The sequence below is a fragment of the Pipistrellus kuhlii genome, unplaced genomic scaffold (genome assembly GCF_014108245.1).
Source record: "Pipistrellus kuhlii isolate mPipKuh1 unplaced genomic scaffold, mPipKuh1.p scaffold_m20_p_3, whole genome shotgun sequence".
NCBI lineage: Eukaryota > Metazoa > Chordata > Mammalia > Chiroptera > Vespertilionidae > Pipistrellus > Pipistrellus kuhlii.
This window is the reverse complement of record NW_023425529.1, coordinates 160,182,679-160,298,794: the sequence shown is the minus strand read 5'-3', so window position 1 is coordinate 160,298,794 and position 116,116 is coordinate 160,182,679. Positions and strand designations below refer to the sequence as shown.

Sequence of the window (116,116 nt, the reverse complement as noted above, 5' to 3'; positions counted from 1 at the left end):
TATTTTAAAAAATAAAAATAAAATAAAGATCTCTAAATTACAGGCTCCGGAGAGTTTCCAGGTGAAGGTGCTAGGAGTGTGTGATCCCAGAGAGGGCATGGACGGTCTGTGCTCATTCCTTCATGAGTATACAGCTTTAACTTTCAGCCCCAAAGCGTGAGGCAATGAATTTTGTCTTTTTAAGCTGCCCAGTATGTGCTACTTCTCTAGTGCATCGCAGAAAACTAATACCCTATTTATTATGGCCACTGTTTATTGGGCACTTCTGTGTTAACCACTGAGCTAAGCTTTTTCATAGGTTATTACATATGTAACATAGCCTTTAATCCTCCTAAAACCAATTTGTGGACAAGGGTAAGATGCACAAAACTGAATAGAATTGGTTCGGGCTACCAATTTCAGTCAAAAATTATTTCAGCATAAAGAATGAAGCAGATTTTTCCCCAGAAGTTGGAGGCACTTCAAACAATGTGATTTGAACACTCATAAATCCCAGCCAAGGTCAGGCATCTAAACTGCCGATTGTTGTATGCTCTCATTTTCTTCTCTGAAGATCTCAAGGTTTTAATATTATTAACAATAATAATAAAAAGGAACAAAGATCTCAATGTTTGGATTTGGATGTCAATACTGGCTAATACGTGTAGTTGCCCTTGCAATGCGTCTCCAGGGAATTCTGGAAGCAAACAGGTATGAAAGGGAGTCGGGCTTGTGGACATTTCACTCAGGCAGCAGCCTTTCTTGAGCTTCGTGACTATTATCAGGGCTGCCCTCAATTTCTCCCTCCACTTCCTATCACACCAAGATAAAGAAATACTAATAACGTGCTGGCAGAAAACTCGCCCTGCCTTCCTCTGGTGAGAGAGAGCCTGGAAATTCAATAGGCAGAAGAGCCTGAGGGCCTGTGTCAAACTGAAATTAAGCACAACCTTGCCTGCCTTCCTGTGAGTGCTGCCCTGGTGTGGGGCTGCTGCCTTGTTAGGACAAACCATGCAGACTAGGTGATCATCATTACTGCTTGAGTCTGTTCATTTTTTAAATGTAATTTAAGCAATAAACTATTTCTTAAATCTAGATTCCACATGGAGTCCACTTTTGCATCTATGTGAAGAACAACTTAGTTTCTTTAATAACTTTTTATCATAACCCGTTCATGTTCCTCAATCATGTTGCTCAGTATTTGATTATATAGTGTGTTTTTTTTTAAATCATGAGTTACATTTGGAGTTTTTATGCTTATTCAATTCAACTTAACAGATATTTTCTGTACTCATTCTACTGAGTCTAACACTGTGCTAAGAGCTGGAGGTAAAGAGAGAAAGAATCCAGGAGAAAGGATAAATCAGGAAAAAGGATAACATTGAAGAGAGAATAATATGAGAGAGGGGGATATTCAGAAAAAAGGGTAATTAAGAAGAGAGGGTAAAAGAGCAGAGGATAATCCAGGAGAGAGTTCAATCCAGGTCTGAGAATCCAGCCGAGAGTGTAAGCAGGAGAGAAAGTGATCCAGGAGAGAGGATAATCGAGAGAGATGCTACACTAGGAGAGAGGTAGTCCAGCAGGGAAGAAAAACCAAGAGTGTGTATAAACCAGGAGAGAAGGAAATCCCGAAGAGAGAATAATCCTGCAGAGAGTGTAACATAGGAGAGTAATCCAGCAGAAAGGCTAATCTAGGAGAGAGGATAATTCAGAGAAGAGTGTAATCCAGGAAGAGGGGAATTGATGAGAGGGGTACTCTTGAGAAAGAGTAATGAAAAGAAAAGGTAATCCAGGGGAGAGGATAATCCAGTGAAGAATGTAATACAGAGGAGAGGCTAATCCAGGAAAGAGGATAATCTAGCAGAGAAAATAATCCAGGAGAGAGTGTAATCAAGCAGAGATTCAGCACATAGAATTATTCCAGAGGGAGGTTAATCCAAGAAAGATGGTAATCCAGGAGAAAGGGAATATAGGACAGTGAATATTCCACGTGAAAGATATTACCATCTCTCCTGAATTACCATTCCTACTGTATTACCCTCTGTTATGGATATGCATTCTCCTGGATCATCTTCTCTGCTGGATTACCCTCTCTCTTTGATTATTCTTTTCTGGATGACCAGCTTGCCTGTATTACATGCTCTTGTGAATTACACTCTTCTGGATTACACTCTCTCCTGGGTTGTTTTCTCTCTTGAATTACACTATCTCCAGATAATCCAAGAGAGTGTATATCCATAACAGATGGTAATCCATCAGAAATGGTAATCATGTAAGAGTGTAATTCAGGGGGGAGTACAATTCAGAAAAGAATGTAATCCAGCAGAGTGTAATCCAGGAGAGAAAAAAATCCAGGAGAAATGATAATCTATCAGAGAGGTAAATTCAGCTTTAAGTATCATCCAGGAGTGTGAATAATCCAGGTTAAAGGATAATCAGTTTATAATCCAGGAGAGAAGGTATTCCAGGAAAGAAAGTAATCCACTTGAGAGGATAATCCAGAAAAGAGTGTAATAGAAAAGAGAGTAATCCTGGATAGGCAATAATCCTGAAGACAAAATAATCCAGGAAAGAGCATAATCCACAAGAGAAGAGAAAACAATTGAGAAGAGAGTGCAATGAAGAAGAGTGGGAAATCCAGAATAGATAGTGATCCAGTTGAAGGATTATTCTCTCTCCTGGATATACTCTCTCCCAACTACCCTCTTTTCTAAATTACATTCCTACCTGGATTACACCTTTTCCTGGATTATCGTATATGCTGTATTACCGTCCCTCCCTCAATATGAAAAGAGTGTAATCCAGGAGTGAGTATAATCCAGGAGAGAGCAATCCAGATTAAATAATAATCCAGGTGCGAGTGTAAATGAGGACAGAGTGTAAGCCAACAGAGATGGTAATCCAGCAGACTGTAATCCAGAAAAGAAGGTAATCCAGGAGAGGTGATCATCCAAAACAGATGGCAATCCGTCGGAGAAGATAATCCAGAAAAGTATGGCATGCAGAAAATTTGTAATTCAGGAGAAAGTGTAATCCACGAAAGAATGTAATTGGAAGAGTGTGAAATCTAGGAGAGTGGATAATCCAAGAGAGAGGTTAATCCAGAAATTCGGGTAATCAAATAGAGAACATAATCCAGAAGAGCATGTAACCTTCAAGAGTGGGTAATCCAGGAGATATGATAATACTGAAAAGAGGCTAATCTAGGGGAGCAAGTACTACAGGAGAGAGGGTATTCCATCAGAGAGTGAAATCCAGTACAGAAAATAATTCAGGAGAGTGTGTTTCTAGAAGACAGGGTAATGCAGCAGAGAGAATGATCCAGAAGGGATGGTAATCCAGCATATAGGATAATCCAGGAGAGGGTGTAATCCAGGTAGGAATGTAATCTAGGAAAGAGGGTAGTCCGGAGATAGTATATCCAGGAGAGAGGATAATCCAAAAGAGGGGGTAATCCAGGAGAGGTGATGATATAGAAGAGATGGTAACTCAAGAGAGATGCTAATGTAGCAGAGAAGATACTCCAGAAGAGCATATAGTTCAGGAAAGGTGGTAATTTAAGAGATAGTGAAATCCAGGAAAGAGTGTAATCTAGGGACCCTTTCCCTCTCCCCACATGGGAGTCCATTCTGTGAGACTTTATCCCTCTCCTTATGTGGGAGTCTATACGTATTCTTCAATAAATCTCCACCTTTGCTATACTAAAAAAAGAAAAAAGAAAAGTGTAATCCACAAAAACATGTGATCCAGGAGAGTGACTAATCCAGAGGAAAGGGTAATCCAGGAGAGCATGTACCCAGAAAATAACATAATCAAGAAAAGAGTGTAATATAAGAGAGAGGGTAACCCAGCAGAGACAATAATCCAGGAGATTGTGCATCAGAAGAGATGGTAATTCAGGAGAGAAAACAATTTAGGAGAGAGGATAAACCAGGAGAAAAGATAATAAATAAAAAAGGGTAATCCAACAGGGTGGATAACCCAAGAGAATTTATAATCCAGTAGAGGAGGTATTCCAGAAAAGAAAGTAATCCATTTGAGAGACTAATCCAGGGAAGAGTGTAACCTGAAAGAGGTAATCCAGGCTGGCGAATAATCATGAAGACAGGATGATTCTGGAGAAAATGTAATCCACGAGAGAGGGCATCCATGAGAGAAAACAATCCAGGAGAGGGCATAATGCAGAAGGTCGGAAATCCAGGAGAGATGGTAATTCAGTTGAAGGATAATTTGGGAGTGTCATACAGGAGTGAGTATAACCCAAAAGAGAATAATCCAGGTTAAAGAATAATCCAGGAGTGAGTGTAAACCAGTACAGAGTGTAATGCAAGGGATATAATAACCCAGCAAGTGTAATCCAGGAGAGATTGTAATCCAGGAAAAAGTATAATTCACAAAAGCAATAATACAGGAGAGGTGGTAATCCAACAGAATGCAATCCAGGAGAGAAGATAATCCAGGAAAATGTGTATCCACAAAGAGGGTAATCCAGGAGAGGGGGTAATCCAAAAGAGAAGATAATCCTGGAGAATGTGTATCCACAACAGAGAGTAATCCAGCTGAAAGGCTAATTCAGGAGAGATGATAATTCGAAAGAGATGGTTATTCAGGAGAGAAGATACTGCAAAAGAGTGTGTAATTAAATAGAATGGGACATCCAGGAGAGAGTGTAATTGAGGAAAGAACTGTAATCCAGAAGAGAGGGTAATCAAGGAGGGTGGATAATCCAGGAAAGAGACTAATCCATAAAGAAAGAAAATAGAAGACAACACAATAGAGTTTATAATGTAGGAGAGTGGTATTCTAAGAGTATGTGTGATCCAGAAGAGAGGGCATCCAGGTGAGAGGAAGATCCAGGAGAGAGGTTAATCCTGGAGAGAAAATAATCTAGGAGAGTAGCTAATCCAAAAAAATAGTAATCCAGCAGAGAAAATTATTTAGGAGAGCATGTTATCCAAGAGAGGGGTGATTCCAGAAAAGAAGGTAAATACCCTTTAGAGAATAATCCATGAAAGTGTGTAATTCGAGGAAAGAGGATAATTCAGGCTAAAGAATAATCCAGGAGACTATGTAATCCATGAAAGGTAATACAACATAGAAGAAAAATGAGGAGAGAGTATATCCAGCAGAGTGAAATCCAGAAGAGATGGCAATCTGGAATATGTGATATACAGGACAGAGGCTAATCCAGGAGAGAGGATAATCCAGGAAAGAGTGTAATTCAGAAGAGCATGTAATATAGGAAAAAGGGTAATTCAGCAGAGTGTTATCCAGGAGTGTGTGTCCAGAAGAGAGAGTAATCCAGAAGAGATAATAACCCAGGTTAAAGTATAATCCAGGAGCATGTGTAAACCAGCATAGAGTTTAATCCAAAAGAGACGGTTATCCAATTGAAGGATAATATAGGAGTGAGGGTAATTCAGGAGAGAGTATAAACCAGGAGAGAGAATAATGCAGGTTAAAGGAGCCATTGTTAGCCAGGGTAGAGGGTAATCCATGAGAAATAGTAATACAACAGTGGAACAATAAATCGATATTTCCTCTCTCTCCATCTTCCTTTCTCTCTAAAATTAATTCAGAAAAAAAATGAGTCATGATACAGCCAGTTCTGAGAAATACATGCAAAGTGTAGAGATCTGGTGAGGACACATAAGTGTTTGATAAATGTTGGACATGACATTGGTGAAGGGTGAGCACTGGCCCAAGAAGCGTACAGCAGCTGGGGTGGTGTCCCTGGTGAGCCTTCATAGCAGGTGGTGGCACACATTCAACCTGAATTTCCCGAAGCACACATTGATCATTGAGGTGAGATGGCCTGGAGCATTCTGTGTTCAATCTGGATTAAACCTTTGATGCACAGAATTTAAAGACTGAGCAATCAGAAGATGATTAGAGGTATAAAATTAAACCCTCTTTAAAAATTAAGAAAGGTGATTGATTTAAACTCATTTGGTCTATTCAGTGATTCATTCTACAGTTCTAATTTCTGTGAGTTCTCAGACGTTCTATTAATGAGCAGGACTTTGTCTCACCACCCCAGTTGCTGTCTGTGTAGAGGAAAGGAGTGGAAAATGCAAAGGATTTAGGAGAAGCATCTGCAAAAAGGTCTCGATTTTACAGCAGCAACATTAGATAAAGGTTGCTTTAGAAATTTTTTTGTGACAATGGTTGAGATCTAAAAGTGGTCCATATGGGTGTTGGATCAGTTCAATTTTTTTTTTCTATGCTGTGGCAAACAGGAGCAAGACCATGCCTAGCAATACTGTCTGACCCAAGTGTCACTGGCCTTAAAAGTCCTTCTGGCTGCTTGGGCTCCCAGGCCTGTGTCAAGAGGGCACAATGTCCATAGGAATCTTGACCAACCCTGTGAGCTGAGAGCCAGGCAAAGAAGAAGACCTCCACAGGCAACTGAGAACACTTCCAGTGGTGTCTGTTCAGCTGGATATGGCTTCTCTGCACACTGGGCCAGTGGATCGCCATTCATTCCCAATCACACCTGTTGCAGTTTGATTTCACAAAGCAGATGAGTCCATAGAAACCTTGGCCAAGAACACATGGAGGTTTCTCCCGGAAAAGGCAGTGGGAGATGGGGAGGCAGCCTGGAATGACTGTCTGAATAGCTGAACACAGCTGACCCTCCAGCAGCAGCTGCACTGGACTTACTCACCAAGGGGACAGCGCTGAGAAGTCAGCAGCAGGAATAAACTGTTTCCATCATGGAAATATGTCCAAAGGCACAGAGACTCAATATAGGTGTCCAGCCTTGGAACATCAGAGCACAGGAGGACTTGGAAACTCACTGGGCTCAGCCAGAATCTCATGTAGAAGACACATGCTAAGTTAGCATAATCGGCAAGGAATGGAAAGCAATTATTTTCTAGGCCAGTGCAGGGTAGGAACCAGCAGAATGGATTGAAAGCATTTTGTCAAAGAAAATGAAGAACCAGGATGAGAAGGGAGTAGGACAGAGTTATGAGAGGGAGGGAGAAGGTATACGGAACCAATGAAAAGAGGAAAAAATAGCAGGAATCAGTGAGTATTACAATACAAATCTGAAAGATGCACCTGCCATCTTAGTTTGTCCCACCCAGAGGCCTCTGTACTCACAGGACATATTTCTTCCTCCCTCCCTCCCTCCCTCCCTCCCTCCCTCCCTCCCTCCCTCCCTCCCTCCCTTCCTCCCTCCCTCCCTCCCTCCCTCCCTTCCTTCCTTCTTTCTTTTATTCTCACTCCAGGAGTGAGGATATTTTTCCCATTGATATTTTGCAGAGAGTGGAAGGGAGAGGGAGGGGAAGAGAGAAAGGAACATCTATATGAAAGAGACACATCGATGAGTTGCCTCCCACATGTGCCCTGACCAGGCACAGGCATTGAACCTACAACCCAGGTACCTACCCTTGACTAGGAATTGAACCCGAGACCCTCTAGTGGGCAGGCTGACAAAAACTGCTGAGCACATCAGTCAGGGCAGAACATGTTTCTTTTGCACATCATTACATACTGTATAATTTATCAATATATTTAATAATACTGTTTCAGAATGTGGTATTTTCTTTATTCTTCAAACCACTAAACCTAGGTTCTAAAAAATATATATATATGGGACAGCCTATTGACATGTCCACTGTTTATTAAGTTTATTTCACAGAGGATAATGTGGTGGTTCCCTTTCCCTGTGAAGCACAGATGTCTGGAATTTTTTTCAAATGCTCATTTACATATGGTTCAGTTGCAGGTTGTAATTTCCAAAAACTGACCCCAACAATATCTCCCATTTCACAGGCCTTTTTTTCCTTTAGGGAATTTTTATAAGAGTTTATTTAAGCCAAACTGACAACATGCTGAGGAGCAAGGTCTCAAATGCTCCAGAAAACGACAGTTTTACAGGGGATTTTATACATTTGGAATTAAGGAGGCACGTAAGGTAGATTAGAATAGATGAAGGTGGGAGAAAGCAAGGTGCAAGATGGTTAACGAGATTATGTGCTCCCTTGGGGATGGTTACAGGTCCTCTGAAAAAGAGGATTGTTCTGGCATTTCAAAGGTGTATGAACCTACATATACAAAAACAATGGACAGGACTTGCTTAAGACAGAGATAAACCTTTTGATAGGCCTGGGGGTGACTCTCCCTATGACTTGCTCAGTTGGGTGTTTCTGGTTCATTACAGCACTTCTCTTTTTCTACAGTCTCCTCCTTTGGTCATAATTCAATCTGAAGAATGCGCTGGTGACCAGCCCTTCAGTCAGGTGATGAGGTTTCACAGCGGAGGAAGGCTCATCCCTAGGACTTCTCACCTTTGTCCTGTTTAAATAGTGGATCACTGGGGATGGGGCAATACTGGAACTGTGGTATGTGAGTTGAGGCCCGATTTCCCCAAGAAGGAGGGACAAGTAAATGCAAGGCAGTCGGGGTTTATGGCCTTTGTTTTGAATAAACACCCTGGATCATTTCTATCCTATGAACTATCATGTCTTAAGTTTTTCCATTAGTCTCATTTTTCTGTATTTTGCATCTAGTATAACATTTATATCAGCCATATAGTATTAAAGGTATCTTATACATATCCAATAATCATTAGCAGTTGGACTATATAGAAAAACCCCAAAGAATAAGTATAGCTATTATTATTAGTCGACAAGTAAAGAAAATCAAACAAATGGTTTCTGAGTTCAATAGCAATCCATAGGTATACAGGCCTGCCAGTGACTTGGGGTGGCTGTCCACCTCTGGTGTCGGTGCCTTCTCATCCCTGATGAGTCTTTGGTGTCTGTGGTAGGGGGAAGGGAGTGTCTGAGACAGGAGTAGATGTCCATTCGTGGTTAGGTGCCTGATAAGGTCCCTTCCAATGAGGTTGGAAGTGTCTTTTATTTGATGTCCTTTTCAATCAACAAAATATATTGGTGGCAGTTAATGACCTTCAAAATCTTTGTGTTCTGGGAGCTCACCAAACTCACCAATGTGAAGCTGGGAGCCGGTAGAGCTCAATTACCCCATCCTGGTATCTAGCATGGGTTCGAACCTGCATGGTGGCCCTGGACAGGCTTCTTTGGAATCCTGCTGGCTATCCCAAATAAAAGTTGACATCCAAACTTGTAGAGAATTTTTATAAGAATTTATTTGAGCCAAACTGGCAACATGCTGGGGAGCAAGGTCACAAATGCTCCCCCTACACCTTTCTTTTTAATGATGTGATCCTGATGCTTCTTTTTAACAAACCAGCAGTTTCCTCCACTTGAATCCAGGTTGACTTTGTCACAGTCTTGATAAACAGAGTGTGGTTGAATTGATGCTATGGGACTCCGGAGGATAGGTGATACCATAAAAATGTCATGCATTTTGACCTGGCTCTTTCGAGACACTCACTCTAGGAAAACCCAACAGCCGTGCTGTGAGGAAGCTCAAACTAGTCCACTAGTCCACACTATGCGTTAAACTTTTATCCAAGTTCCTTTGCATCCAGCCTGTGTCTCACCTTTACTTGAGGCATGACTTCTTTGTAGAGATGTAGGTGTAGTAACTATTTCCTCAATTATGTTTTATTTCTCCCAGAGTCATTCATTACTTTCAGACCATCTCCAGCTACATTTCTGCAAGTGGAAGTCAGTTGGAGACACAGGAAAGGAAAAGAATTTGGCCTGATCTGATCTCTATTGCTTGACAGCAGGAGAAATAGTAACTCTAGAAGTTAGCTTTTAAATCAAATTTTAATTCTATAAGCAATAGAAGAGCATTTTAAAGCAATTCCAAAAAAAAATTGAAGTCCAATAGATCCAGCTAATGTTCCCCTTGAACCTGTATATTCTCCCCTGTCTCTACCTCTGCTTCTCCATTGTTAACTCATCAATTTGATATGATCTTTTCAGATCTTTTATGCATTGGATGTATATGTTCTCATAGAAAATACATAGTGTGGTTAAACTATGTAGTGTAATTTTATGTGGGTTTTTTTTTTTAAACACATAAGCTTAATGTGTATTATAGAAATGTTCTGCAATGTTTCTTATTTATTAATTTTTAATTGTACACAGTAACTCCCTACCCTCTCTGGGACTGTTATTGCTCTCAGAGCAGTTCCTCCTATTTAGAGAATTAGTTTTAAAATTCTTCATATTTTATATGATGGAGTTTGCTTTTCTGTTTCTTGTTCTTTTAGCTTTGGGGCCATTTCTGGGTGGTTACAAGGAAATATCTATGATATTTCCACTAAACTGAACATTCTTTATATATTTTTATTGAGTGTGTTAAGGTTATATCCCATATATAGCATAATTTCTTCTATAACATAAAGAACATTTTTATCACAACGTATAGGTGGTCATTACTAACATAGTAAAGCTGTTTACTTGATTCCATTCCATTATATCCATCATCTTGCTAAATTTTGGATTAAGGGTTAACACTAAAAGGGGTCCAAGGATAGTGATAATCTTATGGAATGTATTATTACACAGAGTGTAATGCATCAAAGTTATTTTCCTGATTTTGAAAGGTATTTTATAGTTGTGTGGGAGAAAGCTATTGTTTGATTATATATATATATATATATATATATATATATATATATATATATATATATATATATATGTATGTATTTGGGAGTGATGGAGTATCATGTTCTCCATTTATTCTCAAATGGTTTATGAAAAAAAGTGTTCCATTGTACTGTTACTTGAAATTTTTAGTTAGGTTTGAGATTTTTTTTTTTAAGTTTGTTGAAAAAATACTTGGGGATGCCTGCTGCTAAGGAAGTGAAAACTTAAACAGAAGGAATGAAAGTGTTTAGCCAAGAGGTTTTTTAATACATGTAGCTGTGACGTCGTCCAATTCAGAAAAGTGGAAACATCTGGTGAGGAGGCCATTAGCTAATTTACCTCAGTCTATACAATGCCTGTGCGTGTTTTTAAATCTTTATTGTTGAAAGTATTACATATGTCTCCCTTTTCCCCCCATTGACCTCTTCTAACCCGCCCCTGCCCCCCATCCAGGCCTTCCCTCTAAGGTTCGACGGTCTGTTCCATAAATTTATTTTGTTCATCAGTTTAATTTGTTCATTAGATTCCACTGTGGATGAAAAGGGGGCCACATGCTAGTCTGACAAGCTCAGGGAAGGCCTGCATGGCAGTCTTGATAACTCAAAGGCCTAAAGCACATGTGTCAAACACAAGGCCCGCGGGCCAAATCCATCCCACCAGGCCTTGCAATGTGGCCCGCACCGCGCTGTCATCACTGCACTCCGCTGCGTTTCCATCACAATGACAGTTTATGACTGTTCAGTAAACCATTCGGCCCGCAATTTAGGCTGGATTTTAGATTTTGGCCCTTTCTCTGATTGAGTTCGACACCCCTAGCCTAAAGTAACACAAAGGATGGTCTGAAATTAAACTTGAACTAAAAGCAGTTATACTGGGTAGGCACATCCTAGGTCAGTATCTTCCCTGACAAGGTCAGTCTTTACCTTAACTGAGCTTATTGTCCTTTTGCATCTACAATAACATATCGTTGGAATGTCAAAGCAATTTTCCTTTTTCTGGACCACTCAAAGCACAGGCACCGCTCTGCGGAGACCACAAAAACCCTCATTGTTATTGAGTTAATTGTTGATTGTTATCTATCCTGCACCCATCTAGGTAAAAGAAGTATGTGTCTATTATTTTATTTTTTATCCAATCCCAGAGTTTTCGCTACTTTACTTTCTCTCACCTCTCTAATCTATCACCAATGGATTTCATGTAACCCACATATGCCTCCTCTTTTGATTGTAATGTATAAAACAAGGTAAAAAAACCACCATTCTCCAAAGCATTATCCCCATATGTTGAGATTCTGCTTCCTAGCAATTGTCAACAGTTTGGTTTAAATACTAGTAAACCCACAAAAATTCTTTACAGGTTTGAATGTGTGGTTTTTTTTATTGAATATGTTTACACCACATATGAGTGAGATCATGTGATACTGATCTTTCTATGACTGGCTTATTTCGCTTAGCATAATACTATTCTGTTGAAGTCAGCTAGCAATGGTACGGAAACAGCCATGTAACAGATGTGTGCTCATCCCCAGAAATGTCTCTGATGAAGCTGTCGGCCCCAACAGGCATGGCTTCTCATCTCATTCTTTCATAACTGCCTTTTCCACTGACTTTTCTGAAAGTTTTAACCCCATAATCAGCTGCCAGTTTTGAGTATTGTATCCATTGAACTTCTAAAAAAAATTTTACAAATGCTTTTCCAGGGCAAGAGCTGGGCAAGTCACATTTTAACCCCTTCCAATCCTGTGATTCTGGATATAGAAATTAGGTAATGAGCAGAGAGTACGGGGATATTAATTCTGTTCAGCTGCTTCCCCTCCCCCCTCCACCTGGTCTGAGCCAGGATCTGGGACGAGAACATCACACTTAAACCGACTCAGCTTTCCGGGCAGTAGATTTAAAGGAAATCTTTAAATAGTAGCAGCTGTTGCTTTCTCAAGGAAGTTTCTGGGAATATGTTTACTTAGTTCAAGTAATATTTTGGGATTTTCTTTAAGAATACTCTATGAAGACTAATATAAACTATTAGTCTCAAAAACCAGTTTAGGCACATATTCAGAATTTTATGTTATACACATTGAGAAACTAAATACACCAATGGACAATAGCCAGATCATATAAAAAATAGAACTTTGACCTACAGCCTGCCTCAGCCTGCCCAGAAAAATAATCCCTAATCTACAATAAACATCCAAGAAGCAGTCTGTCGTAAGTCAGACTTGAAGGAGCCAAGTAGCTATCTCTAAGGGCAATCCAGGAAGCTAAAGCATAACTTCTGAAACAACCAGCCCCACATAGCCAGGACTTGGTCAATAGCTGACATCTAGCCTAACTTGCTTACAATTCAGGACCAACCAAAGAAAGCCAAGTGTGCTCCCCTGACCAGTCACATGGGATGTCTGCTTCCGGATAATGTCTCCAGCTTCTCCTGCCCAGAAATGTCCATCAGGGCACACCGGAGAATCACTTTTGTCCACCCTAATCTTTTTCCTCTTCTGCCTGCTTTGAGTGTCTGTCAAACTCAAATTGTTGTGACTCCCTATTCTGATTAAACAGCCTTTACTTTTCTAATTTGGGTAGTGTTCATTCATTTCCCAATATTTTAAAATATTTTTATACCTATTATCCCACTGGACCCTCACAAAACCCTGCAAGAAGGGTAGAGCAGGCATTCCATGATGACATTAAAGACACAAACCTTCAAAGGACCTACCTAAAGTTGCTCAAGGGCAAGGTCAACACCAGAATTAGGTCATCTGGTTTTTCATCCTGGGTTCTTTCCAAGGCACTCCTTGAAGAATATTAGCACTTACTATTGTAACTTTGCTTCAGAGGCCACACTGAAAGTCAAGATTCTTAAAGATAATTTAATAGGGTGGTTCTTTGGAAATTTTTATTTTTTACAGGGTCTCCATCATCAAAATTCCTTCCAACCAAAGATTTGGTTTGGTCTCCAACCAAAAATTCCACCCAGACCCTGTGCCAGTAGAATAACCTAGTTTCCCCCATCTCTATGAGTAAATGGAAACATGAGTCAAGACTACCCAGAAATGCAGAGAAGGACGTTCCTAATAAAACTCCCTTTAGTGAGTCTTGCTCTGCTGTATTCCCACTGTTTACTGAGCTCTGGGGCTCACCAACACACTTCTATAGTGCAGCCTGCTCTGGATGCTAACCTAGGAACAGTGAGCTGTAGATCTTCCTCTCTCCAAAGAAAGCTCTCCTTGAATTCAGTAGAGTGAACTTGCTGAATGCATACTTTTCGTCAACAACATGTATAAACTGTCCTTCCAGCATTAAACTCACTCTTATGGGTGAAAAAGTATAAATATAAAATCGGCAACTACGTAATTGCGGATTTTTTAAAGAAAATCAAAGACAATTTTTTCATGGAACTAAATAACTTTATTCTGTAATGTATTGCCCATTTTGATCAATGACCTTTTGCCATCTTTCAGGCAGCATCATAATCCCACGTTCAAAAAACTTCTGGTTTTTATTAGCAAAAAACTGAATCAGGTACGATTTGACATCATCATCATTATTGAAATTTTTACCATTCAAGGAGTTTTGTAAAGATCGAAACAAAAAGTAATCAGATGGTGCAAGGTCAGGACTATATGGTGGATGTGGCAAAACATCCCAACCAAGCTCCATTAATTTTTGCCGAGTGACCAAAGATGTGTGTGGCCTTGCATTGTCATGATGGAATACAACACCTTTTCGATTTGTCAATTCGGGCCGCTTTTCTTCAACTGCATTGTTTAATTTCGTTAGTTGTTCAATGTAGACATCAGAATTGATCGTTCGGTTGGGTGGTAAGAGTTCAAAGTAGACAATTCCTTTGTAATCCCACCAAACTGATAACAAAACCTTCTTTTGATGAATATCAGCTTTTGATGTTGTTTGAGTTGGTTCACCTGGCCTGCTCCATGATCTTTTCCGCTTGATATTGTTGTAAACAACCCATTTTTCATCGCCAGTTATCAGTCATTTTAAAAATGGATCATTTTCATTACGTTTCTTTAGCAAATCGCAGCTGCTAATGCGTTGCGTTAACTGTGATTCTTTCAGTTCGTGAGGAACCCATGTATCGAGTTTTCGAACATAGCCAAGTTGTTTTAAGTGATTTTCAATGCATGTATGTGATACATGAAGCTTCTCTGCAATCTCACGTGTTGTACTGTGACAGTCCGAATTGATTATTGCTTTGATTAGGGCGTCATCAACTTCAATTGGACGACCAGAGCGTTTTTCATCTTTGAGTGAAAAATCACCAGAACGAAATTTGGCAAACCAATTTTGACACTGCCATTCTTTTAAGGCTTCGTCACCATAAACAGCACATAACTTTTTATGAGCTTGCGATGCGTTTTTCCCTTTGCGGAAATAAAAAAGCAAAATATGACGAAAATGTTCCTTTTGATTTTCCATTTTTCAACGAACGCCAAACGAAAACTACAAAACAGATCAAAAAACTTTTTTTACTGATTAACAGCTGAATAGCCAACTATCAAATAACAAAATGTGTTTTACATTTGTACTACATCTGCAAACCTAAAAATTCAACTGAAGCCATATATGTGTGAAATCCGCAATTACGTAGTTGCCGACCCATAATCAGATCAAGGCATCTTGACCTGTCTTTGAGAATTCTTAGGGTTTCACTGATTGACTTATAGGGCTGTAGATGCCTAAATTGTAGGTGATATTTGATATGAATGTACATTTTTCTGGGAAGAGGTTACATTATTTTTGTTAAAGACCATTTTTTTTATAAAAGCAGAATCATGACTCTCATATAAAATGTAAAACAAACACATGTCAAAGATTCTAACCAATAGAATATTGAAGACTTTAAAAAATAATCTAAAGAAAAATTCAAAATACTACACATTTATAATAATAAAGGGATACTGAAAAGCATTTACAAATAGATGCAAAATTCAACAATATCTACAGAGCTATAATTAATTGCATACCACCTAACATAATTTGCATTTCTATGGATAGGAATTATCTACAATCAGTTTTTTATGTTATCAGTTTTCTAAAATTTTCAGAGTTGTAAAATAGCTCAAAGCCAGTAAAAGGTGGAGATGACCTGGATTGATAAGCTAGATAGAATACACACAAGTCCTGTCTTAATTTTTGCCCCCATTTCAAAGTTTTCCAAAATATTTTCCTAGAATCTCCCTTGTGACCACAATAATCTCAAAGTTTATTTCTAATCATAATATAAGGCTGGTCTCTCCTTTGGCTTGATTACTTAAGTGGAGCCAGAGTGCTATTTTACTTTGACAAGAGGTTTGGTAATATGAATCAGATTAATAACTTTCCACAAAAAAAGCACCAGACCCAAATAGTTTCATTAGTGAATTGTATCAAACTCTTGAGGAAACAATGCCATTTCTGCACAATGTCTTCCAGAAAATATAAGGGCATCCTGGTTTGGTATTAGGGGATCCTAATATAAGGGGATCCTGGCTTGATATTAGGGGATCCTAATATAAGGGGATATATTATCCCCTTATATATAAGAAAATATAAGGGGATCCTGGTTTGGTATTAGGGGATCCTGGTTTCACAGAATAAGTTAGGAATATTCCTAACTTATTCTGTGAAACCAGGATCCCCTAATACCAAAACAAGGTAAAGACATTACACAAAATAAAAACCATCAGTCCAGTGTTTTTCATGAACATAGCTGCAAAAATTCCCAACAAAATACTGGCAAATCAAATCCAACAATACACAAAAATAATTATATATCCAAGGGCAAGTAGGATTTACTCCAGGTATGCCAAACTGGATCAACATTAAAAATTAAATTAATATAATGTCACATCAACAGGCTAAAGAAGAATAATCATATAATCAGTTCTATTAACACAGCAAAAATTCTATTGGTAAGTCTGATGTACATCCTCCATTGAAAGTTATTGGCTTAGCAATTCCGTTTACCATCGCACCAAAAAAATTAAGATACCTAGGAATAAATTTAACTAAGGAAGTAAAGGACCTATATGTGGAAAACTACGCGACACTGAAAAAAGAGATAGAGGAAGATGTAAAGAGATGGAAGAATATACCATGTTCATGGATTGGTAGAATCAACATCATCAAAATGTCCATACTTCCTAAAGCAATCTATAGGTTCAATGCACTCCCCATTAAAATACCCACAGCATGTTTCACTGACCTAGAAAGAACTCTCCAAAAGTTCATTTGGAACAATAAAAGACCCCGAATAGCCACAGCAATTCTGAGAAAGAAGAGTAAAGTAGGAGGGATCTCAATACTAGACTTCAAATTGTATTACAAAGCCACTGTTCTCAAAACAGCCTTGTACTGGCACAAGAACAGACATATAGATCAATGGAATCGAATTGAGAACCCAGATATCAACCCAAATCACTAAGCTCAATTAATATTTGACAAAGGAGGCATGAATATACAATGGAGTCAAGACAGTCTCTTCAATAAATGGTGTTGGGAAAATTGGACAGATACATGCAAAAGAATGAAACTGGATCACCAACTTACACCATACACAAAAATAAACTCAGAATGGAAACAGGACTTAAACATCAGACGGGAAACCATAAAAATACTAGAAGCATCCACAGGCAGCAAAATCTCAGACATATGCCAAAAGAACTTCTTTACTGATACTACCCCTAGGGCAATGGAAGCTAAAGAGAAAATAAACAAATGGGACTACATCAAAATAAAAAGCTTTTTTACAGCAAAAGAAACCATCAACAAAACAACAAGAAAGCCAACTGTGTGGGAGAACATATTTGCAAATGTTACCACTGATAAAGGTTTAATCTCCAACATCTACAGACAGTTTATACAACTAAATAAAAGGAAGATGAATGATTCAATTAAAAAATGGGCAATGGACCTAAATAGAATATTTTCAAAAGAAGACAGAAGGAAGGCCAAAAGACACATGAAAACATGCTAAAGTCACTAATTATCCGAGAGATGCAAATCAAAACAACAATAAGGTACCATCTCACACCTGTCAGAACGGCCAACATCAACAAATCAACAAACAACAAGTGTTGGCGAGGTTGCGGAGAAACAGGAACCCTCTTGCACTGCTGGTGGGAATGCAGACTGGTGCAACCACTGGAGAACAGTGTGGAGTTTCCTCAAAAAACTGCAAATGGAACTCCCATTTGACCCAGTAATCCCACTCCTAGGAATATATCCCAAGAAACTAGAAACACCAATCAGAAAGGATATATGCACCCCTCTGTTCATAGCAGCACAATCTACAATAACCAGAATTTGGAAACAACCTAGGTGCCCATCAGCAGATGATTGGATCAAAAAATATGGTACATCTATACAATGGAATACTATGCTGCCATAAAAAGAAGGAATTCTCTTCATTTGCAGCAACCTGGATGGAATTGGAGAACATCATGCTGAGTGAAATAAGCCAATCAATGAAAGAGAAGCACTACATGACCTCACTCATTTATGGATAATAAAGAACATTATAAACTGATGAACCAAAAGATAGATATAGAGACAGTAAAGCAACAAGCAGACTGTCAAATTACAACGAGGAGGGGAGGGAGATTTGGGGGAGATAATAGATCAACTGAAGGACTTGTATACATGCATATAAGTACAACCAATGGATATAAAACTCTGGGGAGGGAGGGTACGTGCGGGAGGGAGGGGGGGCAAAAAAATCAATAAAATATATTTTTTAAAAAAGAAAGTTATTGGCTTAGAAGATGCTAGATACAAATTAAAGACTGTGGCCAATCAACATTTTAAATAATGATTGGAATTTGATTGATAAAAGTAGATTGTTGTTGCCTGACATCTCAGGACTCTAACAAAGGTGGGCAGCACTGTTTCAAAAGAGTTTTTCATTAGTGTCCCTGAGATTGAATACACCATGGAGAGTAAGGGCATTGACAAATCTTCAGGGACTTCCCATGAAGCCTGCAATTTCTGAACAACTTTTCAGATTTGACAGTTTTTCCCATGAAACTTTACAATGCAACATGTCAAACTGAATTATTACTTTGAGCCCTTCTCTAAACAATCAGAGAATTGTTTTTCCACTTATTATTCCCTGTGATGTTTTTAGGGATAAAAGGTATCCTAAAAGTTTTATCTTACTCATTCCACATTTATGATCTGATTTGGGGAAGGCAAATGTCAAAGTTGTCCGACTTGTACACTTGGTTAAGATAGCATCTTGGGTGCCTGAGGTAACTTAGTTTCCTGTTTAATCAAAATGACAATAAAACATTTAAAATAAGCATAGACTATAATATTACTGTCTTTAAAGCCTCAGTTTGTTCATCAGTAAGGAAATCCCTTTTCCCCCCCTTAAATAATTAAGAATATGAAATCAATACATAGTACTGAAAATGATTTCGATAAGACACAGAAACTCTGCTATCAAGGGATATTACACAGAAAGTGAAGAATGGCCCATTGTATTGTAGGCAAAGTCATTAAACAGTAAACCACGGAGATAAGCCCAACGAATTTATGAACCCTGCCAAGATTTTACTCAGTACATAGTTTTCTGTTTTTATGTGTTTGTCTGTTTTTATGTGTTTGTCTGTTTTTATGTGTGTGTTTTTTTCAGATTCAGTTATTTCAAACCCAAATACAGTTTGCTTTCCAATTTTTTATTTGTTTTGTTTTTTTCCTCCATTATACGCCTAACTAGTGGCCTGGTGCATGAAATTTGTGTGGGGGGGGGGCGGTTTCCTCAGTCCAGCCTGCACCCTCTCCAATCAGGGACCCCTTGAGGGATGTCCAACTGCCAACAGTTGAACATCCCTCTCACCTCTGGCTCCTAACTGCTCACCTGCCTGCCTGCCTGATCGCCCCTAACTGCCTCTGCCTGCCTGCCTGCCTGATTGCCCCTAAATGCCCTCCCCTGCCAGCTTGATATCACCCCCAACTTCCTTCCCCTGCTGACCTAATTTCACTCCCAACTGCCCTCCCCTTCTGGCCAATTTAGTTCTGATTGGTCGGTTTCTATGCCAGTCAGTATCAAAAGCTCCAACTCCTAGGCAGCCATTGGTTCCTCACAGTTCACCCAGACTTGGTTCTAATTGGTCAGTTTCTATGACAGTCAGCATCTCTGGGCCTATTTCCAGGCCTGATCAGAGAGGCAGGGCTGATCAGCAGCCCCAGAGGAGGCCTGGAGATATACAGAAGTGCAGCTGCTAGTGAAGCCTGGAGATAGAGAGGCAGCAACTGATCAATAGCTGCCATGGAGGCTGTGGATCAGATCCTGCCTTTCTCTTTGGGTGTGTCTCTGGGCCTGATCTGCAGCGCCCTTGGGTCATCACAGCAACCTACCACTGACTGCAGTACTGACTTCCAATGTTCAGTCAAGACTTCAGTTGGTCATTACAGACCCTGAGTTTTTTATTAGGATATTCTGAAACAGATGTCAGGGTTCCAGGAGGTCAAAATTGATTTTATAATAATCCTAAGATTTTATTTATGTTATGAGGAAGAAAATAAAACTCTCCTCTTCCCATTTTTGGTTCTCCAGCTGGAGCCCTGTAAATTAGACTGACAAAATGAAGATTACCAAAAGAAAAACAAACAGAAGTTTGTTAACATATGCATCCTGCATACATGTGGGAGTACTCAGCAATGAGTAGCACAAAGGGGTGGTTAGAACAGAGCTTACATAACATCTTAATTAAATAACAACACATTTTTAGAGAAGTGACAAGACAAAGGAAAAGGACTTTGAGCTTCCAGGGATGAAAAATTGTGGTGAAGCAAATATATGGGGAAACGGATGGTAGATGATGGCTAGTTTTAGCAAGATTTGTTATGTAGCTTACTCTGATGCCATCTCTGGGGTGGTAAGGATCAAGAGTTGTCTCTGTATTTCCTAGCAGAGAGAGGAGAAGGGACACCTTTACAAATATAAGGCTGTTTTTAGGCAAATGGGGGAGGGCAGTGTTTTTCTTGTAACTGCTTGTCAAGTGCTTTCAGCTCAAAATCATCCTTATGCCAAAGTAGCATTTTGGAGATGGCATATTCTACCACACTTCAACATACAATTTGTTTATCATTGATGTCTTAAAATGAAACAATAAATGTGCATTTTTAAAATTCCCTCATTTCCATTTTTAACTTAGCAAATGTGGATATTTATAACATGCATAAACAAAACTTGAGGTCCTTGTTAAGTCCCAAGAGTATTAAAGGGTCTAGTGACCAAAACAATCTGAAATCACTGCTTGAGGGCAAAACTACCTTTTTCCTTGCAAAAAAATCAAAGGATCACACAAATGTACTTTTCCTGCTATTGTGGCTTAATTACTCATATTTAATAAAGAAAACTAAAGGGTTAGATTGATTGTGAACTATCTGTCATACATGAGCACTTCAGCAGACTAGCAAAGCTTATCATATGACTTCCTACAAGCCACACACATACCTTTGTTGTTGTTGCTTATTTTTCTTTTAATATATTTTTATTAATTTCAAATAGGAAGGGAGAGGGAGAGAGAGAAACATCAATGATGAGAGAGAATCATTGATCTGCTGCCTCCCACATGCCCCCTACTGGAGATTGAGCCTGCAACCCAGGCATGTGGCCTTGACCAGAATTGAACTCAGGACCCTTCAGTCCACAGGCTGATGCTCTATTTACTGAGCCAAACCACGTAGGGCCACACACATCCTTTTGTAGCAAAATAGAACACATTTGTTAATCTGAACCAAAGATATAACCTTTCTAGCACATAAAAATAAGACAGTGTGTAAATTATACTTAATAGTTGAAGAATAGATTGAAGAAATAAAATGGAGTCACTATAGTCAAGCTGCTAAATTACTAAAATCAAGTAGGTTGAGGCATGAGGAAACAATTCTATTTTTGTTTTAACTAGCGTTGAACTTAAACCTTTAAACTTCTCAGTCCTGTGTCAATGCCTGGATATATATCAAACCTCCAGATAACCCTCTGATTATTCCCTGAAGGATTAAGGAAAGATTACTCACATATCCAAGAATGCTCACTTGACATCCATTATCCAGATGACAGGTCATCTAGAGAATTACCATCTAGGACCAATTCTAGGCCAAGAATGCAGGCCCAGTTCTTCTCAAGAATGTACTAGCCAGTATAAGAACTCTTAACTTTTCTTTCTTTTTGGAACACTTCTGTGTTTTTGCCTACCTGTGGTTCTAGTTTACAAACTCTAAGACCCTTGAATAATCTTTATTATTTATTTCTAGACAATACTCCAGACTCTTTCTGAGATTGTTCTATATGATTGATTTTTCAATATATCTTACTTAAAAAGTATCTAGGTTTCCAAAAATTATCCATTAAAATTTGAAATTATTACACAATCTTGCTATCTAACCACCTTGGAAATTATTTGCAAGCTGACAATGTAAAATATTGTATAATTACTGTTAAAATAAAAACATCATCATAGGACTTCCAGCCAAGATGTCAGGATAGGTAAACACAGTGTTTGTCTCCTCCCACAACCACATCAAAATTGCAATTAAACCATCATTCAGATCTGCCTGAAATTGAGCTGAATGGAAGTCCTACAACTACAAAATTAAAAAAGAAGCCACATGGAGATTAGTAGGAGGGGCAGAGGCATGGAATAGGCTGATCCCACAATCACATATGTCGGATAAAAATCAGAGGGATATCTTTGCTGTGGAGGTCCCCCTTGAGAAATGAAGGGTCCCAGCTCCACAGCAGGCCCAGGATTCTAGTTCCAGGAAGAGAAGTCCCCTGAACTTCTGGCTGTAAAAATCAACAATAATTGAAGTTGAGACTACTGGAATCCCAAGCTGTTCCTCTTAAAGAGCCCAAACACAGACTTACTCAGACTCACTCCCTCTGAGCTCCAGTGCAGGAAGAGTAGCTTAAAAGGCACCAGGGCCCAAGCCAGTTTGGCTCAGTGGATGGACTGTCGGCCTGCAGACGACATTACAGGGCACATGCCCAGCTGTGGGCTCGGTCCCCATTGGGGAGTGTGCAGGAGGCAGCCAATCAATGGTTCTCTATCATCACATATGTTTCTATCTCTCTCTCGCCCTCTCCCTTCCTCTTTGATATATATATATATATATATATATATATATATATATATATATATATATGTATATATAATATATGTTTTTGTTTTTTGTTTTTTGTATTTTTTTAGGCACCAGAGACATCTGGGAAAGAACTGATTTTTTTGGCATCAGGACAAAAGCTGGAGGGGCAACATTCTTCAGACAACATGTTCCAGACAGAAGTGCTGGCAGAAGCCACTGTACTTTTAATAAGTCCTTCCCCCATAGAGCCAGCAGACAGGTACCATGTCTGAGATTTCCTCAACTTGGTTCACACTGTTTGCGCCACCCAATGATTCCCTGAGACCCTGCCCCACCCAACTTTCAGGTCCACCCCAACTGTTTCCAGTGGTTTTACCATAAGAATGGCCTGTCTTGGCCCGGAGCAGCCGGGTCTGGTGCGGCCAGGCCCGGAACAGCGGCTGCCAGGCTGGGAGCAGCCAGGCCCAGAGCAGCCGGGTCGGATGTGGCCAGACCCGGAGCAGCAGCTGCCAAGCTGGGAGCGGCCAGGCCCGGAGCAGCGGCTGCCAGGCTGGGAGCAGCCAGGCCCGGAGTGGCCGGGCCCTGAGAAGCAGCAGCCAAGTCCAGAGCAACTAGGTCAGGAGCGGCAGTGACCAGACCCGGAGCAGCTGGTTGTGGAACTAACCAGAGCAACAGAGGCCAGGCCCAGAGCAACCAGGCCCGGAACAGCTCGCTCCTCGCCTGCCCCTGCCCCACAGCTGCCTCGCAGACATGGCTGGAAACTTTTGCAGGAACTTGAGGGTCTGCTGAATCAAGTGATGAAGGCTTAGATCTGGATGTGTTGAGTTAGTATAGTGCTGGGGTATTGATCTGTGAGTGCCTTGGGTGGGGCCTGGATGAGGCAGGTTGACCTATTTGGAAATGTCTTTTGTGTGAAGTGTAACATTGGGCATGTGGAGGTATTATTGATATGAGAAAATGCTAAGTAACTGATTTACTATCTGAAAAGGGATTTACTATCGGGGAAAGTGAGGGAGGAAGAGACTGAACATAAACTGTGCACCTATGGATGAGGACAATGGGGGATGGGGAGGGGGCGAAGGGTGGGGTGGGAACCTGGTGGAGTGGGGAAGAAATGAGGAACCTTTGTAATAATATGAACAATAAAGCTTGATTAAAAAAAAAAAAAAAAAAAAAAAAAAAAAGAATGGCCTGTCTTGGCTCATGCTTCATATTTTCTTAAAATCTACCAAACGAGCAGCATTTGGCCTCAGCAAGCCCAATTAATTGGCCCCAGGCCAGACACTAGCAACAGCGAGTCTTGGTTCACAGCTTGGCCTTACCTGGCACCTCCAAGCCTAAAATAAGAAGCAGCCATCTACAGATTGCTTTGTAGCTTATGCTTGGTGGCCTGGGCGGGACCACAGGTGGTGACTGACTTTGACCTTCACCTTCCCAGAGGCCCCAGAGCCAGTGCACCCAGTGGACAGCTTCAGACCACATCGAAACACCCCCACCCAACCACCTCCATAAGCAACACACTCAAGGGCAAACTCAGCAGGTACCAGAGCCCTGCTGAAGTAAGTTCTGCTCTGTGTGGTAGGTCCCTACACATGTAATCCTCCACAGTGGTTGGGAGTTGGTGATAAGTGGTCACTGCCAGTCCTTGCAGCTGATCAGCTGGGTAAATCCAGCCCATTGAAATGCCAACGGCAATCAAGACTCAACTACAACAGGAGGGTGTGCAGTCCATATTGTGGGGAGCACCCCGAGTGCCCAGCTTGATGATCAGGGAGGCTGTGCCCCTGGACCCTACAGGATACCTGCTACATTAGGCCACACTACCAAGCCTTGGAGATGGTGGCAGCTCTTCCTAATACATAGAAACTAATACAGGGAGGTGACCAAAATGAGGAAACAAAGAAACATGGCCCAAATGAAACAACAGAACAAAACTCCAGAAAAAGAACTAAACAAAATGGAATAAGCAATCTATTAGATGCAGAGCTTAAAACATTGGTTATAAGGACGCTTAGGGAACTTAGTGAGGACCTTCACAGCATAAAGAAGACCGGTTATGCTCTGGCTGGTTTGTTCAGTGGATAGAGCATCAGCCTGAGGACTGAAGGGTCCTGCGTTTGATTCCAGTCAGGGGCACATGCCTGGGTTGCAGGCTCAATCCCAGGTAGGGGGCATACAGGAGGCAGCCAATCAAGTATTCTATCATCATTGATATTTCTATCTCTCTGTCCCTCTTCCTTCCTCTCAATAAAAATATATTAAAATCTATACAAATATTAAAAAGAAGAAGAAGAAGAAGAAGAAGAAGAAGAAGAAGAAGAAGAAGAAGAACCAGTTAGAAATGAAGGCTACACTAACTAAAATAAAAAAAATAATTTACATTGGACAAAAATCTTACACCAATGGATGAAGACAGTGGCAGGGATAAGGGCGTGGGGTAGGGTTGGGAATCAGGTGGAGGGGAGCTAAGGGGGGGGGGCGGGGGGAGAGGAACACCTGTAATAATCTGAACAATAAAAATTTTTAAAAATAAATAAAAATAAAATAAAAAATAAAAATTAATAATTTACAGGAAATCAACAGTAGAGTAAGATGAAGCTAAGAATCAAATAAGCAATTTGGAATATAAGGAAGCAAAAAACAATCAGAACAGCAAAAAGAAAAAGAAATTTGAAATAATGAGGATAGTGTAAGGAGTCTCTGGGAAAGCTTAAAGAGAATCAACATTCACATCATGGGAGTTCCAGAAGCAGAAAGAGAGAGAGCAAGAAATTGAAAACTTATTTGAAAAATGACAGAAAAATTTCCTAACTTAGTGAAGGAAATAGACATTCACATGCAGGAAGCTCAGAGAGTCCCAAACAAGAAGAACCCAAAGAGGCCCACACTAAGACACTTTATAATTCAAATACAAAAGGTTAAAGATAAACAGAAAATTTTAAAAGCAGCAAAAGAAAAGCAATTAGTTAGATATCAGGGAGCTCTATCAGTTGCTCTATGCCATGGGTCCCTGCACATTTGATATCTCAACAGAAAATTTGCAGGCCAGAAGGGAGTGGCAAAAAATATTCAAAGTTATAAAAAGCAAGGACCTACAACCAAGATTACTATACCCTGCAAAGCTATAACTTCAAATTGAAAAACAGATAAAGAGCTTCCCAGAGAAGAAAAAGCTAAAGGAGTTAATCACTACCAAATCAATATTTTATGAAATGTTAAAGGGTCTCATTTAAGAAGAAGAAGAAAAAATTTGAACAACAAAATGGCAATAAATACATATCTATCAGCAATTGAATCTACAAACAAAATAAACAAGCAGAATAGAAACAGACTCATAGATACAGAGATTTTTTGCTGATTGCCAGATTAGACGAGGATTTAGGGGAGGGGTAGATGAAAAAGGGATTAAGAAGTACAAATTGGTTGTTACAAAATAGTCATAGGAGGCTGTAAAGTACAGCATAAAAAATGTAGTCAATAATATTCAAATAAATAGGCATGGTGCTGGAGGGGTGTGGGATTTCTTGGGATGATAACATATTAAGTTATGTAATATCTGGTCACTGGAGTGTACAAAAATAAAATAAAGATCATCATAATAATGCTTCAATTTACTTAAACACAAACCTATATTTTTCATAATCTGAAATGTTATAGAGGCGCAACATTAGCATACTTGTCAGTAAGCCTGTCTTAGTTTAAGAAAAACAAACTCAAGTAGTTAAGCATTTTGCTTGATATCAATAAATCAGGAGCAGCTAGGGTTAGGGTTAGGGTTAGGGTTAGGATTAGGGTTAGGGTTGGGGTTAGAGCAGTTATCTTTCAAACTGAATTTTTAGATTAAATTAGTCTCAGTTGCCAAGGATTTGCTTAATTTTATACTTGGATTCTTAGCATTTCTAAGTTATATTTTACTTATTTTAATTTAATTTAATTTAATTAAATTTAATTTATTATTGACACTATTACAGATGTCCTTCATTTTTCCCCCCTTTACCCACCTCCACCCAGCTCCAGCTCTTCTCTCCCTGGCCATCACCCCACTATTGTCTGTGTTTGAGATTTTTATATGAATAATATTCTTTAAATGGCACATTTAAGAATGCTTTAAATTTAATTAAGTTCAATGTCCTTATTTTCTCAAATATTCAATTTATGTAAGTGCTTTTTTATCTCTGTAAATCAAGTAGTGCTCCTTTTAAGAGACTTTATAATCTGATTTATTAATACCCTCCAGAAATAGGAAAACATTACATGCTCCCTTCGAAATAAAGTCCTTTCTGAATGACAAGACAAATCATCTTAGAGACACAGAAAGAGCGGAGCTCACAGATTCAGACATGAGAAGCTACAAAGAATTCAAAACCCTATAGTCATCTAAGAAACGATTCATCACATTTATAGTCATTTCTGACAATAAATTACTATCACATTTATAACCATAAAAACGCTGAAGTGAATTAATAAATATATGCAAAACTGGTCGTGAACAGCTTTCTGAAAGCCGGCTTCACTCCAAGTCCTTTATGAAACGGATGTGAGGGCCACAGCAGGTGCTACGGGGAAAGGGTTTCCTTGGTCTCTCCCACCTTAAATTAGATCCCCGAGTTCTCACAGCACCCTCCAGAGCATGGAGGTGGCCACCTGTCCCAAAATTCCTTCCGAGTGTCTTTTAGGGCCACTGAAGGTTTTGGTGGGAGAGTAGGTCTAATGGTCCAGTTTAGCGTCCTGAGGCAGGTGTCAGCACAGGCCTCACCTGGGTTCTGCTCCTCAGGTGCGCTAAGCCTGGCCGTCTTCACAGCACCTTCTCCTGAGCCTCACGCCTGTCTTAAAGGCCAGGAGAAAGGAGAGAAAAGTGAGGCTCAAAGACTCAGAAGCCAGACCTTTCGGTTCTAACAGTCAGTGGGGAGAAGAGGCAGGAGATGGGACCAAGGTGGTAACTCAGTTCCAGGGGTTGTGCCTTTGGCCATATAGAGTTGTTTCCCCAGAACCTGCACTTCCAACTTGCACTTCTCCACACCATCAGGTCTCCAAGCAGGGCCCAGAAATGCATTAGAAATCGGGACCCTGGTCAGAAAGGACAGTTATGCCTGCTGGACAGTGGCTACTTCAGACGCTCAGCTTCCTCGCACCCTCTGCTTACACAGCCAGGAAGCCATGGGTGGGTGAATTGGTGATATGCAGAGCTATGCAGGCCTGTGTGACATCACAGCTAGTTATGCCCCTGTTCTCCCAGATGAGAGGAGAGGTGGAGGAGGGAGGAACAGAGACGCACCTCCTCCTTCCTCCCAAGCCCTTGGCAGGATGCAGCCTCGGGAGAACACACCTCTGAGGACGAATCCTGGGCTCCCTGCACACTGGCAGGCCGTAGAGGATTAGACCATAATTAAAGTACAATACTTTTTTTTCTCTCCCAAATATTACTAGATATTTGGAATTGACAATTGGTATAGAATGGATTGGCTAGAAAGAATATAAAAGCAGGAATTCTAATTTAACTTTTAAGAAGGTGTATAAAAATGTATATCTTTTAAAATTTATTCATTCTTCTACCTTCAAGGCACAGCTTTAAAAAAAAAAAACCCAACAATTAGGGTAATAGCTTTATAGGGCTTTTTAAAGCCTAGAAGTAGAGGTTTTAAGAAGCAATTTTTATTCAAATGTTTTATAATCATCTACTTAATAGCTCTCTTTAAAATTTATATTCTGTATATTATTCCCAGTTAATGGCCTAAAAGTTAAACTTAGTTATGAATTTTCTATATTAAAAAAAAGTCTCAATTCATCAGAGGCAAGAAAAAAAAAAAGACTATATTTCTTCTCATGAGTCTATTTAAAAGACTGGCTTGTCATCCTAGCTAATTACCCATATATTCCTACTCATGAATTGTCATCCTGGCTAATTCATTCAACCAGGAAATATTATGGAGTTGCCTGCTGCATTATAATCTTCATTTTCTGGATAAAAAAGTGACCCTACCAGTGATCAACAGGACAGGGTGGAGATAATACTGGGTGAGGGGGAGTCATTTTAGGTTAAGGAATTCATCCAGTCAATTTCCTTTATAAGGAGGCATAAGTAAATGTCAAAATAGTATGACTACCAGGAAGAGATTTCTACATTTATTTTCAATTTACAAGTATCTTTGGAGAGCAATTTAAATTATCAATTGATGCTCTTTTTACATTTTTTACTTGGTTGTATTTATTTATTTATTTACTTATTTTTTAATCCTTACCCAAGGATGTTTTTTATTGATTTTAGAGAAAAAAGAAGGGAGAGGTAGAGAGAGACAGAGAAACATCAATGTGAGAAAGAAAGATTGATCAGTTGCATAGTGCCCCAACCAGTAATGGAACACCCAACCTGGGTATGTGCCCTGACCAAGAATCCAACCCCCAACACGTTAGTGCACAGGATGATGCTCCCATGAACAGCCACACCCCCAAGGCTGGCTTGGTTTACACTTAATTCTTAAACATATAACTAGCGACTACTTTGAGGAATAAACAAAACCACTATAAGGAGGTTATCACTTTAATCGATAATTAAATGATTTTTTTTATAGGAAACAAAACAATTTATAAATGCAGCATGAATTTTAAAAGGCTATTCAAGCCACCATGCTAAACCTCATCCTATATAATAAAAGCCTAATATGCTAAGTGTTTGGTCATCCAGTCAGACGTTCAACCAACCAAAGCATAATCCTAATATATAAAAACCTTGTGTCCACCACATCCACAACGACCAGAGGCTCAGCCTAACTCCCAGGTTGCGTGTGCAGCAGGCTCTGGTGGGTGAGGACTTGTGGCAGCGAAGAAGAGGACAGGGGAGGTGAGGCCAGCACTCAGAATTACTCATAACTGCACACACACACACACACACACACACACACACACAGACACACACAGCGCCCACCAACTCACAGCCTTTTCTCCCTTTCTTTCCCTCCCTCTCACCTCGTTCTCAGAATGAGGAAACAAAACGGACTGGGCCTGAAGAGGCCTGAATGGAAGGGAGGGTGGGCAGAGGTGGAGTGGCCCCCACTGGCCCTGCCTTCTCCCAGCCAGGAAAGAGGAAGAGGGAAACAGGGAGGCAGGCAGGCCTGGAAGACTGCTGAGAAAAACAAAGAGAGATAGAAATTGGGCAAGATCAGGCTGGCAGAGGAGGACAGTTGGGGGCAACCAGGCCAGCAGGGGAGGGCAATTGTGGGGAGATCAGGCTGGCAGGGGAGGGCAGTTAGGAGTGATCAGGCAGGCAGAGAGGTTAGGGGCAATCAGGCAGACTGGTAGAGGCAGTAAGGGGCAATCAGACAGGCAGGCAGGTGAGCAGTTAGGAGCCAGCGGTTCCAGGTTTTGAGAGGGATGTCCATCTGCTGGCAGTCAGACAACACCCAAAGGGTCCCCAATTGGAGAAGGTTCAGGCTGGGCTAAGGGAACCCCCCCACCCCATGCACAAATTTTGTGCACAAGGCCACTAATTGCTAATAATATCCTAAGGCCTCTCAACCACTTGCTATGACTTATACTGACCATCAGGGGGCAGACCCTCCAACTGGTATGTTAGCTTGCTGCTGGGGTCCAGCCAATCAGGATTGAGGGAGACAGGCCAGACAAACCCTGGAGCCTTCCCTCGACCCCTCCTGGTTGGCCAACCTCCCCTTTCCCTACCCAGCCCCGATCATGCTCTGGTGGGGTCCCTTGGGCTGGCATGCACCCTCTCACAATCCAGGCTGAGAAACCTCCTCCCCCTGAGTGCACGGATTTTGTGCACCGGGTTCTAGTTGTTTTATAATGTGTCAGTGAACAGATTAGGTTAATTGCCTATATACAATAGTTTTTATCTGCTCTTCACAAACATCAGAGCTAGTTTCTAGAAACAACACACTAATTTATCCTGAGAGTTGGAGTGCAGCCATGTTTTTATCAATATGAACAATAAGAAAATTTAATTTTTAAAAGCTAAAAAATCTTAGACAATTCTGTCTTCTTTAGAAGTTATGAAAGCATCACTTTATCTGAGGGCAAAGCAGCATGCAATTACTCTACCAGTAAACATCTGGTAGCAAACACCGAGAGGAATAGGTACCTCTTAGAATTTAACTAAGCCTGTGGAAAAATATATAGTTATAGAGGAAAAATCGAGGTCAGAATATAATTGCAATAAGCTTTTATTTTATTGATGCCTTTTCCACTCAAGGTTCTTTAATTTTCAGCATTATGTCAACCACAGAAAGAACTGAGGGGAAAAATAAAACATAATTGTACCACGATTTCTCATTAACTGTTGGACAAATGCCAAGGCCTCCCTACTAAAAACAGAAGTGAGGAGGGTAATTTTCTTAGCAAGCAACTTAGTTTCTAAGAACAGATCCATTAATACAGACCACAAAAGACCCAAAGTCAACCTGTCAATCCTGCAGGCAAATACCAAGAGATCCACACCTAGAGAAGCTAACATAGCTCTGAGCCAGAGGAAGCGTGAAAAGGAAATTGACAAGGTGAACTGATAAATTACACTAGTTTAGTGGTGGAGCACAAAAGGACCAAAACAATAAAATATGTATATGGAAAACCTTTAAATTTAAATAATTATCAGCAAAAGTAGAAAATGAACAAAATAATGAGAGCTGAATGGATCCACAGAGATAGATGATCTCAAAAGAAGTTTCTGTATTACCTATAATTCACCTAGCTTCTGGCTGAGCTGTGCTCCCTCTGTGGGAGCGCACTGACCACCAGGGAGCAGCTCCTGTGTTGAGTGTCTGTCCCCAACATGGCTCAGTGGTTGAGCCTTCGACCTATGAACCAGGAGATCCCCATTCGATTCCTGTCAGGACACATACCCAGGTTGTGGGCTCAACCCCTAGTGTGGGCGTGCAGGGAGGCAACCGATCTATGATTCTCTCTCATCATTGATGTTTCTCTCTCTCCCCCTCCCTTCCTCTCTAAAATCAATAAAAATATTATTTTTTTAAAAGTTAAAATACAGCCCTAGCCAGTTTGGTTCGGTGGAAGGAGCATTGGCCTGCAGACTGAAGGGTCCCAGGTTCAATTCAGGTCAAGGGCACATGTCTGGATTGCAGGCTCGGTCCCTAGGAGGCAGCCAACCAAAGATATTCTCTCATCATTGAGGTTTTTATCTCTTCTTCTCCCTTCCTCTCTGAAATCAATAAAAATATATTTTTTAAAAAGTTAAAATACATAATATATTCTACTCTCCCACGGAGCTCTAGATTTTAAAAAAAAGTTTCGACCTCCTCCTCTCTTCCTCCTCCTCTTCCTCCTCCTTCTCTCCCTTCTCTCCTTCCCGCCAGGCTTGCCCTGTGCACTCCGTGCTCTCTCTCCCTAGCAGCCACGAGGGCCTACCAGCCACGAAGACTCCAGGCAAGGGCTCCAATCATGGGTCCAGACACAGCGCCAGCCAAAGCGCAGTGGGAAACAGACCAAGCCAGCGGGATGGGGACAGAGACTAAACTGAACTAAAGCCTTGTCGTGGCAGAGAATTCCTGGGGCTGGTGAAGACAAGGCTGGACATTCTCCACAGCAGGAGGGATGAGGATGAAAAACCGGGAGCCTGGGAGCAGCCTTCCATTCCAATCCCAATGCATCTTACCGCCAGACCTCACCCTCCCAGGCTGGCCTGGGAGATGCTCTTACGTGACGCCACAGGGACCCCGTTTCCACTGGCAGCAAAAACAATTGCTTTTTGAAAATGATCTTTAATTGGGGAAACTGGTGATATAAGGGCAAACTGTTTAATGGCAGAAGGGTAACAGAATATGTCACCCTAAAATAACCATTTAGGATTATTTTGAGCTGAAGGCGATCAGGGATCACAGAGAGAGGTAGAGCTCTGTGCCCTATCCTTAAAAGCCTTCGGGCAAGGTCCTATAAGCCTCCCTCTGTGAAGGTGGCACCCTCCCTGCTACCAGGACAGGGGAGCGCTCTGGGTGGTAGAAACGAAGAGCCCATACTGAGAATGCACATAAACACCCCCTCATCTCCCATTAGTTCCCCTGTGTATTTCTTAGTGGCTTCCCCCTCATGTATCATCCCTTGAGATCCAAACCCCCTTTTCTTTGTTAAAATTGTACATAAGTCCCCAAGTCTAACTACTTCTCTGAGTTTCACTTTTCTGTGAACTCCCTGCATGTAAATATTGATAAAAATGGCATACCTTTTCTCCTGCTACTCTATCTTTTTGATAGTTCAATTTGCCAGCCTCAGAACCCAAGAGGGCAGGCGAAAAGTTTTTCCTCCTTGACGTGTTGGTGACAAAGATGAGCTGGGGGAGTAAGCTGCCACTCGCTCCGGACCTCAATTACTCACTGTAATTGAGGTCCCAGCACACCTGAAAAAGCTATGAAGGTGGAAATACTTACCAAGTCAGCCTCCTGAACTTCTGCTCAGAGTCTGGTCAGGCGAGAATGCTAACAGCCACTGCTTATCTTTTCGTTTCCAAATCTGGATTCAGAGAACACATTGTAATAATTAGTTCTTTGGCCCAACAGAGCGTAGCTCAGTGGTTGAGCGTTGACCTACGAACCAGGAGATTGCGGTTTGGTTCCTGGTCAAGGCACATGCACAGGCCAATCAATGATTCTCTCTCATCATGGATGTTCCTATTCTCTCTCCCTCTCTAAAATCAATTAAAAAAATTTTTTTTTAAATAAAACTTTATTTGACATGATTCTTAAGAATTTAAGTACTCTTGTTATTGATTTTTCCCTCTTAGGGGTATCCATTATTTTCCTTTGTCTCTGTCCTTGGTGTTATTTGTCATAAATAGGAGAATGGTATGTAACAACATAGGCTTAGGTCCTATAAGCTATTGTTCGAGGCAGCCTTACTGACCAGTGAGGTTACGGTTCTCACCAGACTGGCATTCATATGGATACATTTTTCTCTGAGCCACTAATAAAAACGATGATGGTAATCTCCTTCCATCCTGTTTTGTGTCCTGAGAGCTTGGCTTGGCTCTCCCAAGACAAGGGACACCAAGGAGGATCCTAACAAACAAGCTTTGCTGAATTTCCCTGAATTGACTACGCTTACCTTATACCCTTTGACCTTTCAGAGTCCTCCACCATTGTCCACTCTTCATCAAACCTAGCGTTAAAATACATTGGTCCAACTGTTTCTTCAGATTTTCATCTCCTATGAAAGCCTTCTTTCACAGCCCAGTCAGGCCCCACTCTCTTCCCAGTCACAGATCCTGTCTCCCACCCCCAGGGCAAGGCCCAGCTCACTTACTGCTGTGATGTCACAGGTCCCCAAGCATTCCACAGTATCCTGGCAACGAAAGTGAGGGGTGCTGTGGGCCCATCAGAAGGAAACCTTCCTCCTTCAGCTGAGGGAACATGGCAGCGAATAGAGGAGCGACCCTCTTTGTCCTGCTGCTCTGCTGCTGGCAAGAAGCTGAGGTCCATCGGATTAACATATCTTCAGGTACAGTCGCAGTGGGTAGTGGTGGCAGGTAGAAAACATGCTCCTTCTTCCCTGAGGCCTGAATCAGGCAGGTGGTGGCTTTCTGCCACAGGTCCCTTCCTCCCCATCTCTCCAGATTCACCACTTATTCCAGGGGGAACGGAGTAAGTTGAAGCCCTTTTTGAAATCTGGGACTCCATGGGAGAGTAGCATACATTATGTATGCTAACTTTTATTAGGGGAATGTGAGTGTGTGTGTGTGTGTGTGTGTGTGTGTGTGTGTGTGATTTCAGAAAGGAAAGGAGAGGGAGAAAGAGAAAGAAAAACATCAATGATGAGAGAGAATCATTGATTGGCTGCCTTCCTGCACACCCCCACACTGGGGATTGAGCCCACAACCTGGGTATGTGTCCTGACTGGATTCGAATGGGGATTTACTGGTTTATAGGTTGAAGGCTCAACCACTGAGCCATGCCAGGGGAAAGGGGGAGGCTGTATTTTAACTTTTTATTATGGGAATGTTCTAACTCATCCAAAGGTAGAGGAATAGTGTAAAGAATCCCCATCACTTGGTTTTATTTATATATGCTTTGCCATCTTATTTTTTTTCTATACACACATATACACATTGGTTGTTCCTGGAAGTATTTTAGCACTGTCTAAGATGTCTTATCACTTTATGAAAATATTTTCTTGCTAAGATAAGGGCATATATATATATATATATATATATATATATATATATATCTACAATGTCATGAAACACTGACAAGGGTTACAAAAATCCTGTAAACAATTGAATATTGGCTAATACCCAGCCCATTCAAAATCTCTCCCCTGTGGTCTCATTATGCCCCTTTGCAGGTGGTTGGTTCTAATCACACCCAAGCAGCACCCATAGGCCTTTGGCTCTGGCTCTTTTATCCTGACCCTTTACGTATTGAGAAATGGGACAGTGGACAGGGAAGCCACCTTGCCCACCACTTTCCCGATGAGAATCCAGGCACAGGAGCTCCAAGCAGGGCTCTGCAAAAGAAACTCTACTTAGAGGCCAGTGCAGATTCCATGAATATGGTTAAACTAGTAGGGTTGTATTTCTTCACTAGATCCAGTTTCTGAAAAGTCATGGAAATCAAAACCCCAGGATGATATACTTGGAATATTTGGTAAGGAGCCTCTTCTTATCAAACATCTGGTTTGTGTTTGGATGGGCTTGGGGGATTTGTCAGTGGGTGTTTTCCAGAAAACCTGGTGCAGATTGCATAAGGTGGATGTGATTTGGTTAGAGGCTAAAATCACATTCCCATGGCCCCACAGCTCATGGCCTTTAGTGTCTCCAGGAGGCCGCCCTGCATGGAGCGGACGGATTGCAGGAACTCCCACTGCTTCGCTCTAGTCAGCCACGCTCCTGTCCCCTGCCTGTCCCTACCTGCCCGAGTTCTCTCTTACAGCTGAAGCACTGTGTGTGGTCACATATGTAGAATCCCACCTTTCACACACAGCTGGCCTGCTCAAGACAGAGGCCAGGGACCAGAGCTGGCTCATCCTTGACCCTTCAGCACCTGGACAGTTTCTGGTCTACAGTAGGTGCTCAATAAATGCTTGTAGTTCCCATCAACATCTACCCTTCTCCATGACCCAGAATCTAACGAGATGCCATGATTTTTTTAGGAACTTAAAATTGGTTCTCCTGTATAAAAGCTGTCCCAGAGAGTGGCCAAGGTCTTGTCAAGGTGGAAGCAGGTGTTGCCAGAGCAGCTGCACCAGCTAAGAATGTGACTGGTTGAATTCATGAGCAGAATGAGTGGCAATGGCTCAGCCTGCAGGGGTTGTGATCTTGTGTCATCAGCAGCTCAGTGACATGAGGCTGTATCCCTTTGGTCACCCTGGCCATTGCTTGAGCTTGTGTCCCATGGTCACACATGGAGTCCACAGTTCCAAACATCATGGCCACTTCCAGGGCAGGAAAATGCAGGGGGGATACATACAGTCCAGACACCATTTCCCTTTTGTCTCCAGGAGACCACCCTGCATGGAGCAGATGGATTGCAGGAACTCCCACTGCTTTCTTCACAGAGCCCATAGCCCACCCCTTCTGCGGGGTTATCAAAGTACCCCACTGGGGTGCATACATCGCCCCAGCGAGGTTCAGGTTCTGTGGTGGAGGAAGGAGAACATGGCTGTTGAGTGGAAATGCGACAGAACCATGGAAGAGTGTTACCCCGTGTATGTTTGTGACACCATTGCTTCCAGTGATATTTAGTTGTTCATCCCCTTTATTCGTGTATTCCCCATGAGTGGGAATGGGGGTGGCCCGTGTTTGTTTTGCATGAAGCTGTGGAGTTCCCAAGATGTGGGACATTCATGCTAAACCAGGAAAATCAGGGCAAACCAGGGCCGGTTGGTCACCCCCACCCCAGCCCAGTATGTGGACTGGCTGGTCAGGGTGCTATTGTGTTGCAGTTATGGGGTGCTGGTCAGTGTAACCATTGTATTACATAGATGAAGGGTGCTGGTCAGCATGACCACTGTGTTGCAGAAATGAGGAGGGGCTGTTTAGGGTGCCCTTTGTGTTGCTGATATAGGGGGACTCACAGCTGCCATTGTCCCAGACTATGTATTAGGGCTTATCCTGTATATACTGCCTTATCTTAACCTCATAAGAGCCTGGTGTAATACAGACTCCATTTTACAGAAGACAAAACCGAAAGTCAGAGAGGAATTTGACAAGATCACATTCCCATGAGAGCAGAACCAGAATGTGGGTCAAGTCTGTCCAACAGAAAGCCCTGCCTAGACTAAGTTATAATCTTCCTAGGAGAGGTCAGAAGGATATAAAGGGAAGAACATGTCACATTAAGTAGCAATTAGAAAAGACATTTGTGCAAGCACAGGGACAGCTTGGGGAAAGGCCCAGGATGGGGACAGAATGACAGCAGGGCAGGAAGGAAAATTATATTGATAACTATCTGAGGCCACGTTTCCAGCCTCATATCTTTGGGGGTCAATATTTATTACTCAGGGGATCTGAATGGTCTCAGGTTTATTAGTTAGGGAGGCCCTTCCACCTCAGACGAGTTTCTCAGAAAGCCAGCTCCTGGGTGGGCGGAAGGTAATCAACCAAGGATCTTGTGTGCATATATGCATGACCCATGGACACAGACAATGAGGCAGTGAGCGCCTGGGACAAGGTCAAGGGGAGGGGGCATGGGAGGGGTCAATGATGAGGGGGGGAAAGGACATATGTAATGCAATATTTCAACAATAAAGAATTTTTTTTAAAAAAGAAAAGGAAAGCCTACTCTTGCCCTGGCTGGGTAGTTCAGTTGTTCAAAGAGTTGTCCCATACACCAAAAGATTACAGGTTTGATTCCCAGACAGGTCACATACCTACGTTGTGGGTCAATCCCTGGTTGGGGTGTGTAGAGGAGGCAACTGTTTCTCTCTCACATCAATGTTTCTCTCTAAAATAATCCTATATAATAAATAGGTAATATGCAAATTGACCATCACTCCAACACACAAGATGGCCGCCCACATGTGGACACAACAAGATGGCTGGCAGGGGAGGGCAGTTTGGGGTGACCAGGTTGGCAGGGGCAATCGGGCCAGCAGGGAAGCAGTTAGGGAGTGATCAGGATGGCAGGCAGAAACAGTTAGGGGCAATCAGGCAGGCAGGCAGGCGAGTGGTTGGAAGCCAGCAGTCCTGGATTGTGAAAGGGATGTCCGACTGCCCGTTTGGGCCCAATCCCACCAGGCAATTGGACATCCCTTGAGGGGTCCCAAATTGGAGAGGGTGCAGGCTGGGCTGAGGGACAGCCCCACACATACGTACACGAATTTTGTGTACCAGGCCTCTAGTAATCAATAAACATACTCTCAGGTGAGCATAAAAAGAAAAAAGAAAAAAAAAACCCTACATAGTCAACTCCCCTATTCATGAAGTCACTGATTTCCTGTTTCCAGTCACAGATTTCGCAGAACTGCTGTGTGAGCAAAAAGGTGTGGGTTCTGCATCACTGGCTTTAACATATTCTTGTGTGCTTTTCCCAAGATGAAATTGTAGTCCAAGAGTTTCTGGATCCAGATAAATCAACATTGTTTGAAACACAAAGGCCACAAAGGAAACAAAAGACCACGATGAAGAGTACAAAGAAAAAAGCAAGTATACATTTTTTTTAACTCTTAATTGTGTGTATTCTTAGCACTGTATAGTATTAAATGCACAATCCCATTCTGGACAGTTTTTCTCAGTGGTTAAAGCATAAACTCTCAGACCTAAGGGTTTGATTCCCCAGCCCTGGTCAGAGCTCCTACAGGAGGCAGCTAATTGCTGTGTCTTTCTTCTCTCTCTCTCTCTCTCTCTCTCTCTCTCTCTCTCTCTCTCTCTCTCTCTCTCTCTCTCTCTCTCTCTCTCTCTCTCTCCCCTTTTTACTCGCTAAAAAAAAATATAAAAAAATGAATGGGAATAAAGCACAATTCCATCATTTTAGCATTCTTAAGGCCAGTTCTTTCTGGAGCAAAAGCAAATAGGCATGTGAAAGAAGTGGCTGTCCCAAACCATGTCCATAAAACCTAGAGCAGCAGAAATAAGTTCACTTAATTTTGGAGTGATCTCTGGGGTGCATGGGCAAGCAAGGTATTGGGCTTGGGATGAAAATGGGGCTCCACCACTGCAGGAACAGGGGGCACAGGAAAATGGGAACTTTCCATGAGCCAGCATGTGTGATGCTCACCTAAGCTTCACCCAGAGCAGGGCAGTGACCATGACCCCATTTGATGGGATCAAACTAAGGTCTGAAAAAGCACGTGCCCAAGGCCACACTGATGGTAGAGAATAAAAGCAAAAAACATACTTTCCCAAAAATACAGCTTCATGTTGTTCAAAATGAACATAAATAATAAAGTAGCACACACACTGAGAACCAAGACAGAATATTTGGTTGACACCTGCTAAGGAGAAAGCCGGGCACCAGAAATCCACATGCAGTGTGTGAAAATGCATAAAGCAGCAGGGAAGTTCCGCATTTTCTTGAAAGTTTGCATTCAGATATAAATAAATTCTAAGTCCTTGCACTAGCTCACCCAACATCTGCCCAGACCCACACTGCTGGGTTCAAGGCACTCAGATGATGCCTACTCTGGTTACACATTAACTTTCCAACACACATTTCCAATGGAAACTCGATTAGCATTCCACCCTAATGTTTTAAAATAAATTTTGAATCAAAATGTTCATGAAAGTATATATTTATGCTTTTCTCCATTTCCCTTCTCCCCACCATGCTCTTCATCAAAAAAGCCCATATTAAAACCAATGATCAGACTGATACTGATAAGCACCATGACAAGACAGTATCTTCCGGGAATGCCGACAGACTTTTCCTTAATGGTAAGTGCAACCTGGTAATTCCCTTGCCCGAGTTAAGAGGCTGGTGGGAAGCACAGAGGGGCCAGAAAGCTCCTTGCTAGAGGATGTAGAGGATGGAGGATGGAGGTCATGGCTGCTTCACCAGGTCAGACTGATTTCTTGTCTCCTTCAAGGGTTGAGGGACAGCCAGCGCCCCCCCCCCCCCCGCCCCCTCCTGCTCACGGATCTGACCCTGGAACCCATGGTCAGAGGAGCTGGTAGGAATGTTGTCCCCACAGGCAGGTGATGTCAGAGGGCAAGGAAGGTGCTATCACTTTGCCCATCCCCTCCCAAACTTTCAGTTCGGTCACTGCTCCTCCCCTGGAGTGGGCCCATAGTGTCCCCCAGGATGTCCCCAGGAGTGAGGAAAACAGACAAGTTTGCTGAAATGAAAAGCAGTATGTTGAGGCTCCAGGACTAAGGAGCCAGCATCCCATGGGTGACAGATCTTGTCTTTACCCTAAAGACTAAACAGGAAAGGACACCTGTGCAGCTCTTAGGACCCCCCTCTGAGACCCCATAGTGGACTCAGAGGGAGTCCAGATTGCAGCTCCCAAGCCTGATGGTAGAGCAGGCGCAGAAAGGGGAGCTGACTCAAATACATACCCCCAGGCCCCACCAAGTGACTCCACTGGGAGGCCCAGGAATCTGCATGTCAGCCCATTCCTCCAAATAGTCTTCTCCAGGGAGCCAGCCTCTCGTGTTTGCAAGGACTGAACAAGAATAAGATCCTGGTTGAAATTAATATTTCTAACACCTCTGGATTTGTCTTACTCATGGGAGTCTGCAAATTGCCAGGTGGTTATAAATTAAATAGGGCTGGACATCTTTATGGCAGTGGGCCCACAATAGGAGAGGTGACAAGGTGGGTCTCTACTGAATTGACTGTCCATGAACTAGTCTCAAGAACACAACCTCTCTGCATTGGACTCATTACATTCCCTGAAGCAGCAGGAGGAATTAAGGATGGACTGGAAATTCTGAGACAGGCTGAGAATGAGAGGCAAGGGGGAAGAGTCAGAATCAGGGGTAAGAGATGGAGAAAAAAACTGACCAGGGCAAACCAGTCCACCAGGGTCTTCACAGGGACCATGAAATTTCCAAATCTGTCTTGTGTGCAGGACTGCTCAGCACGACTGTGTTTGTCACCCTTGATCCTCTGCTCAGTCCTGAGACTGGTCTGGGGGTCTCCACAGGGCCCTTCCTCCCTGAATGGCCCTCTGAGCTGTCACTAGATTTATCTGGGCCCCAAGGCAAATGCCACACTTTGCTGCAAAGGAACCTATTTAATTGAATTGTTTTGCTCCTAACCACCAAGCCAAGACCAGCCATTTCAGGGACTGAGAGAAAATAGAGGTTAAGAGTTTTGGGAGGGATGGGCAAGGGCAGTGGTGGGGGTTGTGGGCAGAGCCAGTGAGCAAGCGGCACCAGGCTGGCCAAGGCGGGTGCCAGCAGGGGCCCCCTGATCACCCCACCAGTTGTCCTGCAGATTGGCCCTGATGGCCAGCCAGGCTTAGGGACCCTACCCGTGCACGATTTTCATGCACAGGGCCTCTAGTTCTTTATATTTGGCTGCTTAGTGATTCTTGTCGCATCCTAATGGATATCTCATGATATGGGAATGGAAGATAAAGGAAAAAGAGGCACACGGATAGCCTGTTGTGTACTTGCTGATGAATATCAGAATATGTATGGACAAAGGAAATACAGCTGATGCTTCCAGCACCTTTCTGAACTGATGGGGAGGAGAATTCAGGGCCTATGGTGGGTCACAGGAACTTGGGAGACAGTGCAAGGGAGAAGCTAAGAACGTAGGCTTGAAAGCCAGATGGCCCGGTTAAAAGGAAAAATGTGAATTGGAATTAAACCATAATTGTCAAATTTTTATCATTGTGCTTAATTTTTCCCACAGAAGAGGAGAAGGAACTATTTTATCAAATTAAAAGCCTAAGAAGCCTGGGAAATATTATTGACAGTCTTCAAAAAGCTTTAGGTAAATGGAATCTGGGACCATCTTGGTGATGGGTAAATGTGGGCCTTCTCTCTCTCTCTCTCTCTCTCTCTCTCTCTCTCTCTCTCTCTCTCTCTCACTCTCTCTTTCTCTCTCTCTCTCTCTCTTTATTTCTGGTATGAAAAGAAGTAAAGTGTCTATTCAAGGGGCATGTATGCTTATGAACAGCTCTCTGAAAAAGCAGGTGACTCAGTCCTGGGTAGACCAGCTGGGAGCCCCACAGTAGTTTCCTGGTGGTTGTCAATGCAAGGACATCTGGCCCATTCAACTCTAAATTTGAGGAGTCATGGGCCACGGGTGGGCTTCCACTCTCCCTTCTCAGCCAAACTCATTGAGGGGCCCCTTCACTCTCCCAGGAATAACTGTGATGCCTGCGGCCACATTGTGTGGTTGCATGCCCCTTATGACCAGGCCCAGGAAGGTCCCCAAACCATCTGTCACACCTGCCTCTCAATGAAAGTGGCCTCCCACTTGGGGCTGAGTCTCACATCACTGGGAGTCCCTTACCTCCCACCCTTCCCCACTACCTTTTCCAATATAACCTCAAATGCTGATGTTGGCCCATGCATTTCCCCTGTGGCTTCTGCCCCTTGCTCCAGTCTTCTCATCAGAACTTTCCAGAATACCACTGAGCCTCTTCTCTAGGCTAATCCTCCTACTGCCTTCCCAGCTTCTCTGAGTTATACTTTGTAGTCACACTGATGGTTCAATATCTCCAGCATTCTACACCCTATACATCTGTCCACACACTCTAAGACTGCATTGATTCTGGAAATACATCCCACTATTAATTTCAAGCTAATGTCAATGAAAACTTCTAAGGATTTGGTAAATGTGCTATTGCTAAGCCACATGCAGTTGGCTTTCTGTAAGTCCAAGTGCAAGGCCAGACGTTTAAACTCAGGCTTCTTAATTCAACCTTTAATGTTTATTGAGCACCTATCATGCACCAGGAACTATCCTAAGTTCTCAGGATTCATTACCATAGACACAGATACCCCTGCCCTCATGGAGCTCACATCCTGAAGGGGCATCAGAAGTGTCTCGTAGTTCCATTCTGTTGGGAAATTTTTTGGTCCTGACTCTTCCTATAGGATGCTCCTCCACGCTGTTGATCATCCTTGATGCGACAAGCCCACCATCTTGTCATTTAAATGCCAACGAGGATAGGATCTCAGGCACCTTACTAGACACCTCTCAGTTGTACAAGTGGTCATCAGGCACAGCCCAGGAGCTGCTCTGAAGTAGGACTCTCCCCACCTCAGACTTTGCAGGGCCAGAGACAGTCCTGGGGCCACAAAATCTCAGGCCCCACGGTCTGCACCCTGTCCCCCAACAGGACCAGCCCAACACAATCAGAGGTCGAAAGGGAGATTAGTGGTGGCTCCACCAGCTGCAAATTTACCAACTGTACTGTCATCCAGCCAATTTCTGTTGTTTTTATGTATTGTAGATTTCAGGATAGACTTTGCCAAATTCCCAGTTCCCTGGTATTTGAGAGCTCTGGCATCAGAACAATAAACTCTCCTGTAACCCAAATGGCTAAAGACAGGGGCCTCATCCCTTAAAGACACTCCTGCAAGTCACCCAGGTCCTACATATTTGGAGGGCAGGCAATGGAAGTTCCTTGAATGGCGGTGGAGTGTACAGGGCTTGGGTCTCCAACAATGCTTGGACTGGAAGGACCAAAAGTCCTTGTCCTCCCCCAAAATAACATCACAAGAATGGCTTCCCAGCAAACTGCCTCTGTGGGTAGAAGCCCACAGAAGCTGTGAGAAGGCTCCCATTGGGTTCTGAGGCAGAACGCATCGAAAATGAGATGTAAAACCAAACAGGCTAGCGGGGGCAAGTAGATTGCAGCCTGGCCTGCCAGATTCTCCTCTCTCTGCTCTATCCTACTCTCCTTCCTCTATTTGGCTTCATGCTCCCTCAAGAACCTGCCAGTTTATTCTGTTTCCTATACCTCACTCACTGCCAACCTCTCCTAAACCCACACTTCCACTTTTTCCTCCATGCAAATAATGCCCATGTGAGCCCTGGCTGCTTTGGGGTTTCTGTCTTGCATATTTAACATCCTCTGAGCATCTCCAGAATGATGTCTGCACCTTAAACCTGGAATGCCCCATATCCATCCCATTCCCCACCCAGGACTCTCTCTTCTTACATCTCCTTCCAGTCACCCAGCAACTCTGGGGAAACTGAAGAAGAGACTGCCACTCACTGAGCATCTCATCCACATGTACAACCAGAGGATCTGACTCAGTGCTGATGGGAGCTGGGTAGTAGTAGCTCAGAGTGCAAGATTTGGACTGACCTGGCTTCAAATCTCTACCTAGGCCGGAATGAGTTGTATGACTTTGGGGTAACCTTAGGCAAGCAACAGCTTCATCTTCAAAGCAGGGTAATCAGAGCACCTGCCTCATATGGGCAGAAGGGGTTAAATAACATTTGCTGAGAGCTTAGCATGGTGCCTGCATACATACTCACCCACTGGACCTGTGGGGGAGGGGGAGCCACACCTGAAGCGACCAGAGGAAAGTGCTTGCTTGTGGTTCAGGGACAACAAAGGAGTAAATCTAAAGTTGCTCCAAGCCCCATACTCTTCAGTCTTGCAGCCCCATTGGTATTCACTAATATGAGTGAACCATGAGGTGGTCTGAAATGCAGGCTTATAGGAACACCTAGAATTTTTAAAGAGAAATCTCCTCTTTTCAAACAGTAAATACGTTCAAGCAAAGAAGAAAGGGCCATAGAAGTTTGTTCAATGGATCCAACCACCACAGGGTGAAAGAAAGCCTAAACTGAGAAACCAAGACTGTCTGAGGGACTGACCATTCACTCCTACTGTGTGGAATAAAAATAAAATAGAATTACTAATTATACAGATTAAAGAAGAATCATTTTATTCACGGAATGCCAAATAAAATGGACATATTGAAATATTAAGTTAAAGGGACCTGGTTGATGTAGCTCAATTTGTTGTTGGTTCGATTCCCAGTATGGGCACATGCCTGTGTTTCGGACTCAGTCCCCAGTGGGGGTGTGTAGGAGATAGCCAATCAATGTTGTGCTCTCACATCAATGTCTCTCTCTCTCTCTCTCTCCCTCTTCCTTACTCTATAAAAATCAATAAAATATTTTTTTAAAAATAGAGTTAAATATTTTTAAAACTTTATTTTTTAAAAAATAAAGATAATCCGTTTGAGCCTGAATAATAAGAGTGTTCAAAGCTTGCTATTATCTAACACAGTGTTTCCCAAACTTCTCTCATGATGAGAATCACCTGGTGGAGTTGTTAAACTACAGATTCCTGAATCCCAACTAAGAAGTACTAAACTAGAATTTTTGGGAACATATAGGTAAAATTGTATACTTAACTACTAGTTGGGATTCAGGAATCTGTATTTTAACAACTCCACCAGGTGATTCTCATCATGAGAGAAGCTTGGGAAACACTGATCTAACAGAATGAGCTTTAAAGAAACATAACCTGTATAGTCAGGGTCCTTCAAAGAAACAGAACTAACAGTATGTATACATATAGAAATGTATTGTAAAGAATTGGCTCACGTGCCCTAGCCTGTTTGGCTCAGTGGATAGAGAGTCGGCCTGTGGACCAAAGGGTCCTGGGTTCGATTCTGGTCAAGGGCACATACCTTGGTTACAGGCTTCTCCCTGGCCCAGGCCCTGGTCATGGCTTGTGCAAGATGCAGCCAATCGATGTGATTCTCTCTGTCTTTCCCTTTCTCTTCCACTCTCTCTCTAAAAAATAAATAAATAAATAAATAAATAAATAAATAAAAATAAAAAATCCCAATGGAAAAATATCCTCAGTTGAAGATTAACATAAAAAATAAAAAGAATTGGCTCACACAGTTATGGAGGCTGACAAGTCCCAAGATCTTCAGTCAGCAAACTGGAGACTCAGGAAAGCCATTGCTTCCTATAAGAGCCAAAGTTCCAGTTCGAATCTGGAACCAGGAAAAGACTAATGTCCCCAGATGAAAGTCATCTGCAAGGAGGAAGGTCAGCCTTTTCTACTGAGGCCTTCACCTGGTCAGGTGACGTCCACCCACATCAGGGAGGGCAATCTGCATTTCTCAGTCGACTCATTACTATGTTGATCTCATCCAGAAACAACCTCATAGAAACACCTAGAAAAATGTTTGGTCAAATATCTAAGCATCCAGTGGTCAAGTTGACACATAAAATTAGCCATTACATCCTATAAATAATTCTGTACACGGAGAGCCAGAGCCTATGAAGGCCTGATAGTTAGCCCTCCCGTGCCTCTCTTCAGCTGCAGCGCCTGCAAAGGCATGCTCACACACATCGAAAGCATGACTGCACTCACGGAGTAAATTTCCTTGCCCCGTGAAGGCTCAGAATATACACAGTTGGTTTCTGCAATGTGGAGATAAAACAGCATTCCAGGGAGTGTGTGTAACTGACTTGGATGGAAGGCCAGGGCTGACATTGCCCCTCAGGGTAACCAGGCTATTTTTAGTCAGTGTTCAACCTTGAGGGTGGTTACATATTTTGAATATTATCCCTGACTGAAACCAAGATCTCTACAGGGGAAAAGAAATGTTTTCCAATCCCTAGAATATGACCCAATTTCAGGTAATTTTCAAGGCATTGAAAATTCCTTGTGTACTAGTGAAGCTTTTGCATCAGTATTTTAGCTGCGAAGGATCTGATCCACCAGCATTTTTTTTAGGTGGTGACAAGAACTTTTTCTTGAGCAAAGTTTCTCCCAAGTCTTCATAACCAAGCTGATTGTGGTTGCAGACATGCCCTACTTCTTGAGGTGACCAGGCTGAAAAGTGTTATTCAGGTTTAAATGTGGGGTTGCCCTATTTCTCCTGAAAGGCAGGTTTGGGGGAGTTCGTGAATCTTGTCTTGGAAACAATGCTAAGTAGAGAACTACTTCTTCTTCTTCTTCTTCTTCTTCTTCTTCTTCTTCTTCTTCTTCTTCTTCTTTTTAAAATATATTTTATTGATATTTTACAGAGAGGAGGAAGGGAGAGAGATAGCTAGAAATGTCGATGAGAGAGAAACATCAACCAGCTGCCTCCTTCACATCCCCTACCGGGGATGTGCCCGCCACCAATGTACATGCCCTTGACCGGAATCAAACCTGGGACCCTTCAGTCCGCAGACCGACGCTCTACCACTGAGCCAAACCAGTTTCGGCTAAGTAGAGAACTTCTATTTCCTTTGTATTGCTTATCAATGGCATGGTATTCTTTCTAAATATCACTTTAAAAGGCAATTGGAGATTGGATTAAACTATACCATTTTATTTATAATTGCTGGCTTTATGATTTTCTCAAAGATAGAAAAGCCTCATCCTGTCTTTCCCAGATGTCAGCGAATCACCTGTAAAATATAGGACTGGGGGCTTGAGTCGGAGAATGTTTGTGCCGGGAATAGCCTTTTGAGGCTTGTATCTAACCCTAGGTTCTAGGAACCAGGCAAAGAGAGGACATACAACTCACTAGTTACAAAATAAGTCAGTGGAGGAGCAAGAAGAATAAAACTCTGATTTCCAACCCTATCCTATTTCTATGACACCATTCTATAGTCCCTTTATCAATAAAGGAATATTTCAGTGTTGTATAACTATACTTTTATTTGTGTGTGTATGAAAACATATACAACAAATGTGACAGTCTCTGATGTGGCGTTACCAGGGGTCACCGCAGATTTGGGATGAAGATACCAGGGGAGGGCAGTGTCTTCCGGCTGCCCACAGGTGAGCATGCTGCCACCAGCAGCCCTGTGGACATCAGTGTCCAGGCAGGGCCATTGGTCCTAGAAACAGGACAGGGTCCTGGGGACACTCACAGCAGCTGGCATGTACCCTGAGTGATGTTCCTTTCTGACAACAAGGTCCTTGGAGGCCTTGACCACTGGAATTTAGCCTTCAAGAGAAAGACAACCTCTTACAGCAAGACCTCATACCAGGAAAAGCTGGTAACTGAAATTTTTATAAACTGCTTGGTGGCAGGGTAAGTAACAAAGGTGCTTTGCAGAAGGCTTAATAACCTGCATCTTCACAATCTAAAAATCCTTTCATACCCACAGACTCATCTGACCCTGACAAGGGCCACTTAGCAGGAATTGGGTAATTTTTGTCTTCCGTTAGTGAATGAGGAGACTAAGCTTAGAGAGGCTGAGAGATATTCCTTCCTAGTACTTACCCAGCCCTGAGAAATGGAGAAAGGGGGAGAGGTTGGCATAAGGAGAGGTGCAAATAACTGGCTCCACACTCTGGGCCACCACTGCGAGAGGGAGCTGTGCCTCCATCCCCTACTCTGGCTGCTTCCCCTCATGCTCCACAATCCTCTGCAAAGACCACTCCCATGTTTGAAAGGACCAGGGGTGTGGGGTTGGATAAAAAGATGGGTTTGTCTCCCACACAGAGACCGTCTTGGAATCCGAGTGAGCTCCAACCTCACCCCTCTGTAGCCTCTGTGTTCCTGGCTCACATGATCTGTCCTCCTGCATCCACTCAAGAATAGTTTTGACAACTTAGTTCCTCTTATTTCATCAGATGTTTGAGATTGTGTTATCCTTGGCAACAGGGATTCCTGTCAGGCTAAATGCTCGTTTCTGGAATGTACTTACGGAATGAATTCCACAGTGGGAATTTCAGGAAGGGTGAGGAACACGTGATCAATTTCAACCGCTCCAGGTCCCTGGGTCTGGTCCAACGAGTATGGTTAGCTGCCTCTGCTTGAGGCCCGTGGCTCTGTGTGGAGGGAAGTTGACCTCGGGATGGTATTGTGGGGATTTCCTGGCCAGCTCTGTGGAGGAAGGTCACCAACTCTGCCTAGAGGGACGGCTGAGCACACTTTAATAATAGTGATGACTCACGAGGGACTCTTCTCTCCGGTAATAACATTGGGAAATTAAGGAATAGGCTGAAACATTTGAAAGGACTTCCTGGTTGCCAAGTTAAAGGTCAAGGGCTCAGGAGACCACACGTGGTGATCCTCAGCAGGACCCTCCTCAGGAGCAGCCCCGACCCTGGCTGCCTGTCTTCAGGATGGCAGGCACCAGACCAGCCTGCTGTTTCCTTCTTATTCTTCACACCTTTCCACCCTCCATCCCCAAGTATTCTACTCCTAGAGGCCACTGGTGGGTCCTTCAGTGTGGCCTGCCGGGATTGGGCCGGAACAGGCAGTCCCAAGGGATGTAGTAGTGTGCAAAGCGGCAGGTGGCCAGAGAGGAGCCCACGCCTGGGCCAGGCGCCATACCACTGCGGCTCATCCCGGCCCCCACTGCACCTGCCGCTCCACTGTGGTCTCCACACGCCCATCCTAGGGCAATACCCATGACCGGGAGGTGGCTGTGGGCTTGTGCCCAGTCAGTCCTGATGCCAGTCCAATCTGGTCTGGGTGGGGGAGAGGTGTAGAGAGGGAGTGTCTGTGGGAGAGGCTCACGCCACAGTAACTGTTCTCGCTAGCTGTGAGCCTGGCATCTGGCTTGCGGCACTTCTTCTGTGGGAGCATACTGACTACCAGGGGGCAATTCCTGCGATGAGCGTCTGCCCCTTGGTAGTCAGTGTGCAACATAGCAACTGGTCGAATGGTCACTTAGGCTTCTATATATGTATAGATTACAAGTATTCTGAGTGGAACATAGGTCCTTTTGGTTTTAAGAACTTTTGTGCTTGTGAAATTATAAGAAATACGTATATTGGCCTCTGTGCCCTGTTTCTGGCAGAGTTCCTAAAACCCTTGTCATTTCCAAAGTGATAAGATACTGGGAACATCTTTTATTCCAAATCTCCACACATTTGGTGACCAGAAGTGCTCTTTGTGAAGGTAAAGGAGACTCAGGGAAGAAACACACAGCAGGGGAGAACTGGGGTTTTGCCGACATAGGAAGGGGGGAAATTGAGTCATTCCCCTCCCCCCCATTATAGTGCTAATCACTTTTTAAACAAGATATAAGTAAGACACAGGACAATCAGTAAGAATCTGCATGTTCTTCATTACCAAATGCCCTTTCTGCAAAGTTCAACTGATCTGTTTCAGCCTGCAACTTCATGTCAGTCAACAAATTTTACTGAGGGCTTAATATGGATGGGGCACTGTCCTTGTGCAAGAAATACAGTGATAATGGAGAGAGAGACAGAGACAGAGAAGACAGAGAGTGAAAAACAGAAAGGGACGGAGGCACAGAGGGAGAAACAGAGACAGTGAGGGAGAAATGGAGTCAGAGAGGAAGAGACAGAAAGAGATAAGGAGAGATGGAGAGGAAGAGATGGAGAGGGAAAGAGACAGACAGAGACAGTGCGAGAGTGGGAGAGATGGAGAGGAAGACAGAGACAGATGGAGAGATGGAGACAGAGAAAGATTGAGATGGAGTGAGACAGAGACAGAAATGAAACAAGAAAAAAAGAAAGAGACAGAGAGAGAGGCATCTATCCAATATTTTGTTTAACAGAACACCGGATGTGAAGTGGAAAGCTTTTTAAGATTTTCAGAGCAAGCTCTCCAAACTGGCTGGTAGCTCCCTTGGAGAGCAGAGAGGCACTCTCTGATAAACAAGCACCTGTTTTCACATTTAGAGCCTCCAGAAGCAAACTTCTGGCATGTTTCCAATTAAGAGATCTAGTAATGTGGAGAGGCAGTCTCAGGGCACGCTTCTTCATTATCTAGATTTTTATTTATTTCTCTAGAGGCCCAGTGCAAAATTCAAGCACTGGTAGGGTCCCTAGCGGCTGCAGGCTGAGTACTCCCTCCCTCCCACTGGCCGGCCCTGCCCACTGGTTGAACTCCTGGACAACCCCCAGTCCAGGGGAGAATTTGCATACTGCACTTTTATTATATAGGATTGTTGTTTTTAAAATTTTATTTCACAACTTAGAGTAAAATTTACCTTTTGAGTTTTTAAGTTTTTTCCATTTGGGGGTGACAGGAAATTAAAATTCTAGACATTTGGAAACTGCTCTCAGAAGTGTCTGGAGGGGAACAAAGCTCCTGTTGTTACCAGGGTCCTGGCTTTTGAAAGGAGTCCAAGGAGTCGGGTACATTCAAAGGTGTCTGAGCAGGGCAGTGAGGGAGCCGCCCCAGCCTCTGGCATCTCTGGATTGAACCAGGACAGGAGGGTGTGTTCGTGTCCTGGTACTGCGACAACAACCACCACTCAGAGGCAGCTTAAACAGGAATGTATTCTCACGCGATCTGCAGGCCAGAAGTCCAATATGAAGACGACCACAGGTTGGCTCCTCCCAAGGATGATGGAGATCCTATTCCAGGCCTTCCATTTGTTAGCTTCTGCTGCATCACCTGATCTCCGACTTCATCATCCCAGGGTGTTTTCCCTGTGCGTGCAACTGTGCCCAATGTTCCGCTTTTATAAGGACGCCAGTCACATTACTACTATAGTTAGCTAATTATTGATGGAAAAGGAAACAAAGGAAGAGTCAGACATTGCTGAGCATATTCAGCAAGGAAGCATATGCCTGTTTGCTTTACCAGGAAGTTTCAACTTCACACCCCAAGGAAATTGCATCACTGTCCCTCCAGGGGGATTAACCCCCCATTTATTCCCTCCTCAGGATTGGAGGGGGGAATGGAAGCACAGGAAAGTCCAACCAGGGAAAGGGATTATTTGTCAGGGGGTGGATCCCAATGCAAGCTCATGAAAGCTTGTGAAGTTGATTGGTTATTTTGAAAAAGCTCCTGGTTATAATCCCAGGAGACAAAGAGCAAAGAACAAAGAGCTCGCTCTCTCCCCCTCTGTGACCCCCTCACTAGCCCTGTTTGTTCTCATTCTCTCCCACCTGGGAGCACTGCACCAAGCAGGTCTAGTGGCCACCGGGGCCCGACTGCGAAGGCTCTCGAGGACTATGAAGCAGTAACTCTGGGCACTGGCTTTTATTTTGGCCCTGCTGAAGGCATGGTTGGATGGAGGGAGAGGGGATAAGGGCAGCCTTCACAAACAAATCATCTTGCCATGCCCACATCACAATCTCCTGTGTGGATCCTGGAAATACTTTTCTCACGGTCCCATGGAAGAGCCTGATTTCCACCAACTTTGTGTTAAAGGCCTGTGCTATACTATGACCTCATCTTAACTAGTTACATGTGCAACGACCCCATTTCCAAATTAAGTCCCATTCTGAGATACTGGGGGCTAGGACATCAACACATGAATTTTGAGGGAACACAGCTCAAGCCAAAACGGAGAGTGTGTACTGGGAATGGGGTAGAAAAAGAGTCTGGCTGAGGAAACCTTGATTTAAAGAACTGAGACAGCCTTTCAGGGGCAGGAGGTGGCAATTGTAGGTACAGATTTTATTGCCAGGGAAGCAATTTCCAAAGCAGGGTGTGAGTACTGCTAATGGTGAGAGATTTGGAAAGCACTTGAATAAGTCGTGTATTTGTTTAAATGGGTAGGGAAGAAAAATGTAATTAGCACCATAATTCATGGATGTTTTGTTAATGGAGAGGATGTGAATAAATTGGTAAATTTTAATAAGTAAACATATTTTTAAAAAAAATATGAATAGCACAAATCCTACATAGATAAAAATATACAGCCGAAACCAGTTTGGCTCAGTGGATAAGCGTTGGCCTGCGAACTGAAAGGTCCCAGGTTCGATTCCGGTCAAGGGCATGTACCTTGGTTGCGGGCACATCCCCAGTAGGACGTGTGCAAGAGGCAGCTGATGGATGATTCTCTCTCATCAATGTTTCTAACTCTCTATCCTTCTCTCTTCCCCTCTGTAAAAAATCAATAAAATATATATTTTTAAATATCTACATAGCTGTGAAATTCACATGGAGGTGGTACCTGAATGACCAAAGTTTGGGAAATTGTGTTCCCCCAAAACTCATAGCAATGTGATGCTATTTGGAGCTGGGCCTTTGGAGGTGATTAGGGTTAGATGAGGTCATGATGATGCCCCATGATGGAATTAGTTTCCTTCTAAGAGGCATGAGAGAGCTCTCCCTCTCCACCAAGAGAGGACACAGCAAGAAGGCAGCTATCTATGAATCAGGAAGAGGCTTCTTGCTAGAACCCAATTGTACTGGCACCCTAATCTCTGACTTCAGCCTCCAGAACTGTGAGAAATACATCTGTTGTTTAAGCCAACAGTCGCCAACTGGTGGTCCATGAGGTCCGAAAGGTTGGTGACCGCTGGTTTGAGGAAATCATTGGAGCAGTGATCGCCAACTGATGGCCCACGAACCACTGGTGGTCTGTGAGGTTGAAAGGTTGGCGATCGCTGATTTAAGCTAACCAGTCTAAGGCACTTTGTCATGGCAGTCTGGACAGACCCAAACACTGTTCTTAGTCCAATTTTAAGCAGATTTTCCTTTTTAAAAGATGGGTCTGGCAGCATGGTGGGATGTGGATGGGATGAGAGGAAAGGCAGATTAGAGAACAGTAAGATTTTGGTCCCACTTTTGGGCCAAAGTGAAGGCATCATCAGAGTGGGATCTATAATACATAGAATCAGTTGTAAGTCAGGTGTGGTTCTCCCTCAGGGCCCCACCAGTCCCTACAGCAAAACCCTTCACTGACCCTACACTTTCAGAAATTAAAGACAGCTCCTTAGTTTGAGGTATAGCCTGGGACCCTGGCTTCCTGTTCAACCTCATCTCCCACCACACGCTGTTCACTATGTCCCAAGCATAACAGTTCTCAGAAGAGGCCCACCGGAGTACCAAGTATGTGTACACATCTATGCATTTCTGACTGTGACACCCTTTAACTGAGCCCTGCCCCACTTGACCAGTTCCTCACACAACACGATCCTTCTTTGGAAAACCACAATGCCAATCCTAATAGAGGTTTTTGGGATTTAGTTTTGATACATTGAATCTGGAGTCTTCCTATTTTCTTTCATGTATTTGAATCCCATCTTCAAGTATCCAAATTTGGTAGGTTAAAGAAAAAAATTATTATGCAAAGAAGAAACTTGTTCAATGGCATTTGTTAAGGCATGGTAGGTAGATTTTTAGTCAAGTGAGGTCATCACGATTGGTACAGAGACCACTGCAACGGGTAAGACCCCATTATTGCTTGCCGTGGGGAGATATCTGTTAGGGTCACTGAAGGAGGAGTGCAAGAGGTCAAATGTGGTAAGGGATTACAAATTTATTAGGTCATTTGGAACCTAGATGGGCTGATCCTCCAAATGGCACTAGCACCCAGGGGTGGGGGAGTCAGAGATTTTAAAGAACTCAGGCTTTTTCTGGGTATAGAATTCTCAGGGCGGGTTCAGATCCTGAGAAGTTCCAGAGGGGAAGGATAATGGTCTTAGCAAGTGGAATGTGGTTTAATGAAAGGGAATGTTGGTTGTGAAGTGGTCTAAAGCTCAGTTCCCAGGGGAGTGGGTATCTATTCAATTATTTGATCAGACCTAACAATACCAAACTCAATTTTCAATGCACCATAAACAAGTTGGATGGATAGCCACAGCACAAGGTGGGTGGGTATCCATGGATGGAAAATGGTTAAGTGGAAACATTAACTAAACAGCAAAGATTCTGGCTAAACCAACCTGACAGGATTCTTGCTGAAGGCAGGCCAGTGTGAGCAAATACCACCTGAGGGTTGCAGGTAATGAGAAACCAGATTAGACATCAAGGGTGATCATAAATGGCGTGAAGGGAATTCTAGTTAAACCAACTTAGTATTGTTACTAAAATTGGATAATACAGAAACAAACTCACAAGTCCATAATTCAAGGCCTAGCTTAAATTCAGGGGGGCCAGAACAGTTTAGTCAAGGAGAGAATCTTTATCATTAATTTATGGTTGCTTTGTCAAGTAAAATCAAAGGATGTGAGTTATAAATCTACTTTTTTTTTCTTTCATTTTTCCTAGAACTTTTTAGAAATAAGAGTCCTAAAGAGAATCAGAAATTGATAAAATTTGTGAATTGGGCAAAACTTAGGATCAACTAGTTGGAACATTAGCATCTGGGAGTACTCAATAGACACCCTTATAATTCTCATATCCACATATATATATTTTAGGAATTCACCATATACAGGGTGTCCTAAAAAATGTATACATACTTTAACACCTGATAGCTCAATTTTGAAAATGAAGTGTATTTTAATTAACACTCTTAAATATTGAATGGGTGTGTATACATTTTGGAGGGGACACCCTATATATGTTGTTCTATTTCTCTAAAATTACCTAAATGTGTATATGTATATAGTCCAAGAAACCCTAAAAAAACAGGAAGTCATATTAATTGAGGAAGGATGCACTCTAAGAATCCTATCACTATAACTTGTTTTCCTCTTCATGAAAAATACATTCTAAGGTTAAAAAAATTTAACAATGGGTTAGAAACTAGGTCTGGATATTATTCTGATCTCTGTCATAGGCACGCAGAAACTTTGTCCGTGGGCAAATTCCTTAGCTTATCTGTGTCTCAGTTTCATCTTTTGTAGAATGTCTGTAAGAAAGGGTAATCCCTCCCTCTCTTTATCACGAGTAAGGCATGCTTTTGTCCTTTTGCAAAATGGGATGTCTCTCTCCTAGGAAGTTCAAGAAAGTATTTCAGGCCCAGTAAGGGGCAACCAGGTCAGTGGAAGGGAGGGGGCAATTAGGGGTGACCAGGCCCCAGCAGGGGAGGGACAGTTAGGGACGACCAGGTCAGCAGGCAGATGTGCAGTTAGAAGCCAGCAATCCCGGATTGTGAGAGGGATGTCCAACTGCCAGTTTAGGCCCGATCCCCCTAAACTGGCAGTCGACATCCCCTGAGGGATCCCAGATTGGAGAGGGTGCAGGCTGGGCTGAGGGGGACCCCCTTCTCCTACCCCGCCCCTGCATGAATTTCATTGTACCAGGCCTCTAGATTATAAATTCCTTGACACCAGACAGATTCTAAATCTCATTCATATTTCCCATTTTTTTAGTAGTTGCTGAGTTGAATTCTTGCAACTTTTTCTCACTTGCTCTCACTAGAGCATTTCCCATTGTGTTTCATTCATTCATTGTTGTATAGATAGCTGTCATTCCTTTTGCTAGGCACTGTTTCTAATTTATTGTTTTATTAACTAATGCTGCAATGTACTATATTATGCATCAATATTTTCCCAAATATGTGGTAACCTACTTATAGTTTACTATTATTAAAATTCTGTAAAAGAAAAAAAGGAAAGCAATATACACAAGGAAAACAAATATGTACAAAACAAACTATATGGTTAGAAAACGACTGTTATGTAAATATTCATAAATATTAATAATGGACCTAACCGGTTTGGATGGAGCTTCTGCCTATGGACTGAAGAGTCCCAGGTTTGATACCGGTCAAGGGCATGTACCTTGGTTGCAGACACATCTTCAGGAGGGGGTGTGCAGGAGGCAGCTAATCCATGTTTCTCTCTCATTGATGTTTCAAACTCTCTATTCCTCTCCCTTCCTCTTTGAATAAAAATCAATAAAATACAGCACTAACCGATTTGGCTCAGTAGATAAGAGTGTTGGCCTGCAGACCTAAGGGTCCCAGGTTCGATTCTGGTTAAGGGCACATCCATAGTGGAGGGTGTGCAGGAGGCAGCTGATCTATGTTTCTCTCTCATCAATGTGTCTACCTCTCTCTTTTCCTGTCTGTAAAAAAATCAATAATATATATATATATTTTTAAAAATCAATATATATTTTTTAAAAACGTTAATAATGGTTATCCCCCTATAGTGAAATTGATAATTTTCCCGTTTTACTCATGGTCGGAAAAAAACCTACTTAAAAAACAATGGTTCTCAGGCATTGAAAAATAATGTAGTATTTCTTTGCATGCAGCAGTATTTTTCTCTTTATTTTTGCTGTCTGTTCTCGAAAAAAACGACCAGCGCGCGCTCCAATTAGGGCAGAAGCGCGGGAACTCAACCTCCGCTCCGGGCCTGGGCCTCAGATCTTAGTGGTCTCCCCCAAAGGAGGAACTGAGGACTACGGGCGCGCGGGCCGAAACCTCCCAGGGACCCTGAATCCCGCTTCTGGAGAGTCGCAAAACCCCAAGCCTCCCGGGGCTTTTTATTTTTTTTTTATTATTTTTTTTTTTCCTGGCGCTTTTTATTAAGTGGGGCGGGCTTCTGCCCGGAGGCCCCGCGGCTGGGCCGCCCCCCGCGGGACGATCCGGACTCCTGCCGGGCCTGGGGTCTGGGGCCTGCGAAGGGGGCGCGGTCCAGAGCCCGAGGGACCAGCCGGACCAGGGGGCAGCCTTGGCACCGCTCCTCTGCCAACCACAGGCCCCAACACCCCTCTACGCCCCCCCATACCCCCCCACCGCGCTCCAGCCGTCGTTTCCCCCGCTACCCCGCCCCCCGCAGCCCTAGGCCTCAGCCCGGCCGCGCCAGGCCCCGCCCCCTCCCGGCCCTCCAACGCCGGCGGCTCCACCCCGGCTGCCTCCGAACGGCCTCCCGTCTCGGCCCCTCCCCAGATCCCCACCGCGCTCAGCCCGCCGCCCCAGGCGTCTGCTCCATCTCCGGCCCCGCCGGGCTCCTCCCCGCGGCTCCGGCCTCCTTCCAGTCTCCGCGTTTCCCGGCCCGGCCTCCGAGGCCCCGCCCCCGTGCGCGCGGCGCTGGGCAGCCGGCGGGACGCGGCGGCGGCGCTACACTCGCTCCATTGTGCTCGGGTGGCGGCGGCGGCGGCGGCCTCGCAGGTCCTCCCCGGTGCGTCCTCTCGGCCCGCCCGCGCCCACTCTTCGGTGACTGGCCATGTCGGCGGCGGGAGCGTGCCCGGGCGTGGAAGCGGGCTTCTCTAGTGAGGAGCTGCTGTCGCTCCGCTTCCCGCTGCACCGCGCCTGCCGCGACGGAGACCTGGCCGCGCTCTGCTCGCTGCTGCAGCAGGCGCCGCGCGCCCACCTGGTCGCCGAGGACTCCTTCTACGGCTGGACGCCGGTGCACTGGGCCGCGCACTTCGGCAAGGTGGGCGCGGGCGCTTTAAGGCGCCATTTTCCGCAGCTTTCCTAGTGGGGTCGGGGAAGATGGGGGCTGAGCGCTGGGGGCGCGAGGCGTGCCGGGAGCTCGGGGAGGGGCGTGTCGGCTGCCGCCCCGATGCCCCTAGGGACGCGGGCGGAAGAGGAACCGGAGGCGCCCCTAGGGCCTGGGGCGCTGCGGCGGCCGCGCTAAGTTTCAAACGGGGGCGGCCTCCCGGAGGCGCCGGCTTCCCGGAGGCGCCGCCCCTGGCCGGGAGGATGCGTGCCTGCCCCCGGTCGCCAGTGTCGGAGGCCGGAGCCTCTCGCCGCTGGCCCTGTGGGGTGCTGGTGAGGGACGAGGCCCTGGAGGGAATCTCTCCGGGGAAACCCGCGGGGCGGCCAGGGCTCGAGCGCTGCATGCTGCAGGCCCTGGAGGTCTCCCCGCTCCCGCTCTAACCCAGGGGAGAACTGCAGGTGCCGGCCGCGAAGCCGCGCGGAACTCGGAGGAGGATCGGCGGGCCGGGTTCCCCTTCCTCCACGCCGAGGGGCGCCCGCGTTTGTCGGAACCCCTGCCCGGCGCTACTTGGGGCGCCCCCTCCCGTCTCCCACGGCTGGGGTTTGCGCCCCGGTCCCGCTGGGACCGGCGTGGACTCGAGTGACCTGGGGACCTCTCCGTTAGCTGGAGGCTGTGTTCCAGGCGGTCTCGGTAGTGGGAGAACCTGATTGAGGTGTAAAGGCACCAGGCCGTTGTGTAAGATAAGTTGGTGAGACTTGTCACACATGGGTTTTTTTTTAGGGGATTTCGTGTAGAATGTTGTCCATATGCTTCGGAGCCTCTTAGCTTGCCCCGGGTTAAATAAAATCAACGGTGGTGGTTCTACCTTCCGTGTAAATTACCGTAAAGGTGTTCAATTAGGCAAAATTATCTCCCTGTGATAACTTGAGGACAGAGTGGAACTTGAAAGTTTTATTAAGAGTAGGTAACGGTTTCCCCTTCCTGTGCAGTAAATGGGGTTGTGTGATCAGAGTAGTAGTAAAGGGACTTGTTCGGTGCATTTCAAAAGTAACTGATTAAGCCCTGGCCCGTTTGCTCTGAGGTTTGAGCGTCGGCTCACAGGCTGAAGGTCGCGGGTTCGATTCCCGGTCAAGGGCAAGTAACTGGGTTGCAGGTTCCCCCAACCTGGGAGGGGCACATGCGGGGGGCAATCTATCAATGATGTGTCTCTGTCACATCGATGTTTCTCTCTCCCCCTCCTCCCTTCCTTCCACTCTCTCCAGAAATCAATGAAAAATATACCTCTGGTGAGGATTTTTTTTTTTTTTTAAAGGTAGCATTAAGATTTCTATGTCAAAATTCAGGGGCATTTTAAAATGTTTCCCTCTGAAATTATGAGGTTAGGTTGAAACAAAGTTTTTGCAAAAATAGATGCAGGGTAATGCGAAATGTTACTTTAAGACATGAGCATCTTTGTATTACCAGCAGGTGGAATGGCTTTACTTTGGTCTTCTTGGTGCTGTATGCACGAATACACTTGAATCTTTTGGGAAGCCGTTTCTGATTCCACTCAAAACGGAAAAGTCATGTTTATTTTAGTGAAAGAAATGAAAGGGAATTATGATTAGTGGGGATGAGGCAAGTAACTTAATCAACCATAAGATCCCATGGCGCCAGTCTCTAACGTGGTGTTACTATAGCACCAGTTGCTGACAATGAGCGCCCGTGGGAAATAAGTTTTTTAAACAAAAATAATAGGACCCTCTTTCCTTCCCTTCTCTCTTCGATGTAGATTTCCCAAGGCAGTCGTAATCTGAGGCATTATCTCCCTCCTGAGAGCATCTTGCTCTGGTTTGTTTTTACATTAAACTCTCAAAGCATTGGTTCTAAACATTTTTTATCCCTCTGCGTTTTGGGGAAAGGTACCCTTGTAACAGGCAAGGACAGCTTTTTTTTTTTAAAGACTTCCTGATAGAAAGTGACACAGTATTGCATGACAAGCCTGTACATTCTGTAGAATGCTTAACTCGCATTAAAATTGGTCATTCAGAATAGTTACCAACCCAAGGGTGCCTTCCGGTATCTCTAGGGATTACCAATGGCTGTAACTGCTTTAACAGGCTTAAAATGATAAATTTCTTGTCGTGTGTATTTCATGATAATAAAACTGGCGTTTTGAAAGTCTTATGTAGAACATGAGTAATAAATTAACCTCAGAGGCCAAATATTGTAAATAGAGGCAATTACTCTAGTGTTTTCAACCGTCTTTAATCATTATGAATGTATAGTGTGCGAGACAGAAGGGCCGTAGAAAGCATTTGTCAGTCAGTCTTTGAGAAAAAGCTGTTAGGACAGAAATTAGACCAGGATTCAGTGCTATAGATTGCCAGTCCAGTCCCCCCTAAACATTTCCCGCCCCTTGAAAACAGCTTCCATTCTTTTAAATGCATTTAAGCCTACACTGTTCTTGGCTTGTGCAAGAGCCAATCTAGCATAATTATAAACTACTGGCGGCCCAGTGCACAAAATTCGTGCACGGGTAGGGTCCCTAGAGGCTGCTGGCTGCCAACAGGGGCCTCCCTTCGTTCCGTTCCTGGTGGTCAGTGCACGTCGAACTCCAGAGGAGACACTTTGCATATTGGATATATATATAGAGCCAACTTTCAAGCTTGTGTTCCTAGAAATGTGCCAGTTGTGCACGAGTTTCCTAACCTTTTATGAGACTTACTTGTTCCCAGAGCACTTAACATTTAAAATTCCTAATTATACCTTGCTTTTTACAAGCTGTCTTATTGAACAGTGTTTTTCCAGGATTCCAAACCCAGTTTCCTAAATTGAACTAATAGGTACAGTTTTAAGTCCAGGGAGCTCTCAATTGATATTAAGATTAACTGCTTTTGGAATACCAAGTAATTTTTTATATTTTATTTTATATATTTTCATATTTTTTATATTTTATTGATTTTTTACAGAGAGGAAGGGAGAGGGGTAGAGAGTTAGAAACATCGATGAGGGGCAAACATGGATCAGCTGCCTCCTGCAACACCCTCTACTGGGGATGTGCCCACAACTAAGGTACCCTTGACCAAGAATCAAACCTGAGATCATTCAGTCCGCAGGCTAATGCTCTATCCACTGAGCCAAACCAGTTAGGGCGTCCAAGTAATTTTTTATCCTTGTTTCATTTTTGTTGGATTTAACAGCTGTTCATTTTATCACTAGTATTGGCACTTTTTACTCACTACATTAATAAAGGTAATATGTATCAATATACCAAAATTGTCTCTTTATCAGCAACCACTCCCAGATTCAAGATCCTTGAAGACAGAAAGCATGTTTTAAATCAGTGTACTTTCAACTGAGAGAATTCATGTCACAAAAATGTTGATTTTGGTCATCTGTCCTTTGCAAAGAAAGGCTTACATTGCTGAAAGAGGATAAGAGACTTGGGGTGAGATGGGAACGTAGCTATCTGTTCTTCATTTGAGGTCTGTTCTCTGGAAGAGAAAGAATTTTGGCAGTTAGAGCTTTATCATTAATTGTGCATGGTGCCTCGTGAACGGAAACAGAGCAGTCTGGAGTCCAGCATCTGAGGACACACCAGGTAGAAGAGTGTAAGTCCTTGAGAACAACAGGCCTTCTTGGACAGTGCTTGGCAGTGATAGGTATTTGTTCCGTGTATGTTGAGTGGGATGAGTTCTTCACCCAAAGGCTAGTATAATATGTAACCAGGCTGCAAAGTCTTATTTTGACTCCTGTGTTCCTTCTAGTCATCTGCTAGGTGCAGAGCTCAGCTGTGCTCTGTCCCTTTTCTGCATTGTTGTTTTAAGGTTTCCTCCCCATACAATCAGTTTGGGAAGATTTAAATCCTACCATCTCATTTAGCATCTTTTTCCTGAGAAGATAATCTGAAGGGTAGACCTCAATTGAGTATTCATCAAATGCTGTATTGTATAAATGTGTACAGTTGTGCAGACTGCAGAAAACAGCCTTTGACTATGGAGAGTTTACCATGGCTACACAAGCCTACCAATCGCTTTAACATTTTTATTCTTTAGAGTAGTGTAATAAAGTGGCAAAACCTAGTTTTGATAGAAGTCTGATTAATGCAAGCTAATCTTATTTTGTCTTTCCCAACTGTAGGGAAAACAAAATACTTAAAATTTGTGTAGTGTCAGTCATTTTTACTTTGTATTTCTATGTGCCAATTTATTTTTATTAAGGGAGAGAAATAGAAACATCAGTGATGAGAATCATTGATTGATTCCCTCCTGCACACACCCTTCTGGCGATTGAACCTGCATCCCAGGCATATGCCCTGACCCAGAATCGAACCATGACCTCCTGGTTCTTAGGTCAATGCTCAACCACTGATCCATGCCAGCCGGGCTTATGTGCCAATTTTTTTTATAAAGAAAAATGTTCTGTTTTTTAATGCCTTTTAAAATTTCTATAGCATTGGGAAGGAATGACTTACTTTCTTCTCTTAAAACAGAGGGGAAAAAATTGGTAACAAATGCCACTTAATCTCCATTGTAGAATTAGATTATTTGTGTAATATTTAATAGTACACCAACATTTATGCATGTTTCATTTCTCCTGCTGTTTTCGAAGTTGGAGTGCTTAATGCAGTTGGTGAGAGCTGGAGCCACGCTTGATGTTTGCACCACACGTTACGCACAGACCCCAGCTCACATCGCTGCTTTTGGAGGACATCCCCAGTGCCTGCTCTGGTTGATTCAAGCAGGAGCCAGCATTAACAAACCGGTAAGGGAATTTGCTTTGTTTTCTTTTTCCAGTTATAATTACATGGTGCTGAGTTTTAAATTGAGGCCTTAATTAGAGTTTGATGTTTTTACCTGTGGGCTAATTGGAATTTATGTTTATTGGATTACCTTGGGATAATAGGCATTTCACGTAGCAGTGCTTTCTGTTTATAGAGTACTCTCACCTGTTACATGATTTACTGTGATCCATGGTGACCCAGAGTGATCTGCCCAAGGTTACAGCTGTGACTGAAGGAATCTAGCCTTAAGCCCAGCTCCCCTGGCATCCCAGTTCACTGCTGCCTTAGCCTTGTTTCCACTGATAATTATGAAAACATATTCATACTAGGAAAAGAAAAGCTATTAAATGTATCTGTAATTAAGTTAGCCTTAGAACAGTGTTTCCCAAACTTCTCTCATGATGAGAATCACCTGGTGGAGTTGTTAAAATACAGATTCCTAAATCCCAACTAAGAAGTGCTAAACTAGAATTTTTGGGAACATATAGGTAAAATTGTATACTTAACTAGTGCTCTAAGCTTAGAATAATAGTCAATGTGAGTTAATGTTGCTTCAGATACAAGTTGGGGTGATGATGACAGACATAAGTAGTCACTAAGAAGTGACTTCTGACCGGGACCGGTTTGGCTCAGTGGATAGAGTGTCGGCCTGTGGACTGAAAGGTCCCGGGCTCGATTCCGGTCAAGGGCATGTATCTTGGTTGCGGGCACATCCCCTGTGGGGGGTGTGCAAGAGGCGGCTGGTCGATGTTTCTCTCTCATCGACTTTTCTAACTCTCTGTCCCTCTCAATTCCTCTCTGTGTAAAATCAATAAAATACATTTTTTTTTTTAAAAAAGAAGTGACTTCTGGACACCAAATGCAAAGATTTTGTATTTAAGCATACAAACATAAACATGAGAATGCCAGGTTTTTAATGGTGTGTTTTCAGTATTCTATTCACAGGAGCGGGGGAGAGGGAGCACCCAAAAGAAGAGTGCTTAGCTTATTGGGAACTCTCTTGACAGGCTGTGGTTTTAAAAAAAACTCCATAGATGGTCTGACCGGAGCATCCCCAGTCTTGGCACCTGCCCCAGGTTAGATTCGTCTAAGGGGCTTGTGCCACAGACTTTTTTCCTTCTCCTTTATCCTATTTTTGTATTCTTTCCCTGGTTTTAATCTTTTGGCATGTTAATAACTAGCCATTTTCTCAAAATTAGGAGGTAATATCTCTGCCATCTGTAAGGTCAATATAAGGAATTTCCAAAACTTAAGTGTACTACTAATAATCATCAAGGGTCTGCTGTGTCCCAAGTAACTTTCATTCCCTCTTTTCTGCTTTTTTGTCTTTCCTAAGATTCATTCCTTGATAATAGCCAGAAATAAAATAGTTGCAAGCCTCTCTCCTAAAGATAACGCAGATACCCGCCTACAAACAAGTAATTGAGGAAAGTGTGTTAGCAGTGATTTAACACAAGGATTGGTGGGAAAGGAAAGCCCTGGATTTTAGACCTGTTTCTGTTACTTAGTAACTGGAACTTATATCTCCACACAGGATGCCTTTATATACACAGACTTCTCTGCCACTTTACTTTTTTAAAGAATTTTTAAAATACATTTTTATTAATTTTAGATAGAGAAAAAGAGGAGAGAGGAAGGAAAAATATCCATGAGAAACATCATCAAACAACATGGATTGGCTTCCTGCATGCTCCCACTGGGCATGGAGCTGAAACCTGGGCCTGGGGTTCAAAGGGAATCAAACCAGTGACCTGGTGTGTGGGTTAACGCTCAACTACTGAGCCACACTGGCCAGATAGATGACTTTGTTACTTTTATCCACCTACTCAGGACTTACAGGTTGACAACTGTATGCTATTATTGCTATAGGCATTTCCTGTCTCCACTTGTCTCATTCCTGGTTCTGCATTCTCCTCTCCTCCCTCTTTATCCCAGTAGGAAGGGCACTGGGCCTTGATTCCACACACTGCTTCCTCATCTCTCTGGCCTTGGGCAAGTAATTTTCTTGGTCTGTGGCTCAACCTTTTTATCTATAAAATACGGACAATCCATAAATAGCAGTAATGTTTAATATTAATATGGAATTTAAGTGCAGAATATTCTACATGTTAATTTTCATTGAATTGTTAAAGCTAAAGAAATTATCAGCTAAAGAAATTATCTAACGCTACTTTTCAGACCTTTCTAAAGTAATCCCCCTTTTCATATAATTTTTTAACAGCTCAGTATTTTTTGTAGGTAAAAACTTTGCCCCCACTCGCTCCTCTGAGCTGCTCTCGTTAGCACTGTGTGGAAATCTCTCCTAAACTTTGCTCCTAGGGCCAGAATTCCTAAACTCCACTCTCTCCTTACAACCCTCCCTTGTTATAATTGTTCCCGCGGCTCAATATCCCCAAGTCCTCCCATGTCAAGGGTGCCACTTGGATTTCTTAAGCATCTGGCATTGCTCCTGATAGGACCTCAGTTGGCTGTGGTCTGGTGCTGACCTTCATTCTGAATCTCGGATGTTGTCTTGCTCTGTTAGGTAACAGTGGGATGCTCTGACAGGCACCCAGTGACCCCTGAGGTCCCAGTAGCCCTTCTATTGGCTTCCCCAACACACTGTTGATCCATCTTGAGGTAGAGAGTTTTCCTCGTTTTCCAGATAAACTATTATAAAGCCAGATCCAGGTTTTTCTTAGGCTTTTATTTGTTTGTGTGTAACTTTTTTGAACCAAGCATATTATTTCTTGACATTTTGTTAGTTTTAACCCATCTTCTTGTTCTAATCTTTTGGCATATTAATGACTAGCTATTTTCTCAAGATTAGTAGATAATATCTTCTGCCATCTCTAAGGTCAACATATGGAGCTTTCAAAACTTAGGTGTAATGTCTGGAGGCTCTCTGTTCTAAGTTTACACAAGGAAGTGAAGTTAGTTTTCAAGTGATTTATTTTTTGTATGTCTATAGTGGCAATTTTCAACCTTTTTCATCTCATGGCACACAGACTAATTGCTAAAATTCTGCAGCACACCAAAAAAATTTTTTTTGTCAATCTGACCCCAAAAAGTATAATTGTGATCAATTTACACTGATGGCTATTTTGTTTTTCTTTTGTTTGTTTGTTTGTTTGTTTGTTTACAATCTAAGGGAAAAGAGGTCAGTGCCCCCAGACTAAATAGGTATTGCATGTTTTAAAACTTATTACAACACAGGGGTTAAAAATCGCTGGTCTGTCATGACTATCCCTGGGTGCCATTTTTTTGTGTTTGCAAGTCATCTCTTTAATACCCCTTCTAGAATTTTGCTGGCATTTGATATTGCTTCCATAGTTTCTTGTACTACCTAGATTAGAAATGAGATTTTTCCTTATTAAAATTCAAGGTGACTTGTCTGTCTTCAGATTTCTAGTAACCTCTCCTGCTTTCTTCCTTTATTACTCAAGAGTTTGCCAACAATACTCCCAGAGTCACACTCCAGACTATTTGGTGTTTTTGAAATGTGACTGGTCTGAAATAATAACCTTAAAATGGCTCTCTACTCTTACTCTTTTGGCCATAGTTTTCTTTAAGTAGTATTTATTCTGCCCTTCCCAGTTTAATGATGTTCTCCTTGTGTAACACAGAACAGGTAGTTTTGCTCTCATCATCTGTTACTATCCCATCTTCTGGAAATAGTAGCAAAAATCCTTTTCCTTCTTGTTCCAAAGGTAGCTTTCTAAAGACAAAACTTTATTTTCCCTGAGGGTTTTTGTTTTGCTTTGTGGGGTTTTTGTTGTTTGGTTGGTTGGTTGTTTTTTGCAAAACCTCATCTAAATCTCAATTCTACTTTTTCTGACATACCCGTCTGACATTTTTATTTGTCCTTATTATTTGTCCCTTCCCACCTTTACCTATTTTGGGGGTGGATAGGGGTATGTTTCTGTTTTTAAAAAATCTGAGTTCAGTTGTTAGTTCCTTATAGAACCACATGGTTTTCTGTGTTTCTTGAAAAATTGGATTATTCTGTATAGTACTTTATATCACTTTTGAGCATATTTTAAAATAAATGTACATGCTTTTTCCTCCACTAAACAGGCAGGCTTTTCATATTATTAATACATTTTTCTGTAAAATAATGTACCACTGTTTTTATTTTAGCCTTCACCTTAGTTTTTCCCCTGTAATTTAATATGCATTGGTGAGGAGCTCAAATATTGACTGAATTTATGAATGAGCAATTTTATAAGTACTGTATCAGACACTAAACTTGCCGCACTCCTGCTTTATATCTTTATCTCTTAACTATGGTAGTCTTCTGCCAAGTTCCGTTTTCAGTGACATTGAAGTGTTACTGATTCAGGAACTGTTGCTGCTTAGCCTCTTGGAATTTCCCAGTCAAAAAGCCCTAAATCAGTCTTTTAGCAGAAATGACTTCTCTTGATTCTGTATCTTTCTTTACCTCTAATTTACCTGAGAACCTATAAATCAAGTAGTGCTTCACATTTTTTCCATTCATGCAGTGTAAACGAATTCAACCCCCCCCCCCTTTTTTTTGATTAATACATTAGTATTGAATTCTTTCTCTGAGTCAGCTCACTTCCTCTACTTCTTCCAGCATTGTTTTCTGAAGCATAAATCTGATTCTAATACAGCCTTTCTAAAAGTCCTTGGACAGATTTGCTCATCACAAACAGCCTGAGTTCTATACTAGTTGGCTATGTTTGACACTTGTGTTCTCCCTTCCCATCATTTCTTGACTCTTTAACCTCAACCATGTTCTCTCTAGCAAGCAATCGCCAACTGGTGGTCCACGAGGTCCGAAAGGTTGGCGACCGCTGCTCTACAATGTAGTCCAAATTCAAGTTCAAAGTAAAAAAATATCCAGAGGAGAAACTGGTGATGTCTCGAATCAAGCTAGCTTTGTGGTAGATATGGGTAAACTAGACTAGGTGTTAAATATTGGTGCTATTTCTTGGCCCAACCTTTTTTGGCCATGCCCCCCATGAGCATCCCTAAAATCCTGATTCCCCTCCATCTACATATAACTCTTGATATTCAAAAAGTAAACTATTCACATGGAGGAAGCCTAAAAGGCCATTAACTTGTTCTAAACAAGCTCCCAAAGAGCATGGCATCAGTGATAGAGAAAAATAAAAAAATGAAAGGACAGTTAAATACCGAGGAAGAAATCACTAAGAATTTTTTTAAAAAATAATAATATGAAGTGATACAGAAAAATAGCAAATAAAGTTTCAAAACATATAGAGAACTGAATTGCATAAATGTGTTACAATATATGTTTATATATTGTATATGAGGCCCCTAGAACCATAAAAATGCAAAAAATTCTCTGTTAATAACTCATTCTCGAATTGCCCCCCTGTGGAACATGTGCCCACATTGGGAACCACTGATCTAGAATGTACATGCTATCACTGCTGTACAGGCCTCACAGATTATTTTTGTTTTTGAGCAAAGTGTGCCTTTACTGGACTGCTCTTATTTTCCCTTCACTCTACATTTCTTTGTGCTGTGCTTCAAATTTGGCTTACCATATTGTTTTATTTCACAGCTGAATGAAATGGTGCATGGTGTATGTTAATTTTACTATAAAATGTGGAAATCTTGTTGGATCTGAATATTGGTGTGCGTCCCTTTTTGTGGTGTTTTGTTTTGTTTTCCAGGACTGTGAGGGCGAGACTCCCATTCACAAGGCGGCTCGCTCTGGAAGCCTAGACTGCATCAGTGCCCTAGTAGCTAATGGGGCTCACATCGAGTAAGTGTCTTTGTTTATTCTTCCCAGCCAAGATGTAGTTAAGGGTGTTGTGTTTAGAAACAGTACTTAGAGCAAGCAAAGTCCTGAACTTTGTTTTTAATGTTAGTAATATAATTTTGCTTTTTAGATCAGTTGGTTTTGGTGTGGGTTAAGTTGACCAACAGAAGGGTCAGATCAGTTAGTTAACTGATTAAATTTGGAACCTAGCATCATTGACTTTGCCACTAACAATTATATCACCATGGGCAAGTCTTCAAACTTTTCTTTGCCAAGTAGTAATTTGGAAACTAAGGCCTTGGATTAGATTAAAATATTTTCAGGCCTCTTGGCTCAAAAAAAAAAATCTTGTAGCTTTTCTAAATTTTTATTTCCTCATCTTTTAGCAGATGTGAGAACATTATGTTTAAAACCTATTATAACTTTTGATGATTTTATAACTCCTTGTAAAATATAACTATTTACAATAAAGACTTCTAAATCTCTCTGAGCTTTTGATATGATGGCATTTAGAGTATCTTTGTTTTGGCCCAGTTTACATCAACTAGCTTATTTGTAGTTTGGTAAAACAAAATATTTGAGTGTATTTTTAAGTGTTATTTTGTATGTAAATCATTAGCTAGTCATGGCATTATACATTTATTTTAGGTAGTAAATTCAGTTGTATATACTTTCTCTCAAAGATTTTTATGATAAAAATTTTTCTTCTGCAGTTCACAGCATTAACAAAATGGATGCGGTTTTCACCCTTAAATGTTGAGTGTAAGCTATAGAGCTATAATAACCAAAATAACTATGACAATATCAGCTTTTTTGTTTTATCTTGAGTGTCTTGAATATTTTTAAAAAATTAATTACAAGCCACTTTATTCTATTGGCAATGTGAAATTTTAGACTTTGGGAGAAATAAAACCCACAAAACTTAGTTTAACCCTTTGGTTTCCACTTCATTGTTTGACTCTGTCTTATAATAAATATTGAAAATAGACTCTGGAGAGCAAAACCATATAGGTCTAATACCAGGGGCTGTCATTGGGCTTTTAGTATCTTAGCTCTGTTTCATTTAGTATTAAGATTAGTCATTAGTTCGGCTTGGGTCATTTATGTAGTGATTTAGTTTTATAAATATGACTTGCATTTTAACTATTATGTTTCAGGGTGCCTTGTGATTTCATATGTAGTTATAACTAAGGTAATGTAAAAACAATTAAATAGATATTATACAATGTTAAAAACATTGAGTTAATTCTCAATGGATTACTTTAAAAGCAAAGATATATATGCAGTTTTCTTAGCTGTATTTAGATTAAAAACTTACCTTTAATAACAAGCTTTGGTTATAAGATACAGAGTCACATAAAATAATTGATTAGATTGCTTAATTGTCACTTATTGAAATAATAATTAGAGGTTGATCTTTTTTAATGACTTATTTTTTAAACAATTTTAATTGGTCCTGAACATTTTATTACTAAAATGTTAGTTTTATTCATTTTAATGGATAGCTTAATCCTTTAAGCCAATAAATACCTATTGCTATGTCCTTTTAATAGGTGTCTTTAAAATGAGATCATTTTATTTACAATTCTGTCCTTGGTTACAGGCCCTCGAGTGTCTCTTTTCCACCAAGTGTGACTGAGCATTACCTCGAGTGCCAGTCTGTTTTTCAGTATAAGAGCCACTCCCTCGAGACCCTGCATTATGGTGATTTCCCTTGACTGAACTTTTCAGATATTTTTTAGAAGAAATATTTAGCCTGAGCCACCTAACCAAAAGTGATTCTTAAAAGTATAAGTCTTTGGCCTGGATAGAGCACAGTAATCATCATTATTTATTGTAATTATATGTGGGGTTATTTAATTGTAATATATAGATAAAAATGTCAGTTTTGCCAATAAGCTAAATTGTAAATTGCTTTTTTGATATTTTTTCTGCACATTTTTATAGTTTTAAGTTTTAGTCTGCCAACAAGTAATAGTTTGATTCCCCCAAATTATGATACTTAGATCTATTTTACTTGTTTAGTATAATGCTGCTCATGTGGTAAGTGTAGTTCTAGCAAATAAAATGCCTTTTTCTATTTTAAGATCAAAGGGCACATAATTAATTTATTTAAAATTACTTTTTATTTTTTATTTTTTCCAGTTTAGGACAGACCAGATTATTAGATTTTCATATCACATGCCATAATGCTTAGGAGATAATATAATTTTTCATTTTCCCCCTGAATAGATTAAAAACTATCTCATATCATTATTTTATCACACTTGGTGGGATTTAATAATTTTGTTTGTAATTGCTACTTTGCTTTTTATATATCAGCTGCATAAAGTGTCCAAAGTCTTAGTTGCTGCTTTTTGGTCATTGGGTAGATAGTGGTGAGGGCAGCTATACCACACACCTGTGGCTAGAATGCTTTGTTATGTAACTAACTTGTCAATATAGGCTGCATCTGTAAGATAACGCATGTCAACTGCTGTGCATCGTATTACATTTTCTAGCACCACACGTGAGTATATTGATGGAGTTTCTTTTTCTTCTCTTATTTTACATCTTGAGTTTTGGTGCCAAGTTTTCTTTTTCACGTGAGGTTTTGTTTCTACTTATCATATATGATGGTCGTTATTTGCCATTCATTGTTCAGAACTAAAAATAAAAATGCTCAAGGTTATACATTAGCTCTATGATCAGACTAAATGTTTGTGTACTTTAAATGATCTACACCTCTAAAATGCTTCTCATTCTCATTTTTTTCTCATTTATGACAAGTATGAGGGTTCATTAAGTTGATCATCCTGTATGGCAGTTCAGTTTTTCATTGCAGCTAATTTTGAATGCTGCCTACTCCACACTTGGGATTTTTGAGTGGAATAAGGAATGTACTGACATGTAAAAGTTGTCTTGTTTTTCTTTTGTTACCAATTAGTAACAATATAAGGTTGTCTTAATGTGATTTCAGAAAAAGATGCTTGAAAACTTACTATCTACTGATAATAAGCAGACCTTTTTACTAACAATGTAAAGTGCAGATTTTGAGTCTTGTGTTATTTTTACTTTTAGTATTTGTGCACCAATTAATTTTGGTTACTTTGTATTTATTTTCTTGAAAGATTGAAGTTGAGAATATTTCAATATCAACCAGATATTAAAGTAGCTTTTTTTAATGCCTTGGAGTGGTGGGGGGAAAAAGGAGTGGGAGGAGTTAGCAGGAGTCAGAGTAAAACCAGAATTACTTGCATATCAGGCAAATTTGCAGGTCTATTTTAATACCACTTATATAGGTGGCAGTATTTAGTCTCATAGCTTTCAGTAGAATCATCGATTCTGTTGCAACCAGATCTTCAAGTAGACTTACATGTATTTTAACTTAATTAGCGTGATCCCTAGAAGAACTTAAGCTGGAAAGCTTCTCTAGCCTTATATAAACAAGCTCAGTGACTCAGTCTAAAAAAAAAATCTTGCCTAATTTAGAAAACAGGCACAGTTGTCTATAATAACAAAAGTGATCTTAACAGACTGTTTTTATATTGCCAAAAAAAGTGAATTTTCGTGCACTGGATCGCTAGTATTTTTAATAATAGTGCAAGAAGTTTGTTTGCAACTTTTTTTTGTCTTTGGCAAAATATCCCAGGTTTACTTTGAAATTTGTGATTTCTTTTTTTAATTACATTTCTTTATTTTTTTTAACTTTTGGTGGTTTCATTTATTCTTCAGAATTATGCAATTTATTAGTATAACAGCTCTGAATTAGTAGTTTCTGATTTTAGATCCTCTGCATTCCAGTCATCCTTACCTAGTGCTGTGCCCTTTACTTAATTGTCATTATGGCAAACTTACTATTTCCTGGGTCTTTTTTTTCTTTCTTTTATTGAAGTGTTATGAGCAAGGTGGAGGAGTTAACTTGCTGAGATTGCTATCAAAGTTCTGCTTCCTGGGCAGGAGCAGATGTTAGACTGGACAGTATTGAAGAATTATTGACAAATTTTATTTTTCATGCTTGAGTAATATATAGGTTTTAATATTTGTTTAACCCCTGCTTTTACAAGGAATGTTTTTGAATAAAACTAATGATTTCTAAATCCGAATATATTTTACCTTTGCTAGAATATAGTGGGAGCATTTTAAATATTTCATCAGAATATTTGAATGATACTCATTTTAATGTATGCAAACATAATTGGGGTTCAGTTGCAATGTAAAACTATTTTAATCAGTATTGAACTTAAAATGAAAACTTGGCACCAAATTTTTAAAGGTAGAAACTTTAAAAAATAGTGTCTCCCTATTGTTACCTAAAGAATATATTTAAGAGTTTTCATAATTATTTAAGAGTTTGGATACCAAAGGGTTAAAAATATACATTTTTCTTTTACTGAAGAAATCTTATGATGTTTGCTAAAGTTTTGTTTGTACAAATGGACATTTAGTAATGTTTTTAATCTTTTTTTTTTAATGATTCCATGTATTTGCTTATTTTCATCTAGGAATAGTTACTAATGTATTTGAGATACAGCATACCAAATTTTAAAGTAACCAGAATCGTGAGTTAATGGTTTTTAGTCCATACTGTTAAATTTTGTTGAAATATTGACATAATTAAATTGGCTTCATGCTAAAAATTATAAGTGATTGAGGAGGCAGTGTTTTAGAGCAATAGCTTTTGGTCAAGGAGGTCACATGACAATGGCCTGTGCTCAATAAGTGTGCTTCTGCACTTCATGTATGTATATGTATTTTTAATCCAAATGTTGCCTGCAAATATGTGATCCCTTATTATTTAAGTTTCCTGTTTTATGAACCATTGCCCTTTTTAAATCACACAGAAGATTCTTAATCTGTAAAAACTACACATGTCAATGTTTTACAGCTACGTAATTCGAATTGACTTGATTTTTTCAAGTAATCCTAGAAAGGGGGAGCATTCCATATAGAAACTGCTGAAACTGCCACAGGTGCTTCTCCGAAAACCTTACAGTTGTGGCATTGAATGTTCAGTATGGCTTCCTTTCTCCACACGAGGCATACTGTTGAGGTATTTGTTGCGGTGATTGGTTTTAATGCTAATCTAGGAATTCAGATATAGATTCTTTAGATTTGCATGCTTTGCTTACCCTAATTTATGATATCTACCTTTTTATTTGTAAACTAACAATAGTTAAGCTGAGATCAGAATTTTAACAGAAATATTATTTATATAAAAATTGTGGTTATCTATTATTGTCACATGGCATTAATAAAAAGAAAACATCCTGAAGGTGATGTGACAACTTAGAGTCTAAAATCTATATTTCAGGTATTTCCTGATCCGTGGTTTTTCAAATTAAAAATAAAAACTGTTACTAGAATGGCTTCTCATGTAGTCTAATTATGTGTCACTATAAGTGGAAAATAGATGGGGAATTGGCTAGCAGTAGAATGGGATTTGTTTTAAAATTCTTTCAAGAGACATTCTTAGGTATAATAAATTTATCATTCTATTCAGAATTTTATTACAAAAAATACTACATAAGCATTTATGTTTTTAACTTCAGTAAAGTTTTAAAAAAATACCAGTTTGATTTTTCCAGTTAGTTAGCAGAGCAAATAATTCATAGCACAGGCTAATCTATGTCTTTCCATGTTTTCACATTTCAATTTTGAAATAATACAACCATTGGAGAAAATGGGTGGTCTGCCTGAAGACTGTGTTTCATGTTGACTTACAGGAACTAGAACCTACAGATCACTTCTATAATAAATAGTAGCAAATTGGTCTTACCAGCCTAAAAATCTGATGATGTCAATTTTCATGTACTTCAACAAACTAGACCTGATTTGAACATCAAGTTGATTAATATCTGATTTCTTTAAATCTCTCATTTTCTAAGATTTTTAAAATGGATATTAGGACCAGAGAAGGTCATCTAGAGCTATAGAACAACTTGGTCCCATGTGGGTCCTCTTATTTTCAGAAATGGACAAAGAAAAATTTTAGACTAGGTGTAGTCTGTGTGCCCAAGTGCATCAAACTAAAGGTGCCAAATTAAAAAAGATTTAATGTCTATACTAAATGTTTTCATGCAAAATAAAGTTTTAGAGAGTAATTTTGAACATTTTCTTCCAGATAACTGTAAATTTTTCTTTATCAGTACCTCACTTGAGGTTCAATAGCAGTGGCCAGCAGTTAGTGCAGTGGGCCTATCACACCACAGTGAACACCTAGAGATTGATTGAAAGGTGATAGCTTGACTGTTTAAAAAGTACTCTAAAAGAACAAAGTACCACATTTAATGTGAAGTTATAGAACCTGTCAATCTTAAGCCACATTCATGTGCCCAGCTCCCATGGAGTTTTAGGAAAATAACAGGATAGCTTAGGTTTAAACTTGGAGCACTATAAATAGAGTTTGAAGGGTTAATGAATTGATGATATATAACCAGGATTAGTGTTTCAGCTCCTAAAACATTTGAGACATGCTTATTAGCAAATAGGACAGCTTATATGAAAAAAGAATTTAAAGACCTAGCTGCTTTTGTTAAACATTAAAAGTGTTTTGAGAATGGTACCATGTAATGATTATTCCAGCTTTTATTTGGAAACCCACATGGTTTTCAGCCTCTGTAGTTCATATTAAAGTCCTCTCTACTTATTTAACATTAAAAAGTGATTTGAGGAACTAAGACCTATAAAGACAAGGTTGTTTGTTTGTTTGTTTGTTTGTTTGAATTGAATAGTGCATAAAATAGAAAGTCTTGCCGAAACCGGTTTGGCTCAGTGGATAGAGTGTCGGCATGTAGACTGAAAGGTCCCAGGTTCAATTCCAGTCAAGGGCATGTACCTTAGATGTGGGCACATCCCCGGTAGGGGGTGTGCAAGAGGCAGCTGGTCGATGTTTCTCTCTCTTCAACGTTTCTAGCTCTTTATCCTATCCCTCTTCCTTCCTCTCTGTGGAAATCTTTACTAGAAAGATTTTTTTCAGGAACCCAGAGACAGTTATTAAGAATAGAGAGGATTAGTTTGTTAACAGGTCCAGCCTCCTGATTGTTTTTGAATGGCCCATAAACTAAAAATGATTTTTACATATTTAAATGGTTGACCAAAAAACAAAAACAAAAATTACTATGATTCATAAAATTATATAAAATTCTAATTTCGATACTCACAAATAAAGGTTTGTTAATACATAAGCTCAGTTGTTTATATATTGTCTGAGGCTTACTTTCAAGCTAAAATAACAGAGTAGTGATTGAGTCGGTGGCTTCAAAGACCCAAAATATTTATTTTCTAGTCCTTTACAGAAAAAGTTCCTCTGCCTAAATTAGATGATCTCTAATGTTACTTTCCAGTCAGTTTTTTGTAATGTGCATTCTGTGATTGTGCAGCCACTTGTAAGTTTTTAAATGTGAGCAGAGCAGAATTAGGGAGTTAAACATTCCACAGGGGTGGAATGGAGGAATGAATGTATTAGTAAGTAGGAGAGGAGATGGGGGAAGGAAAACATTGAGAGGCAAAAGAGGGGACTAGTGGTTTTGGTTATTGTGTATCAGTATCAGGTGTTAACAGATCTTTTGCTTCAGAGAAATATAAAGTCTATTAAAGTAAACTATATATTGTGTATACCAGTATTCAGTCTTTAATAAACTGAGTAATAATATATTTGAAATCTTCTATAGCTTCCTAGAAGTAGAGAAAGGCTATTTTATTAATATTTCCTATACTACAGGAATATCGCCAAAATTATAATCTCCCAATTTTTCCACAGTCACCAAATGTCCCAGGTTATGATCTGTCCATACATTTTATAGAATATTTAGACCTTCCTTTTGGATCACTCTAACCTCTGGTACCCCAAAGTTATGTGAGGAACCAATCTGACTTGTTACTGTTCTCTCCTACTTGGTTGGTCCATGCATAGGGAGTGTATAGCTGAGTTGGCTCTAGTTCTTCTTTTGAGTTTTGAAGATAATAGCTGACACAACTTGGAATTTGGTTGGCTCTTTCTCAGTCAAGTGATGTGCAGTGTTTGACTACTTTTGGTAAAGGAGGAGGTAGGGTGGTGATGTCTAGGTCTTTTATTAAGGCAGATAATGCCACTTAAACATTTACAATCTCTACACTTTCTAGATATTGGCACTAATTTGTTGCTTATTTTTCTTTAAGGTTTATTTCTTTGGAAGAACAGTAAACTGCTATTCTAGCCCAAATTCAGTCTACTGTTAAGTTTCTGAATGAAGTGTAAAGGAACTGGTTATATTCTGAATGTTACTCTTTTCAGCAACTTCAAAATGTTGGCATGTTCCTTAAACAAGTTTTCCTTGATGAACTGGCATTTATGGTTGTAGGTTCCATTTTAAAAAATCTGTGTACTTTTCCTTTTTATTTTGTGATCCACTAAGGAGTAATCTTTACTGTCAACTTTATTGTTCTAATTTTAAGCATCAATCTCTCATTTTTTTATTCTTTGATTTTAGAGAGCAAGTCCATACTTACCTGTAGAAATGATCATTGTATAAAGTTTGCTTATGTTCTGGGTCTTCATCTTTTCAAATTTGGTAAAGCTAAGACTTAAAAAAAAAATTTTCAGGTAGCAACTTTTGTTTTTGTGTTTACATTCTTGAAGAAGTAGACCTTTCTGCACCATCTTTATACGTGATATCTTTTGAAAATGAAATGCATCATTTAAAAATAGTCCAGCTATACACTGTAATGTTACATTTGAATAACAAGTTGATATTAAAAATCAAGAATATGATTATTTTGTATGTACGTAATTTGCTCTGCCCAAATTTAAGTAGTTTCTTTTTGTACATTTGTATCAAAATGTATCTTTTTGATACATTTAATTTATGTATCAAAATAAAAACATTAAGAATTCTAGAATAATATTCATCAGAGGTAAAATTAAAATGTCCATTTTAGTTTCCCAGTAGCCGGATACAACTGCCTTCTATGTTTAAGAAAATATTGTTGGTTTCTGGAATTCATAAGACTTGTCTCTCATATCTGATAAAATTGAGTTTGGGCTTTTGCCTTTCTTCAAGATGTATAATACATTTCTTTATGCCATCTGCTAAAAAGTGAAGAGATGTTTAATGATTATCCAAGAATATATAGATTATTCATTTCTGAGCTGGAGTTTTATGAGTACGATGGCTGGAAATAGGAACTCAAGGCTTATTTTTATCTTTGAAAATGAAAGACCCTGATTTGGCAGTTTTCTCTCTGGAAAAAAAAAAGGTTTCTTTTTTGACATTAATATTAGCCTAGGAAACAAATCAAAGGTTCTGCATTGGTTATTTCACTTACATAAAATAAGCCTTATTTGATCATACCTTTGCTCTGTAGCATAGCTTACTGAGTAGGTATGAAGATATCTTTGCACATATGTTTGATATTTCTGCAATTTCAGTTTATCAACCTGTAGCTAACAACCTATTTTGCTTTTTTTGCAGATTTATTTCACAGAGCAGTGTATTTTCTTATTCTCCAGGGGAACTTCAACGTGGAGTTGCTTTTGTTCTTTAAATGTTTATTGTTTCCTAATTAAGATCTCTAAGCTCAACTGGTTCTTTTATATTCATCTTATTCAGATCTTTCACTTACACCATCACTTCCTCCTTTAATTTGAATATTAGCTACTATAGAAGATATCAAACCTTTACTTGTGATATTAACCACATAAGATGTTGATTCTTTTCAGTAGTGGCACTCTTAGCCTTAGAGCATGAGTTCCTAGAATAGTATTTGGCTTTCACAGGAACTATCCACTCATAATGCTCTAGAATGCCAACTCCTACAAGTTTTCCTAAGCAAGGCAAAAAACAAAACAAAACAAACAAACAAACAAACAAACAAACAAAAAATCCCTCAACTCTTCACATCTCCAGCCTAATAACAAATTATTTTAATGTCAGGACATCCTTCTAAACTTCCGCTTATAGTGTCACATAAAATTATAGTTGGTAAGCAATTGCATACCTTTGTTTTTAGGAAGCCAATTGTTATGAATGCCATGGACAATTTCAGTACATGTTTGTTTGTTAATGATTTTACTCAAGCTAAAGGAATGGATTATTAAAATTAAGTGCTGATAATATAGAGTTCAGGTTAAGTCTGAAGTTAGCATACATTTAGGTTCTTCAGACTAACAAAAAATGATTTTGAGACGTTAAATAGGAAGATGCCTTTTTTTAAAGTTTACTTTATTGATTTTTAAATTACTATCGCCCAAATCTTGCTTAGTAATCATATGTGCATAAGACAGAAGTTAGTTACAGAGCTAGGATGAATAACGCCTTCTTTAATGAAGGCTTGCTGTAAATCTATATACTCTTTCATATCACCTTCAGATAGTTAGTCAGTTCGGCAGGAGCAGAGACCAGATGAAAATGCTAATGGGAGGTAATTCAGTGTTTTTGTGTTGTACAGCCTGAGAAATGCCAGTGGCCTGACAGCAGCAGACATTGCTCAAACCCAGGGTTTCCAAGAATGTACCCAGTTTCTCTTGAACCTCCAGAATTGTCATCTGAACCGTTTCTATAATAATGGCACCTTAAACGGGGGCCATCAGAATATATTTCCTAATCATGTTAGTATGGGAACAAATCGCAAGAGATGCTTGGAAGATTCGGAACCCTTTGAAGTGAAGAAAGCTAGAACCGAAGGTGAGACCACTTTGTAGGCGAGTGTTTACTTTCTTTAACATGTTTTCTTTTTTTTATGCTGAAAGCACCTCAAGATGAGACCTTCACGTAAGGTGGTACTGTGCCCGGAGGATTCTGGTACAGGGAAGGTGGAGTTTTTCCTGTATTGCTACTTTGAAGATTTGGCCATTTAACAAAAGGGGAGAACGTAAGAGGGCAGTGTTGACAGGTCAAATATAAATGTGCGTTGATAACATTTCTGCATGCCCAGGTTTACGTTCCAGGAATGAGAAAGATTTTTCTTGTTGTTCCTGTTGGAAATACAACTATTAAAAAAAAATCTGCCCCTGTGCCTGATTTCTTTGTTTCCCATAAATGTCCCCGAGCTTATAACAATTGTTGGTCTGGTAGTAAAACATAGTTTCACATCTGGGAAGGTAGATATTTGCTATACTGTTCCACTTGCACTGTGATTTGGCCTTAGCTGGTCTCCATGACCCACGTGGTAGTGTGCATTTGTCACAAGATCTGATCTGTCACTTTGAGGACTTAATACTCTGTAAGGTAAGTCAAGTTTTAGGTATTCTTCCACTTTTTTTATCTTGAGTTTTGGAGTTTGCAAATAATTAGGAACAGTCATTCTTGAAGTTGAGGGGAAAACTTTATTTGGGAAAAAATTACATATACGTACCAATATATAAAATATCTTAAACAGGACAAATTGATAGCTTGGCAGGAATATTTAGCAAACTTATACAGAGGCAATTTAGAGATGACAGTGAAAAGTAATCACTCTGAAATTAATGCACTCCGGTAAGATTTGCTGAAAATACAAAGTGTGCCCTTTGACTTAAAAAAATTAGCCCTCACTGGTTTGGTTCAGTGGTTAGAGTGTCGGCCTGTGGACCGAAAGATCGAGGGTTCAATTCCCAGTCAATGGCAATATCTCAATGGCAGGTTCTCCCCAATCTGGTCAGGGTGCATGCAGTAAGCAACCAATCAGTATATCTCACATTGATGTTTCTCTCTTTCTCTTCCCCTTTCCTTCCCTCCCTCCCACTCTAAAAATCAATGGGAACAAATATCCTCAGATAAAGAGTAAAAAAAAAAATTTTTTTTTAAATCAACTCTACAAGTATAGTATAAGAAAACACTGCTGGTTAGAGGTGTTTAAATTTTATGGGTTAATATCCACTCTTCACTGCTTTGTCTCGAGTATATTCAGACAAAAGGTACGTGTTTTTTTATGACAAAAGTTGTAATACCTACTTCATAACTTCTGAAATCTTGGTCAGTATAAAAATTTAAGGTTATGTGACTTAAATGAATGAGTGAACTTAAATGTAATAGTTTATTAAATTCATAGCGTTATGAGCCTAATAAATCCAGAAAGTGCTATGATAAAACACAATGAGGTATGTATACCTATACTTCAAATGTGTTTTTTAATAAAGTGTTGCTCAGCATTGTCTTTTATTTGCAACATGTTTCACTATATATTTTCTAATGTATTTTTAAAGCTCTTTACGAGCATATACTTTTTTAAAAATACTTAAAATTTAATGCCTGACTGATATTGTGGAATGATATTGTTAGTTTCATTGTGCCCTCATTCTGATTATGTCTGAATGTAGTTTGGTAGGATAGATCTTAAATTCTGTTTGTTTTTAAAAAGTTTGACACAACATTCTAAGATGTAGAAATGTACCTAGAGAGTTTTTAAAACTAGTTTCTGAAGGTTTTATGGTGAACTGATTTGGCCAATATCTCACTGTTTCTATCCTAAGTTTCCTAAATCCTATTACACACAAATTTAGTTTGAAGCATTATGCAGGTTTTTAGGGGTTTTATTTTCCTTCTCCAGACAAGGATTCATTTAGGTAAACCAGAGTTAAAGATTTATATCTTACACACTAAACTCACCATACAGCTTTCACAAATCGCCATACCTAACAACCTGAGGATGCCAATTAAGAAGAAAATGTGCTTTATGCCTGGCATTTAAGTTTGCAGGTAATAATTATACAAACCTAAGGTTGAGCACTGCTCCATATATACATGAAATAATATTGTCACGATCACAGGAGAAATCATTGCTCTTCCAGTGTTAATCATTTGTCTACTGAGTATTATTTTAATTATTTGCTCATTAAAATTTCTAGTACTCCAGTCCTGAGATTGCCCCACATGTGACTTAAGAGTGTGTTTGTATAAATTCATATTTGTAAGCAGAGATAGAGTTGTCTTCTTCCAACCCCCATGCCTGCTCCACTCTTTTCTCTATGGGAAAGGAAGAGTTGATTTTTTTCATTTTACCATTGTGTGCTTGCTGAATGTTAGGGCATTCTTGATTACTAAAACAAGATTTTCCCCCCAACTACCTGAATCTTCTAAATGAAGTTCTTTGCTGCCATACTGTATAGTTATTTCCATTTGACCAGTTTTTTAGTATGCAATTCAAGATCAGTTGCCTTAGTTCATTTAATTTTGGGCATTTTTTTTTTAAATTTGCTATTTATGTGAGCTTAATTCTCTGCTCATTCTGAATTTTTTTTCTTTTTTTAAATTCTCATATGAAGACATACTTAGAGGAGGGGACACGAGAGAGAGAGAAACATTGGTTGCTCTTCTTATGCTCCCTGACTGAGGATTTGACCTCTGCAGCCCAGGTACATGCCCTGACCAGGAATTGAACTATTCGATACACAGGACGACACAACGTACTGAGCCTCTCCAGCTGACCCTGAATTCGTTTTGTGGATAAATTTTTTATTCTTATGCCAAAGTGAAAGTACTTTTTTCCTAATGTAACATGCACATAAAATACTTTTTAAAATCACATATGGAAGTATTTGGAAGAGTTTAAAATTATTTTTTCTTTTTTGAAGTACAAGTTTGGCTTTTTCTTATGGGTGACTGAAATATCTTGGTTAAATAAATGCATATCTCAAACCAATTCTTAAAAGTTGTCCCCTGTAAAATTCACTCCTTTAATTTTTTTTACTTTAGAATCATGAGTCTGAAAGTTACCTACTCTTCCCTATAGAAAGTAATATCTCTCTGCTTTCAGTAATCCATTTTCAAATATTTTAAGTTAATTGGAGTGATTTTCCCTTAGAAATTATATTGATGTGAAAAACCAAGAGGAGTAATAATGCTTTGGCCTTTTTGTGCTGCTCGGCTATGAACTAACTGTCCTTTGGATACAGTCATTCACACCAGAATCAAAATGTGCTTTGGTTAGAACAGAGATGATAGGGCCATAGAACTCAAGGGTGAAATAAAATCTAAAGTTACTTAAGTGGTTGGTTTTGGTGAAAAGTATTATGTGGTAATATTTCCCATTATGGGATTTTATGGTGCAAGGAAGTAGCTATGTAATTAGGTTTGGATTTCTCCCCCCATTTATAAACCATTTGTTCAAGATGGAATGACACGTGGACTTCAGAACTTAAGCTGGCATTGCTTTACAAAGATGTGCTTGATTTTGTTAGCATTCTTAGTCTTCAGGAGTAACACTCTACAATTATTCATGTATTTCTTGAGAGCTGCTGTCCAGATAACTAATGATCCTGGCTAGAAAAGAATGGCAGTTTCACCCATTAGAGAAACCTTTACCTTGTTTTTAGCCAGTAATCTTTTCAGGGTGCAGCTCTAGAATTGTGAGTGGGGAAGGGTACTGTAACAGACTTACCTAGTAACTTCACAGTTTTATTTTTGGAAACTTTGCCATAAGAAGTAGTCTATGGCAATACCAGGTCTCAAATGTTAAGTTGGCCTCATGGTTTTGTTTTAATCAAATCTGTATATTATTGATCTTAGCATCTCATACATATGTGTGAGTATGTAATATTAAAACATTTTTTAAAGAAATTATCTTCAACATGAATGACTCAGTTTAAAATTAGCAGAGGGAAGTTTCTCAGCACATTTTTCCTGGGATGAATTTAACAGGATTTTCACTTTCTGTTTTTAATTGTTCATGTTGACTAAATGACTACAGGGGGAAGAAGGTAGATGTGCCTTAACACATTTGTTAATATTTGTCAACTAGTTATTTAAAGAGTCAAGAAGTTAGATTTTTTTAAAATTATTTCTATGGAGCGTCATATATATACACACAATACTTTCATTGTGTTTACTTAGTGTTCTCAAACTTGCAGTAAATGGCTATATTTGTGTGATGTGTTTTGTTTTTTAATTTGACCACAGAGAACACTTGATTGTGTTAGAATAACAAATGGTTTATTATCCTTAAACACACAGCATTCTAGAAATACAATTTGAATAAATTATAGTAAGAACCAAGCATTTTCGGTGATTCCCACCTTTATTCTTATAATCTTGATTTCAAGCCTCATGTGCTAGTCTGTTTCCAGTGTGTGCAGCTGCAGTGGGAATCCACCATTGGCATACCTTCAGGATGGTGTATTTCACATCCACTTTTCATTCTGTGTTTTAACAACTCCAACCCCTCCTTAGTTTTGCAGTTCTGTCATTTATGCATCCCCACTGCTCTCCTCTCGAATTTCCCCCACCCCCTGGTCTGCAGTTGGGACTGTGTTGAAGTTCCCCAAAAGGTTACCTTACAGAAGCCCTTTTGCAGTGGTTTTAGGTACTATTTTTAACAGGATATTTATTTTCAAAATTAGTTATTTGGGTTAAATGTGCTCTCTAGTAGAACAAAGAATAGTTCAAACTAGTAATGGCTGGTGGGAAACCAAGGAAACCTTTCCCTCCTGGTTGTTTTAATGGGGAACTGAGGTCAGAGTTCCCAGTTCAGTGGAAAGACCACAGGGGTGTGGCATCCTGCCCCTGCCACTGGGCGGTGGTCAGCACCTGGGAGGGACCCCTGCCTGGCACTGTGAAGATGCACAAAGAAAATTAGGTCACTGTCTTACAACACTGAGCTGCTTTTAAATCCACTGTGTGAAACTAGCCAGTGTTACACATCCAGTATGGAGTAAGTCGGGATTTTTTATAAGCCTTTTCTATTTTAAACTGTTCTTTCATGTTTTGTGTAGTTTTAGAAGCTTTCTTAGAATTTGCTTTAGGGGTTTTATTCAGCCCTTGAGCTTTAAGTGAAAATACAAATGCAGGCCTCTGCTACCCCGGCACCTTCCTGAATGGAGCACCTTGACTCGGCAGAGGTCAGGGATGAGAAACTTCCTGGCCACTGACTGCTTGTGTTGGTTTTGAGCCAGGCCTAGATGGTTTTCCCACATAGTGTGCATTGTTTAATGTGTGCTAGAATCCTCAACGAATACCTGCTTTGGGAGTCAGAAGGTAAGGACACTTTGCAACATGTTCAGTAATTTTTTCTTCTATCGGTAGGGGTAAATAAACAGGAAGGGAAAATGTTTTTCCAAAACAATAAAAATTTACAGTTTTGGAAGAATTCAGAAGTGTTTACAGATCACCTTTCTCAGATGCAATATGGAATATTTAAAGTTACTTTGGCGATAGGTGTAGGAGAAAATGCCACAGGTGACACCTGTGATTATCAGGAAAAGGAGTCAAATCCAGATCCAATGTTCGGAATATTCTGAGAGGCCAATTATAATTTCATGACAAAGTACAATTTTTTTTAAAGATATATAGATTTTTTACAGAGGAAGGGAGAGGGATAGAGAGGTAAAACATTGATGAAAAACACCCATCAGCCACCACCACCTACTGGGGATGTGCCCGCAACCAAGGTACATGCCCTTGACCAGAATCGAACCCGGGACCCTTCAGTCTGCAGGCCGATGCTCTAACCATGGAGCCAAACCGGTTAGCACCTTAAAGTACAATTTTAAAAAGCAAGTGCAGCCTTAATGCCCCTGTATAAGGGCTCACTATATGCAAGTGCTAAGACATTAGTATGAAGTTATTGAGAGTTCTGGGTCAGCTGGATTAGCCAAGTAGTGAAATATCCTTGCAGATACTTCATGGGAAAAATATACAAAGATGGTGTATCCTTAGAGAAATAATTACAATAAATTCTAGGCTGTCTGCATTAGCATATGCTTTCTACATTAAAGAGTTTGAAAGCCTTTGTTCTTGTTTCATTTTTATCTTTTATTAATGAGAAACTTATCTGCATTAATAAAAGACATATGCTAAGTGGAACAATTTTAGAGCATAATTACTAGTGCACTGGATAGTCCTCTAAGGGATTAATATTTGCTTCAAAACGGCATTGCTCCCCAGGTCCTCTGTATACACATTTTTGTTTTGAACTTCCTTTGCCACCGACTCTCTGGCCCCCTAGTGGCAAGTCCGCCTTCATGTCCCGCTTCCACTTCTCTAAAATGACGGGTGGTTTCCATGTTCCTGGTTGCTGTAGTTCATATTTCTTGCTTGCTTCCTATGTTTGTGCCCTTTATGGCTAGAGCGTAGGTTTCATTTGTTGATATGAGTACTATTGTGGGCACTGGGCTCAAAAGGTGAGTTAGCAAATATAACTTTGATGATTATGGGATAATGATGCTCATTTTTTAAAAAATTTTAAAATATTTATTTCAGAGGAAAGGAGAGGGAGAGAAAAACATCAGTGATGAGAGAATCACGGATTGGCTGCCCCCCTCACGTACCCCTCTCCCCCTATTTGGGATGGAGCCTGCAACCCAGGCATGTGCCCTGACCAGGAACTGAACTGTGACCTGGTTCATAGGTTAATGCTCAACCACTGAGCCACACCGGCTGGGCTTTTTTTTTTTTTTTTTTTTTTTTTTTTTAATTTTATAGGGGAAGGGAGAGAGAAACATCAATGATGAGAGAGACTCATGGATTGCCTGCCTTCTGCACATCCCCCACTAGGGATTGAGCCCACAACCTGGGTATGTGCCCCTGACAGGAATTGAACCCAAGACCCTTCAGTCTGCAGGCCAATGCTCCATCCACAGAGCCAAACCAGCCAGGGCTGGGCTTACCTTTTAACAAAACAAAAAAAAAGTGCTTTTCACAGGTCTGAAATTGTAGACATAATGTAGTTGCCACTTTGCCCAAGGAACACTGAAACCTGAGCACAACAAAACCAGACATGAGTATGGCTACTGAAAGCTCTGTATCCCAAAGATGCCTTTTTTACAAGGACATTTGTGGTTTTGCCATGATAGCCTGCACCTGTTCTCAGTCTACACCTGATTTGGCTTATCGGGCATTAGAGTGCAGAAAAGGGGAAACCACACCCCGTGTAGACTTAAGAACTCCCTGAAGGTTGTACGGATTGTGACAACTGGTATTTGGGACACCCCTTTCCACTGCCCCTTTATGAGATGGCTTACTGCTGAACTCTTGAAAGTGTTTCATAGTGAAGGTAGAACCTTGCCTGTCACTTACTTTGGGCCTGCAGAGGATTACAAAAAGCATTGAGTGGAAAATACAGAAATTCGTGGTTTAATGCCTACTTTTTCAAAGCACCTCTCTTTGTAGACGGTTTTTGACCTCACAGCTGTACAGATTTCCACTTTCAACCTCACAAAATCACACACTTCTGGTTCTTTCACATGCTAATTCAGAATTTGTTTCTCTTTCATTAAGACTACACTATCATCTTTAGTTTTAACAGTTAAGGGAATAATCTGGAGTATGTTCATTCCTATATTGAAAATGACATGTGTGCCTCTAAAACTAGAAGGAAGTAAAGCTGCAAAATTCAAGTCTGCCTTTAAATTATTTAAAAGAAATACTTAGCAGAAAAAGTTATTTTTTGACCCCAAAATAATGCTAGTTCTTTATCTGAGTAAAGATCTAGAAATGCACACAAAGATGCCTTTATAAAGATTGATTTAATTATGGTATTCACAATAGGAAAGAAAACTGAAGCATCCCAAACAGTAGCAGGGAATTTGGTGGTGGGCAAATTATAATACGGCCGTACAATGGGCTTTCAACTTGAAAGATTTTTTGAACTTAGTTGATAGGGATGCCTTGATACCATGGTAAATGAATAAAAGCAAAGCATAAAAATGATTTTTAGGTTTTGGTTTTGAAAAAAAATACGTGTTTAAGACTAGATTTGTCTATATCAAATGAGAGTGGCTGCTCCTGAGAAGTTGGGATACTAGGGTTGGGGGGGGGGGGGTAGGAATGGGGGGAAGATGGTTTTTCTGCACCGAGTATGTAGTATTTGGAGGAAAAGAGATTAAATGTGCATATTAGCTTTTCTCCAAGATACAGAGCATGATGATTTTATAAGAAATGTACATGTAGCTTCGGCTCCAAATACCTTGGAATTAAAACTAATTTTACTGTATCTAGCAGCACATAGGCTGGTACCACATGGGAACAGTATTGGTAGGCGTCTTGAGTCTTGGCTTTTACCTTATTTTCTGTTACTGAAAGTCATGATTTTTTTTTTTTTTTTTTTTGAGGGTCATTTTCATGATTTTTGTGTTGCTACCCAAGAACTGTCCTAGTGTTTATGGAAAACAATTGATGGACATTTTGAGGCATAATATATTATATATTGAGTTTAAAAACATTTGTAATACTGTGGGAAAGTTTCTCGGTAGTATACTAAGATCATTTGTCGTGTAGATTATGAAATTATTTGAAAAAATCTCTTGTCAGAAGTTCAGTGCTCTAACAAAATGGAATGAGAAATATTTGTCTTGTGTGTGCAGGGGATCTAAAATGGCCTTTGTTTCCTGTGCAGCTCAAAGCTTGGATTACTGCATGCCACTAGTGAACAGCGAGGCGGAAGATGATGCTGAAAAAATGCACGTCGATAGAGAGTTTGCTGTCGTAACAGGTGGGAGTGGACAGTTTCCTGTTAGCTGCAACAACAGTCCAATGGTCGAAGACACCACACAGCAGGAGGGTGGTTCTGTTGGACCAAAAGAAATAGAAATATATACTGTTTCAGCAATGCAGACCCCTTGTCGTTGCAAGAATCAGTATGCGTATTATTTCTAACAGCTTCTTTCAAACGAGTTTTGCACTTTGTTGTCTAGTGTTTCAAAGAATGTTATAATTTGCATATCTTGGGCAAGTTTGTAGGATAAGTGTTTTTGGTGCATTCTATGGATATGAAAAATATAAGTGCAATCTATATTTTGATTTTAAACTTTTGCTTAATGTGCCTTGTTTAATAAGGTTTTGCATTTTTTATTTTCTTATGGAGGACTTTGGGTGAATATACTGAATGAATGCCTATTGGTAGTAACTTTAAAGCGATTAACAGCCAGAAGTCTGACTCGCCATAAACGTTGAGAAATAGTAAACATTGTGGTTTTAACTTGTAAGCAGTCGCGCCAGTATGGAATCTGTCATTCGACGCTCAGTGGTTGCTCTGGTTTCTGTGCCACTCACTCTAGGTCTGGTAAAAATGCTGACTACCATCTCTCACAAAACACATTTTCTACGCTAACGCTTTTAGTATATTAAAATTTTAGTATAGACAGTCATACATTTTTAAAAGGCCAAGGCTCAGTTTCTTTTAGCTTTTTAAGATTTATCCATTTAGTAAATGCTTTTTTTCTACAATCTTTTATTTAGGTACCATGAAAATATTTTAGCCATTCTTTTACTGTTTTAATACATTTAGAAATAGATACTGGCTTTTTAAAAGTTTTATTATGTCTTTATGCCAAATTCTCTACTGGGGATAAAAGATGATATATTTTGTTTCCCAGACTTACATGAAAAAAATCATTTCTGTTTTAAAAAATGAAAAGAGATGTATACATCTTTCTAGAAGCTACAAATTGTTATGGGAGGACTCACCTTTTTGCCAAATAATTAAATGAAACAAAACTCAAAGCCAGTTTGTTTTTTTTAATGGCATTGCTACATGCTTTTAAAAAGGCAGAAGTAATCACTCTTTAATCCCCAAACATTAATTCCCTGGATTTTCAGGTTAAACTTAATACCAAGCTTGAACATAACATTAAATGCCATAATTTTTCCAATCCCAGCTCATCCCGTATACAAGTGCCAAGTAAGCGTCCTCATATTTTCCATCATTTCATTTACAACATTATCTGACTGAATAAACAAAAATTAAAATAGCTAGAGATTACTTGTAGCCGTTCAGTAAATGGATGAGTCTCGGAAAGGAGCTTGGAACAGAATGACGGACAGTATTGGAGCTGGTCAGTGGGCTCTGTCTTAGCCATTCTCTAGCATGTCTGCCATTTTCTTGCTCAGTTTTATTAGATTTCTTACAATGATATGAGGTTATCTACTAACCTTGATTTTTAGATTGCATAATGCACTAAAGGAAAGCAGTACACGCACGGGGAACATTAAAAAAAAAAAAAAAAAAAAAAAGGAGTCTTGTTACCTCAGATTTCTGAGGCCATGCTCATTTACCCTTACAGACTCAGTCACCTGAAAATAGGATTTTCACCTTTTTTAGTAGTATGCCAGTTATTAATAACTATCAAACTTGCCGCCATACCCATGAGTTTTATGACCCAGGAACAATTATTTATACTTTTTAAAAAAATTAATAATATAAATTTTTCCCTGGAACAGCTTGGTGTTTTCCTTTTTATTTTACTTCATGTTTAGTTCTTGAAACACTTGCTCTCTAGTCTTGAGTTTTAGTTAGATAGAAAAGCTATCACTTTTTTTTTTTATTTTTCATAAGCCCCTAAAGAATTTATAATAATTATTAAACTATGTCATTTAAATTGCCAGAAAATTGATGACTAATGGAATGTCTAGGAGATGTTTTTGTTCATTGAACAAGCTATGTTTTTTTTGTTGGCAGGGAGATTTGCAGGCACACAAAAACCTGTGTTCGAGTGCAAGTCAGAGTCTATAGATGGTGAACCCAAAAGTGGGCCCTTAAAGGGGACAGGCGCACTGTGTGAGATGTTAGGGTGATCAGATATGCAAAATGAGTCCTCAATATCATACCATGCTTTAATAGCGCAGAACATTAAAATTTAATATTAATAAGCAAGACATAATTTTAGATCATTCTCTATACTGTGCTGTGAACGCCTGTGAACATGAATATTAACTCTCTAGTGTCATTATACAGAAAAATACCTTGTAATTGCCTATTCCCATGTGCCCAAACGTTTTGTGACATTTTTTTTGTAAGACATCCTTCTTTTAATGGATGCAGATTAACCTATCAACATTTTCCAGTATAAGTTGTTTCTGAAAGTGGAACCTTGGCTGTAATGATCACCTTAATTGCTGACCTCGGAAGAAACTTCAGAACTGCCGTTGGCCCAAGACTGTGTGCAGGAGAACCATTCGTTCCTGCCTGTGGCCACTGTGCTCAGCACTCTGCAGAGCTGCCGCGTGGCATTGGGCAGAAGTGCCGCGTAGATCTGAGTGTTAAAAGGAAAAGCGGTTCCTTCTCATGCTCCTGGCTTTCCTGGCTTGTGAGGTGTGACACTGCCTCACCTAGTCCGAGGAGCTGCCTATTTCGCCTGCTTCAGAACCGCTTTCCTCCTGCTAAGAGCTGGAGAAGTTTGTGCTGTTTCAGCCTTTTGTGGGAATCCTCACATTCAGTTCTGATGGACTTTCTCAGGGGTGATTTTAAAAACTGTTCTCCGAGAATAGTCTTAAAATGGGAACTTTTTTTTGACAGCTTTTCAGTACCATTGGTATTTTTCATGCAATATATTTGTCAACATAAGTTGTTTTTTAATTTTTGGCTCCCCAACACTACTGAAATTGATGAATGTTCCCTTTCTTACAAGGCAAATGCTACTGTTGTGTTTTATTTTAAAATCTGTGTATGGTTTTCACTTTGGAAAAGGAATTGGTTTGTTAAAAAAGAAAAGAATAAGTCCTTTAAAATTGTAGCAGCAATGAAGCATTTTATAGTTTCTCCTCCCCTCTGGTTCTGAATTCTGGTGACAGGTGTATTTCTTAATGCAGATATGAAAAACAGTAGCTCCGTATCGAACACATTGACAAACGGATGTGTCATCAATGGACATTTGGACCTCTCTTCCCCGACTCAGACCAATGGGATGGAAAGCAGGAGTAACCAGAGCTTAACAGGATCTAATGGAATTAGCAATGGATTAGTTCCAGGACGACCATTTCCAAGTAGCCAGGGTTCTCTCTGTGTTAACGGGACTGAGGAGCCAGAAAAGACCATGGGCGTTAACCCTGAGATGTGCGGTTCTCTGCACCTGAACGGGAGTCCGAGTAGCTGCGTAGCCAGTAGACCTTCCTGGGTGGACGATATTGGGGAGAATTTGCACTATGGACATTACCACGGGTTCGGGGACACTGCTGAAAGCATCCCCGAGCTTAATAGTGTGATAGAGCATTCCAATTCTGTGAAGGTGGAAGAAAGGTATGACATTGCCGTCCTGGGTACCATGAACCTCTACCACGGCTCTTAAAGGCACGTGGCTGGGCTCCGCCTGGAAGCATTAATCCTTCCTAGTAGCCAACTCAGAATACAACTAACGTAGCATCAACTTTTAAAGGGATGCCACAACTTGTCCTATTTTTTCACACTTTAACTTTCTGAAAAAGGAAACTTGCATTTATACGACAAGCTTCTCGTGAGTCCTGGCGAAAGCACGAGAGGGCGTGTTGAGTGCATCCGAGTCCCTTCCACAGGTAGCGGCACTCTCAAACGACGCACTTTAGCGATTTAATTTTCCTGTTGCCAATCTGTCACCATAAATTGGCAGTTTTTCCTTTTGTCAAATATAAAGATAAATCGGAGGCAGTTACAGAGGTGCTTGGTAGTTTGACTTTTTGCACATGGGCATCATTTTGAAAAGCTTGCTTTTACTCATTCCTGCAGGATTTTTGACAGAAGACAGCTATTTCTCTATGCAAGGTCTGGCCTTACAAAGATGACTTGCAGTGATTTGTATGAAGAAAAAAAAAATTGTGCTTTTCAAAGTTCTTGCATTGAAACTTTGCAGCTTGACATGTAAAGGTCTCGCTTGTAGACACACACAGTGGTTTGGACACATGAGTCATGTCCCTTCTTTCCTGATGTAACTCACTGGCTGTGTTTCATTGCAAACACATGCAGCCAGGGACTGACTTCTAATTGATTGTTTCTATTACACATTTCCTACTTTGTCTCTAGAGTTTTTACTGCAGATAACGGTTTCCTTTATATGTAGTGGAAGTTATTATTTGTAGGAACTGTCAGGTCAAAATGGTTAACTGACCACTCTGACTTATATTTCCTTTTTTCATTGTTTTTGTTTTTCTGGGGGTTTTCTGCTTTAAAATATATACCACTATGTATATCCAGTAAACTGAGAGAATTTTGAATCTCTTTTAATAAAACTGTTAAGTTTATGGTTTTTGTAGAAATTAGCTTTTATTTAGGTGACACTGTGGTTACACTGTGCAAATATTGTAATGGGTTTTTACTTTTCTGTTTTTTATAATAAAAATGGGTGAAGGTAGAGAAAATGTCAAATGAACAAGCCAATGTTCTAGCGTGTTACTAACATTTTGTTTTTTTAAACTGTCCTTTACAAATTGAATTAAAAAAATCCTCTTACACTCAGTTTGTTCCTAGGGTGTGGTTTCTTTCCTCGTGAGGAGTATGTGTGTATAAGGTGTGTGTGGGGGTTGGGGGGGAGGATTGTGTCCATGGAAGTGGAAGGAATAGGAAGGGAGGTGGGAGTTTAATATTGCCTTTCATTTTGCTTATGAGGCTTTACTTTATTCTTCTGATTCCTGCCATGTAGTGTTTTTTTATCTCCTTTGATTTATACTCTAGTTTGAGAGACATTTTGTCTCACTGGATGTGGGGTGGCGGGAGGACAGGTAATAAAGTGCTATCAGCTAACAGTATTGTCCTTGTGTTATTTTCATAAATGACAACAATCATACTTGACTCAACTTTTTTTGGTGAAGCAGATATTAATGAATATAAGCCTTTCAAAATTTTAACTTCTAATTAGTAAATGGTCATTCCAACATGCCTATATGTTATTTAAGACCTAACTGATTTGGCTCAGTGTATAGAGCGTCAGCCTGCAGACTGAAGGGTCCCAGGTTCAATTCTGGTCAAGGGCGAATGCAGGGGGGCAATGCAGGAGGCAGCCAATTAGTGATTCTCTTCATCATTGATGTTTCTATCTCTCCCTCTCCCTCTCCATCTCTGAATTCAATAAGAATATATTCAATAAAAAATAAAACACTCGTTAATTTATGCATATTATTGTAAAACTTGAGACCAAACTGAGGGAGCCTTAGGCTTTGGAAGTGTCACAAAAATGACTCTCCTGAGAACAAGAACCTGCTTGTGTCACTGCCACCTTCTCGCATGCCTGCACAGGCTCAGTTATCAAGCTCCGGTCCTAGAGGGCCTTGGAAGCCTTTTAACACTGACCTGAGAAGCCCCCCAAACGAGAGGTGAACCCTAGTGCCCTTTATACCTGGCTTGGCAATCTTGAATTTCAGAGACTTCCTAGTTAATATTTGCTGGAAAATATTAAGTGGATCTCTTAAAAATACACTGAAAGTCAGAACATTTGGTTTGTCTTGGAAGTGGGACAATGGCAGCTTTTATTTATTTTTAAAGGAAATGGGAAACCACTGAGGGGTTTTATTATTATTATTAAATAGATTTTATTGATTTTTTACAGAGAGGAAGGGAGAGAGAGAGCTAGAAACGTCAATGAGAGAGAAACATTGACCAGTTACCTCTTGCACACCCCCTCCCGGGGATGTGCCCGCAACCAATGTATATGCCCCTTGACCGGAATCGAACCTGGGACATTTAGTCGGCAGACCAACGCTCTACCGCTGAGCCAAACCGGTTTCGGCTCAAGACCTTTTAGATACTTACGTGGTTTGTTGTTTTTTTTTTAATCCTCACCCAAGAATATGTTTTAATGATTTTAGAGAGAAACATCAATTGCTTGTCTGCCATACAGCGACCCGACTAGGGATCAAACCTGCAACCAAGGTATTTTCCTAACTGGGAATTGAAATCGCAACCTTTGGGTATACGGAACGGTGCTCCAACCCACTGAACCACCCGGCCAGGAAGGTGCTTGTATTCTTAAATACTAGTGGCAACGACTGGAAAATGAAATATAAATACTAGTGGCAACGACTGGAAAATGAAATAAGTCCATTGATGGTAACACCCAAACTGAAATACCTACGAATGTAACTGAAAAGGTATTCAAGACCACTACACTGAGAACTAAAGCATGGAGGAGAGAAAGAGGCCTAAATGAATGTCTGGTTGAGAAAATCTGGCCTCATACAGATAATTGAGAAAGAGATTTTAATAGCCTTTGGAGTTAGTTAATCATGGGTATTTATTTGATGTAACATCTAAACCACAGTGGTAGTTTCTTAAAGGTTAATTGCAATGTTGAATCGGAAACCAAAATCAATGAATGAACTGTCCTCAGTTACATCAAATCTTTTTCTTGCACTTTAATTGGATCACTAACCCAGTTTTGATTTTATAACATCATGCATTAGCTATTTGAAAAATATTCTTTCACTGAGTTCTGCAGATCTTCCAAATGTTGAAACATCCCATTTATTCAATATTAAAAATCATGAAAAGCGAAGCTGTTAAGCACATGGTAGTGAATACATGTTTCACAACATTTTAATTTTTGCTTGAAAGCTCAATTTTTATCAGTGGCCACAAATACTGTCAGTTGCTTGCTTTGAGTGGCAGGATCACTTGGTTAATTTTTTTAAATAAAGTTGGCCAAACATTCATGTCTTGATAAGCATAGTTTGTCATTTTTTCAAATAAAAATGTTTTCAGAGAAAAAAAAACTAGCCGAAAACTAGTTCGTTCGCTGGGCCAACGAACTCTACAACCACCGGTTTGGCTCAGTGGATAGAGCGTCGGCCTGCGGACTGAAAGGTCCCAGGTTCGATTCTGATCAAGGGCATATATCTTAGTTGTGGGCACATCCCCAGTAGCGGGTGTGCAGGAGGTGGCTGATGGATGTTTCTCTCTCATCGATGTTTCTAACTCTCTATCCCTCTCCCTTTTTCTCGATCTCCAGAGTGGGGTCATTGATGTCAATAAAAATTTGTTTAGTTTTGTTTTTTAAAAAGGTGCCGATAGGTTGGAAAACAGCTCTGGTTTTTCTGTTTTACCCTTTACGACTGCCACGGTGCCATCACCAGTGAGTTTTATTTAAATGTGTTTAGAAGTAGCAGCTCCGGTGCATCAGCGAGTCGGACCCATTCCCTTTCTGCTAAAAACTGTCATTACTGTCATTTGTCGGCACTGCTTTTCTGACAGTTCCTATAATTCAAGATAATCTAAGCCAATTTTGCAAGCAAAACAACATGGACCACTGCATCAAATAGCACACTAACTGTGCGGTACTGGTACATGGCAATGCCATTATTTCCTTATTCAGTAGTTCTGAAATTCTCTCCAGGAGAGAAAGGGGGGTGGGGAGGGGCATGGGACAGGCCTCCAACAGAACAAGGCCTCTTTCATTCCAGGCAGAATGGGATCCTCCGCCTGCAGGCCCGATGGAAATCACAGCGATGGAAGCGTGCCCGCTGGGTTACATAACAGGAACAACCGTGGTCACGTATGCACCGGTAATGACACCCATTAGTGCTCTCTACCTCCTGTGAGCGTCTGGGTGTGTCAATGGCAAGATGCTACAACAAAGGGAATTGGTGTAGCATTTTCCTTATGGAGGGAAAATCCCCTTAACAGAGGCACCGACAGGCCCGCCGGGGTCAGACGAATAGAAGGGACACTGCGTGGACCCGTTCACATGAGACTCTCCTCTTAGATGATGAGGCAAATAATCCTTAGCCACGTGAGCAGCAGCAGATTCCCGCAGCAACAACGTAAAGAAAGGAAAACAGCCAAAACTGGTTTGGCTCAGTGGATGGAGCGTCGGCCTGCAGACTGGAGGGTCCTGGGTTCGATTCCAGTCACAACCTTGGTTATGGGCACATCCCCAGTCGGGGGTGTGCAGGAGGCAGCTGATCAGTGTTTCTAACTTTCTATCCTCCCTTTCTCTCTATAAAATATCAATAAAATATTAAAAAAAAAAAAAGAAAAGAAAAAAAAGAAAGAAAAAGAAAAGAAGGAAAACAAGGCCAGGTGGATGGAAATCTAGCCAGAACCTCATCACTCGTGCTGACAGCTCCCTCCTGGTGAACATCCTTCGCGTTAATTGTTGCCGTTAAGGTCATTGGCGTGCTGTCTGTCTCCCGGGGAGCCCTGACTGCCACACGGGTTGAGGGCGTGCTCACCAGCAGTGGCCGCTGACCTTCAGAAACCTGAAATCCCCTCAGAGCCCTCCGGCCCGTCAGGCCAGAACTAGCTGCTCTGAGTCTTGGGTGGAATTTTAATGTGAACCGGTTTGTTTGAGGAGGCATCTGCCAAGTGTGGGGTTTATGGAAAAGCCTCTCAGGAGGCCTCCCTGATGCAGAACAGCCTTTGTGATCCCTGACCGGCCTCGTGGGCCCGAAGTAATGATTGCTCTGGGGGGGAGAAGGGGGCGGGCCTGGGACTGGGAGGTGGGTGTGTGGCCATCACCTCCTGAAGCTCCAGCCAAGAGCAGCAACAGGAAGAAGAAACGGGAGGAGACAGGACAAGCCCACAACTTCACTGTCTCCATCAGGAGGGACTGGGGTAGGCACCAGCACTGAAGGCTGGCCCTGCACTCCCCGGAGAGGCAGAGAAATCTGTCCTGGAGACCAACAAGCCCACGGGAGTTTATTTTGTCCTCGTCCATGGTAAACGTCCTCCACCTGTGTCACCCAAGTAAGTCTGGCAGCTGCCATGCTTGCTAGGGGACCTTTCAGTGTCCAGATTTTGTGGTTGAGGGTCACAGAGTGATGACATCATGGGGCCAGCAGGCGGGGGTGCCAGGTCCCCAAGCACCAGCAGATGCATTCACGGGAATGGGGTCGCTGAGGCGGTCACACAGCCAGAAACCTGCAGCCCGGAGCCCGGGGAGCCATCAGATGCATGTGCCACCGAGAACAGAAAACAGACATCAGCTAAAAATTAAGGAGATCCGATTAAAGGGTGGACCTTGGTTACAACACATCTCGGTGCTGGTTCCTTCGTTGTAGCAGATGCATCGTATTAATGTGAGATGCTAATAATAGCAGTGTATATGGGAACTTAGTGCCGTCTTGGCGATGTTTCTGTAAATGTAACACTGTTCTAAAAGGTTATTTTAAGCGGGTTCTGTAAAAATCGCCAACATTGGCACGCCCCAGATGAACACGGAGCTGACGCTCGGGGAGGAGAATTGGAGGTGTGGGACTCCACGTTGTGCACCCTGTTACTTGGGGGAGGAGTAAAAAGTAGGAAAGATTAGAAGGCATCTGGAAAGTGGATCTAAGGGTGGGTGGGTCTGTGCCTGGTCACCTGGTGCAGGCACACACTTGAGGAGCCCCTCGGGGAGGGAGAGAGGGCCGAGCACAGACACAGGGATGAACCTCTCTGTGAGCCCTGCAGTGAGAGGCCTAGGGGGTCTCCCCTGCCGGAGCACAGGGCTCTGCTGTCCCCAGAACTGGAGGGCTCTGTTTCCTGGGACTGCTGCTCCCATGACTACAGACTGGAGTAAACCAACAGGAACATGTGCTCTCCCCGTTCTGGGGTCAGAATCTGAAAGCAGGGTGTCTGGGGCTGAGCTGCCTCGGAGGGAGGGTCCAGGGGAGGGTCCTTCCTGCCTCTTCAGCTTCTGGAGGCTCCTGGCTGCATCCCTTCGTCTTCACGTGGCCCCTCCTCCATCCTCACGTGATTTCTCCCACGCACGTCCCCACCACCTTGTTCACGTGCCCATTCTTGCGTGATCACGTGGCCCCCAAGCCCTTGTTCATATGCCCACTCTCATGTGATCATGTGCCCCCCACTTGTTCACCTGTCCACTCTCGTGTGGTCACATGGCCCCACCCTTTTGTTCATATACCCACGCTCACGTGATCACATGGCCCTGCCCCCTTATTCACGTGCCCACTTCCAGTTGATCACGTGGCCCACACCCTGGAGACCTGTGATGGTCTCTGTTTCAGGGGTGCCACCTCCCTGGTTGGCTGTCTGCCCTGCTCTCACACCTGTCAACAGTCCCTTTGCCAAAGTCCTTCCCCAAAATCGCTTGCGTGTGACATCTCTTTCCTGCTGGGACTGTGACAGCTGGGATTGAAAAGGAGACAGGAGAGCAGTGGCTCGTCCGGAGTCCATGCAAGAGGTCCAGAGGGGCCTGTGCAGTCCCTGGAAGGCTGGGGGAGGGGAGGGTGGTGAGGCGGGTTGCTGATTAGGGAGAGGTGGGAACTCGAAACCTTGCAGAGCCCCCAACTGCAGGATGAAGCAGGGTTCTCCCCAGCCCCGCCCTTGCCTCCCAGGCCTTCCCCCTTAATGCAGTGATCAGCAAACTGCGGCTCACGAGCCACATGCAAGCCGCGGTTTGCCGCTCTGTTGACTAATGAGTTTGCCAACCACTGACCTCGACTCTCTATTCCAATAATTACAGTCTGTTGTTGTTCCTTGTGATTAAGCCCCTATCCCAGGGGTCGGCAAACTCCTTAGTCAACAGAGTAGTAAACAGTGGCTCCCGTGTAACTCAAGAGCCGCAGTTTGCCAGCCACTTCCCTCATGAGTTCAGCCTGGGTCCCCGCTTCCTGGAGCATCTGGGCTGTCAGGAGCCAGCAACTAGGTTGTCATGCCCATAGTCTAGATGCCACAACTGAGGCTGAGAGAGAAGGAGCAGAAGGTCCTGTCCCCAGCCCTCCTCCCCCAACTCAGCCCTGCTCACGGGCAGCTCCCCAGCTACCACCTGGTTGCCGGGTGTGGGGGGAAGAGGAGGAGGAGGAGGAGGAGGGGATTTCTGAGAAGCAATCCAAAAATACACAGCAGCTGGCCCCTGCTTCCTCCCTCCCTCCAGCTTCACAGCCCCCTTTTGTGCAGGTAGATGAGGGCCTCTTCCTGGCCAGGCAGCCGGGAGCAAAGGAGGCCAAGGAGGCAGAGGGTCCAGGTGTGGGTTCTGGGCCCCCAACCTCACCCAGCAGATTTCCTGGACCTGGGCTCCCTCACCCTCCCACAGTTCCCAGACCAGGCAGGCTGTTTCCTGCCTCCCTGCCTTCGCACATGCAGTTCCCTCCACTGGGATGCCCTTCCTCATCCTTCAAATCCCAGCTCGGCTTTCACTCGGCTTCCCTGAGTCGCCTGGGGCTCCCCCTGCATCCTGCACCCACCCCAGTCCCAGCCGCTTTCTGGATGATGCTCTCACGGGGCGGTGAGGTCTTGGGATGCTAGCTTTGCCTTTGTACCCCAGCTCCTGGCACAGACAGGTGCTCAGTAAATCCGGAAGGAAGGGAGGGAGGGAGAAAAGGGAGCAAAGAAACACCTCTCACAGGATTGGAGGGGATCTGGACCGTGAGCGCCTGGCTCGGGGCTGGGCACGGAGCAAAGCCCACTCCCTTCCTGCCGCCTCCGCTCAAGCCTGGGCTCCAGCACCTTCTGCCTCATCGGATTTGGGGCCGGCTCAGGGGCAGTCTCTACACCCACAGGCCTGTGTCTGTTGCCCATTTGGATGCAAGGTCATTACATCAGGATGCAGACGTGCACTTGACTTCCTAAGGAGCTAGTGTGTTTGGGAGAAAGGCCTCCTCCACTCTCAGAAATCCCGGGACTGTGCAAACTTCAAGGGCCCGAGGGCTGACCTTGAGCAGGAGTTTTCCCACTGAATACTTTCAGGAAACAAAGCTTACCTGACAGCCGTTAAGTAAAACAGATGGAAACTAAGCTGCTGGGCGAAGTGGTGGGTATTGGAGGCACCTGGGAGTGGGGACCAGAGTCCCCTTTTCCCTGTAGCTCTGGTTGGGGAGATAGGGGTTGGGTTGGTCCTGGCGGTGGGTGGGGCAGCCAGGAGAGGGAGAGCCCTGGGCAGAGTCAGTGGCTGATATTTACTAACTGGTACAGAAGGGCTCAATATTTTCAGAACTTTGTGCGTGTTCATGTCAGTGTGGCTGGGCCAAAGAACTCATCTTTCACAGCAAGAAGTCAGTCTGTACACACAAAAAGGGAAATATCATAATGACTTCAACCTCTAATGTTCTCACAGTTTTGCTTTTTTAAATGAAGGGATACTTTAGGGAAAGTATCTCTTGTCTAGAGAAAATACTTATATGAATTCAGCAATTCCATCAAGTCCTCTTTTACTTTTGTGAAATTCAAGTAAAATTAAATTTAAAATTGTGTCCCCCCCAAAAAAAAGAAAATTGTTAGGGTAACGGCAGAAATAATGGGCGGGTGCTGCCCGTCACTGCTCGAGCCAATGAAGCAGAGACAGGGTTGAATCATATATGAGTGTTTATTCCAATATTGTCTCAATACGGGAGAGCAGCAGGTCATCCACAAAAATCTGCTCTGCAGCCCCTCATGAACCAGCTGCTTATAGAGTAAAAGTACAAAGGAAAAGTAGGCCAAAGGGCAGCGTACAGATATTCAAAAGGACTGGGGGTCTTCAAAGGGCTCAGTGATGTGCCAGGGCTGGGGGTCCAGGAGAAATAGCCGAAGGGAGTGTCAGACGGGCAGTTACCAGGGAAGCAGGCTGGAGGTCTGCAAAGGCCTGCAGGTGTGCAGAAAGGCCGGGGGCCTTCCAGGGGCTGGGATTCTGGTTTCTGTAACAAAGCTTTGTTCATCTTTCCAGGTTAACAGGCAGCTCCCAATGGGGAGGGAGGACTGCATCTCCAGGTCCGCTCCAGCCAGCGTAGAAGGGCCTTCTTTATTTTATTTTTTATATTTTATTTATTTTTTACAGAGAGGAAGGGAGAGAGATAGAGAGCTAGAAACATCGACCAGCTGCCTCTCCTACACACACCCCCACTGGGGATGTGCCCGCAACCAAGGTACATGCCCTTGACCCGAATCGAACCTGGGACCTTTCAGTCCACAGGCTGACGCTCTATCCACTGAGCCAAACCGGTTTCAGCACAAGTGCCTTCTTTAATCAGAATAAAACAATCGCCGTTAATATTTCTTACGATACTAGCTGGTTCTCCAACATCCTATTTCTGCCCCCTTTCATTTGCAGCCCTGCTAGTGTGGCTCAGTGGTTGAGCATCAACCCATGCACCAAGGGGCTGCTGGTTTGACTCTCGGTCAGAGCACATGCTAGGTTGCAGGCTCAGTCCCCAGGGGGCGTGTGCAGGAGACAGCCATTCGACGTTTCTCATTATCGATGATTCAGTCTTTCCCTCATTATCGATGATTCAGTTTTTCCCCTTCTTCCCTCTTCTCTAAGAATCAATAAAAACATATATATTTTTTTAATGTTAACTACATTGTTTCTCAGCCTTTTGGCTAAGATCAAGTGTAGCCGAGACTGGTTTGGCTCAATGGATAGAGCGTCGGCTTGGGGACTGAAGGGTCCCGGGTTCGATTCCGGTCAAGGGCATGTACCTTGGTTGAGGGCATATCCCCAGTGGGGGGTGTGCAGGAAGCAGCTGATTGATGACTCTCTCTCATCGATGTTTCTAACTCTCTGTCTCTCTCCCTTCCTCTCTGTACAAAATCAATAAAATATATTAAAAAAAAAAAAGATCAAGTGTAAAAATTGTTAGCTACCTGACTTCTCTCCGGCGTGCTCAGTGGTTAGAGCGCCGGCCTGTGCACAAGAGGGTCACAGGTTGGATTCCCGGTCAGGGGCACTTACCTGGGCTGCAGGTTTGATCCCTGCCCTTGGTTGGGATGAGTATGGGGGGCAACCACTCAATGTGTCTGCCTCACACCTCCCCCCTCCCTGTTACCGTCACTGAAAATCAATGGGAAAATGTATGCCCACGCCTCAGGTGAGGATTTGAAAAATTATTATCTCGTTTCCCCGAAAATAAGACAGTGTCTTATATTAATTTTTGCTCCCAAAGATGTGCTAGGTCTTATTTTCAGAGGATATCTTATTTTTCCATGAAGAAGAATACGGTACACATTTATTGTTAAATGAAAATAAAGGAAATTTATTACCTGTATATGGTACGGTAGTACGGTAGTTGTCAACACAAACCAGACAAACTGAATCCTACAGTATCAAGAATGTCATCATTTATTTGATGACAATCATGTCATCATCTTCTAGAACATCATCATAAAAATCCAATTCCTGAATTTCCTGGTGAATTTCTTGTGACTCCATTTCTTTCAGAATCAGTGGACCAAATCTCTCATGTTTAGCCTGGGGGGGGGGGGCGCTTATATTGCCTTATATTTCACTCAGAAGGAAACCTGTAAGTAGGTCTTATTTTCGGAGGATGTCTTATTTTCGGGGAAACACGGTAGATGCATGTGTAGAAGTTTGCTAACATGCAGTATGGCATTGACAGGTGTGGGAAGTGGACACTCTGGCAGTTGAGGGGGCTGCAAAGTTTTATTGCTTCGAGAACAGCTGGTCACCAATGAAAATGTTCAGAACCTCTGACCGTAGTCGGCCTCCAGAAACGATGTTCTGCAGAAATGTTCACAGAATAAAAACGACGGTGGCTATGGCAATATTGAATGTTGTTACAGAACTTTGAAAGCAACTTAAAACGTCATCAGTGGGGAAGGATTCAACTTGTTTCGGTGCCACAGGATATGAGAGGAAAGAAACGCAGGACAGTCTCCAGGTCCTGACAAGCAGACACCTCCAGGGCAGCTCTCCCATGTTCATTCTAAAAGGAAAGAAAGACCAACCCCAAGCCCCCTGTCTATGGGTGAATGTGTGTGTGATGTGCAGACACAGCCGGGAGGGCTTAGCTCTGGGATGAGGGGTACAGTGGAGAGCGGGTGAAGGACTGAGCTTGGAGACTAGACTGCCTGGGTTCCAACGCTGCTCCTATTTAGGGATGTGCAACCCGGGCAAAATATTGAGCCCTCTCTGCGCCTCCATTTCCACATCTGTGACGCGGGGTCTATAACAGTGCCTGCCTCACACTCACAGGATTGCAGTGAGGAGGAATGAGCTCATCCGTGTAAATAATTCCCAATCACTGTCTGCCCTGCGAAGAAAAGGGGATGTGGCGTGAGGGGGACAGGGGGACGGAGAGGGCAGCCCAGGACAGCATCGGTAAGCCACTGGGACAGTGAGACTCCGGGGACGGTGCTGGGGGTGGCCCAGGCTGGATGGTTTGGGTCCCAAATATTATTTGTGTGTTTTAATGTGTGAAAAGAGAGCCTGGATTCCTCCGCGTTAGAGCTTGGAACACTGCCACACTCCCACCTCCTTTCCGCCCGTTAGCAGCGGCTGAGATGAGAGCCGTCCGCCCCACAGGACAGGCCTGCAGGGAAGCGGCACCGGGCTGCGCGGCGGCGCCCCATGAACCATCAATAGGGCCAAACGCAGCAGCCGGAAACTCCCACTTCCCTGGCGAAGAAAGCAGGACGTCAGTTTTAACAAATGCAGTTCAAATACTTCGTCAAAATGAATGCTGTTCGGTTCACCTTCAACAGAAATGGGGATCCAAACCGTTTCTGTTGAAGGTGAACCGAACAGCAATCATTTTAATGTAAGTATTTGATCTTTCTGCTGGGACACTGAGTGAGGGAGCCACAACACAAGGGCCCCATTTAAGAAGGAGAGAGTTCGATCAGAATAGAAAACTCAACACAACCCCAGAGCTGGGCTTGGAGGCAGCCGTGTCATGTCAGGTTGTTCAACATAAATAGATACAAAACCAAATCTAGATGTCAGTGTGCTCACACTCGCACACACACTCGCACATGCACACACACTCACATATATACACACACACACTTGCATGCACACACACACACTCTCACACATATACACATATACACATATACAAACTCATACACACACACATACTCACACACACACACACACACACTCACACATGCACACACACACTCTCTCTCACACACACACACTCACACATGCACACACACACTCTCTCACACACACACTCACACATGCACACACACACACACACACTCACACATGCACACACACACTCTCTCACACACACACACTCACACATGCACACACACACTCTCTCTCTCTCACACATACACATACACACTCTCTCACACACACACACTCATACATGCGCACACACTCTCACACACACATGCGCACACACACTCTCTCTTTCTCTCACACACACACACACACACACACTCACACTGTGTGATACATGGAAACAGTGGATCCCCTGTTAGGATGCACATGGGAGAAGGAAAAAAAGACATATCAACCTGTCAGAATGGCCAACATCAACAAATCAACAAACAACAAGTGTTGGCGAGGTTGCGAAGAAAAAAGAACCCTCATGCACTGCTAGTGGGAATGCAGACTGGTGCGATCACTGTGAAGAACAGTATGGAGTTTCCCAAAAAAACTGAAAATGAAACTCCCATTTAACCCAGTAATCCCACTTCTAGGAATATATCCCAAGAAACTAGAAACACAAATCAGAAAGGATATATGCACCCCTATGTTTATAGCAGCACAATTTACATAGCTGATTTGGAAACAGTCTATGTACCCGTCAGCAGATGATTGGATCCAAAACTATGGTACATCTACACAATGGAATATTATGCTGCCATAAAAAAGAAAAAATTCTCATCGTTTGCAGCAACCTGGATGGAATTGGAGAACATCATGCTGAGTGAAACAAGCCAGTCAATGAAAGAGAACCACTACATGACCTCCCTTATTTATGGATGATAAAGAACATTACAAACTGAAGAACCAAAAGATAGATATAGAGACAGCAGACTGTCAAATTATAGTGGGGAGGCTGGGGAGATCTGGGGGAGATAAACAATCAACCGAAGGACTTGTATACATGCATATAAGTACAACCAATGGACATAAAACTCTGGGGAGGCAGGGAGGGTATGTACAGGGGAGGGGGCATTGGTATATGTACAAAAATAATAATTTAATAAAAATAAAAAATAAAAGAAAGAAAGACATATCACTCAAGGAAGCCCAGCACAACCCTCGCTCTGGCATTCTCTAGGAAACCCCTATTTTCTGTCCTGACTCTAATAATCCCATTGTTGCACAACCAGCCCAAATCCTTCCAAATCAAGAGTCCCTCCCTGACTTGTTGGGTGTAGGTAGTACCCCAAGCCCTCCCACTCCAGGAGACCAGCTCTGGCCAGGCCCAGCGCCTCCTGCTGCTGAGGGGGAAGGAGGGAGGACCTGGCCTCTGCTGTCCCCCTTCCCTGGGGTCCACTGTGCCGGTCACCTCCTCCTCCCCTGACGGAGGCTCAGCCCACACTCTCTTTCCTCCATGAGAAAAAAAGCTTCAAGTGCTTCAAGGCCTTGCCTGCCAGGAAGAAGAAAGACATGCTTCCCATTAGAACGAAGTGTCTGCAAAACCATGAAATCACCTCCACTGTGATGTGCCAGCAAGTCTCTGTGGCTTCTCTCTTTTTAATTTTTTCCCCCAAAAGTCCCATTTTATTATATTCTTTGGTACGGCCTGGATCCCTCGCAGAGGGATGGGCATGTGCTCTCCCTCGGAAAGGAAAGGAGGGCGGATAATCCGATTTACTGCATACAGAATGAAGCTATTTATATCCTCCAGTGTGTGGCTTTTATTCCATATTCGGTATTATCTCCTGTGGGGGAGGAAGAACATAATTTTCCTCCTTCCTTCTGAATTCCTCTAGCTGGACTAATAATCAAATTAACACGAGACAGAGTAGCAGGAGAAAAGTGAACAAATTTATTGTGTATATATGGGGCGGTATGGGGGGATGGGGACCATAAGAATAGGAGACCCCAGGCCAGGCCAGGCTGTGGAGGCTTACATGCCACCTTGAGCGGAGGAGAAAGTGGGGGGTAGGGGACTTCACAGGACAAGAAGACAATCCACACAGAAATGGAAAAGCAACGTTTGGTAAATAAATGTCTGCTGGGCCGTCTTGAAACCATGGGTCACAGCCAGGACTCTGAGCCAATGGGCCTGGCCAGGCCCTCCCTGTCCACCTCACTGGTGCCTGTTGAACTGGGCTTATTATCTAGGATCATCGCTCCCTTCCTGGAGCAGGTCTTCTCTGAATTCTTTTAGGCAATCAGGGGAAGGTCAGCGTTTCCGAGCCTTCTGTTTCTTAAAAATATACTAGCTTCGCCCAGCCGGCCTGTGTGGCTCAGTGGTTGAGCATCGACCTTCGGACTAGGAGGTCTTTTTTGATACCTGGTGAGGGCACATGTCCCGGTTGCAGGCTTGATTCCCCAGTAGGGGGCATGCAGGAGGCAGCTGATCAGTGATTCTCTCTCACTTTTGATGTTTCTATCTCTCCCTCTCCCTTCCTCTCTGAAATCAATAAAAAACATATATTTTTTTTAAAAATGTGGCTCTCAGTGCTCAGTAACCAGCTTACAATAATCTATCTCCACCCCGCTGTCCTCAAAGCATATATTGGGGTGGCAAACTCTGGTTCTTCTCATCTCCAAAAGAAGGCCGCATTTACATCCTGGTGTGCTCATTTTTTAAAAATGTTTGTGTGGAGGTGGTTAGGCACAGAGGTGGGGAGGTAATTTTGGTGAAAATAGTAGAAAGTTGAGATAAGAAAAGGCGAATTTTGTGCTTATAGGCTCTCAAAGAGAGGGAAAACTACTTCTTCCTTTCTTATACCTGTGGACAGAGTATCCAACCACGCACCTGTTGGTTTTGCTATTAAAACTGAGTGACATAGGTAACGTGCATATCACAAATATTTGTCCTTTTTTAAAGATATGTTTTTATTGATTTCAGAGAGGAGAAGGAAGAAGGAGCAATAGGAACATTAGTGATGAGAGAGAATCATAGATCGGCTGCCTCCTAAACACCTCACACTGGGGATCAAGCCCACAATCCAGGCATGTAATATGATCAGGAATCAAACTGTGACCTCCTGGTACATAGGTCAACAGTCTACCACTGAGCCACACAGGCCAATCTTAAAACGAGGCTAAGATTTCCTCATTCCTCCCCAAACACGTAAGGGTTCAGCTGTCTGATTGGAAAAAAAATATATAGCCAAGTTATAAAAGATAACCTTTTTAAAAAGATGCTGAGCCCTAACTGGTTTTGCTCAGTGGTTAAAGCATCGGTCTGTGGACTCAAGGGTCCCAGGTTCGATTCCGGTCAAGGGCACAACCCTGGTTGTGGGCACATCCCCGGTGGGGGCTTTCCAGGAGGCAGCTGATCGATGTTTCTCTCTCATTGATGTTTCTAGCTCCTATCCCTCTCCCTTTCTCTCTGTAAAAAATCAATAAAATATATTAAAAAACAAAAAAACAGAAAGTTGTCTCTTAAAAAAAATTTTTTTTTTTTAAATGCTGAAAACTGGCATAGACAGAGGGGGGACAGGAAATTAGTATTGCATAGGAAGTCTGAGGCCAGATGGAGCTAGAAGTAATTTTGCCTCCAGGAGTACAGAGTTAAGGACAAGACCCACCAGCTGGGGTGTCGCTGTCATGATTAACGATGCTACCCAGGAAGCCGTGGGGAAACAGCATTGTCAGATTTACCCCAAATGCCCACCACGGTCCAGTGCCTGCAGTTAACAATGAGGTACTGTGTACTTAAAACGTGTGGAGAAAGTAGCTCTCATGGTAAGAGTTTTATATATATATATATATATATATATATATATATATATATATATATATAAAGTTATTAAGTTATTACCACAGCCCTGGCAGGTTTGGCTCAGTGGATAGAGAATGGCCTGCAGACTTAAGGTTCCCGGGTTCCATTCGGGTCAAGGACACATGCCAGAAGGGGTAATGCAGGAGGCAGCCGATCACTGATTCTCTCTCATCATTGATATTTCTATCGCTCCCACTCCCTGCCTCTCTGAAATCAATAAAAATATATATATATTTTAAAGTTATTACTACAAAAAACAACAAAGAAACTTTTCAAGATGACAGATATGTTTATTCCCTTGATTGTGGTCATGGTAACACAAGTGTATATATACATATCCAAACTCACCAAATTGTATACATTATGTTTTTATACATTAAGTTTTTCTACACCAATGACACCTCAATATAGCTAATAAAAGCAAAAAAATTACCTCAATAAAGCTATTAAAATAAAGTTAAATTTTAGCAATTAAAAAAAATAAAACTGCCGAAACCGGTTTGTCTCATTGGATAGAGCGTCGGCCTGCGGATTGATGCTCATTTTGGCTTTTTTAGCAATATTTATATACACAATTCTTTGGCTTACTTACAATGTTAACATAGGGAATTTCTAAATGATTTCTGCCTTAAACACCTTCAGTGTGTCATCATTTAGGATCATATTTGTTGTTGGCTTGTGGAAAATGCTTTTCATTATGTAATTATTTTCTATTATGTAAGTTCTATTTCTATTTACATCAAGTTGTGCTTAAGAATTCTCTTGACCTTCATCAGATGCATTTTGGCCCTATAGTGATAAAATCACGTGACTTTTCCTCTGTCATGTTGGATGGAATGAGCTGTGTTGATGGATCTCTTAGTGATTAAGCCTCCCCATGATATTGGAATAAACCTAATTCACCACAGTGTATGTTTTTAATTTATAGCTGGGTACAGTGTGCTAATACTTTGCTTGGTATGTTTGTGTCTGTGCGCATAAGAAAAGAATGTAACTGTGGGCATGTGGTGAGGGGTATCTTTATTAGGTTCTCTATCACAGTTTTATGAAATGATTGATTGTTTATATTTCTCTCTCTTCTGTAGGAAGAGAGAGAAATATTAACTGTGGGAGTGCACTGACCTCCAGGGCACAGTTCCTGCGTTGAGTGTCTGCCCCCTGATGGTCAGTGCATGTCACAGTGACTGGTTGTTCCACCATTTGGTTGATTTGTGTGCCATGAGGCTGCGGTGGGCATGGGGGCGGGTCTCGGTCCATCTTCCATGCACCCGGCCCCTCCCACTGCAGCCCCCAGTCCTCTGCTGGTAACCCTGCTCCTGCTGCCACCACTCCCACATGCTGACAGCACCAGTCCTGTTCATACCTGCTGACTGCACAGAGCGATTGGGGCCGGCGCCAGCAGTGGGTGTGGGTGATGGCTGCTGCCCCAATCGCCCCTCAGTAGCAATGGGATGTGGAGAACCCTTGAGGGACAATCGGGGCCTGCAGCAGCTGTTCATACCTGCTGATGGTGCCAAGTGATCCGGGCTGGCAGCGGGTGTGAGTGTGGTTCTGGTGCCAACAGTGGGCAAGAGCGGGGCCGGCACTGGCAACTGGTGTAAGCACCCAGTGGGACCACAGCACGTAGGAGCAACTGGTGCCCTGCCTTGGTCTGGTGCCCCTGCTTACCTGCTCCACCATCCCATCGTGGCTGATGCCCACCATGTTCTGCTCTCTGTCACCTGCTGCTGATGCCCACCATGTTCTGCATGTGCCCCCTGATGGTCAGCACATGTCATAGTGACTGGTTGTTCGGTTGTTATACTATTCAGTCTATTTGCATATTAGGGTTTTATATATAGAGATGTTGTGTAGATAATTCTTACAATTCTTTTCATCTCCTTCTTCTCTGTTGTTGCATCTCCTTTCTTGTTCCAAAATTTCATTGTCTATATTCTCTGTCACTTCTCCTAAAGTCAGGCTTGCCAGTAGCTTGTGTTTTTTAAATTTATCTTTAAAATAATCAGTTTTTGGTATTGTTTATTAAATCAAGTTTATTAATCATATCACTTTTAATTTTATCATTCTCTGTGTGTGTTTTATTTTTATTATTTAATTTTTTTTATTGTTTAAAGTATTACAAATAGTAGTAAATATGTCTCCTTTTCCCCCCATTGATCTACACCCTGCCTCCCCTACCTCCATCACATGTCCTCACCACCCCCCCCCCCAGGCTTTCGTGTTTTTACATTTTTGAAATAAAAGCACACTGAATACAATAAGTATTTATTGTGCTTTATACAGATTCTATCATCACACCACTAATCTAAGTTCTGGAAGTTTAACATTACACAGAGACTTCAGGATCATCTAGGAGTCTTTGGCTCCATTTACCAGAGGAAGGAACACAGTAGATCATTTGATCTCTCTCAGCCTCAGTCTTGCCATCTGCAAAAGGGGTTTAAGACCATTTCCTTTTCCAACCTCCAGGACTGTTGTAAAGACCAAAAGCAACTATTGTACAACAAGTAGTCAATGATGAGCATTTACATACTATGCTTCACACTCCCCCAAATGTGTTTAAGAACCCCACAGAAAACATCCTATATTAGGCTCACATATAAAAATGTGCATACATATTCATAATGTATCTATCATGTATACATATTCATGTGTATGTTTATTCACATTCATATATGTAGTTAAATCTGAACATCGTCTCTGTCCCTTTCTTTACTAGTTGAGGCAATCTCACAGTGGGCATGCTCTCCCCACAAACACAAACAAGCACAAGGGATTTTACAATTAAAAGCAGAAACAGATCTGGTGCGGCCAGGCCAGGAGCAGCGGCTGACAGGCTGGGAGCAGCCAGGCTTGGAGCAGCAGCTGCCAGGCTGGGAGCGGCCAGGCCCGGAGCAGCATCTGTCAGGCTGGGAGCAGCCAGGCCCGGAGCGGCCGGGCTCGGAGCAATTGGGCCCAGAGCAGCCGAGTCGGGTGTGGCCAGGCCTGTAGCAGCAACAGCCAAGTCCAGAGCAACTGGGTCAGGAGTGGCAGTGACCAGACACGGAGCAGCTGGTTGTGGAACGAACCAGAGCAACAGAGGCCAGGCCCGGAGCAGCCTGGCCCGAAACAGCTCGCTTCTCACCTGCCCCTGCCCCACAGCTGCCTCTCAGACATGGCTGGAAACTTTTGCGGGAACTTGAGGGTCTGCTGAATCAAGTGATGAAGGCTTATATCTGGATGTGTTGAGTTAGTATAGTGCTGGGGTGTTGATCTGTGAGTGCCTTGGGTGGGGCCTGGATGAGGCTGGTTGTCCTATTTGGAAATGTCTTTTGTGTGAAGTGTATCATTGGGCATGTGGAGGTATTATTGATATGAGAAAATGCTAAGTAACAGATTTGCTATCTGAAAAGGGATTTACTATCGGGGAAAGGGAGGGAGGAAGAGACTGAACATAAACTGTGCACCAATGGATGAGGATGAGGGGGCAGAGGGTGGGGTGGGAACCTGGTGGAGGGGGGAAGAAATGAGGAACCTTTGTAATAATATGAACAATAAAGATTGATTAAAAAAAAAAAAAAAAGCAGAAACACTGTTTTGCAACGTGAGTTGTTTTCATTTTTGGAGACAGAGCAAAGGGGATAAAAAGATAGGAAGTTTAAGAAGGTGGGTGGCCCTAACTGGGTTGGCTCAGTGGATAGAGCGTCGGCCTGCGGACTGAGGGGGTGCCGGGTTCAATTCCAGTCAAGGGCATGTACCTTGGTTGCGGGCACATCCCCAGTAGGGGGTGTGCAAGAGGCAGCTGATCGATGATTCTCTCTCATGGATGTTTCTAACTCTCTATCCCTCTCTCTTCCTCTCTGTAAAAAATCAAACTGTCTCTGGACTTTGAAGATGAATCTCCAGTTCTCTCTCTCTCAGCTCACCTTCCGTCACCGCACTATGACATACAGCGCAGCCAGACCCACCACAGAGGCAACGGTCACTGCAGCCAGTATCGACGAGGCCATTTCTGTGAAGATATACTGGCTCCCAAGGTACATGCAGACAAAGGCAGCTGCCAGCATGACAATGAAGTTGAAGATGGTGAGACCAGAGCCTTCACTGTCCTCACTTCCTTGCCCAGGTCACTTAGAATCCCACCATGCCTTGAATCCTGACAGGTGACATTGCGAGTGATCCTCTTATATTCGTCAGTGGCCATCTTCATCTTAATTTCCTCCAGACAGGCAACCAGCTCTGGGTTCCTAGGCTTCACCACCTCTGGGAGGTAGATGTCACTGCCTTCTTGAAGTCATGAAGGTATAGTATGGAATGCCTTTCTCTCAGGTATAGGTGCAGATCAGGCCGAAGGAAAGCAGGGGTGCAGGACCACTAGGGCTGGCATTATCCTTGTGCTGCTTCTCCATCAGGCCTCCAGCTCTGCCCGCAGCTTGTGTGGAAGCTGCTCTTGCTCCAGCTCTGGCCAGGGCCCAAAGCATGTATCAGCCGCTCGCAGGTAATCAAGTAAGACGCCATTGCAAGCCCATTCTCTATCATTCTCTTTTGTTGGTTCTTTTAATGGTTTTTTATGTTGAAAGTTTAACTTATTTCAAACTTTCTTGACCAACAATAAAAAGTAGTTATGGGTAAAGCGAGAACATTTTTTTCTTGCTGTGTCTTATTATAAAGGCTTTACGATAAAATATACTCGTTTTGTTAATTTCTATTTAACTAGTTACCTGTAAGTTATTTGCCTTTTGATCTGGGAATCATTTTTAAAAATATATTTCTTTATTGATTTCAGAGAGGAAGGGAGAAGGAGAGAAAGATAGAATCATCAATGATGAGAGAGAATCATGGATCGACTGCCTCTTGCACGCCCCCTACTGGGATAGAGTCCACAACCCCAGCATGTGCCCTTGGCTGGGATCGAAGCTGGGACCCTTCAGTCTGCAGGCTGATGCTCTATCCACTGAGCCAAGCTGGCAGGGCTGGGAATCATTTTTAAAAGCATTTTTTCAAATTTCCAAGTATATATTATTATCAATTTCTAGATTAGTATATTCTCTAAAAACTCTTACTTTTTTGCAATTTATGAAAAACATATTTAGTATCAAGAACATGATGAAATTCGGGGAAATTTTTATTGTTGTAAGAAAAAATTGTATCACACACACACACACACACACACACATACTTGTGCATGTGCACATGTTAATTATTATTTTAGTCCTGAATGTCTGCTTATTATTGTACTTTCCTTCTTACCTAGTCAGTTTCTGAGAAAGGGGTTTTTATAGCTTTTCTCTAGGATTGAGATTTTAACAAGTTTTTCTTGTATTTGTTTTGTTTTTGCCATATATATATATATATATATATATATATATATATATAGTTCATCTTTTTGAAAAATATTTTATATTGATTTTTTTTTAGGGAGAGAGAGAGAAGCATTGATGTGAGAGAGAAACATCTATTGGTTGCCTTCTGTATGCACCCCAACCTGGGATTGCACCCAAAACCTGGGCATGTGCCCTGACTTGGAATGGAACCAACAACTTTTCAATGCTCAACCAACTGAGTCACACCAGCCATGGCGACTGTTCACCTTTTCAAGGGGACTATTCATGTTAACACTGCAACACATCCCTTAGCCAAGCTGAGGCCTGGATGGACATGGGTCCCTCCAGACCCCTGTCCCCTGCTCACTGCCCTGGAAGGCTGATCCACCATGGATGGCCTCCTCAGGCTCATGAACCCAGCTTGGGGACCATCTAAGAGAGTGGAGGGCCTAGCAGATTGGAGGGAGGAGGTCCCACCTTTATTCCCAGATCCTTTCCTCCAGGGTTGCCTCAGGTTGGCTCTACTCATGATGACCTTTTTCACTGACTCTCTCCCCCTGGAGCCTGGTAATGCTCCCTTCCCCACCCTTTTAAATCTTGAAGGACAGTCCTACATCTGCCAGCCACTGAATGCTACCTGTGGGTGCTCAAGACACTGCTTCACCCTCGGAAACAGTCTTCTTCCCAAGCCCACTTCCAACTATCCAAAGGTGGCACCTATTTCCTGCCCTCTCTCCTTTGGACCTTACTTGTCACTTACTTGGCTGCTTTTCTATTACTTTGCATTTGCCTGTTCTTTTTATTATGTCTTTCAAATTTTTCTGGGCTGTCTCATAAAAATAAGATAATTCAGTTTTATTTTTAAAATCTAATCTGAGTGATTGGGAGGAGGCACACGGGTCATGTTCTGCTGAGAATCAATTCCAGCATGTAATAATTACAAGAGTTCATCAAAAGGTTGATGGGACTTGGGCGGCTCAACAAGGGTGAGCCACATATGTAGTTTGCCTGTTGGACGTGCTAAACGGCACTTCCCCCAAACCTAAATAGGATTATTAACTGCCAGACAGCTCAGGGAATTTTATTGTCTGCTATTGGTCAAACACCTGAACAGCCATAGGCTATTTTCCAAACTGACCATGATTCTGTAACCTTACCCTTTGAAGTGTATATCTCCTCCTTGCCTTAGGACAAATTGTGTTAAATAAATAGCATGGGGTTCTTAGACAAGAGGAGTCTTCAGTCCCTTTAGCTGAAGAAACTCTGACCCCCAATGCCTTTCAAAATTATCTTTTGTCTTTGGACTCCTTCTTGAATCTACATATCAGCCCCTTTCTCTGGAATGCTTTGTATTGCTGGGAAAATAACCCCGGCAATGTTCTATTTCTCAAGCAAGATGATGGTTTCACAAGTATGTTCACATTGCGATTGTTCTTCAAGCTGCATAAGAGTGCTTTGTGCACGCTCCTCTATATGGATTATAACTCAATTAAAAACAGAACAAAGCTGGCGCAGGTCCCCAGACAGAGCAGCAAAAAAAACTCAATCCTTCTTGGTGTGATAATAGAGTCCCATTATTTCCTCTGCTTGAGGACAGAATGCTGCTCATAGAAGAAATACTCTTTCTTCAGTAAAGGTACAAACAGTGTTTGTGAAATGCATTTACTTAGTCCCTTAGTGGAGGAGCTAGCAGATCCTCAGACTTAGTTGGAGTGCAGGCAGAAGTAGAACTGGAGAACCCATCTTCTCCTTGTTCATCAGACTGGGCTCAGCCTCCTACCTGCCCCCACTGTGCTTGGAAGAGCCTGAGATGAATATCAAGGTGCAGACATGGAAGCCTTCCTGGACATCAAGGTCCAGTCAACACAAGTCAGACTTCCTTTTATGTAACCCCAGCATAATTATCAAAGTCAGGAAGTTTAACATTAACATAAAATTATTACCTAATATGTAGTTCATATTGCTATAAAGAATATTATGGGGCTCTAGCTGGTCTGGCTCAATGGATAGAGTGTTGGCCTGTGAACTGAAAGGTCCCAGGTTTGATTCTGGTCAAGGGCACATGTCCTGGTTGCGGGCTGGATCCCCATGAGGTGGTGTGCAAGAGGCAGCTGATCAATGATTCTCATCATTGATTTCTCTCTCTCTCTCTCTCCCTCTCCCTTCCTCTCTGAAAATCAATAAAAAAAATCAAATCAAATCAAAATAACATTATGGGGACATCTGGGGGAAAAAAAATGAAAGGGATATGTCAAAGAGATACAGCAATTTTGAAAAGGGCCTAATCCAGGATTACACATTGTTAATTTTTGGGTTTTGTTTTGTTTGTTGTTGTTTTGTTGTTTGTTTTAGTTACTATTAATCTGTTATGTCCTTCAGCCTTTCTTTGTCCCTAAGACAAAGATATTTTTTTTTTGACAAGTTATTTTGTAAAATGTTCCTCAATTTGGGTTTGTCTGTTTCCTCATAATTAGATTCAAATTATATATTTTGGGCTGAAATATTTCAGAAATGATATTGTGTTCTTCTCAATACATTGTTATAAAAAAAATCAGTGATGTTGATTTGCTCATTACTGATTAACTTGATTTTGGCCACTTGGTTAAGATGTTTGTCAATTATTTCCACTGTAGAGTTTTTACCTTTATGATTAGTGAATGATTTATGTGTGTGGAAGTGATTATTTGAAACCATCCTATATAATAAAATGTTAATATGCAAATTGTCCCCTCAACCAGGACTTTGACCGGGTATTCAACCAGGAGTTCAACCAGGGGGTGAGGCCAGCTGGCCAACCACCCATACCCCTCCCCCCAGCCAACATGGCCCGATCAAGGCCAGCCGGCCAGAACCCACCCATGCACGAATTCATGCACCAAGGCTCTAGTGTAAATATATTATTCATCATTACACTCACTGAATAGTTTTAGCATCTATTGACAATTCTTGCCTGGGTTAGATATCTACTATTTTTGCAAAATAGTGATTTCCTAACTTCATCAGTTCTTATAAGTTCATTAGTTGACATTTTATTATATAAGTAATTTTTCTTCCTTCCTTCCTTTTTTCATTTCCTTTCTTTTTTTCTTTCTCTTTCTTGACTTTTCTTTCTCTTTTTTTTTTCTTTTTAAGATGGACTTTCAAAGACTATCCAATGGGTTATAATCCATTACTGTTACTATTCATTTTTATGTAGTTAACTCTCCCAGCTTTTGCCAGTAAAAAAAGTCTCTTTAGGCTGACTTTTATGTCCTTTTGACACATCTCTTTCCTTTCTTTTGAGCACTGTCTTTACTCTCGGGCCCAAGATGTTTCAGGCTTATCTTGTACTTTCCTTGTCCCTTCCCTAGAATCTGCCATTTCTCCAAGAAGAGAGAAATACACTTCCATACGCTTCCTTTCAGTATGGAACAGAATTTAGAAGTCAAGGTCTTTATACGAAGTACATTTGTTGCTTCTGGGCTGTCATTGTTTCTAGGCCCTTTCCTTTAGAATAAGAACCTACTGGTTCTTATTCTAAAAGTTCATAATGATTCCTATGAACTATGACACAGGGTTCCTCCTTGCCTTCTCCCACCCCTAGGTTTTATCTCCCTCTCTAACACTGAGAACACTGGCTTCTCATAAAATCAACATGTTTACTCATTTGTTCAATCCTATGACATGCCCAAAACAGTTTCTGAATTGCCACACCCATGGTACCATGGTACCAACCCGTCAAGACTTCCAGGTTTGCTGGCAGCTCCTTTTGTTCCCCCTTCAAACTAAGACTTGGCAGTTCCTTCAGTTGGTTCTATTTCTGTC

The 116,116-nt window shown here is 41.8% G+C and overlaps 2 protein-coding genes, 1 long non-coding RNA gene and 1 pseudogene across 5 annotated transcripts; 3 read left to right on the top strand and 1 right to left on the bottom strand.

Moving 5' to 3' along the window:
• Positions 1 to 33,969: 33,969 nt before the first annotated feature.
• LOC118729763 (sperm acrosome-associated protein 7) lies at positions 33,970 to 44,262 on the top strand. The gene is made up of 6 exons (XM_036457195.2): positions 33,970 to 34,057; positions 35,143 to 35,202; positions 38,091 to 38,201; positions 39,339 to 39,428; positions 41,359 to 41,439; positions 44,177 to 44,262. The coding sequence occupies exons 1-6, from the start codon at positions 33,970 to 33,972 to the stop codon at positions 44,260 to 44,262; spliced, it is 516 nt and encodes a 171-aa protein (XP_036313088.1).
• A 12,624-nt stretch (positions 44,263 to 56,886) lies between these two features.
• Positions 56,887 to 91,953, top strand: ANKRD10 (ankyrin repeat domain 10). 3 transcript variants are annotated; one of them, XM_036455373.2, is made up of 6 exons: positions 56,909 to 57,376; positions 61,976 to 62,128; positions 67,793 to 67,884; positions 78,289 to 78,524; positions 87,148 to 87,243; positions 90,339 to 91,953. In XM_036455373.2, exons 1-6 carry the CDS (start codon positions 57,167 to 57,169, stop codon positions 90,812 to 90,814), a joined length of 1,263 nt encoding a protein of 420 aa, XP_036311266.1. In that variant the 5' UTR covers positions 56,909 to 57,166; the 3' UTR covers positions 90,815 to 91,953. The 3 variants fall into 3 exon arrangements, with proteins under 3 accessions (XP_045444748.1, XP_036311266.1, XP_036311267.1); XM_036455374.2 differs by lacking the exon at positions 56,909 to 57,376 and adding an exon at positions 60,533 to 60,975; XM_045588792.1 differs by lacking the exons at positions 87,148 to 87,243; positions 90,339 to 91,953 and adding an exon at positions 77,313 to 77,376 and having other exon boundaries at positions 56,887 to 57,376; positions 78,262 to 78,431.
• LOC123653271 lies at positions 70,397 to 73,645 on the top strand. Its single transcript, XR_006742980.1, has 2 exons — positions 70,397 to 71,057; positions 73,541 to 73,645. It is a non-coding gene; the product is annotated as an uncharacterized LOC123653271 (long non-coding RNA).
• Positions 91,954 to 110,915: 18,962 nt separating the features above from the next.
• LOC118729207 lies at positions 110,916 to 111,506 on the bottom strand (annotated as a pseudogene).
• Between the last annotated feature and the right edge of the window lie 4,610 nt (positions 111,507 to 116,116).

Coding starts and splice junctions, on each gene's coding strand:
- LOC118729763 (XM_036457195.2), top strand. CDS start 33,970: ATGGCAGCGAATAGAGGAGCGACCCTCTTTGTCCTGCTGCTCTGCTGC. Junction 35,203..38,090: donor TGATATACTTGGAATATTTG/GTAAGGAGCCTC, acceptor GCTTTTCCCAAG/ATGAAATTGTAGTCCAAGAG. Junction 41,440..44,176: donor CAGTCTTCAAAAAGCTTTAG/GTAAATGGAATC, acceptor CTTTTCAAACAG/TAAATACGTTCAAGCAAAGA.
- ANKRD10 (XM_036455373.2), top strand. CDS start 57,167: ATGTCGGCGGCGGGAGCGTGCCCGGGCGTGGAAGCGGGCTTCTCTAGT. Junction 57,377..61,975: donor GGGCCGCGCACTTCGGCAAG/GTGGGCGCGGGC, acceptor CTGTTTTCGAAG/TTGGAGTGCTTAATGCAGTT. Junction 67,885..78,288: donor GCTAATGGGGCTCACATCGA/GTAAGTGTCTTT, acceptor TGTGTTGTACAG/CCTGAGAAATGCCAGTGGCC.